At 39.9% G+C, this 144,179-nt stretch overlaps 1 protein-coding gene and 1 long non-coding RNA gene across 4 annotated transcripts; one reads left to right on the top strand and one right to left on the bottom strand.

The window, feature by feature from the left end:
* Window positions 1-26,461: 26,461 nt before the first annotated feature.
* On the top strand, window positions 26,462-124,932 carry LOC148783760 (uncharacterized). Of its 3 annotated transcripts, none has more exons than XR_016046168.1 (3): window positions 26,462-26,657; window positions 26,908-26,972; window positions 123,974-124,932. It is a non-coding gene; the product is annotated as an uncharacterized LOC148783760 (long non-coding RNA). The 3 variants fall into 3 exon arrangements; XR_016046171.1 differs by lacking the exon at window positions 123,974-124,932 and adding an exon at window positions 27,325-28,581; XR_016046164.1 differs by lacking the exon at window positions 123,974-124,932 and having other exon boundaries at window positions 26,908-27,150.
* A 5,310-nt stretch (window positions 124,933-130,242) lies between these two features.
* On the bottom strand, window positions 130,243-132,393 carry LOC105420085 (arabinogalactan protein 41-like). The gene is made up of 2 exons (XM_088854185.1): window positions 131,980-132,393; window positions 130,243-130,587 (listed from the first exon to the last, which is right to left on the bottom strand). The coding sequence occupies exons 1-2, from the start codon at window positions 132,095-132,097 to the stop codon at window positions 130,481-130,483; spliced, it is 225 nt and encodes a 74-aa protein (XP_088710311.1). The 5' UTR covers window positions 132,098-132,393; the 3' UTR covers window positions 130,243-130,480.
* Between the last annotated feature and the right edge of the window lie 11,786 nt (window positions 132,394-144,179).

The raw sequence follows: 144,179 nt of genomic DNA, 5'->3' as shown, positions 1-144,179 counted from the left end.
AAGAAATTGATCAAAATAGCCTCAAAAAATTTTAGGGGTATTTGATCAATTTATTTTTTGTAAATTATTTTTCTCATATTTTTATTAGATTATCCTATTTTTGAAGAGCACGCACTTAAAATTTCAAATTATTTGAATTTGTAGAAAAAACATTAAAATTCAAATACGAAATAAGGTCGTGATCGTCAAATCGACCCAGATTCAATATGGGTCATTAGGCTCATATGAACTCATATTTTCATATGAGCTAGTGGGATAATCTCAGCATATATATATATATATATATATATATATATATATATATATATATATATATATATATATATATATATATATATATATATATATATATATATATATATATATATATATATATATATATATATATATATATATATATATATATATAGGGTAGTGATCTCATGCAACGGTTATATCATAATGCAACACACTTCTAGAAACCTATGTTCGTAGTTTTTGTATAACCCAAAATTTTGCACACACACTCCTTTTATCTCAATAATCAACCCCTAAACAAAAAGGTTGAATTTGAACCCTAGATATGCTCAAAACGAGTCCCTTCCAACAATGAATCTAGACTATTCATTTGGTGAATTTCAAGATCTTAGCCTTTACAAACTTAAAATCATTTTTTTCTTTTTTAACATTATTCATCTAATGATAATAAAGCCATCTAAGATAATTAGAAAAGAAAAATCCTTCTAAGGCCTAGATCTAAGCATCTTATCAAAATGAACGGCCTATGTTAATTGGGCAAAAAAATTTTAGGTTGTGTTTTCAAATTTTTCTTTTTTGTGATTGTTCATTATAATGAAAATAATATATTTTTTTAAAATTTGGATAAAAACTATGGTCCTAACATGGTTTTTGAAAATTCTTGCATTATACTATGATACAATCGTTGCATGAAATCACCGCCCACACACATACACACACATACACACATATATGTGTGTGTGAGGGTAATGATTTCATGCAACAATTATATATATATATATATATATATATATATATATATATATATCGACAGTGAGTTCATGGATGTAACAGTTGTATAGTAATATGATACAACAACCTTTAAAAATTATGTTAGGGCTATATGTTTGATCCAAATTTTGAAATATATATTATTTTCATTCTAATGAACAATCACACAAAAGAAAAATTGGAAAACACAACCTAGAAAGTATTTTTTTAGCTCAATTAACGTAGGCCGTCCATTTTGGTAAGATACTTAGATCTAGGCCTTAGAAGGATTTTTTCTTTATAAATTTTTTTAGATGACTTTATTATGATTAGATGAACAATGTTAAAAAATATAAAAGTGATTTTGAGTTTGTAAAGGCTAAGATCTTGAAATTCACCAAATGAATGGTCTAGATTCCTTATTGGAGGGGACTCATTTTGACCATATCTAGGGTTCAAATTGAATTTTTTTTTCTGGATTGATTATTGAGATAAAGAGAGTGTGTGTGCAAAATTTTGGGTTATACAAATACCACAAACATGGTTTTCTAGAAGTGTCGTTGCATTATACTATGATACAATCGTTGCATGAAATCATTGCCTATATATATATATATATATATATATATATATATATATATATAGATAAAGGAAGAATCTACGCAACTCCTATGGGCAAAAATGAATAGTGTCTTTGCTCATATGCTCATCACCATTCGAAAAAATCAGGCGGCATGCATTTTTCAACCGCCACGGACCTAGCATGCTTGTGGTAGTACCGTCACGTACATACTAGGTCCGTGGAGGTCAAAAAATTCATGTGGAACCGCAACAGACGACGCCATCTGTTGCGGGTCCATTCAATAAACCGCCACGGACATAGCAAGTCCATAGCGGTAGCAAAACATTATAGCATTTCGCCTATAGGAATTTTTTAGGATTTTCCATATATAAAATTCATAAAATATAAATTTAAAAAGATACCCCTAAGAAATATGTAGACATGAGGGTGCATCCCTAGTGTGAGGTAACACCCAAGTGGACCACACTCCCTTCATGTTTGACTTGCAACATGAAGGGAGGTGGGGAAATGTTACACCTCTTCATGAGATGACTCTTTCTCTCATTATAAAAGGGGGAGGGGTGGAGGTCTACATATACACTACAACACACATAAGAAATGTGTGAGAGCTCCTCTTGAGAGATCGAGAAAAAGTATGAGAGAGAGTACAATCTCCCTCCCATTTGAGATCTAAGTAGAGATCTGGCCTTGAGCGATAAAGAGTTGTACGTGAGAGTCGAGTTTTGACTGCTCCTATCACATATGTTGGAGTGTTCGTGAGTTTCCACCTTGTTCGGGATTTACGATGTGAAATTGATTTCGGCACCTCTAGTAGTTGTTGAACGTGCCTACGTGAGTTGATCATTCCTCTCTACATTTGTTCACCAAAATTGTTGTGCGATCTCTCAGGTATGATACTCGACTTCCGATTATTTTATTTTGCTTTCACTTCGTCGATCGGACCGTATTTTTTCCAACATTGGTATCAGAGCCATCGTAAAACCGGGTTCTCGATTGTGCTCGAATAACCATTCCGACCTTACTTGTGAAGGCTTGGTTATAGTTGGCCTATGATGTTGCAAAGTGCACATAATGGTTATATTAAAACCATAGGCATGTGCATTATGCAATCTTTATAGTCGTATTGGCCTTATGCATGGGTTATGCAAGTTGAGGCATCCTAGACCATGAGGTTCATGGCTAACTAATCTTGATAGGCATCATATGCTAAGCTGTGCATGGTGGGCTTTACTCTTTTTTTTTGGTATGTCAATGCCGAAAAAAAGGGATTTTTTTTTAAGTGGGAGTGCATCTAGAAAGGTGTACCGCTTGCAAATTGTGAGATATTTGAGATACTAGATCCAAGAAAGAAACTTGGTACTGATTACAAGCAAGAGTTCAATGTGGCCACGCGAAATTTTCATATCAAGACTTTTAAAGGTCAAGTTTTTTCAAGTAGTTAGACAATTAACAAGCGTAAAAATGATAATCTAAGTGCCATCATGTATCAAACAAACCATGAGACATTCATATTAATTGGTGCAATTTTGTTGTTTTGACTTAGAATGACTTCTAAAAATGTGATTGCGGATCTCACTAAAGGTGAGAAGTTGAATATGAGCAATTTTTCTATGTGGCATAGGAAAATGCAATACCTTCTAAATGAGCAATGTACACTTGAACACCTAACTACCATTAAGCAAAAACCTGAACAAGGTGCAGCTGAAGAACTTGTCTGTAAATATGAGGCATGGGATAATGCTAACCGTAGCACTCGCTTTTCTTTGGTAAGTGCTATGGTTGATGACCTCATTTGTGAATTCGAGGGATTCACCACGACAAAGGCCATGTGGGATGCGCTTAGCAGAAATATGCTGACACTTCTGCTGCTCGATTACGAGCTTTATCTATGGTTTTTGAAACTTACAAAATGCCTCAAAATGTGTCGATGGCAGACCATATCCGAAAAATATCACAAATGATACATAACCTAGAGGGCTGGAAACAAACTCAGTCACGAGCAACAGATGCTCGTATTACTTAGGCCTCTTCCAAAATCTTGGAAAAACATAAAGTCATTTATGCTGCATAATGAAGCTCTAACAACGTTTTCCCAACTTTCTCATCATCTTGAGATAAAGGCTAAGTTTCGCTCATCTTTTGGAGCTGGAACAGCTCTAATTGCCCAATCCAGCAAGCCTCGAGGCCGTAAACCTCGAGGTAAGTTTAGGAATGGGGCACCTCAAAGGAAGGACCAACCTAAGCAAGAGGATGAGGAAAAGAAAAAGGCCAAGCATAGACGCGGGAGGAGCATAAGGGACAAATTTGAAATCACTTTCTATAATTGCAAGAAGAAGAGCCACTATGCACGCGAATGTTCTGAAGCTAGAAAGATACAAACTAATTTTCCTAGCTATGCAAATGTTTGCACTCAGGTGCTTGTTGCTCATTCATAATTTACTGGGTGGATTATGGATTCAGGAGCGACAAGACATATAGCTAGGGATCAAGAAGGGTTCGTTGAGCTCCAAACTTTCCCGGTTGGAAGTCAGAAGAACTTCATAGGGAATTGCACATCAGAGGATGTGCTAGGGGTTGGAACTTACAAACTTTGATTCCAAAGTGGATGGACCCTTCTTCTCCATGACGTCCTCTATGCTCCCGTAATGAGAAAAAGTTTCCTTTCAGTTCTATGTCTAGTTAGAGATGGTTGCTTAATCAGTTTCGTGCTTAATTATGTTACCTTCACATTTTCAAATGGTTTTCACTGTTATGACAAGATTTTTAATGACTTATTTATTTTGGATAATAATGATATGAAATTTTCCCTTCCTTATACCTATATGACATCGTCATCATTTTCCACCTCTTCTATTACATACAACAACATAATGTGGCATGCTAGGCTTACTCATATACGAAAAGATAGGATGATCCAGTTAGCCAAAGAAGGATTGTTGCCTTTATCCAAAATAGACCTACCTATCTGTGAATCATGTATAGCTGGAAAATCAACTAAAAAGCCATTTTTCTAAAGCAAAAAGAGCAATCGATCTTCTAGACATATTACATTCTGACATTTGTGGTCCATTTAATGAGATGGCCCCCCGTGACGATCCCCGTTATTTTATCACATTTATCAATGATTATTGTCGCTATGAATATGTATACCTAATATCGCATAAATCGCAAGTAATAGATTGCTTTCACCGTTTTATACTAAATGTTGAAAATCAGTTGAATAGAAGAATTAAGGTTCTTCGTACTGATCGAGGATGAGAATACTTATCTGATCAATCTAAGAAGCTTTGTGAGAATAAGGGAATCCGAAGACAAGAGACGATGTCCTACACTCCGCAACAAAATGGTGTTGCAGAAAGAAAGAATCGTACTCTGTTCAACATGGTGAGGTCTATGATGGCTCACGCCTACCTCCCAATATCATTTTGGGAAGATGCACTCCTCATTGCGATATATATCTTGAATATAGTGCCATCAAAATCTGTTCCCAATACCCCTTATGAGTTATGGACAGGTAGAAACCAGATCTTTCTCATTTATGTCATTGGTGGTCAGCTACACGTGTTCACATCCCTTCTCACTTGATAGGGAAACTAGATAGGCGGTCTCTCAAATGTATTTTATTAGATATTCTAAGCACTCGAAGGGATATGTGTTATGTCAAGAACATGATGGTGTTGGGATGAAAGGAATAGAATCTCACGATGTAGATTTTATAGAAACAAAGTTTCCTAACAAGAAGCAGTCTCGTATGTCTGAAGAGATCTATGAAGAGCCTGGATCTCATACAGACGTTGAGATAGTTCCTTCACTTGAGGGTAATAGTGGGAGTCTTTTCATGATTGTCAATGATAGTTGGAGTGAGTCATTGATTGAGAATGAGCATATGACCCATATTGAGTCACCGACCATGCTAGAGATTCCTATTAAGAGTGGATCACGGGTTGAACTTTGAAGAAGTCAAAGTGGGAAAGTTCCTCATAAACACTTTGAAATAGAGGGTCTCACGTGCATTTCACTTGATACTGATGAGCTTAGCTCATTCCAAGAGGCAATGAATTCTCCTACTGTGGATCAATGGATGTCTGCTATGAAAGATATGCTTAATTCTATAGAACAGAATCAAGTTTGGGAACTTGTAGATCTGACGCTTAATAGAAGATCAATTGGAAACAAGTGGGTCGTAAAAATCGAGAGGAAGGCAAATGAAACTATAGATAAGTATAAAACTCGTTTAGTGGCGAAAGGGTTCACCCAAAGTTGAGGGAGTTGACTATAAAGGGACATTTTCCTCGGTGGTGAGAATGACCTCGATTCGCCTAATCCTAGCAATCGTCACACATATAGACCTAAAACTCTTCCAAATGGATGTAAAGACTGCTTTTCTAAATAGTGACTTGAAGGAAGAGATCTATATGCAGCAACCTAAAGGTTTTGTAGCACCTGGCCTTGAGCGCAAAGTGTGCAAGCTTAAGAAGTCCATATATGGTCTTAAATAGTCATCAAGACAATGGTATATCAAATTTCATAGGGCTATAATGACTTATGGTTTTGAAATGCTTCAAGAAGATCGTTGTGTATACATTAAGAAGTATAAGAAAAACATCCAGATATTGTCTTTGTATGGTGATGATATTTTATTAGCTGAGATTGATCTAGAGCAACTTGTTTCTACGAAGGAGTGATTGTCTTCCAAATTTGAGATGAAGGACATGGTTGAGGTGAATTACATACTCGATGTTAAGATACATTGAAATCGCACTCAAAGGTTTCTTACTATGTCACAAGAAACATATGTCCAAAGGATTCTTGAGCGATTTCGTATGCAAGGCTCGAAACTCATAGATACTCCAGTTGAGAAAGGGCATACTATGAGTCTTGACATTTGTCCGCAGACAGAAGCTGAGAGGAGCAAAATGTCATATGTTTCAAATGCAGGTGCAGTTGGTAGTTTGATGTACACGATGCTTTGCACGCGTCTAGATATTGTCTGTGTAGTGGGTCTTGTTAGCCGATACCAGAGTAGCCCTTTGAGGAACCTCAAACCAGATGTTGTGTTTTCAAGGAACCGATTTGTAGTTACAGGGATACAGTGATGCTGATTGGGTAGCAGACCTAGAAGAGAGTAAATCGACTTCAGGTTATGTCTTCCATCTAGGAGGCGGTGCAGTCTCATGGTGTAGCAAGAAGCAGTCACGTGTCGCTCTCTCCACTATGGAGTCTGAATACATTGCTTGTAGTGGAGCAGTACAAGAAGCCATATAGTTGAGAAGATTCTTAAGGAACTTAGGTGTCATCGCAACTAGTAATGAGCCTGTCACTGTATTTTGTGATAATACAGCAGCACTTGCTTTTGCAAAAGATCCTAAGTACCACGAAAAGTCAAAACATATTGATGTTAGATATCATTATATTCGAGATATTATTACACATGCATATGTGGTACTAACTCATATTCTTACAATTAGAATGGTGGTGGATCTTATGATTAAGGCAATTGTCAGGACCGCACATCAGACTCATGTAAGAACTATGGAACTCAAAACCCTACGAGTTTATGATACACTTGGTACCTTATTATAATTGAATATGGATATTATTTTATGGATGTTTTGTGCACTTTAATACATACGGAAGCACAATAGTGCGAGATTATTATTTAATTTGTCGGCAGGCCAAAGCTCACTACTTGCATGAGCTACCCTCAATTTCTGGGAAATTGGAGGATGAGATATACACGTGGTGTATTTATCGTCTCAACCAAGGGTTTGAGATGAGACTCCATAAGGGAATTGACATGATCAGTTCAAATTGACATCTCAAAGATCATGTAGCCTGTAAGTAGCCAGGGATGAACATCAATGATGTTCAAGTTGACACATGGATGTGACTGTGGGGCGCCAAATGGCGACCAGTTGCATGTCTGTGAAAAGACTATAACCTGCAAGGTGTTGATTCCGACATACATTTGATGTGATCCACCATGATGTGTGATTCATACCACGTGTGTTATATAAATGACCATAACACCTACTCGTGTGGAAAAAGAAGATCATGTTACTTTTTTTCTCCACTGTATGAGGCTAATAATTAGGTGACCTGTGATGCCCTTATGGACCTTAAACTTCAATAGGAAACTTTACTTCGATCATTCACTTTGGCATGTACTCCTTAGGGTCAAGTATGAGACTCATCTGAGACATTGCTGAGACAATGGTCAAGGTTAGAGTAGAATAATGTATGATGTAAGGGAAGACCATTTGATATCACACTCTATTTTGATACCACAAGAAAACAATACACATTACGCGTGCAATGACAGTGATTGTGTACGAATGCTCTAACTTGAGCTGGGCTCATGAGGGATTAGTTGAGAACTTAGTCTGGTGTGGTCAAATAGGGTCTAGGGCAAGTGGAGTAGTTTTTTTGTTTTACAGGTATTGGAGAGATGAGGTGTTCCATCCCAGTTGATTGGAAACTTGGTATGGTTCTCTCTAACAGAATGTTCTCTCCAATAGATCGCACACCACAATTTTCCCTTTGTATGAAAGAATACTCATAATGCGCGACAACTCTTGTTTGGGCATATAACCCTCCCACATACGGGATGAGTGGGAGATGTAGACATGAGGGTGCATCCCTAGTGTGAAGGGACACCCAAGTGGACCACACTCCCTTGATGTTTGACTTACAACATGAAGGGAGGTGGGGAAATGTTACACCTCTTCATGGGGTTATACCTCTTCATGAGGGGGTTACACCTCTTCATGAGGGGGTTACACCTCCTCATGAGAGGGCACTTTCTCTTATTATAAAAAGGGGAGGGGTCTCCATATACACTACAACACACACAAGAAATGTGTGAGAACTCCTCTTGAGAGATAGAGAAAAAGTGTGAGAGAGAGTATAATCCCCCTCCCAGTGAGATCTAAGTAGACATCCGGCCCTGATTGATAAAGAGTTATGCATGAGAATCGAGTTTTGACTGCTTCTATCGCATCTATTGAAGTGTTCGTGAGTTTCTACCTCGCTCGGGATTTGCAGTGTGAAATTGATTTCGGCTACTCTAGTAGTTGTCGAACGTGCCTACGTGAGTTGATCATTCCCCTCCACATTTGTTCACAAAAATTGTTGTGCAAGCACTCAGGTATGATACCCGACTTCCAGTTATTTTATTTTGCTTTTGCTTCAGCCGTTGGACCGTATTTTTTTCAACAATATAAAAGAATGTTTGCCTGGCTCCTTAGAGAGCAACAGAGCATAGCCTTCTTTTGTCTAGGTGGGTCATCGTTATTTTGGTTTTCTTGACACTTGGACAAATGAAGGCTTTGCTCTGTTGTTCTCAAGGAGCCTAATGAGAAGTCTAGTGCTATGCAGGCATTCTTGGTGTCGTTTCTTCCATGACTCCTTAAGACGCTTGTGATCCCTCTCCCTCTTCTCCATCTTCCACTTTAGAGCTTCAGTTGGTTTTTCCTTGCTCTCAAGGACACTCTGAATTAATCCAATTTCTCTATGAAGAATATCATGGGGGTTCTTACCTCTTATCGACATCAGTTGGTTTTTAGCTTGATCGCTATTGTCTGAGAAAGTTTCACTGTTATGGTCCCCACCTTTTGAGCCTAGTTTGGGATGAAGTTTACCCATCTAATTGCTTAGACTATTCATGCTTTTTCAATATCCTAGAGTGGAACACCACTACCATTGAAGTAGTCATTTTTTAGGCACTCAAAGAAAGATGAATAGGTATGACACAGTAAAGTTCTAAGCATCAAGAAACTCCTTCCTTAACCAAAAGTCTCACAAGCTCGTAGGAGAACATTTTGACTTTCTATGAGCAAACGTTGGCATTCAACACTCCCCCCATAAAGTTATTCCTAAGGAGAGTGACCGTCTATGCCTATTATTGGTTAGCAAAGCTGTATCCACAAACAACTAATTAAGAATCGTAGTTTTTGGAAATGCTACAGTTTCCTTTTGAGGGATTGTAACAAGTTAGGAAAATGTGTATTGCATGTAACAAGATAGAAAATTAGATAATAAAAAAATGTAAATATTGTATGTAACAAGATGTAAAAGTGTCTATTATACCATTGCATCACCATTATATATACAATGAAAGAACCACCACAATGTTTGTGTGGTTGCACCTCTTCATGAGGGGGTTACCCTCTCATGAATGGCATGCAACATGCACAATTAAGGTCCCTATTCATAAGGAAGTTACTCCCACATGAATGAGGGAGGCCTTTCTCTCATTATAAAAAGGGGAGGGGTGGGGGTCTCTATATATAACAACACATACACGAGAAGGGTATGAGAGGTGTGACAGATCCTATTATGGGAGAGAAAGTATGTGAGTGAGAGTGAGTAAAATCCCTCTCCCATTCTAGTTCTAAGAATAGAACCAGCCCTAAGAGATATAGTTGCACATGAGAGTCGAATTAGGACTGCTCCTCAATTGCATTTGTAAGAGTGTTTGTGAGCTTCCACCTTGCTCGAGATTTGCGGCGTGAGATAGATTTCGACAGTTTTAGTAGTTGTCAAAAGTGCCTACAGGAGTTGATCATTCCTCTCTACACTCATTCCCAAGAAATATTTTTGAGATCACTCAAGTATGATACTCGGTTCTCGGTTGTTTATTTGGATTCTGCTATCTCTGGCAGTTGGACCGGTTATTCCAATATTGGTATCTGATCCATCGTGGAACCGGGTTCTTGATTGTGCCTGAATTATCGTTTCCGCATTAGCTTTTCTCGGTTCTGGTTAGCGTATAATGTTGCAATGTGCACATGATGGTTATATTAAAACCATGAGCATGTGCACTATGTAACTTTATGTATCAAACATATAGTCATGCAAGCCTTATGCATTGAGGAGTTTCCAACCTTATGTATGGGCTATGCAAGTTAATGCCTCATAGATTATGATCGTCATGGCTACCTGATTTTTATAAGCATCACATGCTAAGCCATGAATGGCAGGCCCCCCTCATTTTTTTGGCATTTTAAGGTCGCATGTAAAGTTTTCTTTTTTGGTGGCAGTGCATCTAGGAAGGTGTACTGCTTACAAATTGTGAGGTATTTAAGATGCTAGATCCAAGAAATAAACTTGGTATTGATTACAAGCAAGAGCTCAATGTGGCCACGCGAAATTTTTATATCAAAGCTTTTAAGGGTCATGATTTTCAAGTAACTAGGTAATGAACAAACATAAAAATGATAATTTAAGTACAATCATGGATCAAACAAACCATCAAACATCCATATTAATAGATGCAAGTTTGTTGTTTTGACTTAGAGTGGCTTCTAAAAATGTGATCTTGGATCTCACTAAAGATGAAAAATTTAGCAGGAGCAACTTTTCTATGTGGCATAGGAAAATGCAATACTGTCTAAATGATAAATGTATTCTTGAACACCTAACTACTATTAAGCAAATTCCTGAACAAAGTGCCATCGAGGAACTTCTCCGTGAGTATGAGGCATGGGACAAATGCTGACCGTAACACTCACTTTACTTTATTAAGTACTATGGTTGATGGCCTCATTCATGAATTCGAGGGATTCACTAAGACGAAGGCCATATGGGATGCATTTTAGCAAAAGTATGCTGACACTTTTGTTGATCAGTTACTAGCCTTATCTATGTCTTTTGAGATGTAAAAAATGCCTCAAAATATGTCGATGGCAGACCATGTACCAAAAATATCTCAAATGATATTTGACCTAGAGGCAGCTGGCAACAAACTCAGTCATGAGTAATAGATTCTCTGATTGCTTAGGTCTCTTCCAGAATCCTAAAAAATTTCAAGTCACTGATGTTACACAATGAAGCTGTAACAACGTTTTTTCAGCTTTCCCATCGCCTTGAGATGGAGGCTGATGTCTATTCATCTTTTGAAGCTGGAACCACTCTAGTTGCCCAATCAAGTAAGCCTCGAGGCCGTAAACCTCGAGGTAAGTCAAAGAATGGGGCACCTCAAAGGAAGTAGCAACCTAAGCAGGAGGCTGAGGAAAAGGAAAAGGCCAAACATAGACATACGAGGCACACAAGGGACAAATTTAAAATAACTTGCTACAATTACAAGAATAAGAGCCACTATGCACGTGAATATCCTGAACCAAGAAAGGTACAAACTGTTTTCTCTAACTATGCAAATGTTTTCACTCAGGTACTTGTTGCTCATTCACAATTTACTGGGTAGATTGTGAATTCAGGAGCGATAAGTCATAACAAAGAATCGAGAAGTTCGCTGTGTCTAAAATATGTCGGTTGGAAGCCAGAAGATCGTCATGGGAAATTGCGCATTAGAGAATATGCCGGAGGTTGGAATTTACCAACTCTGATTCAGAAGTGGACGAACTCTCTCCATGACGTCCTTTATGTTCCTGGAATGAGAAAAAGTTTGCTTTCAGTTCTATTTCTAGTTAGAGACGGCTGTTTTATCAGTTTCTTGCTTAGTTATGCGACATTTATATTTTCGAATGGTTTTTACTATTATGGCCAGATTATGAATGGCTCTTTTGTTTTGGATAATGATGATGTTAATATTTCACTTCCTTCGACCTATATGACGTCTTTATCCTTTTCCACCTCTTCTATTACACATAACTCCATAATGTGGCATCCTAGGCTTGCCCATATAGGAAAAAATAAGGTGATCTGATTAACTAAAGAATGATTATTGCCTTTATCCAAAATAGATTTGCATATATGAGAAACATGTATAGCTGAAAAATCAACTAGAAAGCCATTTCCTAATGCAAAGAGAGTAATCGATCTTCTAGATATAAGACATTCTTAAATTTATGGTCCATTTAATGAGATGGCCTGTGATGGTTCCCGTTATTTTATCACATTTATCAATGATTATTCTAGCTATGGGTATATATGTATCTAATCTCACATAAATCGCAAGCAATAGTCTGCTTTTTCCATTTTATGTTAGAGGTTGAAAATTAGTTGGACAGAAGAGGTAAGGTGATTTGCATTGATCGAGGGCGACAATACTTATTTGATCAATTTAAAAAGCTTTGTGAGAATAAAAGAATCCGTAAACAAGAGATGATGTCCTACACTCTGCAACAAAATGGTGTTGTAAAAAGAATGAATCGTATACTATTGGACATGGTGAGGTCTATGATGGCTCATAGTAACATCCCAATATCATTTTCGGGAGATGCACTCCTTACTGCCATGTATGTCCTAAACAGAGTGCCATCAAAATCCGTTCCCAAGACCCCTTATGAGTTATGGATAGGTAGAAAGCCAGATCTTTCCCATTTCCATCCATGGGGGTCAACTGCACACATTCACATCCCTTCTCAGTTTACAGGGAAACTGAACGAGTGGTCTCTCAAGTGCATTTTTGTCAGATATTCTGAGTACTCGAAGAGATATGTGTTCTGTCAAGAACGTTATGGTGGTGTGATGAAAGAAATAAAATCTCGTGACATAGATTTTATAAAGACGAAATTCCCTAATAAGAAGCACTCTCATATGCTTGGAGAGCTCTATGAAGAGCTTGAATCTCAGACAGACATAGAGGTGGTTCCTCCACTTGAGGATAATAGTGCGAATTTTCCTATGATTATCAATGATAGTGGGAGTGAGCCACTGTTTGAGAATAAGCAAATAACCCATATTGAGTCACCAACCATGCTAGAGGCCAGTGGTTTAAAAAACGGATCGGTGCCCCAGATCGAACACCCCAAAAACCCATCCGGATTGGTGAATCATTGTTTCAGATCGGGAATCAACCAAATCGATCAGATTTGGCCTTAAAAAATTAAAACTGGACTTGGAACTCTTCCAAATGGATGTGAAGACTGCTTTTCTAAATGGTGACTTGATGGAGGAGATATATATGGAGCAACCTAAAGGTTTTGTAGCCCCTGGCCTTGAGCACAAAGTGTGAAAGCTCTAGAAGTTCATATATGGTCTCAAATGGTCATCAAGATAATGTTATATCAAATTCTATAGGGCTATTATGACTTATGGTTTTGAAATGCTTCAAGAAGACTACTGTGTATACATTAATAAGTATAAGAAAAACATCTAGATATTGTCTTTATATGTTGACGATATTTTATTAACTGAGAATGACCTGGAGCAACTTGTTTCCAAAAAGGAGTGGTTGTCCTCTAAATTTGAGAAGAAGGACATGGGTGAGGGCATTACATACTCGGTGTTAAGATACATCGAGATTGCTCTCAAAAGTTTCTTGCTATGTCGCAAGAAACATATATCCAAAAGATTCTTGAGTGATTTCGTATACAAGACTTGATATCCATAGATACTCCAGTTGAGAAAGGGTATATTATTAGTCTCGACATGTGTCCGCAGACAGAAGCTAAGAGGAACAAAATGTCTCATGTTCCATATGCAAGTACAGTTGGTATTTTGATGTATGTGATGCTTTGCACGCATCCAGATATTGTCCACGCAGTGGGTCTTGTTAGCCCATACCAAAGTAATCCAGGACAAGGTTATTGGCAAGTAGTGTAGAGGATTTTTTGATATCTTTGGGGAGCCTCGAGTTAGATGCTATGTTTCTAAGGAACTGATTTGTGGTTACTGGGATATAGTGCTGTTGATTGGACAACAGACCTAGTAAACCATAAATCAACTTCAGGTTATGTGTTTTTGTTCGGGGGCGGTGTAGTCTCACGGAGTAGCAAGAAGTAGTCATGTGTCATTCTCTCCACTATAGAGTCTGAATACATTGCTTGTAGTAGAGCAGTACAAGAAGTTGTATGGTTGAGAATATTCCTAAGGAACTTGGGTATTGTTGCAATTGGTAATGAGCTTGTCATTGTATTTTGTGATAATACAATGGTACTTGCATTTGCAGAAGACCCAAAGTACCTTAAAAAGTCAAAGCATATTGATGATAGATATCACTATATTTGAGACATTGTTGCATATGAATAGGTGGTGTTAACTCATATTCCTACAACTACAATGGTGGCGGATCCCTTGATTAAAGCAATTGTCAGGGTCGCACGTTAGACATGTAAGAACTATGGGCCTCAGGATCTTATGAATTTAGAGGATCTTGGTACATTGTTATAATGAAATATGAATGCTAGTTTGTGTTATGATGGATTGTTTGTATAATTTAATTCACACACAACAAAGATTACCATTTAATTTGTTGGCAGGCTAAAGCTCACTACTCGCACGAGCAACCCTCAATATGCCCTCAGAGACCTTAGACTAAATTTGGAAACTTTGATTTGATCATTCGCTTTGGCATGTACTCCTTAGGATCAAGTACGAGACTCGTCTGAGACTGCTGAGACCATGGTCGTGACAGAGTAGAATAATGTATGTTGTAAGGGAAGGCCATTTGATATCACACTCTATTTTTGTACCATAAGAAAACAATACACATTACGTACACGTTGAAAGTAATTGTGTACGAATGAGCTAAGTAATCTTCTGAGCTAAGTTCATGAGGGATTAATTGAGAACTTAGTCCGGTGTGGTTAAATTAGGTTTAGGGCAGGTAGAGTAATTTTTTTTTTTGCTGGTATTTGAGAGACGAGGTGTTCCACTCTATTTGGTTGGAAACTTGGTATGGTTATCTTTAACAGAATATTCACTCTAATAGGCCGCATATCGCATTTGTCCTTTTGTATGAAAAAATACTCACAACTGCAGTAATAAATGACAACTCTTATTTGGGCCTGTAACCCCTCCCACATACAAGATGAGTGGGAGATATAAACATGAGGGTGCATATTTAGTGTGAGGGTACACCCAAGTAGACCACATCCCCTTTATGTTTAACTTATGTTACTACATGAAGGGAGGTAGGAAGATGTTGCACCTCTTCATGAGGGGTTACCCTCCCATGAATGGCATGCACCATACACAATTAGGGTGCCCATTCATGAGAAGGTTACTCCCACATGAATGAGGGGGACCTTTCTCTCACACAACAACACACATACGAGAAATGTGTGAGAAGTGTGAAAGAGAAAGTATGTGAGAGAGAGTGAGTGAAATCCCTCTCCCATTCGAGTTCTAAGGATAGAACCAGCCCTGAGAGATATAGTTATGCGTGAGAGTTGAGCTAGGGTTGCTCTTCAATTGCATTTATAAGAGTGTTTGTGAGCTTCCACCTCGCTCAAGATTTGCGGTGTGGGACATATTTCAGCAGCACTAATAGTTGTCGAACATGCCTATAGGAATCGATCATTCATTTCCATACGCGTTCACCGGAAATCTTTTTGCGAGCACTTAAGTATGATACTCGGTTCCCAATCGTTTATTTTACTTTCGCTTTGACCGTTGGACCTATTATTCCAACATTTCTGGTATTAGAACCATATGTATCTTTCTCTACGAGTTTCCCAACAAGGGATTGAGCCCATCGATCAATAATTTCTCTCTTAAAAGTAAGTCCTTCTTCACACATCTATTCTCTCTCTCTTGGCTCTCTTCTCTATTTTCTCGCTCTATAGTTCATCTCTTTCCCTAATATCCAACGCTCACTCTCTACAGCCCGTCTCTTTCCCTAAAATCCAACGCTCAGTTTGTCTGTTTCCCTAACATCCAACGCTCACTCTCTTTTTACATATTTGGTTCTCTTGCATCTAAGTCTCTTTATATCTTTGCCTCTCTTTAGATCTTCGTCTCTTTCCCTAACCTCAACTCTCTCTCTCTCTGTCTCTCTCTTCCTCTTAGCTTCTTCGTCTCATCTCCTTTGTTAATCCATATTAAAACCAACTCCCTCCTTCATCAAGCTATATCATTTCTTAGCACTTCTAACTATATCATCGAATCCTCTTATGCCTAGCCCAATTCAACCTTCCACAACCTAGAACATTCTATTTTGCATATCCAATCTCTCAAAAAAGAAAAAAAGTAAATCGACTCTCATACCTTGTCTCATCTAGTGGCTCTTCGATCTAATGGATTCTTCATCCTTCTTAGACAAATATCTATATCCCTCCACCTTTATAGTAGGAAATTTTGTATACATTAATTGACACAAAATAACTTTTTTTATGGGAAGCCCAAAGTATTGTCACTAATTTAGACTTAGGAACTGTAGAGATCTTCTCTCTCGATAAGAAGAGCAAAATAAAAAATCCAAACTATAAATCACTGCTAAAGTTTGATCGGCTTCTTAAAGTCTGGAACAGAGGGACTTCATCAAAAGAATGTCTCAGCCTCGTTGGCCTGAAGACTTATGTAGAAGTTTGAAGATACCTAAAAAAGACCTATGTAGGTAATTCTCAAGCTAGGGGTTCCAACTTACCCAGCAATTTAAACTTTGAAAGAAAGGGAACTTGACTCTATCGTAGTACATAAGCAAATTCGAGAGTATCTGTGATGATTTGGCAGTTGTTGACAAACCTATACTAGATGAAAATAAAGTATTTTGGCTTCTTAATGGACTTGGACCAAAATATGAGAGTTTTGCTACCACTATACTTAAGCCCCCGATCCCTTTTTATTTTGAGATTATACCTTTTCTTCAAATCCATGAAATTACAAACTACCCTCAAGCCTTGAAGAACACGCATATCCAAATCATTTTTGTTGAGCAACAACGAAAGTTTGGACCCAACAAGGTAATAAGAATTGCATAGTTAGAGGCAAAAATGGCAAAAATAATTTTGGTTGTCAACAATTTTTCAACTCTTGGAGACGTGAGTTTGTGAAGCAAGCTTTATTTTTTAATAAGAATAAAATAGCATTAGAAGAAGTGTGGCATCAAGGGTTTGGACATCCTCAAAATAAAATAGTCTATTATTTAAAATCTAAACATTTGATTTGTGTTGATGCATGAAATAAGTATCACTCTATTTCTCTAAAACATTAAGTCATGTTATTATGCCAGCTAGTATTCGGATTGTACTCATCATAGCCATCTTATATCATTGGCCTATCAAACAGCTTGATTTGAAAAAATATTTTCAGCATGTGTTTCTTAAAGAATTTGTATTTATAGATGGTTTGTCAACTCAGAGTATCCAAGTCATATCTACAAATTAAAAAGGGTTTTATATGGTCTCAAACAAGTACCTCGGACTTGGTTTGATCGATTTAGTACCTACTTATTATCATTAGGGCTTTATTACAGTATAGATGATTCATATCTATTTGCTTATCGTACTCCTCAAGGAACTATTATCCTTCTCCTCTATGTTGCTGATATTATTGTTATAGGTGATAATTTGAATATTCTAGAATGGTTTATTTCCCAACTTAAAAAAGAGTTTGTAGTGAAAGATATTAAACCCTTTCAATACTTTCTTAGCATAGGGCTATCTTATTTTTCAAGTGGAATCTTTTTCTCACAAAGGAAATATACTCAGGATCTTCTTGATCGTGCTCAGATGCTAGGTGCTAAGCCTATTTCAACACTAATGGCAGTGAAGAATAACGTTCTTGGGAATTCTAATACATTTCCTAATACATCACTTTATCGAAGTATTGTGGGTGCACTCTAGCATATCACCACAACATGGTCAGACATTTCCCATATTATTAATACATTGTGTCAGTTATGCATGCCCCTACAATTATACATTTTCAGGTAGTTAAATGGATTCTTTGGTATCTCAGTGGACACTGTCTTATGGTATAAAAATCGCATATGTTAGTTCCCTTGAGTTATATACCATCTTAGATACAGATTAGTCTGAGTATCCAAACACTTGCCGTTCAACCACTGTTTCCACACTGATCTTGGTTCCAACTGCAGATATTGGAGTGCTAAGAAACAATCAATTATTGCTTGTTCAAGTGCTGAAGTTGAATTTCGATTCATGGCATCCATTGCAGCAAAATTAATATGGGTGTCTTTTATTATTCGGGACATTGGGGTTGCACTTCCTGAGCCACCAACACCTTTTATGACAATATTACTGCTCTCAACATGACAGTTAATCTATTGGTATTGAATAGGAGGGACCTAGAAGAGCCTGATAATGAGGAAGTGACAGGGACAAACTAGGAGAACATGTAAAAAGATGTAGAAGACGCATTGATGGAGTGGGGTGTGGGGGCACATGTTGGTGGGGCTCTAAGTGAGTTGCTTTGCGTTGGTGGCATATGACCAAGTGGCTAGGAACATAATCTTTAAAAAATATTCATTGTATTAAAACTCCAAGGGTTTACATACATGAATATCTTAATATAAAATCATAATCCACCCTACAATCTTGGTTTATACATATTTGAATAAAAAAAATTCAACCCTAATAGGTCCCTTACAAATCCCTTACTAAAAAATACAATTAAACTCAATACAATTTCCAAATACTCACAATATACATCTAGAGGTCATATTACATGACTTGCACTTAAAATTCTTAATTTTATTAAAATTAGATGATAAATTCATCTTCATTCTTCATCCTCATCATACATCATAATGTCTTATACAGTTGATTATGATAATCCAATGAGATGTCAATTCATATAAACAATCAAACATAGAATTAAAGCTCATACCACAAGATTAAAAACACAATTCTATTTTTCACTTAACATACACAATTTCTTTAATTATGAATCATTTCCTAGTTAAAAATATAGAAAATAAACATACATACAAACATGTGGGAAGCCATGGTCGAATCCCTTGTACCCGTTCAAGTCTTTTAGGGACTTAATTTTGTCTCAATGAATAGTGCAAGAGTGATTTATAATTTCAAAGCTGTCTAATCCAATTAGGAAGCTCTTACACTTTTAAAACCACTTCTTAGAGTCCACAAAATCGATTTAAAAAGGTTTACAAAGAGAATGGAGCAATCGGATCAATATGGAGCAAGATAGAGTAAAGCTACTTGTGGTGGTCCACTGGTCCACCACAACAACTTTTCATGCAAAAGTTCCCACTCTAAAATGACCAAATACACTTTTAAGAGGATCTAAATATCTCTGGAATTTGAATAACAAGACTCAAAAATTTTCAAGAGAATTCGTACAAGGTAGATCAAATGAAATTATACATGATCAAAGGTTTATTAATACATAAAACACATAAGCAAGTGAGGGATCACACTATATAAGAATGACATGAAGATAATATTAAAATGGAGGTCTAAGGAAGCTAAAACATGACTGTAAATGAAATTTGCAGGAACCTTTGATTAATTTTATAAAACAACTTATAGAGATAATACCTTAATCACTGTAAGTGATAAGCTTGATCTTATGGAGTAAAGAACTACCATCATGCTTCAAAGATCATCAATGGAGGATGGAAACTCTCAAAGGGAAATAGGTGGTATGTGGAGGTCTCAAGGTTTACTCACTCTCTTTCTTTCTCTAATCAATTCAAGCAACATTCAATTTTCCAAGTCAGTAGGGTTTGAGACTTAAAGAAATATATATACACAGTGTGTACGGTAAATATCATCAACACCCTTGATGCACCTATCCAAAGGTACATGAGAAGCCAATATACCCTAGCTACCCATCCCCATCTAACAACTAGGAGGAAGGGATGAAATTTAACACCATTATTACCCACGAAGGGATGAAATTTAACACCATTATCACCCACATTGAACCCTAAATAAAGCCATTTTACCATTTGTCCATAGTTTTATTCTAAGTGAATCCAACTTGCCGTTATACAAAAGCCCCTAGTTTTAAATAATCAAATAGTGTAGAGATCCATCAAGGGCAATGGGTAATAAAGTAAATGGTAAAACTCAAATGTGGAAACGTACACCTTTATGAAAGTCAATTACGTTATTGATCTAATATTTCAAACCCACCATAATGAGCTTGATGTCCTCTTCACACATGTTTGAAGATATTTTTGAAATTCAAATTCAAATTCAAATTTCAATTTTACTTTGGATTCAATATTTAAATTGAATTAAAATGGACCTCACATACGTCAAAAAATGCATTTTTATGATTCAAATAAATATGTGACAAAAATGTACCTTAAGTTATAACATAATATAGCAAGTCAAATAACAATATACAATAACATAAAATAAAATAATATATGCCATCCACATCCCTCACCTTGGGATTAGTGCCTAGCTGGGCATTGATCTTATGGTGGGGCTAGGGGTGCCACGTGGCCACACTATGGCCACTCGGGTGTGCCATGTTGCAGTCCTCAAATGAAATTAGGTCTAAAAAAAATATCAAAAGTACATTTTTGTCAATAATTGTTTTTCGAAAACTCTCCAAAATTCGTAATAAATATTGAAAATATTTATGAGCATTTATTCATCATTTCTCATCATAATTAATTGGACAAAGGATAGGTGAGATGTCATGGGCTCGACTCTAGGTATTGGAGTACATCATTGGACTAGTCTCGAATGATGTTCAGCTGGTGTCTCAAGCTGACTCAATTGAATTATGCTCCACAGTCTATAGTAGGAACACATAATTGGTCACATCAAAGTCACTAAACTAGATCTTCCCATCATCTTGGTCTCAATAGATTACAGGTGCACTCTTGTGGGACATATTCCAACACAATTATAGGGGTCATCTCAAAGCACGTGTACACTGGTTCTTCCAAACTCGGATAATGGATTTGGAAGAGTGGCTGCCCATGCGAACGTTAGTATACATGCCATGGAATGGTCTCGTGTCAGGATACGGACCTATGTACTATAAGCCATGACTATCCCATATAGGACCGTTACTTATAAAAATACTCGGGTTTTATTGTACTCGATTGGGTACTCCATGCCCTGACTAATCACAACAATAATGAGGCTATTATAAATCCTGACTAGGATGTGACCCCTACACCTGTTTGAGAAATTGCTTTATCGAACGTAAAACTCTCATAGCTTCAAGTACTCGGGGCATAAGAATCTGGACCCCGTTTCTCAAAGCATCTAGATTCTATGTCTCAATCACTCTCATTGAATGAGAGATTATTGGTATTCAGGTCTTGTAAGGCCATATACCCAACACTTTGCTATAGGACTAGAGAGATATATAACCATTAGTAGCATACCCCATGTGATGAGTAGCGTAGCCAACTTAGTCAGGATATTGAGGAGCATAGTGTTATTGAGGAGCATAGTGCAACTGGTGAGGTTGGGGGTTGGAGGGAGGGGGGGAGGGTGTTGGGGGTGGGTCTAGAGGTTGGTGATGAAAGCTGGACAAGTCTTGATGAGTATGGATTAAGGACCCATTTGAGACACATTTTAATCTAGCAAGGGACAAAACGGGATATGGACTACTTCCTCTGACCCTCACTCTAATAGCGAGTACCCTGAAACCTGAGTACACTCCTAATAGATATATTTATTCTTACATTTTGTTGTATTGGACTAATACAAAAATTGTCAAATGTACATAGAAAATGTGTAGTATGTGAAACTTAAATTTTCACATCTTCAATTTCAGAGACATTGTTTTGCACAACTTTTCTATTTCTAACACAAATTCGATACAATACAAAAAATTTAGAAAATTAATATATTTCTCGTTTTTGGGTCTTTTCTTTTTTCTTTTTCTTTTATCCCGAGCCCATATCGTACTCAGGCTTACCTTATGCGAGGCCACTCGGACTCGCTTGGGTAACTCTGCTCATGTCAGGGTTGCATTTGTGGCCCAAGCAATGTTCGAGGGTCTTCTTATCTAATTCTTCCTAATCATCGTCCTTCATAGTTATCAGTTTCTTGGATTTTCCTTGCATTGCTTTCTAAAACCTTTGTTGTACCAATATGTCATAAACTTTTATTTTTCAAAGTTCCAAATTATTATTTTTATCAAATTTCTCTATTTTCAAATTTGTAACTAACCATTTTCCCAAATTGATACACATTTCCCTTGAGCTCTAATAAAAATTGTTAAGAACCAATGCTACCTCGATTACTGCTTGTTGTGGTGACCTCCCTCTATTATAAATCTAATTCTTCAAAACCAACTTGCCAAGTACCGGCAAGAAATGCAACACCCAAGAATTCACTATAAGGTATAATAAATTTAGTAGAAATATGATAAAATCAAGAGAGTGAAATAGGAACTCTAATGGCACAACCACACACTACAAACTATAATCAAAGTACTATAAACATACAATATACATAATTCACCTAAAGTTAGGCTACATCCACGGGCAACAGGCAAAAAAATGATTCATTATCAATGGAAGAAATTTACACGTTTGAGGTTTTATAGAGATTACCTTATATAATGGTATTACCACCAATCGACTCATCTTTTTGTTACTGTTGATTAAAATTGTCGTCTCAAAGAAATGCCAATGAAAATCCGGCCCAATACGAGGCCACTAAGAAGCTAGGGTTTGCCAAAACCCCCAATCTTTAATCTTTCACAAATCTCTTCCTTTTTCTTTTCACAAAGAGCTCCCTAGCAAAAAATTTCATGATTCTCTCCCCAAAATTGACTGTGGGCCTCCATAAAAGTCATTTCTCTTATGACCAAAATACCCATGGTTAATGAGGAAAATATCTTAGGGTAAGTTTGGTTCGTGCACAAATATTTATCAGAGAATATTAACATATGCAAATTGTGTTTCACACGTTTGGTTCATTCTAAATGCACATCCAAATATTTTACCAAGAAAGTACCAAAACATGGTAAAATAAAACAACACCTCTTGAGGTGCGGAAATATTCCCTGAAGAATTTTTGCACACTGAAGCTGAACTATTTTATGATATCCAATTTATATTATATTTATAATATACAATATGTATATTATATTATATATTATATACAATATTTATACATATTTATATTATATTATATATAATATAAAAATTACTAATAATATATATATATATATATATATATAGATTATTTAAATTATTTTTAAAAATATAAAAATAATATATTATATCATATATAGTAAAATATATAAAAAATATATTATCTTATGTTATATATAGGATATATTTATATTATTAATATATCTCTTATTATATAGAATATATATTCCTTATATTACCTATAATATATAATATTTATATTATTATAAGAAGTATAAGTATTTTATGATATTATACATTATTATTATAATAAATAACTATTTAATATACAATATATATATATATATATATATATTCATGGCTTTGTATGAATATTTTCACACCAACCAAACGATACCAAACATATGAAATTGTTTATGCAAAGCTTTTTAAATGTGCTACCAAACATAGTAAAAAGAATGCATATGAAAATATTTACACAGATAAAGTGTTTACGAATGTAAATATTTCCCAAGGAACATTTACACGCGAACCAAACATATTATTAGGACAAATGAGAGGAGATTTTGCATCCCAACACTTAGACATCGCTAAACTCTCAAATGACAGTACCTGTTGAGAGATTGGCAAGTAATAGATCCTCTTTTCACAATTCATGTTGGAAATGTGGCCTATCAGGTCCTTTTTCTCTCGAAAATTCTTTTTTTCAATAATGGTACAAAAGCCATATTGAAGTAAATGTGAAATCCCATGTGGTTAACATGAGGCAATGCCATATACATTGATCCATTTTTGAGCTTTAATAGGATGATACAAAAGCCATATTGAAGTATATGTGAAATCACATGTGGTTAACATGAGGCAATGCCATATACATTGATCCATTTTTGAGCTTTAATATGATGCATCACTGGAGGGAAAAACCTAGTATCACTAGACGGAAAACCCAGTGGTGTGTTTGAATTACTTGTAAAATGTGGAAATGCTTGGATGACATCCCATTATATAATTCATTAGTGGACTAATGACAAGTTTAACTCGTTATATAGGTTAACAGTTTGATGACAACTTGCTAATCCTAATTGGCTGCATTTAAGGGAATAAGGCAGTAGTTATACTTGGATCTCAACTCCTATAGACGATGAATATGAGAGTTACTAAATAAAGGTGTTCTCTATAAAAGATGGTTAACCCCTCTAGAAAAGAAAGAGAAGGAAAGAAAAGAGGTGAAGGAGATTCACCAATTGGACTCTCAAGGTAGCCTGTCATCAGATGACTTAGTGTATAGGATTTGGTATAGAACCTTAGGTCCCTCGTGTAATTTAATTTCAGATCCAAATAAGTTATTTATTGATTTAAATTTTGTTTATTTATTATTATTTTCATTAGGATTAACAATTCAATCATCCAGCCTCTTGGCCCGTAAGAGAGCCTGTTCTAATTAACTTGAAGAATCAGAATAAGTGCTGTCTCACTCTCTCAACATGCCAGGAGAGATGGGAAGAGAAAAAAATAAAGCCAAAAAGAAAAATACCTCAGAACAGACAAACAAACTTTGCAAGAGACGAGAAACTCCTATATTTCCAACTTATATTTGAAAAAATTGCAATATTTTTTATCACGAGCTCTTTTTGTTTGCGAATCAAACTAGCCCGAGTATCGCGCACTTAGGAAAATAGTTGGTTCTAAAATGAAACGAAATGCAAAATAAACTAGGAATTATTTCGGTTGAAATCGATGATTAAGAACTTCTATGTGATGGCGTTAGGTACCACACAATAAGATCACTTATGTAAGGGTGGAAATCGGGTCAGGTCAACCTGCTGACCTGGTGGGTCACCCCGGACAACTAGGGAGGTCGACCAGAACTGGGTTCGGTTTTGGATGTTAAGTTTAGGACCTAGCAGGTGGGTTCTAGGTCCAAATGACTTGGACTTAACCTGGGCCGGGTCGGGTCCAAGCTCGGGTCCGGCATAGACCCTAACCTGGTCCGGGTCGAGCTTGGTTGGTTCCAGGTCTGGATCAAAGTCAATTCTTAACCCTGGTCCTAGTCAGATCTGGGTTCACGTCACTTATATGCATGTACTTTAAATTATCGACTCCGGGTCAAAGTCCAGGTCCATATGATACCTAATCGGGTTGGGTCAGGGTCGGGCCTGTTGAAAATATGGCGTATCGGGCCCTTTTATCCCGGGAATTTATTTTTGCAATAATGATACAAAAGCTATATTGAATAGTATATGTGAAATCCCATGTGGTTGACATGAGGCAATGCCATATACTAGGATCCATTTTGGAGTTTTTATAAGATGTTGCACTGGAGGGAAAACCCAGTGTCACTAGAAGGAAAACCCAGTGATGTGTTTGAATTCTTCGTAAGAATTTTTTTAATATTATAGATGTACAAAATTATTTAATTTCTAAATATCTTTTATCAAGTTGTAGGAATGCTTGGATGACATCCTATTATGAGAGTCATTAATGCACTAATAACAAGTTTATCTCATTCTATAGGATTAACAGTTTCGTGACAACTTGTTAATCCTAATTGGCTACACTTAAGGAAATTAAGGCAGGAGTTATACTTGAATCTCAACTCCTATAGATCATGAATGTGAGAGTTATAAAAATATGGTTCTCTATAAAAAGAAGTTAATCCCTCAAGTAAGAGAGAGAGAATGTTGGAAAATTGGTGATGGAGATTTACCAAGATGACTCTCAAGGTAGCCTGTCATCGGATGGCTTGGCCTATAGGATTTGGTATGGAACCTTAGGTTCCTCTTGTGATTTAAAGACAGATCCGAGTAAGTTTCTTATCGATTTGAATTTTATTTATTTGCTATTATTTTTATTGGGACTAACAATAATATCAGAGCTAAGTTGATACACTTGTTCCCATATATAACTTGTTGATCATTTTTTTTTATTGTTATTGTTTATATTATTATTATTGTTTTTGTTTTTCATTGATCTCTTATTAGAACGATCTATATGCATAAGACAATTCTCTCTTTTGTGTTTATATTAAAAAAGCAAAAAAACAAAAATCGAGGCTATTTTTGAGGGTTTTTACCATTTCTATAGTGATTTATATATACTGCCATATAGTCCAATTTTATTGCTTAAATATCCAAATACTTATAAATGGCATTTCTTTCAATTTTTAATACTCCCATTTCCAAACTAAAGATATGCCCCAACCAAAACTCCCCGTCAAAACAAATGGGTGACCCTCTGCACGGCTGCACCCTTCCTCTCTCTCTCTCTCTCTCTCTAAAATCCACTACAAAAGGAGAGTTTTTTTTCCAATTTTTTTTTTCCGCAAATCTCCATATGAGAAATCTTTGACAGTCAAGAAAGAGAGAAAATGTAGAGTAGGATGAGGAGCTAGAAAAGGTAAGTTTCTTTTATTTTCCCTTTTTTTTTTTTTTTTCTTCAATTAAGTTTTTTTTTCTTTTGACGGTTTCCTTACCATAAATAGGGGCTGCAAGATTGTCCGTTTTTTTTCTCAACGAATATGGCTGTTTTTTGCCAAAAATGGTCTTCTAAAATGGACATGTTGTCACTTGCCAAAATAGCTTGTTTTTCTTTCTTCAACGAACGTGGTTGAATTCTGCAAAAAATTTTCCATTCTCTTCTTCAACAGGCATGACTGTTTCTTGCCAAAATTACTTGATCATGGGATGCACACTCTAACGGCTATGTAACGGGGTATGTGCCTCATTCACTTGTTATTTTTGGTTGCCATGAAGTAATATAAACAGAGCTTGTAAACCCTACTATATGATCAGAAAATCAGTATTTCAATTTTTTCCCCTTTCTGAGACATTGTGTATTCTCCTCTTTTGCTCATATATCTGATTTTCACTGCTGTTTATTATCCTAAGAATAGAGAGTCATCTTCTCTAGTGTTATCATAATATGTGAATCTTTTCTATTTCACAACGGTTTAATCCATATTGTTATTATCATTTTTTTCCCCCAAATTTAGAGAGAGAAAATAATCTACTTGAATAGCATATATTGTTGTTTGTGTGCAATTTGGGTATTTTCTAATGAGAAGGTTTGGAAGAATTATTGATTGAGCTGGATTCACATCGAGGCTTCTTCAATTCACCGGTTGTTGCATATTTTTTTCTTGAGCTCTATTCTTGATAGTCCATACTATCGCCCGGTGAGATCGCAACCATAAACTAGATTTTTTTCATGATCTGCATTTTTTTATCATTCATGGATCCTAAGGCTAGAATTGAAGATAGAAAGACTCAATGGGCCGAATTATAATACATGGAAAATAATATTAGCTTTGATTTTAGAGCATGAAAATTTAAATCATATTATTTCAATCGTAGTTCCTATTGAGCCAACTAATGCTAGTAATAGAGCAGAAAGATCAGCTTATGCTAATTGGGAAAAAGAAAATAAGAGGTGTAGGAGCATAATTTTGAGAAATATGGACGATGAATTGTTATTGAGCTTTGATGAATTTAAAAATGCCAAAGATATTTATGATGAATTGGTGATACAATTTGGGGTAACTTCAATAAATAATTTAAGAGTTTGACTCAAGAGTACCATTCTTTTAAGATGAAGAAAAATGACTATATGGTTGAACATGTTAGAAAAATGATTTTGTTGGGCAAACAACTTATAAGTGCTGGTTATGCTTTGAATGATCAACATCAAGTTTTAACTATATTGAGTGGTTTATCTAATTCTTGGGAATATGCTGTGACTACTTTATATTTAAACCGCATGGATCTTATGCTTCAAAATCTTGTTGTTGAATTAAAATCTGAAGGGGATCGTAGATCTTCAAGGAGGGCTGATGCATCGCATTGCTCAATCTGAAAACCCTCGAATTGGAGAATCCTTTAATAAAAGAAAACCTTACCAACCTTGAAACAATAATAAAAAGTAGAATGTTGAAAATAAAAACAAGACGCTTATGTACAATGGATCCAAGGGGGCATGTTTCATTTGTGGGAAGATGTGACACTTTAAATCCCAATACCCAAACAAAGGGGATCCCAAGACACACAACCAAGGTCGTGACTACTTGTGTGTAGTAGTTGATTGTTTAACAGCTAATGTGTCTATTGATGATTGGTGGGTGGACTCTGGGGCCACTAAACACATATCCAGGTCTAGAGAGGGCTTTAAGAACTTAAATACTTTAAAATTGAGGAACATGTCATCTCTATGGGCAATGATTCTAAGTCTGATGTATTAGCTATTGGCACTTATAAACTAGCCATCCCAAATGAGAACTTCTTGCTCCTTTCTTTTACTCTTTATGCTCTTCCATGCGTTGTAACTTGTTGTCAGTCAGGAGACTTGATGCCAAGGGATATGCAATTCATTTCAAGGATAGGAAAGCTTCAATTGAGATTACTAGGAAAATCATTGTATGGGGGAAAGCTCGAGGGGATATGTATTTACTTGATAAAATGAATGAAATTTCATCTTCTTTTGCTTACTTGAATGTGTGTGATGATTAAATTTCTTTTTTGTGGCATATGCGTTTGGGTCATATTAGTAGAAATAGAATTTCTATACTTGTTAATGATGGCTTGATTCCTAAAATGACGAATTTAGATTTTTAAAATTGTGAACCATGTTTATCTAGTAAAATAAGTAGAAAACCCTTTGGTAAGCGAACTGGATCTTATGATTCATTGTCTATTATTCATTCTGATATTTGTGGGTCACTTAATGTAAAAACACATAGGGGTATAAAGTATTTTATTTCATTCATTAATGATTATTCGAGATTTGGTTATATTTATCTGATTAGTAGAAAATTTGATGCACTTGAAATATTTAATGAATCTAAATTAGAAGTTGAAAACCAATTAGATAAAAGAATTAAAATCCTTAGAACAGATCGAGGAGGGGAATATTGTTCTAATTTGTTTATTATCTTTTGTAAAGAAAATAGGATAATACACCATAAGACCATGCCCCACACACCCCAACAAAATGGTTTTGCTAAAAGGCGTAACCGAACTCTTATGGAAATGGTGCGATCAATGATGAGTCAAGCTAATTTGTCTTCAATTTTTTGGGGGTGAATCATTGCATATTGCTATATGTTTTTTAAACCGAGTTCCTTCAAAATCCATGGAGAAAACACCTTATGAGTTATGGACTGGACATAAACCTCGATTGGAACATTTAAAAATTTGGGGTTGTGATGCTTATGTACTTATCCCAAGCTATGAGAGATCTAAGTTGTAGGCTAAAATTAGAAAATGCTGATTCATAGGGTACTCTGCTACTTCTAAGGTTTATAGGTTTTATGACCTTGAGACCAAATCTTTAGTCGAATCTAGAGATGCACAGTTCTTAGAAGAACATACGAAAATAGACAAACTCTATCTTATATATATACATGAATTAGACAATAACAAAGGACTAAATGAAAACATAGAACATTATGAATCTAATGTAGAAAACCTTGATAACTATATAGATAGTGGGAATGATATATTTGAATTTACTAATGTAGATAACAGTGAACCGAGGAGAAGTTTTAGAAACAGGAGAGCACCATATCATTTATAACCATATCAGAGTTTTGTTTGCATGGACACTTTTGACCAATACTATAATTTTGCTTGCCAAGATATTCATGAACCTTCCAATTATAAAAAAGCTATTAATTCTGATGAATCTGATTTTTGGAATAATGCTATGAATGAAGAAATGGATTTTATAACTAAAAACCATGTATGGGAGTTGGTAGATTTGCCTAGTAGGAGAAAACCCATTGGTTGCAAATGGATATTAAAAAGAAAACTCAAAGCTGATGGTAATATAGATAAATATAAAAGAAGACTTGTTGCTAAAGGATATAACCAAAAGGAAGGTATAGATTTTGTTGATACTTTTTCTCCAGTAGTAAGATTTTCTTCTTTTAAAATTTTGATGTCTATTGTGGCCAACCTTGATTTAGAATTGTTTCAAATGGATGTTAAAACTGGATTTCTCAATAGAAAATTAAATGAAGAGATATATATGTTACAATCTGAAGGATATATTGTTGAAAGCAAAGAAAATAAAATGTGCAGACTAAGCAATCTTCTAGACAATGATAGTTACAATTTCATGATGCAATTATGAAACTTGGTTTTGCTTCTAATGAATGTGATCATTCTATTTACATTAAGAATAGTAGGAGTAAGATAGTGATATTGTTTTTATATGTGGATGATAGTTTGATTGCTGGAAATGATATAGATATGATTAATGAAACAAAATCATGGTTGAAATATAATTTTAAAATGAAAGATATGGGAGTTGCATCATATGCTTTAGGAATTGAAATGACAAGAGATAGATAAAAAATGATGCTCAGCTTATCTCAAGAGCATTATTTAGAATCTGTTATTAAAACATTTAAAATAGATTTATGCAAGCCGGTCTCCACCCTTGTTGATAAAGCAGTTAAATTATCCATTGATTTATGTCCTACTAATGATAATGATGATATGAGAAATATTCCATATGCTCAAGCAATTGGGTGCACTAATTATGTTGTGTCATGCACTAGGTTAGATTTATGTTTTGTTGTTAGACTTGTTAGTAGGTATCAAAGAAACCCCAAAATGATACACTGGCAAGCAATAAAAAAGATATTAAGATATATCCAAGCAACAAAGAAATACAAGTTGCACTATCAAGGTTCTTCCCTTAGGCCTCAGGGTTACTCTGATGCAGATTGGAGTGTAAATCCACTTCAGGTTTTATTTTCATGCTTGGTGGAGGTGTTGTATCATAGTTCAGTAAAAAACAAGATTGTGTTGCTTTATCAACCATGGAAGCAGAATATGTGGCTTGCAATTTAGGATCACAAAAGGCCTTTTGGTTGAGAAATTTCCTCATGGATTTAAAATTGGAATGCATTAAAAATGGACCTATAAACATGTTATGTGATAATCAAGCAACTATTGCCATTCTCAAGGATTCGAAAATAAACTCTAAATCCAAGCACATTAGCATGAGGTACCACTATATTCGAGATGTAGTGGAATATGGAGATAAAACAGTTGATTATATAACTTTAAATGAGATGATTGCAGATCCATTGACTAAAGCTTTAAGCAGGGAAATTTCGAGAAACATAAAGCAGCTATGGGATTGAGATAAGTCTAAATGGATATCCAATAATGGTTCATAAAATCATATTGGTTGGTATATGAAAATCCCATGTGGAAAACATGAAGCAATGCCATATATAAGGTGTCAAAGAGCCTTCAGGCTGGGTATATGGAAATTCCATTTAAAAAGCATGAGGCAATGCCATGTACAAGAATTTAAATAGCCTTCAGGCCAAGTGGGAGATGTTGGAAATTTTGCCTATCAGGTCCTTTTATCCTAGGAATTTATTTTTTTCAATAATGGTACAAAAGCCATATTGAATAGTATATGTGAAATCCCATGTAGTTGACTTGAAGCAATGCTATATACTAGGATCCATTTTGGAGCTTTTATAGGATGTTGTACCGGTATGAAAACCCAGTGTCACTGGAGGAAAAAATCCAGTGATGTGTTTCAATTCTTTGTAAGATTTTTTTTTTTTGTAAGAATGCTTGAATGACATCCTATTATGAGAGTCATTAGTGCACTAATGACAGGTTTAGTTCATTACATAGTATTAACAGTTTGATGACAACTTGTTAATCCTAATTGGTTGCACTTAAGGAAATTAAGACATGAGTTATACTTGGATCTCAACTCCTATAGACCATAAATGTGAGTGTTACAAAAATATGGTTCTCTATAAAAAGAGGTTAATCCCTCAAGTAAGAGAGAGAATGCTGGAATATTGGTGAAGGAGAGAGAATAATTGAAAATTGGTGAAGGAGATTCACCTAGAGGACTCTCAAGATAGCCTGTCATCGGATGGCGTGGTTTTGATATGGAACCTTAGATCTCTCATATAATTTAAGGACAGATCCGAGTAAGTTGTTTATCGATTTGAATTTTATTTATTTGTTATTATTTTTATTGGACTAACAGGGCCAACCCGAACCCGACTAAATCCGGTGCCACCCTTAACTTTGAACCCTAATATTAGAAATTGCAATGCCACATGTAAGTGGCCTTCAAAATGAGAAAAAAAAATGCTCTCGACATGCCGAGACGAGCATATTGAGGACACTAATTATTTGAGTGGGCGAGGGTCTCTTTGTCAGTTTGTTTCACATGGCTGATTGGTTATCTCTACACCGAATAGTATTTATTATTTTATTTTTTTGTTGCCCTTCAAGTTTTTAGTAAAGAGCGAGTTTGGTTCACGTGGCTGATTTTGTTCTTATTATGAAAATGCGTGTCGCCCAATTCATTCCACAAGAGGACAAAGGCCAGGTTGTTCAAGGGTTTGGACAACAGAATTTGTCTTACAAACCCATACCAGGGAAAAATGTAGAATTTCAATTAAAAGCGTTAATACGAGAAGGGTAGATATCCTCAGGGAAAATTACAAAAACGCCTTTGACCCAATTTTCTTTACAACCTATTTTTCAATATTTACTCTCAAACAAACTTTTTTAGCAAATACCGTCAAGTCAAAAAATCATTATTTTTAGAACCAAAATGCCTTTTTCTCTCTTCTAACATCAACTACTTAACTTTTTCCATAACATACAAAAAGGCAGTCCGACAGTATAAACAAGCGGTTCGGCAGTATCCCAAAGCAATCCGGCACTGACAAAAAATGGTTCGACAATAGGCCCTTACGGTTTGGGACTGCCGAAGAGTAGTCTGGCAATAGGCCCATGCGGTTTGGTACTGCCAAAGAGCGGTCCGGCAATAGGCCCATGCGGCCCGGCAACAGGCCCATGCGATCGAGCAACAGGCCCACGTGATCTAGCATCAGGCTCAAAGTGCATAGTCTGGCACTTTTTTTAGTTTAACGGGGTCCGACAATTGGTACGTGGCTGTCCAACATCCCATATAGGCCCAAGTGAATGTCCAGCCAAAATTAATTATTTATGTACGAAAAAGAGTACTTTCGTCAAAAAAATATACCTTTTTTTTACTTGAAAGTATTTACTAAAAAAGCATATTTTGAAAAGAAAGTAGGAAAAAAAGTTTAGTTGAAGATAAGTTGCATAAAAGACCTATTTTTTAGGGTTATTTGTAATTTTCCCTATCCTCAAAGAGCTCATATCATTCCACAAAATCAATGGAGGGATCAAAAAGTCATATTTGCCATGCGTGGTTGACCTTTTACGATTTATTTCAAAAAAGTTATCCCTTTCAAATTCATTAAAAAATTTCAAAATGTTTACTATTCAGTGTGAAACCTGACGAGCATGGGCATTTTAATAATTTGACTCGTGGCATTCCAAACTTATTTTGTCAAGGGCTAAGAAGTATAAAATAACAAAAGTACCCCTGGTTCTATATTGCTAACTCTATATTTTGGACGTTTGGTAATTCCATTTCTTACTTGAATAATCAGAAGTATTTTTGTAATTTACTTGAACTACTTAAGTATGCTAAATTACTAACGGGTGTGGTTTCTATAGGGCAGAGGCTCTAAAAAATCAAAGTAAAGCGTACTTTTTAAATAGTATCGAAAGATGTAGTTGTATTATTGAAAATCTTTGTGATGACCTGAAAATTTATTTTTATATCTAATTATAAAATGTAAAGCTTAAAAAATAGTGTAGATCAAGCGAATCTATAAATACTTGAAAGCCTTGAAAATTGAAGGCCCAAAAATGTACTAAAAGATGCATTATTTCTAAAACTTGAAATTCATTTTTTCTCATGTCCATGAATCTTGGGTCGAGATGATCAATTTGAGGATTTTTGGTCTTCAAAACAACCTTTTTTAGTGAAATTTTTAAGGTACGCCATAATTTGATTGTTTAGAGCCTCATACTTATATAAAATTTTTCCATTACTAAAATACCCCTAGTTATTTAGAATTCTCAACCATAAACATAGGTAATTTGGAAATTTGTAGCAATTTTTGTTGAGGTATATTTATGGAATGAAACGTAAACCGATAATAAATAAGATAAACTAAATTCTTGATAATTTTGTGATATAATTAAGGCTCTTAGATAAGTTCCCATAAAAGAATACCAGAGTAATATTACAAATCTATTAATGTCATGAAGCCACTCTTAATAAATCTTTTGAAGGTCGATCCTAGAAAAATCTCACATTAAATAATTCTATAACTGTTTACATCAAAGTGGCAACAGAGAGATTCACTATTTAATAGTCAAGCCATTTCCTCTGTCATTTTAGAATGTCTTTAGTTCATCTACATTTAGAAAGCATGAAGCTCAAGAATAAAAGACGAATAAAATAATAGAGCATGATCGATAGTGTCTCGAATATAACAAATAATACGTATAATTATCGAGTAAATAAAACGAGGGGCACTCAAAAATTGATTGACAAGATGAACAATATAAGTTGTCTGGCCGAGAGATGATCAAATAAATCACGCTTCGAACATGATGCTTATAAATGTGGGATAAAAAAGAGGGGTTCACCATATGTAGAATGAATTTTGACATTCAGCTCAATAGATGTGTCAACATGCTTTGTATCAATCAACTAGACAATCTTGAGAAACAATATATGTGGCATATTTGAGTTGTGAGAGCAAATACCCACGGGAAGAATAAGTAACACTAGGCCTAAAAAATATTTTAAGAATATGTAATCTTTCATCTCTAAAAGTTGATTAAGTTGCTATTTGATTAGATGTATGGTAGCTGCATCATCACTAGAAACTATCACATCATCAACATAGGCTAGGAGAATTCATGACCTCTAGGTGTGACTAAGACAAACATGAATGGGTCCTGATGACTCCGCCCAAAACATATAGAGAGAACAAAACAACAAAGTTTTTCAAACTAAGTACGAGGAGCTTGTTTAAACCCATAGAATGTGCACCGTAGTCGATAGAATCTGTTGTCAGGATCAGAAACCCTAGGAGGTACAAGATTGCAACTGAAAAATACATCTTTGATATCAAGTTGATAATAGAGGCCATTGGAGAATAATAACTACATAAATCAAGGTGCGAACTCTAGTCATGTGGACAACATAAGGAAGGGTCTCAGCAACATTAGCTCCAAATTGTTGATTAACTTTTAGTCACAAGCCATTCCTTGTAGCTCTCGATATTGCCATCAACTTAGTTTTGATTGTGTACACACAGGCAGCCAATGCCTCTTTTATCTTTGGGAAGATGAATAAGATTCTAAGCATACATTATGTCAAGGGCAATCAATTGTTCTACCATGACATGTTGCTACTCTGGCTGTTTGGCAGCATTTTCATAAGTCTAGGGCTCAGAGTAAGAAAGAAATGAAGCAATAGAGGGTCAATACTTAAGTTAAAATGTTTCATAATCAACAAAACGAGCAAGTAAAAAGGGACACGAGTACTATGATGGACAAAAGGCATTTGTATAGGAGCAGTAGGTGCAGATGCAGGTGCAGGTGCATTGCTTGAAGTAGTTTATCAATAGTAGTTGAGTGTTCTACAATTAGACCCATCTATAGGAGGCATCAGTGAGATTGCAAGGACACAATTTTGGTGAGTCAACCGACGCATCTATTATCATGCGGTTCTTTATTTATCTAACATTCATCTCTAAGATGGATGTTAAAAAATGGTATATCTACTAAAAGTTAAAATGGACGGTGAAGAAAGGAAATTAAAACATAACATTTATAATACCAAATTAAGATAATTGTCATGGTTGAATTACTAAACATTAATATTTTGGATCGAATATATATCTTTGAAATATATTTTGTAAGACTCCAAAAAAATAGCATAAGTCGGCTGACTCACCAAACCCTTTTCCAAGTTGCAAACATAGGATAAATATCATTAGAGAAAAGGACATGAAGATAAAGTAGAGGTCACCAACTTTATATCAGGCCCAATCAGTTTTCCTGACTACTAATCCTGCACATGACATCCAAAGGTAGTGAAAACAACATTAGAATTGGAACGAGTAATTTAACCACTAGAAAGCATATTCATAGCGATGGAGAGAACATCATAAAAATTCAGTTTAACAAAAGAATTAGAAGATGTAGTAATTGAGCCAAATTTAGAGACTTTCATAGCATTGCCATCGATTAGAAGATGTAGTAATTGAGCCAAACTTAGAGACTTTCATAGATTTACCTAAAACTTAGATTTACCTAAAACTTATAGACTTTCATTGGCTATCATATGTGAGAAGCATCAAAGTCTACTAACCAGGAAGCTAAAATAATGATACCTAAAATAAGAGATGTAGATTCGTTGGATAATCGGGACTGTGAGAGAAACTTCTGAAGTTGTTCCATTGTAAGAGTGATTGATGAAGAAGCAGCACCAACAACTTATGATGTTACGCCATTGCTTGAGTACCAGCAATAATGATAAATTGATCATGAATGCATCCCTCTAAAGGTTGACTTGACTCGGTTGCTATTGAGCCAATAATTTTATTTTAATTATTTAGTTTTGACTAGCCAGAATGTAAGCAAAACAAAGCTATGATCAATAAGATCCATAATTGATGAATCTCTAAATGAGATTCTCTCACCAAAAAAAAAGAAGAAAAAATGCAGGTCTTCAAACATTAGCCCCTCTCCTTTCCAATATTAACATAGGTGCAAGTCCTTAGAATATATGATGATGTTATCACATAAATGTTTCCCACTCATAACGATTAGTCATGTTTCGCTTTGTACAAACACCACAGCGAATGAATTGTTGTCAAATCGGGATAACCCAATCACTTCTTTTGAGCAAATCGGGATATCTCAAATCCTACTAGATGTAGTGAGAACTACACCCCTATGATTTCAATACTCAAATAACATGCCCAAGATGCAATAATAAGTGTAATATAATTGAAAAAATATAATAATAAAAAAAACAAATAATATGAGAAATCATCGAACTACAACACAAATAGAAATAGAGAGGGACACACACATATACGTGGTTCACCCACAAGGGGCTACGTCCACGAGCAAGACGGTAAGGTGCATTCACTATCAAGAGGAAAACTAACAAGATTGAGATTATGTAGAGTTACCTCATACAATATCAAGGAATGTACAAACTAAGAAATTTCTACCACAAAACCACATATAGTCGACTCCTTTTTTCGATTCACCGCAGCTGTGAAGAAATACCGACAAAAACGGCCCAAAAATGAGCCCAAATGGTGGCGCTAGGGTTTATTCGCAAAAACCCCAAATTTTCTCCCCCAAACCTCTCTCATGCCAACGCACTTATTTTTCTCACTCACCCGAACGTCCCTCAACCCACGTTTTCATCCGCACGTCTCTCTCTATATAAAGCCCCTGTTAAGAGCCTCCACTCTAACTTATCTACTTGGAAGGTCTTTGTAAGCATATCCGCAAAGTTTTCTTCGGTCTTGATCTTAACCAATTGAACTCTTCCATCTTCAACGACTTGCCGGATATAGTGATATTGAACCAATATGTGCCTTGACCTCCTGTAGTGAACTGGGTTCTTGACCAAATGGATAGCACTCATATTGTCATAAAATAGTTCCATGGGCTAGCACATAATGCCCATCTCACCTATCAACCCTTGAAGCCACACAACTTCTTTTGATGCCTCCGTAGCCACCATGTACTAGGCTTCCATAGTTGACAAAGCTACCGTGTCTTGGAGCCTTGACGCCCAACTAACTGGTCCATTTGCAAACCGAAAATAAATGCGGTAGTTGAACTACCTCTATCAAGATCACCAGCAAAATTTGCATCCACAAAACCTTGTATTGGAATTGAGCCCTTGCCAAATGTGATTGCATAACTAGCTGTACCTCTTAAGTCCCGAAGCAGCCATTTTGTTGCTTCTCAATGAGCCTTTATGGGGTGTGTCATAAACAGACTTAGAACAACAATCGCATGCGCGATATCCGGTTTTGTACATACCATGACAAACATTAAACTTTCAATCGCATTTGAATAAAGAACCTTAGCCATGCTTTTTCTTTCTTCTTCCATCTTTGAACTTTGCATTGAAGACAATTTGAAGTGAGGCGTTAGGGGTGTCTTTTCCGGCTTTGCATCTTTTATGCTAAATTTTTCAATTTCAATCCCAAGGATTTGCCTTGCCGGCCCGAGATCTTTCATCTCAAATCTTTTGCTCAAAGAAGTTTTGAGTTCATCAATTTTTGTCTTATCTTTGCATACCAAAAGCATGTCATCCACATATAAGACTAAAATCAAGTATGTACCATCATCAAAGAACTTTAAATAGATGCAATGGTCATACTTACTTCTTGTGTACCCAAGGCTCATCATGAACATATCAAAGGTTCTATACCATTGTCTTGATGCTTGCTTGTGCCCATATAAGGACTTCTTCAATTTGCACACAAGTCCTTTGCCCTTCTCTATGAAGCCTTTCAGTTGTTGCATGTACACTTCCTCTTCAAGTTCTCCATGCAAAAAAGCCATATTCACATCCATTTGCTCAAGCTCTAAATCGTGCATAGCAACTAAATCAAGCACCAAGAGAATTGAGACCAACTTGACAACTAGTACAAAAATTTCATCAAAGTGAATCCATTCTTTTTGTGAAAAACCTTTTACCACCAATCTTGCCATATATCTTTCAAGCTTTCCATCAAGCCCTTTCTTTATCTTGAACACCCATTTACAACCAATGGCCTTTCTACCTTTTGGCAGCTCCACCAAATCCGAAGTCTTGTTTCTTTGAAGGGTCAATATCTCCTCTTCCATAGCTCTTTTCCAATGCTCGGTACAATTGATATCAATGGATTCATGAAATGATGTTGGCTCTTCATTTTCGGCTATTAAAGCATGCAAAGTATTTGGATCCACATAATCTTTGGGTCACCTGAGAGAACGAGTTTCTCTAGTAGAGCTCCTATGTGCCAAAGGCACAACTTCATCATGATGGCCATGTGGTTCTTCATCTTGACTTCTTAGTTCTCCATGCTCTTCACTATGATCAAAGGGTATATTCTCATAAGGCATAGTTGCACTTGGTGGAAGTGTTTTGGGGTTGCCGTGAAATTCTTGGCTCTCTTACTGCACTTCTCGACCATTGCCATTTATCATCATCCCCTTTGTCAAATACCTTGGATTCATAAAAAAGCACATCACGGCTAGTGATTACTTTTCGGATACTTGGATCCCATAACCGGTACCCCTTCACACCCTTGCTATAACCCACAAAGATGCACTTCTTTAACCATGGATCCAATTTGTTCATTTGGCAACTTGGAACAAGTGCATATGCGTCACAACCAAAATTTTTTAAATCGGACTAGTCTCTTGGAGTTCCATACCATACCTCATTAGGAGTTTTGCTTCCCAAAGCTACCGAAGGTGATCAGTTGATAAGATAACAAGCCATTGATACGGCTTCTGCCCATAATTCTTGTTCTACGTCGGCGTTGCTTAACATGCACCTCGCACGCTTCATCAAAGTGTGATTCATCTTCTTGGCGACACTATTTTGTTGAGGATTGTAGGCATTTGTGTAATGCCTAGTAATTCCCTCGGCCTTGCAAAAAAATTCGAACTCCTTTGATACAAACTCTCCACTTTTCCTTTCTCTGCTCTCTCTCCCTCCAAAACGTACTCATAGGCTCAAGCAAGGGAATGGAATTTTATTGAATCTTCAAGGAATCCACTCAAGACCGAGAGGTAGTGGGGGGGGGGGACTTTTTTTTTTTACAATGAGGTAGTGCTTGTTTATATAGAGTTGTGCCAAAAAATGGGTGGATTGATCAAAATTAGACCTAATTGCTGAAAATTAAGATTTAATTGAATTAAAAGAAATTATAAAATGAGTGCAAAAGGACTGTTTTGCCCTTGCCTAACAATGTGTGGAATGCTAAAACAGTCCCTGTGGCTACTCGAGAACTTGCCTGATCTTTCGTGGCTGATCTGGGGTTGTTCTGATGCTCGTTTGATTGAAAGATTATTGTTTTCTTATAGGGATCGACAAGGCGATTGTTGTGATACCAACTTTGAGCCATGAATCATATTTTTGAGTCATAATCATGAGACTTAAAATTTGTTTGAATCTTGGAAACTTCGGATCGGTAGTGCCATCTTTCCTTAATGTTTTTCTGTGATTTCTTGGTTGTAGCGCACTAAGCATGTCATCACGATCATGTGGCAACAGGCGAAACACGATTTGGATCCCGAACGAAGATTTCGCAATTTTTGAGTTTTGGCGGCCGAAATTTCTGTAACTTCGTCGGCTTCATGCATGAAAACTGACTGTCCATCATGTACATGGTTCGGTCCAATGATAGCTCTGAACCTTACGCACACAATGGAATTGGTTTTGCGTTGATTCGTTACGCGATTGTCTTGATTTGGTTCATTGCGTGAGGCGTGTCACTGTTGAATTTTCTACAACTTTTTCACGGATTGACAACTTCTCTCTAGCTTTTCTCCTTGCTCGGATATTGTCTCATGGCTTGCCACATATTGAATTGTTCGTCTCAAACACGAACACGCTCACCAAATTTGGGGGCGATCCGATTTGGAACGGGTGAGTTACGGGCCCTGAAAGTGACTGTCCATGACTGCAAAAACAGCCACCTTTAATGGTTTTTTGGTGCAGTGAGGTCATACGGGACTAGTGTGTGACCTCTCCTATTTCAATGTTTTGCTCATATCTTTGTTCTGGAGTGTCTGATCAAGATGAAACTTAGTCCATAGGGGTTTTGGATCGTGTCGGATCAAATGGTGGTAGTTCCATAGGGATTTGTGCTACCGAAAATGTAGCTCGAGTTGTAGGGTCCGTTTCAGGGTGCTAGAGGGAAAATTTTTTGAAAACTATTTCTTTGTGTTCAGTGCCTTAGACATGTCTGATCATGATGAAACTTGGCACGTGATATTTTGAAGTGCTGATGATGATCTTGAGAAGTTCTGGGGCCATTCTGAGACTGTCAAGAATTTTCCACTGTTTTGTAGGCTTTATTGACCTACTTCCTACCAGGGACCAAGGTGATGAAAAATACGTTCAAACAACATGCCTCGCCGAATATCGTGCCTCAAGAGAAGAAATAAGGTCAAAAATTCAGAAGTTTTCCTTCGAATTTTACATTTTTCCTTCCTAGCCATAGGACCACGTGAACGTCGAGGAGATTTACATAATGGTGTAACTAGGCTCCTCAAACGTAGAGATGCATTGTTCGCGGGTCCGTCCGTGAACACTTTAGGGGGAGAAGAGACTTTTTTGGCAGTGTTTGTTTGCTGCTTCACCAGGTTTGCTTTTGACGATCAGAGTACCACTATTGGTCTCGTCTACCGAGTCCAGTTAGGAGCAGGTTCTATTAGCAGGTCCTAAAGGTCTGGTCATGCCGACTAGGAGAGCTGAAGTCTCTGACAGATTTCACCCTGGTTTTTATAGTTTCTACCTTAGAAGGATGATGGCTGCGCTACTTTGTCATGTTGCCTCATGGAGAGAGGGGTCTATAGAAGAAGAAGAGGGCAAGCACATTTCATGCATGGGGAAAAATGTTCATACGAGAAGAAGAAGGCATGCACACTCCATGCATGGGGAGGAGGTCTATAAGAGAAGGAGAAGGCATGCACACTCCATGCATGGGGAGGAGGTCTATAAGAGAAGGAGAAGGCATGCACACTCCATGCATGGGGAGGAGGTCTATAAGAGAAGGAAAAGGCATGCACACTCCATGTATGGGGAGGAGGTCTATAAGAGAAGGATAAGGCGAGCACACTCCATGAATGGGGAGGAGGTCTATAAGAGAAGGAGAAATCATGCACACTCCCTGCATGGGGAGGAGGTCGATAAGATAAGGAGAAGGCATGCACACTCCATGCATGGCGAGGAGATCTATAAGAGAAGGAGAAGGCATGGACACTCCATGCATGGGGAGAAGGTCCTTGGAGAAGGGATAATGACTGGGTTACGTTGTCACCTAGCACTGAAGAAGGATGTCGACTGGGCTACATGTTCACCCAGGACTGAAGAAGGATGTCAGCTGGGCTACCTATTCACCCAGGACAGAAGAGGGATGTCAATTGGGCTACTTATTCACCCTGGACTAAAGAAGGATGTCGACTGGGCTACCTGCTCACCCAGGACTAAAGAAGGAAGTCGATTGGCTACCTGTTCACTCAGGGTCGAAGAAGGAAGTCGACTAGACTACCAATTCACCCAAGACTAAAGAAGGACGTCGACTGGGCTACCTATTCATCAAGGACTGAAAAAGGATGTCGACTGAGCTATCTATTCACCAAGGACTGAAGAAGGACATCGACTGGGATACCTTTTCACCCAAGATTGAAGAAGGATGTCGACTTGGGCTACCTATTCACCCAGAACTAAAGAAGGATGTCGATTGGGCTACCTGTTCACTCAGGACTGAAGAAAGAAGTCGACTGGGCTACATATTCAACCAAGACTGAAGAAGGATGTCGTCTGGGCTACCTGTTCACCCAGGATTGAAGAGGGACGTCGACTAGGCTACCAACTCACCCAAGACTAAAGAAGGACATTGGATGGGCTGCCAGTTCACTCAGGACCATAGAAAGATGTCGACTGGGCTACCCGTTTACTCAAGACTGAAGAAGGACGTTGACTAGGCTAACTGCTCTCCCAGGACTAAAGAAGGACATCGAATGGGTTACCTGCTAACCTAGGACTGAAAAAGGAATGTCCAGGGATGATTTTAACATCTACACTCTGTTGGACGTCTTGATGATGAAGGGAGTGCTGATTGAAGTCACCTGTGGAAGCGAATGTTACATCAACCTATTTATTGGTCTAAGCATCCTTCGTGGATTTTTGCTTGAACTTGGGAAGTGGCGCCGTAGAGGCAGTTTTCACCAACTTGGTTTTTTTATTTTGGGGTTCTTTTACCCATGATCTTTCAGCCATGTCCACCCTTTTTGTCCATTTTTACTCACGATGCCTTTTCGGGTTTTCACTGTGCCCGATTTTTATTCACAGAACTCTTTTAGTCACGGTTTCGTGACCATGCCCGTTCATCATTTTTACTCATACTGTTCCCTTGTTTAGGTATACACCCTACCCGTTATTTCTTTTCTTTTTCTTTTTTTTATTTTTTATTTTTATTTTTTTGTGAGGGCATGTTTAAGGTCATGCCTCTGGGAGCTGTGCGAAATAGTTTAACGTCATGCGATCTGGATGTATGCTATGGTTTAAGGTCATATAGCTAGACTGTAATATTGATGGATGACAGTCTATGAAGGCCATGGAGTGAGTATGGTGGTGGTTTAACTCACTTAGGGAGATGGCTAGAGGCTACCCATGAGAGATGGGTGATGTATGAAAGGTGAGTGGATGATGGCCACCTACTAACTTACAACGAGTATGGATTATGGGATGGTTCGTCATTTTGCGAGCATGGGTGAGACTCATTGGGGAATGATGTAGGGTGATGAACTCATGGGGAGGAAATGAAGGTGATGAGTGCACACTAACAGGTAGGTTAGGAAAGGCATCCATGGAAGTGCACGTAAAGGCATGTGCGCGTATGTGGGGGCGAGTTTATGGTCATGCCTCCTGAACCTGGGCAAAGCAGTTTATCGTCATGCGGCCAGCACATGCGCTATGGTTTAAGGTCATATAGTTGAACCGTGGTTATGCAGTTTTAAAGTCATACAACTAGGACCATGCAGTTTAAGGTCGGGCAACTTGTCCTCCACTATAGTTTAAAGTCATATAGATCGGACCATGGTGTTGTTTAGTTTAACATTGTGTGACCGGGATGTAGATTATGGTTTAAGGTCATATAGTTGGATCGTGGTTATGCAGTTTTAAAGTCTTACAACTAGGACCATGCAATTTAAGGTCATGCAACTTGACCTCCGCTACAGTTTAAAGTCATATAGTTTGGACCCTGGTTATGCAGTTTATGGTCGCACAGCTAGGACTATAGTTATGTAGTTTAAAGTCATACAACTTAGGACCATGCAGTTTAAGGTTGTGCAACGAGACCTCTGCTACAGTTTAAAGTCGTATAGTTTGAACTGCGGATTTTAAGGTCGTGCGTCTAGACCAGGGATGTGCAGTTTAGGGTCATGCAGCACGGATCATAGTTATGCAGTTTAAAGTCATAGAACTTAGGACCATGCAGTTTAAGGTAGTGCAACTAGACATCCGCTATAGTTTAAGGTCGTATAGTTTGGACCACAGACTTTAAAGTCATGCGTTTAGACCAGGGTCGTACAGTTTAGGGTCATGCAGCATGGACCGTTGTGTAGATCGCCATGTAGGTGGAGCTCCATGGGGAATAGGCCTGTGCACAGTAATCTGACTCCCTGAGGATAACATGGCTAAGACCATCCACAAACTAAGGGCTAGGTGGAAATGGTGACCTGATGAAGGATGACCAGCAGAAGTGGACCTCGCTATGGTTTTTATGGGGGTAAAGTACTCTCTGGGTATTGGGGAGGTGAGAATGACCCTAACTTCATTGAGGATGATGGGTCGCAGAATGGGTGTGACTCCTAGTGGGGGATGAGGGACAACTCATGACTCCATTGGGGAGGTCACAATTTAGGTGCAACAGCTTGGGTGTAAGTCCACGAGGGATAGTGGTAGGGCATACACTGCTTGAAATACGGTGAGCGCCATGTGTAACGCTGATGGTTTGTTGCGAATTTTCAACTGGCATTGAGTTCTCACAACGCAACCGACGCTGTTCAGCTGGTGTTGTGAATGACCCATGATATTATTTGAAGTCAACTGATGCTGAGTTAATCAGTGCTAGGGTCTTTTCGAAGACACACCCTGTGCTAAGTCAACTGATGCTAAGGTTGTATTTGGAAACACAACTGGCATTAAGTCAACTGACGCTAGGGTTGTTTGGAAATTTACTCGGCACTGCGTCAACCGATACTGGGGAAGGATTTGGAAACACGCTCGGTGCTAAGTCAACTGGTGCTAGGGTTGTTTTGGAAATCCACCCCTTGTTGTGTCAACTAGCGTTGGGGATGGATTGATGAGAGTTACCTCGAGCCTTGTGTAACCTGGCTTGTTGTCGCTTGGCTTCCCTTGGACGCAACTGGATTTCCCAATTTGTGAGGGCATTCGAGGGTAGTGTAGTCCATATAAGGGGGTAAAATCTCGTTTTCCCTTATTTTCACCAAAGGTAAAAAAAAAAAAAACTTAAACACAAGTTTTCTTTAACCATGAGGAGAGAGCGCTCGTTTATAGTTTCCCACAAGCAGTGGGACTTTAGCAACTGTCTCTATGAGGAAGGTTCTTCGGCAGGCAGCAGGCTTCCAGTCAAGGGTCCTGTAGAGAAGACCTTCGTTGAACAAACTTCACCATGGATTCGGTGAGTTTACGGAGAAAGTAGTAGAGAAAGGAGAGCTTTTCGAGAATCTTTTCGGGAATCAGAGGAGGCTTCGACTATCATTTTTCTTTTGGGAAGAGCCAGGAAACACATCAGTGAGTATTTTCGAATGTCTTGAGGGCTTTTTAAGGGTTTGTTGAAGTTTTTTGGAAGTTGTGGAAGTTTTTCGGTACTTTCGTGGTGTTGTAGAGGTTTCTGAAGACTCAGGGGAAGTCTGCAGAAGCCTTCCGGTGCGATTCATGTGAAATCCAAGCTAAAACGTTAAGCAAGAAGGTTTTCCAGTGAGTTTTCGACCGTGTGGGAGCAATTTCGACAGAAGACGAATGGCCAAAAGAGGTGGGCCATACTGCTGCAGGAGGTGAACCATCGTGGGGAAAGTGTACGGTTGCCAGAGGTGAACTGTTGTTCTTGGAAATCGTACGGTTATCAGTTGTGCGTGTGTGAGGTGGCATTGAAGGACGTGGTGACGGCTGTCTGTTGGCATGACTAATTTTGAGGTGTCACGTCTAGGATTCGTGGCACGTATGAGAGATTCACTTTCAGCCGGTGCTGGACTTATACAAACTTAACCAGCGCTGGGGTGTTGGCATTCATTCTGCGCAGAGTGCTGAAAGACTCAATAGACGCTAGTTGTTAGCATTCAACAAGTGCTGAGTGCTGAAAGACTCAACTGGCGCTAGTTTTTGATATTCAACCGGCGCTGGGTATTGAGAAGCTCAACTGGTGTTAAGTGTTCGACAAACTCACCTGGCGCTAATCGTTAATACGCAACTAACGCTGAGCATTGAGAAGTTCACCCGACGCTAAGTGTTTTGAGAGGATCAGCCGACGTTAAGTGTTGGATAGACTCAACCGGCGCTGTTCCAGTGCCTTGGCAACTTTTGGGAGTGAACCACTCAGCCCTTTGTAATGGCTGGTTCCTCTTACCAAATCCCTAATGTGAAGAGGCTCCCCAGGGAAGGGGAAATCAGCGTTCATGACTTTATGGGTGAAGTTTTATCAAGAGGTGAACCCATTTGGCTGACCCAGCTGGTGTGTGAACCATAGTGGCCTCGTAGCGTCACTGTCATTACTGATCTTGTATGCTTTTAAGTGAGGGAGGGCAATGGTGGCAACATTTGTATTGAAGAAGGGATGGAACTTCTTCATTGTATGCATCGAAACATAGCTTTAGGGGAGAACTTGCCCACCTTGGGGAAGCGAATGGTCCAGGCGAAGGGATTATTAAGGTGGTCGGCAAAAGGCCTCCGGATTCAGGGAGAGCACCATTACCTGAAGGGATATGCTTCCTAGACTATCAAGGTATTGGCTTCGTATGGAAGGGATCTTGAGAGTGCTTCGCTATTAGTGGCGGTCTAGTGTTCGGGCAGCTACTACAATCGTTGCTCTAATACAGCAAAGGTATTGATGGAGACATGGAGCCATGTAAGTAATACTTGGCTTCTTGGTCATGGCGAAGTGGGAATCTCGTTACTGGATCTTCACTTTATTGGAGGTATCTCGATGCTCGGGGCTATGTATGACGAGTTTTTGCCCTCAAACTCAATCATCTTTGGTGGTGTTCACTTAGGGGTGAAGAGCTGCCGGCCAGTCTTCCCAAGATCTTTGAGGCCTACCAGTCAATTGTTGGCCGATCTAGTAATGGTAGGGTCACCTTTACAGACTAGGTGAAATTCTTTTGTGGAGATTATCTTGAGGGCGATTTAGGTACCCCAAAGGGGAAAGGGAATGCAGATGCAAAGGAGAGGCCTCCTATATATCAGCTCAAGGTTGATGATGACCGTGTCTTCTTAGTCGCCTACCTAGCCTTATTCTTGTGCAAATTCGTGTTTCTTGGCTGAGGGAACGAAATTCACCCAGGGGTACTATATGTGGCATGCGACATGGCCAAAGGGCATGAGTATGCCCTTGCTCATCCAGTCCTGTGTAACATATACCATGGCTTGGGGGCCATCTCCCGTGGAAAGGCCTATAAGGGCAAGGAGGGAGAGAACAACACCATAGGAGGATAAGCTTTTCCTGGGGACTTTAAAACCCCAGTCCATGCACATTACATGTATGGGTGGCTAGGGGCTTATTTCCTTGAGACCTACGTCAAGCATTCATGCTCAGGAAATAAGTTGTGGCCCTTCTTGATGGAGATAGCGAACCAGAGGGCCATCTTCCATACCCCAAGGGAAGCTCGAGGTCTATTTGGAAATGATTCTTTGAACATGACGAGAGACCCTTTTCCTGTCAGGAGCTTCACTGACCGTGCTTTCGTCGATGAGTTGGGGAAAGAGTTTGATGGTGTCCCAACAAAAATTAAGGAACTCATGTTTATGTTGAGCATCAGAGGGGGAGTCTTACCTTATCGATCTCCACACAGTGCGCAGCTAGAGGGATATTTCCCCCACCGCTTCGCCCATCAACCCAGGCTTGACCAAAGCTGCCCCTTCTCGATATTCTTCGAGAAGCACCAGAGCAAGGTGTAATAGGGGAGGGCAGAGGAGCTTGGAACTTTTCGGGAGTGTTGGCTGCCAGAACATATATGAACTGCTTGCTCCATGTGTCTTGAAATGATAGAAACCAGCAAATACGTGGTACCTCACTTCGGTAGGAGAGTTCAAACAACCAAGGCATATGCGAACTGGTGGAGAATCACCAGTAAGGGCTATTGGGAGAAGGATCACCCTTGGAAAGGAGTGAATGGAAATTGGCACCAGGACACCCTGCAAAGAAGGCTGGCAGATGCTCTTGCTCCTGGTGAAATATTCGTCTTCGACTATCCCTCCAACTGGGGGGGTTTAGGGCTTCCACGTGAGATAGCAGTTGACGAGGCCTCATCAGAGTTCCTTGCGATGAAGGCGATGAATGGGAGTGTCTTCGACAATCTTATCTTGATCTTAGAATGGGATGAGGGGCGACAGGTCCCTGGTTATGAGAAGCGCCCACCATAGGACCTGAACGACCTAATCGAGAGCGGTCCCACAGTAAATTGGCTGGAGGGCCTCCTCAAGGGGTTGGATCTGAGGCAGCAGCTCCTACTCCAACAGGAGGAAAGAAACGAAAGCGCCCGACTACTGCAGACACCCGTGTAGTTTCTTCAGGTAGTGGGCGTACTCGGAGGTGGAGGAGCGACAAGCTCCCTGTGGTGTCAGAACCAGGAGGTAGCCTTTCCTCTTCTGATCTTTTAAGAACTCTTCTAGTATCCCCCTTTGTGCTTTCTGAACCATCTTCTGCTTCTGCTAAAAAGCTTTCTTTTTCTTCAGAAGCCGAGGCAGATGACTCTGAGAGCTCTGAGCCAATTGACATTGCTTCTGATTGGAAGGGGACTCCGGATCTTAGGGAGGAGCCCTCCAGTCCAGGGGTAGCTCCTGAGTTAGAGGCGGCTAGGATGGAGATTGAGGAGGATGAAAGCCCTGAAGTAACTACTCCAAAGAGGGGCTCTGATGTCGATGTGGCCTCCATAAATGAGGAGTTTAGTGCCTTGATCAAGGCTGGGGCTGTGGCTCAAGAAGAAGAGCCTAGACCAAGAGGTTGCTGGTCCTGTGGTCCCCAGTCACCAAGATGAAGGGCTTGAGCTCTTTGTGGCCAAAGTTCTGGCTGTTGAAGGTGAGGGCCAAGTGGAGGAAGCCATTGCTAGGGGTGAGTCGGCTGACGAAGGCCAAAGAGAAGGGGCAATTCCTAAGCTTGGTGATGCTAAGGTGACAGTTCAGGAGAGTGAAGAGCAAAGGGAATAGGTTCCTCTCCAGCCTATTGAGATCGAAGTGGAGGTCCTTGTAAAAGAGGGTCAAGACAGCGAGGCTGGCCTCAAAGAGGCTGTGCAGATTGAGACCGGGGCTGCTTATGAGCCTGACGGGAAAGAAGCTCTAGACTTTGCCCTTGTTTCAGAGGAACCAGTGGCTCAGATGGCTATCACTTCAACAAGCCCGGTCCTTGAGGTTGAGGTGTCTTCCCCAGTGGTGGCCTCAACAGCACCATCCAGGCTTGTTTTTTGTGGTGTTTCTAGCATGATTGAAGGCATTATTAGAGCAGGCCTCCAGGGCTTGAGGGAGTTGCCTTTCAATGAGTTGGGAGAAGGTTTGGCCAGGCTTAGGGAGTTTTCTGGGATTAATGCAGTCGAGACGGCGCCAAAGGTGCTTTCTCATTTTGATGCAACTCTAAATGAGTGGGAGAACTGGCCGTTGGGAGTGCTACATTGCGAGGAAGAAACCAGAAGGGTAGCCTCATTGGAAGAGTTAATCTTGTGCAGTGGCGAGAAGATAGATGCTTGTATTGAGAAGAAGGCCCTTATAGCTGGCCGTCAGCAGGACCTCAAGAAGGAGGCGCAAGGAAGCTTTAATAGAATGATTGAAGTTTGGGAGGCAATGCAAATACTGAAGGAAGAATTCACGGGCCTTGAGATGGAGATGGCTCAAAGGAAGGCCATGGAGGCCTCTATGGTCACAGATTTGTCCGAACTGAATGGCACAATTGAGTCGAAAACTATGGTGATGACAGCAGAGACTCAAACAGTGGCAAAGCAGAAGGAACGTGTTCAAGGCACTGAGACTGCTTCTGAAGCATGCAGTGCTATGATCGATAGGATGATTGATCGTTTCTGAGCATGTCATTCTCCCCTCTTTTTTTTTCTTTAGTACCAGTAAAATTTTTGACTGATGAATAAAGCGCTTCTCTCTTTTGATTGACTTTATTGTATGACTTCATTTTCTCTTTACTTTTGTTACGCTTCATGTGATTCTTTTGAATGCCTCTCGACACTTCCATTGTCCTAAGAGACTAACACCCTAGGCCTTATTTTGCCCCATGGCGGGCTGCCACGGCTTAGATAGCTTCGAGATAGGAGGTCATTGCTTTTTCTCTTTTCAATGTTTGATTGGCCAAAGGCTCATAGTTCATTTTCCTCATGATTTGGTCAGCCTGATTGCTATAGATTGTTCAGTCAGGAGGGGCTTCAACTTCCATTAGTGGCACGTTTACTTCAAGCTCATCATAGCTTTCAGTCTTTGGCATGAACTCTTTGAGATTCTTTGAAGCGATAAGCCAGACTTCCCATTGGCTTTGGAGGCTACGGACTTCAGTTCTCAAGTTTCTTAGAGGATCCTGCCCTTGAGGGGAAGGAAGTAGCCCTTGTCCGAACTTCTCTCCTGAGAGGTCAGGGAAAAGTAAAACTTTTGGCTGAACAACGGTCCGAAGCACATCCTCTAAACTTATAGCAACCGGATTTTGAAAGACTTTTCGTAGCGGCTGTCGCGCTGCTTCGGCTTTCAAGAGTACAATGGGGATATGGAGGACTTTCTGATGCTTTGGCGTATAGATAACCCTTAGAGCTGGGAATTCTACCCCCATGGCTTGCTCGATCTCAGGAATGACTTTTGGTTCATTTTCTGGCCAAGGTGGCTCAAAATCGATGGCAGAGGGTAAGGACTCTTTTTCAAACAAAGAAGGAGTTTCTTAAGGGATAATAATTGGGATATTGGAATGAAGAGTAGTTAGGGGTAAAATTTTGCCCTGCCTTTCTTCTTCCTTGAACATGTTGGCTAACATCCTCCCAACATCCTCAACAATTTCATGAGACAAGGACACCGTCTTTCTTGTAGACTCGTGACTTTCTTCTCTTAGCTTCTGAGGCAAAGCCAGATCTATGAAAGACTATTTTGCATCTGTATAGTGAGTTTCAGCCACAGGGAATGGTCTTTTGTCAGCATAGACCGTATCCTGTCTCCCGTCTCAACTATACTTGAAACATTGGTGCAATGTTGATGGAACGACCCCCTGATCATGGAGCCCTGGTCGATCGAGGAGAATATTGTAAGAAGTGTCGGTGTCAATTAAATGAAACTGGGCGCAATGGTTCAACACACCGACCTTAAAACGAAGGCGTATCGTGCTAGCTAGTTTCTCTCCTAATTGGTTAAACCCCTGAATTGTGATGTGGGTTGGGGTACGGTCTTCGAACCTCAACCCTAATCAAGTAAGGATCCTTCTTGGAATGAGGTTGACCGCCGACCCTCCATCTAACATGATTCGGTTGATGGGGCATGCATGTAATTCACCAGCAACAAAGAGAGGGTGATTATGAAACTTTTCCCCTAGCTGCAGACCGTCTTCTGAAAATATGATTGGCATATATCCGTGTAGAATTGTTGGGTCTACCTCGATAAGTTCTACTTCAGTCTCATACACTTCTGGGTCAGAGAGAGCTTGAACCAAAGTCATTCGGTACTCCTTTGAAAGCATGAGGGTGTCGTAGACACTGAGAAGGGCTAGAAGCTTCCGTAGATGCCCTATCACATCATATTTTCAGGCTTCACCGTTTAAAGGGGTAGAAGGGATTCAGATGAAGAGGGTCATCAAAATTGATTATTTTGACTGCCTTGATCACCTCTCTAGTCAAAATTTGTAGACCTCTATCATGTTTAGCCTTGGGGTTTTGACGGACCTCTGGTAAAAACTGTGATCTAGGTCACGGTTTGTCAACTCTTCTTGCACAGGAGAGAGCTGTCTCCATCAGGTGTGGTAAAAGATGAGGGCTAGGAACTAGAGTCATCTTGGGCTGGGGAGGATGAAGAACTCGATCTTCTGTGGGGTCCATGCTTCGAGCTCTCTTATGAGCTCCAGAAACATGACCAAAGTGTTGGGGATGGTTTAGGATGGTACTCTTGGGGAAAACCTTCGAGTATCAAGGATGAAGGTGCTTGCTCGATGAAGAAGGAGGGAGTCGAGGAGGTCTAAGTTGAGGACGAGGGAAGGCCTGAGATGGAGATGCATGTGCACCCCTTGAAGAAGGCTCTTGAGGGACCTGGGTGTCCACCCGGGCTCGAGCAGGTGAGCTGGCCTTAAGAGGCCGAGAACTACGAACAGGTGCCTGTAAGAGAACAGGTGCAAGCCTGTCCCTTACAGGGTGTGCTTGCGTGTGCATAGGAGGAGGACAAGGAGGTCGTCTCCTGTGTACTCGAGTTGGTTCAATAATGGCATTGCCCTGAGTAGTGAGATGCACATGAGTGGCATGTGGAGGATCTGGCCATGGAAGGTTTGATCCTTGACACAGACTCGAGCTAACGAAGGGTTGGCCCGAAGTGTGACTTGAGTGGGTGACCCACGAGTCTTGTGGTGTGTGTAAGGGGTGGAGACTGTGGGGTTTCGACCTCTCACTGTTGAGCCTCTAGGGATAGAGACCCCTGGTGTAGGAATGTGGGGGGTAGCCTTATGGCTACCCACTGAAGCATTGGGAACTCGCTTGCCTTTTGCAAAAAGGGACTGAGCAGCCTTCCTGCATACCTCAGAAACATGGCTGGTAAGTGACTTGCTGATGGCTGGATGCTGCTGTGTGGGGCAACATAAGTGCCGTCCATGCAAGGTGCCTTGGTGGAACTTCCACCAGAGTGAAGAGATGGGGAGTAAGGGACCTTCAAGTCCCTCGTCACACTGGTTCAGGTTAAGGCCTAGGAGCTAAACAAGGGGTCTTTGTTGAAGAGGATGGTCGGGAACAAAGTCAAAGGACCTTGTTCCCTAGGGACACTCTCGAATAAGGGGATAAGAAAATCCCCAATCCGGATGAATGGGTTATAAACCCAACAACCATAAGTGAATGTGAAAAGATGATGAAAGAAGATAAAGAAGAAACTAGCCAAACAAGAACGATCCGACAAAGGGGTAGAAATTCCCCAGTGGAGTGGCCATGCTGGTTAGGTGCCTCAAACTCGCCCTCCAGATCCCTGGGGGATTGGGTGGCACGTGTATTGGGTTTCGGGGAAGACCCAGGATGTTTGTGAGATCGCTCTCTCGGGAACCTCGTTCAAAAATAAGGGCAGGTATTACCAACCGGTGAGAGACGAATTTAAAAGGTGCGTTCGGGACTTACTCGGGCTGACTCACATGGGCACCCTCTTAGATCACGAAGGAAGACCCCCAATAATAAAATTGGTTTGGAATCGCCTCCCTTGGCTTGTATTCTTCTTATTTTTTGCTTTTCTGCAATCACAAATATATATGGCAAAGGTTACGTGACAGATGGGTCAGACCTCACCCTTTTCCTCTCTAATGAGCGTACACAAGCATGCGTATTCAAGAAGAAGAAAGAAAGATGGGGGGAGAGAAGAATTCAACCAAGCGAGATGATCAGAGCAATGACTAAGCTAATGGATATTTGGCCTAATGTGGTAGCAAAACGTGCTCAGTAACTAAGACCGGCTCACGGGATCACTACTAGAATTTATTACCGATATCGACTAGCTAGGCACGATGATCGGTTTGTCGTGGTAGTAAAGCGGGCCAAGTGCTCCTGGCACAACAACATTATGGTTAGACGACAGAACTACCATGAGAGGCTAACCTCCATCCCTTTTAGTTGAACAAAAGAGTAACAAAGTAGGGGTTAAAAAGAAGGGAACCATCATAAGGAGAGAGAAGGAAGAAAGGAGAGAGAAGAAGGGAGAGAAGATGCAATCAGTGCTAAACAATGCCGACTGTATCAGAAGATAAGAAAGAGAGGCAAAGAACCAACTGATGTTAGGCCTCGCCAACTGATAGAAGAAGAGAGAGAAAGCCAACTAGTGATAGGTCTCGCCAGTTGACAAAAGAAGAGAGAGAAGGCCAATCGACGCTAGGTCTCACCAGTTGATAGAATTGCCCCTGCCTAACAATGAGTGGAATTTCAGAACAGTCCCTGCTGCTGCCCAAGAACTTGTGTGATCTTCCATGGCGAAACCGAAGTTGTTCTGATGCCCATTTGATTGAAAGAATATTTTTTTCTTATAGGGCTCGGCATGGCGATCATTTTTATACCAACTTCGAGTAATGAATCTTGTTTTTGAGCCATGATCATGAGACTTGAATCTTGGATGAATATTGAAAACTTCGAATCGATTGTGCACTTGTTCCTTGATGTTTCCTTGTGACTTCTTCATTGAATCACACTGAGCATGCCATCACGATTAATGTTGTCTGGATGAAGATTTTTTCATCTAGAGTTTTTCTTCTGGAATCCTGGAATCTAGTTGCTGAAATTTACAGTAGTTTTGATGCCTACGTGTGTGTGAAATCTTACCATTCATTGTACGCGAGGTTCAGGCCAGAGATAGCCCCGGACCTCATGCACATAATGCAATTAGTTTCATGCCGATCAGGTATGCGAGCGTCATGATCTGGCTGCTTGAACGAGGCGTGCTGCTGCTGAATTTAGTTTTTCTCTTTGCTCGGGCGTCGTTACGGGGCATACCACATATAGAATTGTTGATCTTGATGAGACGAACATGCCACCAAATTTGGGAGTGATCCGACTTGGCACAAATAAGATATAGGTGCCAAAAGTGACTTCCCATGACTGTAAAAACAAACACTTTAATGGTTTTTTGATGTAGTGAGGCCACACGAGAATAATGTGCTGCCTACCCGTTTTCAGTATTTCACCAATAACTTTGTCTTGGAGTGCTCAATTAAGCCGAAACTTGACCCATAGGGGTTTTCAACCGTATCAGATCTATTGACGCAGGTCTTACAGCTGTTTAACGCATCAAAAGTATGACTCTAGTTACAGGGTCCATTTTAGGGTGCTAGAGATCGATTTCGCTGAAATTGTTTCTTTGTGTTCATTGCCTTAGACATGTCTAATAGTGATGAAACATGACAGGCGGTCTTTTGAAATGCTGATAAAGATCTTGACCAATTTTGTGGCCAATATGAGACTATCAAGAATTTCCACTGTTTTGTAGGCTTTATTGACCTATTTCCTACTTATTCCTAATCTAGGATCAAGGTGTTGAAAAATACATTCAAAGAGATTGCCCCACCAATGTTGTGCTTCAAGAGAAACGAGAAGGACAATCATTCGAAAAATTTCCTTCGACTTTTACTTTTTTTCTTTCTAGTCACAGGACCACTTGAACATCAAGGAGATTCACGTAATGGTGTAAGTGGGCTGCTCAGAAGTAAGGATGCATTGTTCACAGGTCCATCCATGGAGAATTTAGGGGAAGAAGATAATTTTTTGAGGGATTTTGTCGAAGTCCTCACCCTCGTGCAGACTGTTAGTGATTCTGAAGCTAAGGACTTTGTATGGACCTCGTCAGTCAGAATCAGGCCTGTCTAGCAATTGAATGCCATGTTGAAGGGCATTGTTCCCATTTGGTCTGGGTTTGTTTGTTTGGTTTTGGTCGACATGATTTGCTACTACACCAGATTTTCTTTTGATGATCAAAGTACCATTGTAGGCCTCGTCTACAGAGTCCAGTCGGGGGTAAGTTCTATTAGTCGATCCCGAAGGTCTGGTCGTGCCGGCTAGATGAGCTGACGTCTCTGGTATTTCCCCATGGCTTTGTCACTTTCTTGGCTTTGTAATGTTTATTTCTAGAGTGTATTTGTGACATCTTGGGAATAATGTTCTTCCTCATGAGACTTGTCTTGTCATCTTGGCGAGTCTTCTGTCTTTCTAGTCCTTTTGCAAATGGACTCAATCTGTCAAAATTTGTTCCTTGAAGCTCCTATTTTTGGATTCCTAGCATAGTGTTACCAGGGATTTTCTTCTTTTGAGTGAGGGCTGAAGCCACCTATTGAGGCGAATGCTGCATCAGCCTGTTTATTGGTCCAAACATCATTTGCAGATTTTCACTTGAACTTAGGAAGCGACGCTGTAGAGATGGTTTTCACAAACTTTTTTTTATTTTAGGGCTCTTTTACCCATAAATTTTAGGCTATGTCCACCCTTTTCATCCATTTTTACTCACGATGCCCTTTCGGGTTTTCACCGTGCTCGTTTTTATTCACAGAACTCTTTTACTCATGGTTTCGTGACCATGCCCGCCCGTCATTTTTACTCATAGAGTTCCCTTGTTAAGGTATATACTATGCCCGTTACTTCATGATTTTATTTTGTGAGGGCTTGTTTTAAGGTCATGCCTTCAGGATCTGTGTGAAACAGTTTAACGTTATACGGTCAGGATGTGCACTACGGTTTAAGGTCATACAGCTGGACTATGATGGTAATGAATGGCAGTCCTTGGAGGCCATAAAGTGAGTAATGGTGGTGGTTTGACTCACTTGGGAAATTGGCATTAGGCTACCTATGAAAGATGGACAGTGGGTTTGACCCACTGTCCCTCATCCCCAGTGGAGTTGCACCCAGGCTGTTGCACCCAAGACGTGACCTATCATCCCCAATGGAGTCAGGAGCAGGCCACTATCCGTCATCCCCCAATAGGAGTCACACCCATATTGCAGCCCACTATCCCCCGCGGAGTTAGGGTCATTCCTACTACTTCAATTCCTGGAGGGTCTATTTTGCACCTAGCTATCTTATCCCCAGGAAGTCGGGTTACCTATTCTCCATAGAGTCTCATCTTTCACCCCAGAGAGTATGCTTACCACCCCTAAGCCCTAATGAAGTCCGCTTTTGTTAGCCGTCCTTCATCAGGGTACCATTTCCATCTGAGCCCTCAGTTTGTGAATGGTATTAACCATTTTATCCTCAGGGAGCTGGATTACTACCCACATACCTATTCCCCATGGAGCTTCACTTACATGGTGGCCCAATCACGGTCCGTGCTGCACGACCTTAAACTACACAACTTTGATCCAAACTATATGACCTTAAACTATAGCAGAGGTCTAGTTCCATGACCTTAAACTGCACAGTCCATGCTGCATAACCCTAAACTGCACAACCTTGGTCTAGCGCCTGACCTTAAACTGCACGGTATGTGCTGTATGACCCTAAACTGCACAGCCTTGGTCAAGTTGCACGGCCCCAAAACTTCATGGTCCAAACTATATGACCTTAAACTGTAGCGGAAGTCTAGTTGCACAACCTTACACTGCACGGTCCTAGTTGTATGACTTTAATCTGCATAACCATGGTCCAGTTGGTGGCCTTAAACCATAGTGCACGTTCTGGCCATATGATAATAAACTTCTTTTCACAGGTCCCAGAGGTATAACCTTTTAAAAACTTGCCCCCACATACACGCACATGTCTTTACATGCACTTTTACGTATGCCGTCCCTAACCTACCTGTTAGTGTGTGCGTGCCACCTTCATTACCTCCTCAGTGTGTCCATTCACCACATCACTATACCTCATTTCCCAGTGAGTCTCAATCGTGCAGCACGGACCGTGATTGGGCCGCCATGTAAGTGAAGCTCCATGGGGAATAGGTATGTGGGTAGTAATCCAGCTCCCTGAGGATAAAATGGTTAATACCATTCACAAACTGAGGGCTCAGATGGAAATGGTACCCTGATGAAGGACGGCTAACAAAAGCGGACTTCATTAGGGCTTAGGGGTGGTAAGCATACTCTCTGGGGTGAAAGATGAGACTCTATGGAGAATAGGTAACCCGACTTCCTGGGGATAAGATAGCTAGGTGCAAAATAGACCCTCCAGGAATTGAAGTAGTAGGAATGACCCTAACTCCGCGGGGGATAGTGGGCTGCAATATGGGTGTGACTCCTATTGGGGGATGACGGACAGTGGCCTGCTCCTGACTCCATTGGGGATGATAGGTCACGTCTTGGGTGCAACAGCCTGGGTGCAACTCCACTGGGGATGAGGAACAGTGGCCTGCTCTTAACTCCATTGGGGATGATGGGTCATGACTTGGGTGCAAATCCACTAGGAATAGTGGTAGGATGAACAAGGCTTTAGTCTGGAGTACGTGACAATAGGTTGTTTGAAATACAGCTGGTGTCAGGTGTAGCGCTAATGGTTTCTTGTGAGTGTTCAAACAGCGCTGAGTTCTCAAAAACACAACCAGCACTGGGTTGTTAAAAACTCAGTTGGAGCTATGAATGACCCGTGACATTATTTGAAAACAATTGGTGCTAAGTTAACCGACGCTAGGGTCGTTTCAAAACTCACTCGGTGCCAAGTCAACCGACGCTAGGGTTGTTTGAAATTGGCCCGACGTCAAGTCAACGAGCACTAAGGTTGTTTGAAATTCACCCGATGCCAGGCATGGATCGATGAGAGTTACCTCGGGCCTCACATCAAAGCCCAACCTGGCTCATCGTCGCTTGGCTTCCCTTGGACGTGACTGGAATTCCCAATTTGTTAGGGGCATTTGAGGGTTGTGTGGTCTATATAAGGGGGTAAAATCCCATTTTCCCTCACTCTTCACCAAGGGTAAAAAATCTTAAGCGAAAATTTTCTTAACAGTGAGGAGAGGGTGTTCAGTTCAAGTTCCAGCAAGCAGCGGGACTCTAGTAAAGGTTTTGCAGGGAAGGCCTTCGACGAGCAGGCTTCGCTCAGAATTTCATGAAGTTACAGAGATAGATTTTTAGAACAATGGACTTTTCGGTGGAGGGAAGAGCTCCGGCCTTGGTATCTTTGAGGGTAGAAGAGGTGGGAAGTTGGACTTTGAGCATTTTCGCACGTCTTGAGAGTTTTTCAAGGAGTTTTGAGGGGTTGCTCGAGGGTTGTGGTAAATTTTTCATGTTGTTAGTGATGTTTGCAAAGGTTCCCGAGAACTTATGGGAAGTTTGCAGAAGTTGTTGGTGAGGTTTTGGTGACGTCCAGGTAAAAAAAGCAGGCAAGAAAGTTTTTCAATGGGTTTTAGACCGTTAGAAGTAGTTTCGGTGGGAGATGAACGGTCACTGAAGGTGAACTTTCGTGGGAAGCATAAGGTTGTAGGAGGTGAACCGTCGTGGGAGGTGAACCATCGCAAGGAAGGTGTACGGTTGTAGGAGGCTAACCATCGCGGGAGGTGAACCGTCGCAGGGAAGGTGTATCATTGCAGGAGATGAACGTTGTGGGAGGTAAACCGTTGCAGGGAAGGTGTACGGTTACCTATGGAAATCGTAGGACCATTAAGGAGGTAAGAGACATAGTGACGGTTGGCACTCTCTCATGTGTCAGGTGGCGCCAAAGGACATTGACATGGTTGTCAGGCGACACAGCTGAGTTCAAGGTGTCACGACTAGGATTCGTGGCACGTGTGAGAGATTCGATCCAGCCAGCACTGGCCTTTGAAAAGCTTAACTGGCACTGGTTATTAGCAATCTCAACCAGCGGTGAGTGTTGACAGACTCAATTAGCGCTAATCGTTGGCATACAACCGGCGCTGAGCGTTTGACAAGATCAACCGGCATTGAGTGTTAACGCACTCAACCGACGCTAGGTATTAGGAAACCTAACTGGTGCTAATTATTGGCAAACTCAGCCGGCATTGATCCAATGTTTTAGCAACATTTGGGAGTAAACCACTAAGCCATTTAAAATGGTTGGTTCTTCTTACCAAGTCCCTGATGTGAAGAGGCTTCCAAGGGAGGAGAAGTCGGCGCCTGTAATTTTACAGGTGAGGTTTTATCAAGGGGTGGGCCCATTTGGCTGACCCTGCCAGTATGCGAACTCGAGTGGCCCCTCAGTGTCGCTTTCATTACTGCCTCTGTATGTTTTGAAGTATGCGAGGGCAATGACAACAACATCAGTACTGAAGAAGGGATGACACTCCTTCATTGCATGCATAGGAACATAGCTTCTGCGGAGAACTTGCCTACCTTAGGGAAGCGAATGGTACAGGCAAAGGGACTACTGACGTGGTCAACAAAAGGCCTTCAGATTCAGGGGGAGCACCAATACTTGAAGGGATACACTTCCTGAACTGCCAAGGTATTGGCGTCATACAAAAAAGCACTCTTGAACATGCTTCACTATTGGCAGCAGTCCGGTGTTTGAGTAGCTACTATGACTGTTTCTCCAATACAGTAAAGGTATTGCTAGAGACATGGAGCCATGTTAATAATACCTGGCTTCTTGAGCATGAAGAAGTGGGAATCTCTTTATTAGATCTTCATTTTATTGGAGGTCATTGGGGCTATGTATGACAATTTCGTGCCGCGAACTCGGTCATCTTTGGTGGTGCTAACTTGGGAGATGAAGAGCCACCTGCTAGTCTTCAAAAGATTTTCGAGGCCTACTAGTAGATTGTCGGCAAGTCCAGCAATGGCAAGGTTACCTTCACGGAGTGGGTGAAATTCTTTTATGGGGATTATCTTGAAGGTGGTCAAGGCAACCCGAAAGGGAAAGGGAAGGCAGTTGCAAAGGAGATGCCTCCCATTTATCAACTCGAGACCGATGATGACAGTGTCTTCTTGGCCTCATATTTGGCCTTATTTTTTTTGCAAATTCTTGCTTCATGGCTGGGGGGGCGACATTCCTCCAGGCATATTGTATGTGGCCTGTGACATAGCCAGAGGGCGTGAGAATGCCCTTGCTTAGCCTGTCTTATGCAACGTGTGCCATGGCTTGGGGGCTATCTCCCGTGGAAAGGCCTTCAAGGGAAAGGAGGGAGGGAATTTCATTATAGGAGGAGAGGCTTTTCCCGAGGATTTTAAAACTCCATTCCTTGTGCATTACGTATACGGGTAGCTAGGGGCTTACTTCTCTGACACCTACATCAAGCATCAGTGCTCGGGAGATAAACTGCGGCCCTTCTTGATGAGGATTGCCAACCAGAGGGCTATCTTCCATAACACAAGGGAGGCTCGGATTCTATTTGGGAATGATTCTTGGAACATGAGGCGGGTCCCCTTTTCGATCGGGAACTTCACCAATTGTGCTTTCATTGATGAGTTGGGGAAGGAGCTAAACAGTGCTCCAACAACCATTAAGGAACTCATGTTCATTCTGAGCATCAGAGGGGGAGTCGTACCCTATCGGACTCCGCACAGTGCCAGGTTAGAGAGGTATTTCCCTCACCGATTCGCCCGTCAGCACGGGCTTGATCAAGGCTGCCCCTTATCAGTGTTTTTTGAAAAGCACCAGAGTAAGGTGAATAAAGGGAAGAAGGAAGAGTTTGGAACTTTTTGTGAGTGCTGACTGTTCGAGCATATACAGACCGCTTGGTCCATGTGTCTAGAGATGACAAAAACTAGCAAATATGTGTTCCTTCACTTCGGCAGGAGGGTCCGCACGACCAAGGCATATGTGAACTGGTGGAGAATCACCAACAAGGGATATTGGGATAAAGATCACCCTTGGAAAGGGGTGAATGGTAACTGGTACCAGGATATCAGGCAAAGGAGACTAGTAGATGTTTCTGCTCCTGGTGCAGTATTTATCCTGGATTATCCCTCTAACTGGCGGGCCTTAGGGCTTCTGCAAGAGATAGCAGCTGATGATGCCTCATTAGAATTTATTGCAATGAAGACAAGGACTGGGAGTGTCTTCGACAATCTGAGTTCCATCTTCTACTGGGATGAGGGGCGACAAGTCCCTCGTTATGAGAAGCGTCCCCACAGGACTTGAACTCCCTCATCGTGAGTGGTCCCCATAGTAAATTGGCTGGAGGGCCTTCTCAGGGAGGTGGATCTGAAACGACTAGTCCCACTTCGACTGGGGGGAAGAAAAGAAAGTGCTCGACTGCTGTCGATACCCGTGCACCGCTTCAGTTAGTGGGTATATTTGGAGGCACAAGAGTGTCAAGCTTCCTATGGTGTCAGAATCAGAAGGTAGCTCTTCCTCTTCTGTTCGTTTAAGAACTATTCCGGCATCAACTTCGACGCTCTCTGGACCATCTTCCGCTTCTTCTGAATTGGTTTCTTTTTCTTCAGAAACTGAGGTGGATGACTCCAGCTGTTCTGGCCCCATTGTCATTGCTTCTGATCGGGAGATGACTCCGGATCTTGCGGAGATGCCCTTAATTCCAGAGGATAGTTCTTGAATCAAGGGTGGCTCGGATAGAGACTGATGAGGATGAAATCCCTAAACCAACTGCTCCAGATAGGGGCTCTGATGTTGATGTGGTCTCCATGCGTCAGGAGCTTAGTGCCCCGACTGAGGTAGGGGCTATGACTCAAGGAGAACAGCCTGAAGTTGATGACGTGCTTGAGCACTAAGAGGTTGCTGCCCCCGTGGACATAGGTCGTGAAGATGAGGGAGTTGAACTCTTCGTGACCGAGGTTCTTGCTGTTGAAGGTGGAAGCCAAATGGAAGAAACCCTGGCTAGAGATGAATTGGCCGGTGAAGGTTAAAGAGAAGAGGCAGATCCTGAACTTAGTAATGCTGAGGCGATAGTTCAGGAGGATGAAGAGCAAGTAGAGGTCCCCATAAGGGAGGGTCAAGATAGCAAGACTGGCATTGAGGAACCTAGCCAGGTTGAGGCTGGGGCTTCCTATGGGACAAAGAGCTATTGACTTTGACCTAATTTTAGAGGAGTCAGTTGCTCACATGACTATCACTTCAACCAACCCGGTCCTTGAGGTCGAGGTTTCCTCAGCAGTAGTGGTCTCAACACCACCATCTAGGCTTGTTTTTAGTGGTGTTTCTAGCATGATTGCAAGCATGCTTAGAGCGGGCCTTCAGGGCTTGAGGGAGCTACCTTTCAATGAGTTGGGTGAAGCTTTAGCAAAGCTGAGGGAGTTCCTTGCGACTACTGCGGTTGGGAGTGCACCAGAGGTGCCTTCCCTTTTTGATGCAACTCTAAACGAGTTGAAGAGTTGGCGGCTGGGAGTGCTACATCATGAGGAAGAAACTAGGAGGGTAGCCTCTTTGGAGGAGTTAATCTTGCGCAATCGCGAGAAGATAAATGCTTGCATTGAGAAGAAGGCCATGATAACTAGCCGTCAGCAGGTTCTCAAGAGGGAGGTGCAAGGAAGCTTCAAGAAAATGATTGAAAACCGAGAGGAGATGCGAATATTAAAGCAGGAATTCGTGAGCCTTGAGACAAATATGGTTCGGAGGAGGGCCATGGAGGCTTCATTGGTCGAAGATTTGTCCAAACTCAATTGCACAATTGAGTCGGAAACCATGGCAATGGCAGAGGAGACTCGAACTGTGGAAAAACTGAAGAAGCATGTCCAGGGCATCGAGACTTCTCCTATAGCGTGCAGCGTAGAGATCAATAAGATGATTGAACATTTCTGAACATGTAATTTCCCTTTGCCAGTACTTGTAAAAGATTTAACTGATGAATAAATTGCCTCTCTCTTTTGATTGACTTTGCTGCATGATTTGCACCTCATGTGATTTCCATCTTCTTTTTTTTCAATGCCTCTTGACACTTTTATTGCCGTAAGAGGCTAATACCCTAGGCCTTGTTCAGCCCAATGATGGGCTCCCACGGCTTGGATAGTTTCGAAATGAGGAGTCATTGCTTTTTCTTCCCTGAATGTCTGATTGACCAAGGGCTCATAGTTCATTTTCCTCATGATTTGGTGAGCCTGGTTGCTATAGATAGTCCAGTCAGGAGGGGCCTTAGCTATTAGTGGCGCATTTACCTCAAGCTCATCATAGCTTTTAGTCTCGGGCACAAACTCCTTGAGATGTTTTGAAGTGATACGCACGACCTCTAATTGACTCTGGAGACTGCAAACTTTAGTTCTTAAGTTTGCTAGGAGATCCTAATCTTGAGTAGGAGAAAGTTGCTCTTTATTGAACTGCTCTCCTCTTGAGAGCTCAGGGAAAAGTAGAACTTTCAGCTGGTCACCAGTCTGAGGGGCATCCTCTATACTTATAGCAACCGGATTTTGAAAAATATTTCGCGGTGGTTGGTGTGCTGCTTCAGCTTTCAAGAGCGCAATGGGGATATGCAAGACTTTCTACTTGTCCGGCGTATAGGTAATCTTGGGAGACAAGATTTCTATCCCCATGGATTCCTCAATCTCAGGAATGACCTCTGCTTCATCTTCCAGCCAAGGTGGCTCAGAACCTGAGGCAGAGGGTGAAGACTCCTTCTCGAGCGAAGAAGGAGTTTCTTGAGGGATGATGGTTGATATGTTCGAATGAAGAGTGGTTAGGGGTAAAATTCTGCCCTACCTTTCTTCCTCTTTGAACATGTTCACCAACGTCCTCCCAACATTCTCAACATCTTCATGAGACAAGGATGCAGTCTTGCTTGTAGACTTGTGACCTCTATCGTTTGGCTTCTGGGGCGAGGCCAAATCTGTGAAGTAATATTTAGCATCGGCATAGTGAGTTTCGGCCACAGGGAACAATATTTTGTCAGCATAGATCATATGCAGTCTCCTGTCTCGGCTATACTTGAAACATTGCTGTAATGTCGATGGAACCACCCCCTGGTCATGGAGCCATGGCCGATCGAAGAGGATATTGTAAGAAGCGTCGATGTCGATTACAGGAAACTGGGTATAATAGTTCATCTCACTGATCTTAAAATGAAGGCATACCATGCCAACTAGCTTCTCTCCTGATTGGTTGAATCCTTGAACTGTGATGTGGGTCGGGGTAATCTCCAGACCCCAATCCTAATTGAGTAAGGATCCTCCTTGGAATGAGGTTGACTGTCGAACCTCCATCTAACATAATTCGGTTGATGGGGCATTCATGTAATTTGCCAGTAGCGAAGAGAGGGCGATTATGAAACTTTTCCCCTAGCTGCAGATCGTCCTCTGAAAAGGTGATTGGCATACATCGTTGTAGAATCGTCGGGTCTACCTCAATGGCTACTTTGGTTTCGTACACTTATGGGTTAGAGAGAGCTTGAACCAAAGTCATCCGATAATCCTTTTAGAGCATGAGGGCATCGTAGACACTGAGAAGATCTGAAAGTTTCCGTAGATGCCCTATCACATCATATTTCACCTTTTCTTGATCAAGGCCTTCTGCTCCTGGTCCTACGACTGATTTGGGTGGTATGTTGGGTTGAGGAGCAGGTTTGGGTAGAAAAGGTTTATTTTGGCCAGCAGGCTGACTTGATTGCACAGCGGGCTTGGTTTGAGTGGTGGAAGTTTGAGGTTTTCAAAGAGACTGAGTGTATGGGATCAAAGGGGTCTCAGGGAATTGGAGAATAGGTGGATTGTTTGAAGTACTGGGATTAGGACGGAGCCCAAGGAGCTGTAAGATAGTCATACTAGTCTTTGGATTAGGGGGCAGTGGCAAACTGGGGAACTTTGAGGTGCCCGACTTCAACGGTGGAGGCTGCAGGCTCTTCCCTGATCTGAGATTTATCTTCCCCGTGGTGAGTATTGCTCCTGAAATGTGCATCATGTGGTAGATCCTTGAGAATAAGAGCCTATTTGATTGTCTCTGTCTTCGTTTGAAGTCAGGCTCAGGGGGCCACTGGGGTTCCTTTAGCTTTGGCTTCTTGTGCTTGTTTGAAGAAGGTGGCTCTACCTTGGCTTTAGCTGCCAGGGCATCGACAACTGTTAGGAATCCTGCTTCCTGTGCCAGGATCTTTCTCAATCATTTCCGCTGCGTTCTGCTTATATTGATTCCTTCAAATTCTCGATCGAGAGCATCGAAGTCTGGGCATATTAAGGTTGTACCTACAGAGGACGTAGAAGCGGGAGAATGAGAAGCAGGAGAAGAAGGAGGAGAAGGGCCTAGAAGGTGGGGGACTTTTAAGGTCGTTCCCCTCATCAGACCAATTTGGGCAACTTTTTACGTCGTCACCAGGGTTCGACAGGTGCAAGGGGTCTTTTAGGTCTTTCCCTTACTTAGACCGTTAGGGAGTGCTTTTAACGTCGTCACCCTCATTGGACATATTTGAGTGGGAGATGGCACATGAATGTCTTCTTTACAGGATGAAGAAGGAAGAAGGATCGTGTCAGGGATGAAGTCCAGTAAAGTTGGCAATAGAGGAAGGGCCCTTAGAAATTCCTGCTCAACTGTGGGTTGAGTGGTCTTGTTTCTTCGACGAGCAGCCCTTGGTGCCCGTCTCTTTCTAGTTTTCTGAGGTGATATGTGATTCGTCTCGCTGGGCTCGCGAACAGCCCTAGCTTAGCGAACTGCTTCTCGCCTTAAAGACTTGAGTCTGCTTTGGCCATGGTAGACTATCCATGGCTGGGGAATCGAGGGTTCCGTAGAATCTGAGTTATTGATAGGGTTGGGAGATCTTCTTGCCCCGATGGAGAAGTAACTTGGGGATCACTTACAGGGAGATTGTAAAACTCCTAACACTCCCACATTTTCTTTGTGAATATGTCAAGGAAACTTGTGCATTCTGACAGGTAATGGCCTTTTATCTGATGGTACGAGCACTAATGATCTTCAGTCCCCTTAGCAAGACGACGGGGTTGCCTTGCTTGGTTCAGTGTGACTATGCCTTCCTAAAGTATTATAATGAAGAAGGCATAAAGGATACCGGGCATTTTGTCTTCCGCTTGGATAGTTGCGACATGAGAGGTCTCGGCTGCCCCGAAGACCTTCTCTAAGTCTTCAAGATTTATCTGACCCTTTTGAATCAGGGCCTCGATAATATCCTTCAATGTGTAGCAGTCATCTGTAGGATGATTGATCCTACGATGGTAGGCACAATAATTTTCCCCAATGTCAAGGCCAGATTGCTTAAGGAATTTGGTTCATGGAAGCTGGATCATATGTAGTTCCAATAATAATCGGAACAACATAGGGACCCATTCCTTCTCGAAGGGGTAGACCTTGTTCCTATGCTTGGTGAAATAATCACCTCGATCAAGGTTGATTGGTGGGGCTACCCGATTGTACGACTGTTGTTACTTGCCAGCCTGGGGTGTTACCTTTGTTGTGCTTACCCCTTTAGAGAGGTCCAAAGTTTGGGAGGGAGACTTCTTTGAATCAGTGACCATGACGGCATTGATTACCCCTTTTTGTTGGCTTCCCCGTGCATTATTCTGAGAGTTACCATTGCCCCGATTGTTTGCTGAACCTATAGATGGTTGTCATGCCCCACCATGGTGGTGTGATAAACTTTCTATGCTGATTGATTTAGAGATCAACTTTGACATGGAGGTTGGATTAGAGGCCTCAACATGTAGAGCGATCTCGGGTCGCATGATCTGCACGCAAGTTTGGACTACTTCCTTCTCATGCAAAGGATTAGGATGGCGGGAATCCAAGTTTCTTCATCTTGATATGAACTGATCCACGGGCTCATCGGGTCTTGAGTCAAGGTGAGAAGTTCGATGGTTTCAACCTCTCTCTTGACCTCATATAAGCGTAGATAGAACAATTTCTCCATCTCCTCCCATGTATGGACTTAGTTTGGAGGAAGTCGAGCATACGATTGAAATGCTAGGCCATCAAGGGTCTCAACGAATTGTCAGAGAAGAAGTCTCCTGTTAGCCGTTGTTTCTCGCCATGTTGCCTGGAAGTTGGCAATATGCTTGTTTGGGGTTGTGGTTCAGTCGAATAAAGGAAACTTCCCTTTCTTATAATCTGAGGGAAATGGAACCTGATCAATATACGAGGGGTATGGCCTTTAATAAGTCGTCACGCCCTGTATCCTCGATATTTTTCTATTCTTTAGGCTATGGGTGACCATAGCATCAATGTCTATCTGAGAAACGGGATGAGGGACAGAATTGTCCTGTGAGGTAGAGGGAGGGGGCTGCCGTGGAGATGCACCATCAGAGTGATGGGAATTGACCTTATGGTTAGCTAACTGGCATGCGACGTCGATACGATCGATATTTTCCATCATCGTGCCTACCATATCCTCAAACTTGTTCATGCACTCTTCCTGCGCATCACCGGGCTCGCTCACAACCATTATGTTGACCGTTTCTCTATGGAGGTCGACGTTAGTGGCAACTGAGGGATGGCGAACTTTACGGGTCGTACTTGGTAGGTCAGCAGTTAGTAGGGGGCCAGCATACCCTGACTAAACTTGACTCTTGTATGCTGATTGCGTTTGGACCCGTTCTCTTGGAACTGTGGCTGCTGAGTGGTTGGGTCTTCTTCTACAACAGTAACAACAACATAAGGCTCATGGAGCTTTACTTCAGGCTTTATCATCTGAAGGGGGTAGAAGGGATTCAGGTGAAGAGGGTCGTCAGAATTGGTTGTTTTGATTGCCTTGGTCACCTCCCTAGTCAAAATTTGCAGACCTATGTCATGTTTAGCTTTGGGGTTCTGATGGACCTCGCGTCAAAACTGCGATCTAGGAGTCATCTTGGACCAGGGACGATGAAGGACTCGATCTTCCATCAGGTCAATGCCTTGAGCTCTCTTGTGGGCTCCGGAGACATGACCAAAGTGATGGGGCTGGTTCAGGATGGTAGTCTTAGGGAAAACCTTCGAGTACCGAGGCTGAAGGTGCTTGATAGATGAAGGCAAAGTGGACCGGGGCAAGATTGACTCATAAGGAGGTCTGAGTCGAGGGCGAGAGGGCGTCTGTGATGGTGATGCATGTGCACCCATTGAAGAAAGATTACGGGAGACCTGGGGGTCAGCCCGGGATCGTGCAAGTGATTTAGCTTTAGGAGGCCGAATACTACGAGCAGGTGTCTGTAAGAGAACATGTGTAGTCCTACCCCTTACAGGGTGTGCTTGTGTATGTAGAATAGGAAGACGAGGAGGTCGTTTTTTGTGTACTCGGGTTGGCATGAAGATGGTGTTACCTCGAGCAGTCAGATGCATGTGATTAACGTGTGTAAGACTTGACCTTAAAATGTTCGATCTTAGACACGGACTCGAGGTTGCCTCGAGGTGTGACTTGAGTGGGCCCACGAGCCTTGCGATGTGTGTGAGGGGTGGAGACCATGGGGTTTTCGTATCGACATGTTGAGCCTCTAGGGATAAAGACCAATGGTGCTGAAATATGGGGTTAGCCTTTTGGCGACCCACAGAAGCAATGACAACTTGTTTGCCTCTTGCAGTACTGGGCAGCCTTTTGACGTACCTTAGGAACTCGACCTGCAAGTGACTTACCGATGGCTGGGTGCATGCTGTGTGGGGAAACATAAGTGTTGTCTATGCAGGACGCTTTGATGGAGTTTCCACCAGAGTGTGGAGATGGGGAATGAGGGATTTTTAGGTCCCTCCTCACGCCGGTCTAGGTTAAGACTTGGGAGCTAGACAAGGGGTCTTTGCTCAAGAGGATGGTTAGGAAAGAAGTCAAAGGAACTTGTTCCTTAGGGACACTCTTGAATGCGGGGATAAGAAAATCCCCGATCCTGATAAATGGGTTCCAGAACCCACAAGCCATAATAAAATGTGAAAAGTTAATGAAAGCAGATAATAAAAGAAGAAACTAGCCAAACAAGAATGATCCGACTAAGGGGTAATAAGTACTCAATGGAGTCACCAAGCTGGTTAGGTGCCCCGATCTCGCCCTCCAGATCTGAATGATAGGGCGGCACGTGTCTCAGGTTTCAAGGGAAGACCGGAGAAATTTTTGAGATCACTCTCTTGGAAACCTCGTTCGAGAACAGGGGCAGGTGTTTCCAACCGGTGACAGAGGAATTTAAGGGGGGTTCGAGACTTAATAGGGCTGACTAGGGTGGACATCCTATTAGATCACGAAGAAAGCCCCCCAGTAATAAAACTGGTTTGGAATTGCCTCCCTTGGCTTGTATTCTTCTTGTTTTATGCAATCAAACACATATATGGCAAAGGTTATAAGGCAGGTGGGTCTGATCTCACCCTTTTCCTCTTTGATGAGCTTACACAAGCATGTGCATTAAAAAAGAAGAAGAGAAGAAAGACGGGGGAGAGAAGGATTCGGCTGAATGAGAGGATCAGAGCGGTGACTAAGCTGGTGAATAATTGGCCTGATGTGGTAGCAAAACAGGCTCGATAACTAAGACGAGCTCACAGGATTTGCTACTAGACGTCATTACCAATATCGACTAGCTAATCACGATGGTCAATCTGTCGTGGCAGTAAAGCGGGCCAAGCAATCCCGACACAACAACATTACGGCTAGACGACAGGGCTATCAATGAGATGCTAACCTCAATCCCTCTTAGTTGAATGAAGGAATGACAAAATTATGGCTATGAGGAAAGAATAAGAAGAGAAGAAGGGAACAAAAGGGAGGAGGGAGAAGAAAGGAAGAGAAGAGTATGAAAGAAGAGGATGAAAGAGAGAGAGGGAAGGAAGATGTAGTCGACGCTGAGCATTACCGACTGTGTTAGAAGGAAGAGAGAGAAAATATAGTCGATGCTAGGCTTCACTGACTGTATTATACATAGGAGAAGAGAGAGAAGATGCAGTCGGTGCTAAGGTTCGTCAGCTGTTTCAGAAGAGGAGAGAGAAAATACAGTCGATGCTAGGCTTCACCGAATGATAGAAGATGAGAGAGAAAACATAGACGGTGCTAGGCTTCACCAACTGTGTTAGAAGAGAAGAGAGAGAAAAAATAAGTCAGTGTTAAGCTTCACCAACTGTGATAAAAGAGAAGAGAGAGAAAAAAGCAGTCGGCACTAGGCTTCACTGACTGTGATAGAAGAGGAGAGATAAATCCAATCGACGTTAGGTTTCACTGACCGTGATAGAAGAAGAGAGAGAAAACCAACTGGCGCTAGGCTTTGCTGACTAATAGAAAAAGAGAGAGAAAACCAACCGATGTTAGGCTTCACTGACTGACAAAAAAAGAGAGAGAAAACCCACCGACACTAGGCTTCGCCGACTGACAGAAAAAGAGAGAAAACGCACCGGCACTAGGCTTCACCGACTAACAAAAAAGGAGAGAAAAAACCAACCAACGCTAGGCTTCACTGTTTGAAAGAAGAGGAGAGAGAAAATCAATCGGCGCTAGGCTTTGTAGACTGATAAAAAAAGAGAGAGAAAACCAACCGACACTAGGCTTCACCGACTGACAGAAAAAGAGAGAGAAAACCACCAGCGCTAGGCTTCATCGATTGATAGAAAAGCAGAAAAAAAACCAATTGACACTAGGCTTCACCGACTGATAGAAGAGGAGAGATAAAACCAAACGGCACTAGGCTTCGCCGATTGCATTAGAAGAGGGGGACGGAGGGAGATAGAAATGGGAAGAAGAGAGATAGATAGAAATAAGAAAGAGGGGAGAGAGAGATAAATATGATATAAAGAGATAAAGATGAGAAGAAGAGAGATAGAGATAGAGACGAGAAAAAGGGAGGAAAGAGAAAGAGGGGAGGAGAGAGAAAGAGGGGAGGAAAGAGAAAGAGGGGAGGAGAGAGAAAGAGGAGAGGAGAGAGAAAGTTACCTACTCGAAGGGTACCGACTTTTTCTTCTCTCTCCTCTCTTTCTCTCCAAGACATACTGACAAGCTCAAGCAGAAGTCAAAATTTTATTGATTAATCCAAGAAGAATGAATCTGTCCTTTGTACAGTGAGGCATTGCTTGTTTATATAGATTGGGCTAAAACGCGGGTGTACGCCCGAAAACTACCTAGAATTGAAGATAATTACAGTTTAATTGAATTTAAAGAAATTCTAAAAATGGGTGTAAAAGGACTGTTTTGCCCCATCCTAACAATGTGTGGAATTTCAGAACAGTCCCTGTTGCTGCTCGAGAACTTGCATGATCTTTCGTGGCTGACCCGAGGTCGTTGTGATGCTGGTTTGATCGAAAGATTGTTGTTTTCTTGTAGATCTCTACATGGCGTTCATTTTGATACCAACTTTGAGTCATGAATCATGTTTTTGAGCCATGATCATGAGACTTGAATCTTGGATGAATCTTGAAAACTTTGGATCGATTATGTGTTCTTTCCTTGATGTTTCCTCGTGACTTCTTCATTGAATCACATTGAGCATGCTGTCACAATCATGTTGCAATAAATGTAGATTGATTTCATGTCCGGATGAAGATTTTGTCATCTTGAGTTTTTTTGACGTAATTCTGGAATCCGGCAGCCAGAATTTATAGTAGCTTTGATGCTTTCGTGTGTGAAATCCAACCGTTCATCGTATGTGAGGTTCAGATCAGAGATAACCCCGGACCTCATATACATAATTCAATTGGTTTCATACCGATCAGGTATACGAGCATTGTGATTTGATTGCTTGAATGAGGCGTGCTGCTGTTGAATTTTCTGCAACTTCCTTCACAGATTAGCGATTTCCATTTAGTTTTTCTCTCCGCTCAGACGTCGTTACGGGGCGTACTACATATTGAATTGTTCGTCTTGATGAGACGAACAAGCTCACCAAAGTTGGGAGCGATTTGACTTGAAATAAGTGAGATATAGACCTCAAAATTGACTGTAAAAACAACCACTTTTAATGGTGTTTTGATGTAGTGAGGCACACGGGAATAGTGTGAGACTTACCCCTTTTCGGTATTTCACTTATAAATTTAACTTGGAGTGCCCGATTTAGCCAAAACTTGACACATTTTCGATCGTGTCGGATCTTATGGAGGTGGTCCCAGAACTACTTGACACTCTAAAAGTATGACTCTAGTTACAGGATCCATTTTAGGGTGCTAGAGTCCCATTTCACTAAAATTGTTTCTTTGTGTTCACTGCCTTAGTCATGTCTGATCACGATGAAACTTGACAGGTGGTCTTTTGAAGTGTTGATAAAGATCTTGACCAATTCGGAGGCTATTTTGAGACTATCGAGAATTTCTACTGTTTTGTAGGCTTTGTTGACCTGCTTCCTACTTATTCCTAATCAGAGATCAAGGTGCTGAAAAATACGTTCAAACAAGTATATATTGTATGAGCTAACAATTATTTCAAGTCACACCCCAAGAATTTACAATACTGATATTCCTGAGATGTGACAGTCAAAACATATATACATCTCTTGATAGAACAAATTTACAGTGGCGAGGTCTTACAAAGTAACAAAAGAAAGCTAGCACAACAACAATATCTTCCAAGGTTGATCTTGACTAGCACTCAAAATGAATCCGTAGTTATCCTGAAAAAATGTTTACCATAGTTTGATGAGTTTGGCTACTCAGTAAGTGATCATCATAATCCTAAAAATAATCATGGATGAAAGATATAAACAAACTTTCAAAATGGAAGTCAATAAAAATAATACGAGCACTAGCATTTATAGATAACAATTTCACCTTCAGAAATGCACAATTAAACACAATCCAAATGATTGAAATGCATATAACACTTTAACGGCAGTGCATAATTCAAAGGATTTCACAAAATACCCTACTGGCGTCCCAAGTAGGTCACCCATATACCCCATCAGCGTCCTGATGGGTCCACTTAATCCCTATCGGCGTCCCAGATAGGTCCACTTAATCTCTGCAGGTCCACTTATACCTCACCGGCGTACCGTATGAGTCCACTTAATCCCTACCGACGTCCCAGATAGGTCCACTTATACCTCACCAGCGAACCGGGTGAGTCCACTTGTATACTTAAAGTATTTCTAAATCTCTTTAAACATTTGAAAGCAGCAATATCATGTACTCAATATATCACTAAAATCATTAATATGAATTTCACTGAAACCATTAATAACAGTCACTTTCAATAACATTTTAAAAATAACCAATCAAATATTTGGGCTCAAATTTAGAAAGGTAGCAGTTCGTAAATACATCCTAGCATAATTGTCAATTTAATATGTATATAAAAAAAACTCTTATAGAAATTCAAGAACACAGAATTATCACAATTTATGGGATATCAATTCACAAATAAACATTTCACAACAATGCTGTAATCAATTGCAAAAATATCAATTTTTAAATAATAAGGCAGTCATTTGCACATGAAATTTACAATGTCTAAATATTTAAAAACAGTAGAAAGAAATCTCACAATTTTACTAAAAGCAGAAATATCACATTTATTTCTAATAATTTGATAGTATCTAAAATTTTCTAACAATAGACAAGAAAAATAAATAAATTTATTTTTCTAAGAATTTACAGCATTTAAAATTTCTAACATAGATAAAATATCACAATTTTTATTAAAAAGATTATTTTTCAAGATAATGAGGTCATGTGCGCATAAAATTTATCGCACCTAAAATTCATGATAATAAGCAGAAATAATTATTTCAGTTTATTTTTAAAAAGAATGGATTGTTTTTCGAGACAATGAGGTCACTTACACACAAAACTTATAAAATAAAGATCCTAGACGGAAATATCACTATTTATTAAAAACAGACTATTTTTCAGGAAGACGATATCACTTACCTAAAATATTTTGTGAGAAAGCTTCCGATAAAAATTCGGCTAGAGAGAGAGAGAGAAAAACCTCGCCTCTCGTATTTAAACTCTTACGATACCTTATAATAATATTTTATTAAGTTACACCTCATACATGAGGTGTAACAATTATATTACCTCTTATACACTTAAAGCCCACGTCCACTGGACATGGCAAGGCAGCAGCAAACAAACAAACTCAAACTAAAAGCTTTGAAAATGGTGATGGTCCCTAAGGACTATCATGCTCATATGGACCATCACTTATTAAAAGTTTCTTTCTTTTTATTTTATTTTATTTTTTTTTGAAAGGTTAAGATTGTTACATTTCACCTCCTATCATAGTAACAATTTAGTACCTAGAAAGAACACACAAAGTACACAAGCAAAGGCCAGAGTTTCTTACTCCTGTAGTAGAAGTCACATTGATCAGGCCAAGCCAATCCTTAACTTGGAACTTCTACCCTCATTCAAGATGGAGGACATTGACAAATGGAGGTCACATTTCATAATGTCCTCACACACACAATCCTCAGCTTACTTTGTGGTTTTCGATAGGCGGTGGCCTAGCAAGACATAACCCTCTCCTTCTGCTTACAAGTGTGAGGGCATTACACTACCATTAGAGGACCCAATACATAATGCCCATATTAATATAGGGGGCACGACCCTCCCTATTATTTACAGTCACTTCCTGACTCCATTCCTATCATTGGAGTCGAGGAACAGTCTATCCAACTACCAATGACGGAGCCATTGGGTAGTGGTCATGTCATGTCACATATATCACTCTCAATATAACAGAATCACAAGATCCAACTACAATTGGAGGACCCATTGCGTAGTGGTCAGTATCACATATAGATAACAGGATCACAATATCCAACTACCAATGGAGGAACTATTGCATAGTGGTCATACCACATATATCAGTCTCAATATAACAGAATCACAATATCCAACTACCAATGGAGGACCCATTGCGTAATGGTCAGTGTCACATATAGATAATAGGATCATAGTATCCAACTACCAATGTAGGACCTATTACGTAGTGGTCATGTCACATATATCAATCGCAATATAATATAACCACAATATCTAACTATCAATAGAGGACTCATTGCATAATGGTTAGTATCACATTTAGATAACATGGTCACAATATCCAACTGGAGGACCCATTGTGTAGTGGTCATGTCACATCTATCAGTCTCAATATAACAGAATCATAATCTCCTTACAAAGAAATCACATGATTCGTTCATTGTCATTCCCATCAGAAATATGCCTATACAAAGTGAGACGTGGCATTCAATTCATGAGGAATTTCAACTCAATTTCAATCTTCACTTGAAACATACATATATATCTTTTGATCAAAGAGAACTTCTACCCTCATTCAGGATGGAGGACATTGACAAGAGGTCACATTTCATAATGTCCTCACACACACACAATCCTCAGCTCACTTTGGTTTCGATAGGCGGTGGCCAAGCAAGACATAACCCTCTCCTTCTGCCTTCAAGTGTGAGGGCATTACACTACCATTGGAGGACCTAATACATAATGCCCATATTAAAATGGGGGGCACGACCCTCCCTATTATTTACAGTCACTTCCTGACTCCATTCCTATCATTGGAGTCGAGGCACAGTCTATCCAACTACCAATGACGAACCCATTGGGTAGTGGTCATGTCATGTCACATATATCACTCTCAATATAACAGAATCACAAGATCTAACTACCAATGGAGGACCCATTGCGTAGTGGTCAGTATCACATATAGATAACAGGATCACAATATCCAACTACCAATGGAGGAACTATTGCATAGTGGTCATACCACATATATCAGTCTTAATAAAACAGAATAACAATATCCAACTACCAATGGAGGATCCATTGCGTAATGGTCAGTGTCACATATAGATAATAGGATCTTAGTATCCAACTACCAATGAAGGACCCATTACGTAGTGGTCATGTCACATATATCAATCGCAATATAACATAACCAGAATATCTAACTATCAATGGAGGACCCATTGCATAATGGTTAGTATCACATATAGATAACATGGTCACAATATACAACTGGAGGACCCATTGTGTAGTGGTCATGTCACATCTATCAGTCTCAATATAACAGAATCATAATCGCCTTACAAAGAAATCACATGATTCGTTCATTGTCATTCCCATCAGAAATATGCCTATACAAAGTGAGACGTGGCATTCAATTCATGAGGAATTTCAACTCAATTTCAATCTTCACTTGAAATATACATATATATCTTTTGATCAAAGAGAACTTCTACCCTCATTCAGGATGGAGGACATTGACAAATGGAGGTCACATTTTATAATGTCCTCACACACACACAATCCTCAGCTCACTTTGGTTTCGATAGGCGGTGGCCTAGCAAGACATAACCCTCTCCTTCTGCCTTCAAGTGTGAGGGAATTACACTACCATTGGAGGACCTAATACATAATGCCCATATTAATATGGGGGGCACGACCCTCCCTATTATTTACAGTCACCTCCTGACTCCATTCCTATCATTGGAGTCGAGGCACAGTCTATCCAACTACAAATGACGGACCCATTGGGTAGTGGTCATGTCATGTCACATATATCACTTTCAATATAACAGAATCACAAGATCCAACCGCCAATGGAGGACCCATTGCGTAGTGGTCAGTATCACATATAGATAACAGGATCACAATATCCAACTACCAATGGAGGAACTATTGCATAGTGGTCATACCACATATATCAGTCTCAATATAACAGAATCACAATATCCAACTACCAACCCATTGCGTAATGGTCAGTATCACATATAGATAATAGGATCATAGTATCCAACTACCAATGAAGGACCCATTGCGTAGTGGTCATGTCACATATATCAATCGCAATATAACATAACCACAATATTTAACTATCAATGGAGGACCCATTGCATAGTGGTTAGTATCACATATGGATAACATGGTCACAATATCCAACTGGAGGACCCATAGTGTAGTGGTCATGTCACATCTATCAGTCTCAATATAACAGAATCACAATCTCCTTACAAAGAAATCACATGATTCGTTCATTGTCATTCCCATCAGAAATATGCATATACAAAGTGAGACGTGGCATTCAATTCATGAGGAATTTCAACTCAATTTCAATCTTCACTTGAAACATACATATATATCTTTTGATCAAAGAGAATTTGAAGCTGTTTGTGTACCATTTAATCAGTTAAAAGCTAACAGTGTTTGAAAATTGCAGCAATCTATGACAGTGACATATTACAGCAACAGGAGCATAACTCCCAAATTTTAAGGAATTCTGGGATGATATCAAAACAAAAGTTCAAATAGAAACACATATCTTTCTAGCAAAGGAAATTTGAAAGCATTTGCACTTCATTTGTTTGATCAAAAGCTCATAGTAACAGAAGTGAATTTCTAAATTCTGCTAACTGTGATGTATCCCTCTTATCAGGGCATAATTTTCAATCTAGAAGGTATTTCGGAATGATTTTAACATGAAAATTTAAGTAAACACATATATATTTCAAATGTCAGTGGTTTGAAAGCAATTGGACTCCATTTGGTTATTTGAAAGCTCATGACAACATAAGCAACAGTTCTGAAATTCAGTGAAATCTGCTTGCAATGATATGTTTGCAGAATTGGAAGCATAATTCCTCATTTATAAAGAATTTGAAGAAATTTTAAACATTAAAATCATAGTAGATACTTGCATATTTCTAATGAGGGTGATTTGGATGTCATTTGGTTGGTCAACATAGTGTCATAAAAACATGAAACTTCCCTGGAATTTCACATTGTAAACATGACATGCCTCAATAACAATCAATTACTCCCAATTTAGGTTAGAGATTAATATGAAACCTTTTTCATCTTGAATTAAACTCACATGAATATGATTTCACAGATTTTCATGATTAACAATAGTAATTTCAGTGCCGAGCTTGTCTTGCAAAGAAAGCCTATTTTCTGGATGACATGGCACAACAAGATACACATGCAACCATTGTTCTCCAAAATTCATACATGTTCATGCTTAATTTTTCATACTTCCATAACTAAATACATGAAAGCTTTTTGATCCACTTACCTTATTTGTGCAATGGTGCTCTCACAACCCCTCACATTTTCACTTCATCTTCACTCCAAGTTCTCCCATAAGGCTCAAAGGGGGCTGGAGTTTGGTATTTCAAGAGGGAAGGATGGGTCCAAAACGTGAGCCAAAAGGGAGAGAGGGAGCTTTTGTACTCTCTCACATGGGAAGTGGCATCCTGGGCTTGCCTAGTGGCAACCATAGTGTCATGCAGCTTGACAAGTGGCAGGGTGGCAGCATGCAGCAGGAAGGTGTCAACCATGGGTCATGCATAGGCTCGATGGCATCGCGCACAGCGGCACTCTTTTATTCTTCTTCTCACTGTCGTGCGCGTCTCTCTCTTTTCTCCTTTCTCTTACCGTCATGCGCACTCTCTCTTCTTCTTTCTCTTACTGCCGTGCGCACTCTCTCTTCTTCTTTCTCTTACCGCCACGTGCACTCCACTGCGTGCACTCTCTCTTCTTCTTTCTCTTACTGATGCTTGCACTCTCTCTGCCACGCACTCTTCTCTCCTTCTTTTATCCTTATGCTATCGTGCACTCTATCAGGCCGGGAAAGTCTGGGTCGTTCCATCCACTTGATTTTCTTCATTCTTGGATTGACTTGGCTTTTCATCTCCCGCATTAGGAGCTTTGGAAGAATTCACTTCAATTTTTATAATTAATTCTTTCTTATATGATCGAGCTTCCCATAATGCCGACACATATTCTTGTTATTGGGCCCTCTAGATTTTGATCAAAACCTTGAATTACTTTTGAATGATTCATTGATGAATCACCCCGTTCATTCGATCGACCTCTTGCCATAAGAGCTTCCATCTTCAATTCTATCGAACTTCCCAAAGATGCCTTCTTTCGAAGTTCATTAGCAAGTAGGGCACTACACACCAAGCCAAAATCAAGCAATTCCTCTTTATTGCAACTTAATGTATTAACAAGGTTATCATAGGATTCCGACAAAGAACAAAATAAGGTGACCGCCTTATCTCCATTGTCCATTCTCACATTAATACTCTCAAGTTGACAAATGATGTTATTAAACTCATTCAAGTATTGCGACACAGTTGTACTTTCTTTCAATCTTAAGGAATACAATTTTTCTTTTTAAGAAAATTCGGTTTGTGAGAGATTTTGTTTGATACAAATTTTTCAATTTTTTCCACAAATATTTTCCCGTCCTTTCCTCAACAATATTAAACAAAATTTCACTCACTAAACACAAGAGAATAGTGGCCCGTGCCTTCATACCGAGTTCATCCTAATCATCATCAGTCATATTCACTGATTTTTTAACTTTTCCAAGTAATACTTTGTGTTTCCATTGATGTACCAATAAATCTCGCATTTTTAATTTCCAAATTTCAAAAATTATCTTTTCCATTAAACTTCTACACCTCAAACTTGTAAGATGCCATTTTCCAAAAAATACCACACTAATTCCTTGAGCTCTGGTATCAATTTTTGTAAAATCAGGATAACACAATCACTCCTTTTGAGCAAATCGAGATATCTAAAATCCCACTAGATGTAGTGAGCATTACACTCCGATGATTTCAATACTCAAATAACATGCTCAGGATGCAATAACAAGTATAATATAATAGGGAAAAATATAAGAACAATAAAACAAATAATATGGGAAATCATCAAAGCATAACACAAATGAAAATAGAGATGGACACGCACATATACACGGTTCACCCAAAATGGGCTATGTCCTTGGACAAGAAGGTAAACGTATATTCACTATCAAGAGGAAAACTTACGAGATTGGAGTTATGTAGAGTTACCTTATACAATCTGAAGGAATTCTCAAACAAAGAACTTCCTACTACAAAACCACCTATAGTCGACTCCTTTCTTTAATTCACTGCAGCCGCGAAGAAATGCTGACAAAAATGGCCCAAAAATGAGCCCAAATGGTGGCACTAGGGTTCTGTAGCAAAAACCCCTAATTTTCTCCCCAAAACCCCTAATTTTCTCCCCAAAACCTCTCTCACGCCCACACACTTCTTTTTCTCACTCACTTGCATGTTCCTCAACCCACTTTTTGATCGACACGTCTCTCTCTATAAAGCCCCTCTTAAGAGCCTCCACTCAAAAGGTGCATTTTCAGTGACGAAAATGCCCTTTAACAAGAGGGAGAATTCCATAGGGGTGGTGATTTGGCATCATGCCTTAACATGAATGGAAGTATCACCAAAGACTATGAAAAACCATGGGCTACCTGTGTGACAACACTTGATATGAAGGATGAACCAATAACGTAACATGATCAAGACACAAGGATAGAAAATTTACTTGAGAAAAGACAAATTTGGCAATGGTAGAAGGGGTTGAGAAGGTGACCTAGAATTGGAGATCATGCAATGATGCTACAGTAAAATCTATTAAGCGCATCTGATGGTGCAAATTTGAGATTGATTCACCAAGCTGATCATAGAACTACTCATAGACAATAACAAATGGAATTGAGTAATAACCATAGTTATCGGGAGCGTCACCCTAGTTGGGCGCTCTCGCTCCGGAACCCAGCTCCGATGCTCCGTAGCAGAGATCTCGACCGGAACTCGTTCCCTAGTTTTTGGGAGCTCGCTCCTATTTTTAGGATTTTCGATCCCGTTCACAATGGAGCTCGCTCCCGATACTGTATGGATCACGTTCCTTAAATTTTAAGATCTCGTTCCTGAATAAATTAGATCCCCACTCTCAAAGTTTTAGGAGGGCAATCCCTACATTTCCAGAACTCCATCCCTATTTTCCTGAAATATCCTAATAGAAACTTCTTAAATAAAATTAATTTTTAGAATAAAATAATTATATTTTAAGCCAAATTTTTATAAAAGTGGAGTTCTGTCATGGGAGCATGAACTAATCATGCACAGAACACGATCCTTCCTTGAATGAAGCTCGATTCTTTCCAAATAAGAACACGATCATTCTTAGATGGGGGCACGATCCTGTTGGCGATGGGAGCACGATCCTAATGAATATGGGAACACGATCCCATTTGACATGGAAAGTGTTCCCGTTAAATAGAGATCTCGATCCCGATGTATTGGGAACGCTCCCTATTCATATGGAATCTTGATCCGCTACTTTTACTCTCACCGAAACTCGCTCCCCAAGCTCCAGAGCTTTGCATAGATGTCGCTCCGATACTCCCGCTCCCAGAACCAAAGTCTTTCCCGCTCCTGCTCCTGCTCCTGCTCCCCCTCCCGATAGCTATGATAATAACTAATAACGGACTCGAGAAAATAGGGGGATAATGATCGAAGGCTATGTCACCATATGAAAAATCTCTGTATTCAACTTGCATGAGAGAATCCCATGCAAGTATATAGAGGTGGTTATCAAATATACAAAAAGAAATGATATGCAAAAAGAAACAAAAAAATCATAATATAACCTGCATGATCATGAAAAAGATTAATCTACTTTACAAAAAAAAAAAGAAAATATACACAATTTTCACACCTACGAGAGCACACTCTCGAATTAGGTGAGGAGCCTAGGTACCTACAAAACCTCGATGCATGCACCTATAAATGATGTGGACCAGCTTTTTTTTGCGTTGCTCAATAAGATATTGATGTTCAAAAAGTACAAATGTTGTGTAGAATGTTTGGAGTGAGATATTTTTATTCCAAGATACTAATATCTCGTATAGGTCGTTTTCATATAACGTACTTTTGTTTTGCGGGACGTACATAACTGAAAGGTCCTACAGTAGGTTCTAACATATTATTGAAATGTCCATGAGGACTTTCGAAATTATGCAAAGATATAGGTAAAATGTTCAATAATGCATTTCTTGAGGATACTTTGATAAGTTCTCTCTCAATTTTTAACGACTTTTGTGCCAAATTTTAGTGAAATCATGAAGGCCAATTCTGATCTCTGTACTCACCGGAAAAATGACTTGTTTGGATGAAAATTATGTACATTGCCATTCTACTGCTATGTTTAAATTATTATATGCTCTAATATATGTTTTTAGTTTTTTGGCAATCGAAATTAGAAAAGCAAGCCCATTTGTGTAATGTGCTATATGTTTGGGTAAGTTCAACTTGACACCAATTCTCTCTCTCTCTCTTTATATTACTTTATTATTTCGCACATATATAAGATAACTACATTCGGTCACGCACAGAAACCTGCAAAGAACGTTAGTGATTACAAGAAGTAATCACAAGAAGAATGAGATTATGATGGATAAAATCTGTAGGGCTATATAGTAATATGAATTAGATGGTTATCCATGGAAATGTTTTTTTTTTATATAGAAATTTTAACAATAAAGTCTCTTTAATAAAGGAGGCAACCTCCAAATTACAATACAGAAAAATAAATATAGACAATTATCTACTTCCAAGCAAGATCAGCCAACGCTCCCAAAACATAACTAAACTCTGAACCTCGGTGATCCTCCACTACCAACAAACTTAGAATCCCTACAACCCACATAAAGCCACTCAGGCCTAGTCCTCTACAGTGCCTCTACCTGAGTCCTGACTACTCATCACCACTCTTAAGCATCATCCCTTACACATTAAGCATACCAGTCGGGGTTAGGACAACTCTCAAACACTGACAGTGCCTAGACCAAAGTACATGGTGGTGTCTAAGGGTGTCGGTGCAACCAACGACCAAGAAGTAGGGTTTAAAAAATAGAACAAGAGAGAAATGGATGGGAGGAGAAACCATAGAGAGGGAAAGTGACATAGTGATGGAGGAATTGATCGCAACATTGTAAACATTAAGGAGATCTTAGTCCCTAAAGGAGTACATCCTCCTCGACAGGACTCAAAGAGGCCTTTCGCTAGGCCTTAGACGTTAACCTTCAATGACCTAATACAGGGGAATTTCAAGCCCAAGGGAAAATTCAAGAGACCTAAAAAATCTACAATAGGGTCTTGAACTCTCAGAGGAAAGGATAACTTCATCTTAGGTGATAACCTTCTTAGAGGATATGCTAGTTGAGGAAAGAGATAGCCGACAAAAATAGGTAGTTCTCAGATGAAGGGCTAAGGAGAGAGAGGGATAGAGAAAAGAGACGAAAGGAAAAGGGACTCATATATATGAGTATTTCTTTAATGTACTAAACTTTTTTGGATACACATGTACCCTGGTTTTTTTTAGTAAGGATATTTTTTAACACTAGTAGGGGTATGATATATTTTTTTTTAATAAACTAGTGACTTTTATTAGTGACATCATAATGATGTCATCCTTCATTATAGTTAATAAATGATATTATTTCTATCATGAATTTATACTTTGTTCATAAATAATTAACAAAAATACCCCTAGATAAAAAGTTATCATATTATAGGATAATGGTATTAAATGTCAAAAAATGTTAAGTACAGTAAATAAATACTCACATGTATGAGTACCCGAACATAACATATATATATATATATAAAGAGAGAGAGAGAGAGAGAGAGAGAGAGAGAGAGAGCGAGAGAGATGGTGCTCACACTATGGAGTAATTTATCATTGCACTCAACAATTTTGAATACTTATACACCCTTGTTTTGTACATGGAGAATTTTTTCATAAGGGCATTTTTGCTCCTTAGGAGGGTTGTGACTGGTTAGGTGCCTCGATCTGTGGGTTGGGATGAACAGGTGGCGTGGTTCCGGGTTTGAGATGGACCTGAGACCTGAGATCGCCCTCCCAAGAACCGCATAAGGAGGATGCAGATAGGAATACCAACCGGTGAGAGAGGAATTGAGTCGTAAGGCAGGACTTACTTCACGTGGGTCCGTGACACGCTCGGGCTGGCTCCCATGGGCACCCTCTTAGATCACGTGGAAAGCCCTCCTGGCCTGTGGTCGGTTCGGAATCGTCTCTCTTGACCTGTTTCTTCTTCCCTGTAAACTCTCACACATACATTAAAATACAGACAAGTGGGTCAGAAGACTCCACCTTGTCTTTGAATGAATGCACACAGGCGTGTACATTGCAGGGGATAATGAAGGAACAATGACATTGGATCCCTGTCAATTGGACAGCCTTCTAGTAGCTTCTTAACAAGAGATTCACGACATTATTTCTTAATAAAAAAGGAAAGAAAAAGGGGGTGAGATGAAGAAAATGAGGGAGAGACAAAGAAAGATAGAGAAAGAAAAGAGTAGAATAGTGGAACGAAAATCAGTTTGGCTTTCAACTGATTCTTCAGAGAGAGAGAGAGAGAGAGAGAGAGAAGAAAGTAGAGATAGAAACGAGAAATGAAAGGCCAATATGTCTTTCAACTAGTCCTTCAGAGAGAAAGCAAAGAGAAACTTTTTTAAAGAAAAGGGAAACAAAGGGCTAGTATGCCTTTCAACTAGTCCTTCATATTGCAAATGAATAAAGAGAAAATAAAGAGAGAAGGCTGGTTTGTTTTTCACTCAGGTCCTTTAAAGAAGAAAATAGTAAAAGAAGCAAGAAAGTTAAGAGAGACGAAAAAAGGAGAAAAGAGAAAAAGAAGAAAGAGAAGAAATACACAGATGACAGCTTAACTGCTATATGTGAAGAGAGAGAGGAGACAAAGAGAGAGCACAAACAGTGGCTTAGCTACCATTTGTGAAGAGAGAGAAGAGAGAAAGATAACACAAACTATGGCTTAGCTGTTGTTTATGAAGAGGGAGAAGTGAGAAAGAGTGAGCATAGACAACAACTTAGCTGCCGTAATCTTTCCATACAAGACTGTTTTGGTGGTCCAAGGGACCACCGTGTGTAGTTTGGTTATAACTCTCTTGTTCTTTATCCGATTCAATTCAAACCTTTTACAATCTATTTTAGATGATAATTCCAATGTGTTGAGATCTTAAGAAGTGATTTTAAGGTGTGTAATTTTGTCCTATTGCTATTAGACACTCTTGTGAGATTTAACCACTTTTGTACAATCTGAAAGGATAAAATTAAGTCCTTATAGGGCCCGATTGTGTGGCTCCAGAACAAGGGGTTCGAAACATGGCTTTCCTATTTTAATTTGGAAATCTAATTCCTTGTTAGTTGATTTTATTCCTTAGACTTTTTTTTATATTAGTCGCATGATATATTTAAGCTTTGGGACATAGTTTATGTAATTTGTACTACAAAAGTGTAATTCATAAGCTAGTCTGCTTTATATATAATTGCCCCATAAGGGGTTAGTATTTGATTTTATTTACAATGGTTATACAAGGCTAGAAATTGTTGTAATTGTCATTTAAAATATGGTAACTTATTCAGTTAGCTTGGTTTTTAGCAAGTGGCTTGTTGAAGGTGTCCATTTTGCCTTGAAAATTTGCTCTAGTCTTTGTATCCACAATCAATTGGTATCAAAGAAAAGCTCATTTACAGCCTCTTTAAGGATCTTTAGAGGGATTATAGAGTACCAAATAGGAATGGTAGCCCTTTCGATACTCACTGAATTGTTTAAGGAGGAGAGGTTCAGTGGAAACAACTTCTCTGAATGGAGATGGAAAATTTGTTATGTGTTTCATGAAGATGGACTATTTCCATTATTGACTTCTAGACCTCCTAATCCGCCCGCAATCAATGCTCCTCAAGTTATTAAGGATGCATATGAGACATGGCATAACAAAAACCAAAGTGCCATGAATATTATTTTTGCAACCATGAGTGATTCCTTTGTTAAGGAGTATGAGAATTTTGTATGTGTCAAAGATATTATGGAGAGCACGAAAAAGAAATACGACATACTGAATGAAGCTCAAAGGATCATTAGAATGAGGAATCTCATGTGTTGTAAAATGGATGCTCATACCAAAGTGGGTGATCATCTAAGAGAGTTCAAGAGTTGTATAAGTGAGAGTGAGACAGTCGGTCACTCATATGATGAAGTGACACAAAAGACGATGTTTGTGCTTTCGATCTCACCCTCATGGGAGGCCTTTGTGGCTAATTTAATGGCCAAAGATGCGCCTACAACAGCAGAGGAGATAACATTTTTCAAGAACAAAGAAGGATGGAAATGGATGGACTATCTTCCATGGTCCATATGGTAAAATCTCACCAACCATCATCTTCTTCTACGTCCTTACTCATTACTCCTATATCTTCTTCCCTTTCTAACTCTTCTATGGTGAATATATGTAATGTGGGAGTGATTGGGAGTGATAATGCTAAGAACAAGAAAAGAAAGGGAAATGGCAAAAAGAAAGGGAAGGGGAAGAAAAAGGGAAAATCTTACTCCCCTTATCTATTTAGTTCTTACCCTCCTAAAACCCATGCCTTTTAGGCCTAAACTATCACCCACACCCATGATAGTAGGTGGGAGGTCGATTTGGCCCTCAAGCCAAGATTATTCGAAGGTGCAATGCTTTAGATGCAAGAAATATGGGCATACCCAAAAGTTTTGTAAGTATCCTCCTGCTCTACAAAACCCTCATTTTACTCTTCAGCCTAATACCGGTAAGCCTCAAGCTAATACTGGTGGAGGATCAAGGAAATAGAGAGTTTGTGTGGTCCTTGAGACTTTGATTGCTAATGAGGAGGTAGATGTGGGGGTTCTTGACTTGGGGGCCACTATTCATGTGACAAATTCTATGAAGGGCTTTAGAAGGTTTTATGATGTCAAAATCAGTACCCATAATCTTTATTTGGGTGGAAATCAAATGTAAAAGGTCTTAGGAAAAGGGGACTATGTGTTGGAGCTCACTAATGGTGAGACTCTCATGCTTAAGGACACCCTCTATGCATCCAAGATGAGGAAGAATCTCATCTTGATTTTCAATATGAGTAAAACCGGGTTTGTGCTCTTGTTCAAGGAGGAAAAGGTCTATGTGCTTGATGGCTCTAGTAATGGAGACCTTGTTTTTGTAGCCCACTTGGTTCAAGGGCTTTATGAAATTAAAATGAAAAATGAGTTTGCTTACTTGGGTGATGATTTACAAAATTTTACTTTATGGCATTTAAGGTTAGGTCACATTAATCCATCTAGAATGCATATTATGATGAAAGAAGGATTGCTTGATAAAATGAATATCGATTCTCATAATAAATGTGAGGCTTGCCTTAAAGGAGAGATGGCAAAGAAGTCCCACCAAAAGGTCGAAAGGTTCTCTAGTCTTTTAGAACTAATCCACTCGGTTATGTGTGGACCTATGAGTGTGCCTACTATGGGACACATGAGTTACTTCATAACATTCATTGATGACCATTCCCATTTTGGTCAGACCTATCTCATGAGAAACAAAAGTGTGGCCAGAACCAAATTCTAATAATGTAAAGCGGAAGTTGAAAACCAACTAGGTCAAACCATCAAAATCCTTAGATCAAATAGGGGTGGGGATACACCTCCCAAGCCTTCCAAGATCTTTGTGTCCAATATGGGATTTTCCACTAGACCCCTATGCCTTACTCACCAAAAAAAAATGGGGTTGCCGAGAGAAGGAATAGGACCCTAGTTGCGATGTTGTGAAGTATAATGAGTACCGCTAATCTTGGATTAGAGTTTTGGGGGGAGGCGATTCTAATTGCCACATATGTCCTTAATCGGACTCCCACTAAAGCAATTCAATCAACTCCTTACCACCTCTTCATGGGCCAACCTCCCTCATTAAAGCACCTCAAGGTTTGGGGATGTTCAGCTCATGTTCTCATACCATCCCAAAATACGTTCAAACTTGATCCTAAAACCATAAAATGTGTTTTCATAGGACACCCAAGTCATGGGAAGGGATTTAGGTTTTATAACCTCTTAAATCATAATGTGATTGGAAGCCTTGATGCCCATTTCCTTGAAGATGAATTCCTTGAGAGATAATCAACCCAAAAGAGAGTAGACTTCCATGAGCTTCAACCTAACAAAGAAATTGAAACCATCCCACTTAGGCAAAGTGAGAGAATAAGGAGACCACCTACCTTTTTCACTTACCTTGGGGAGGACTATGAGAGGATTAGTGAAGAACCCGATGATGAACCTTATTCTTACCTATATGTTATTGGTTAGAAGCCTCGATCTCGTCCTCCGGATTTGGATGATCGGGCGGCAAATGTCTAAAAATGGGTGCAAAAAAATTGTTTTGCCCCTGCCTAACAATTTGTGGAATTTCAGAACAGCCCTTGCTGCTGCCCGAGATCTTGTGTGAACTTCCATGACTGACCTGGGGGTGTTTTGGTGCTCGTTTGATCGAAAGATTATTATTTTCTTGTAGGGCTCAACATGGCGATCGTTTTGATACCAACTTTGAACCATGAATCATGTTTTTGAGACATGATCACGAGATTTAAATCTTGGATGAATCCTGAAAACTTCGGATCGATTGTGCCCTCGTTCCTTGATATTTCTTCATGACTTCTTCATTGAATTACACTGAGCATGTCGTCACGATCACGTTGCAACAAACGTAACTGGATTTCATGTCCGGGTGAAGATTTTGCCGTCTTAAGTTTTTGGCCAGAATCTTAATATCTAGTGGCCAGAATTTACAGCAGCTTTGGTGCCTTCATGTGTGAAATCCAACAATTCATCGTACGCGAGGTTTGGATCAAAGATGGCCTCGGACCTCTTGCACATAATGCAATTGGTTCCGTGTCGATCGGGTATGTGAGCATCGTGATCTGGCTGCTCGAACAAGGCGTACAGCTGCTGAATTTTTTGCAACTTCCTTCACGGATCTGCGACTTTCATTTAGTTTTTCTCTTTGCTTGGGCATCGTCACGGGGCATACCACATATCGAATTGCTCGTCTTAATGAGACGAACACGCTCACCAAATTTGAGAGCGATCTGACTTGTAACAAATGAGTTATAGGCTCGAAAAGTGACTACTCATGAATGCAAAAACAGCCACCTTTAATGGTGTTGTGATGGAGTGAGGCCACACGGGAATAGTGTGCAACTAACCCCTTTTTGGTATTTTACCCATAATTTTATCTTGGAGTGCCCGATTAAGCTAAAACTTGACCCATAGGGTTTTTTTACCATGACGGATCTAATGGCAGTGGTCCCACAACTGTTTGATGTACCAAAAGTATGGCTCTAGTTACAAGGTCCATTTTAGGGTGCTAGAGACCGATTTCACTGAAATTGTTTCTTTGTGTTCACTGCCTTAGACATGTATGATCATAATGAAACTTGGCAGGTGGTATTTTGAAGTCTTAAGAAAGATCTTGATCAGATTCTGAGCCATTTTAACATTGTCGGGAATTTCCACTGTTTTATAGGCTTTATTGACCTGCTTCCTACCAGGGACCAAGATGCTGAAAAATACGTTCAAACAGCTATGTCTTGTTCGTATCATAAGTTATGAAATGAAGCCATGCAAGATGCGATAAATTCAATCATAAAGAACCATATATGGGAGTTAGTCCAATTACCACCTAACCTTAGATCCATTGAATGTAAGTGGATATTCAAAAAGAAACTGAACTCTGAAGGGCATTTTGAAAAATACAAGGCAAGACTTGTAGAAAAAAATTTTACTAAAAAGGACGGGGTAGATTATTTTGGCCCCTATTCACCTATTGTTAAAATGCCTTCAATTAGGATGATCATATCTTTAGCAGCCTAACTTGACCTAAAATTGCTTCAAATGGATGTGAAAAATGCCTTCTTAAAATGAGACCTAGAAGAGGATATATACATGAACCAACCTGAGGGTTTTGTTGTGAAAGGAAAGAAAACGTTTGTGTAAAAACTTAACAAATCATTTTTTGGTCTCAAATAAGCTTCAAGAATATGGTTCTTCAAATTCCACTAAACCCTTATTCGATATGGATTCAAACTAAATTAGGATGACCATTGTGTATACCATAAGACCAGTGGGACTGGCATTACTTTCATGACTTTATATGTGGATGACATTCTAATAACTAGTAGCACCCTAGATCATATAAGGGACACAAAGGCAATGCTATCAATTAATTTTGATATGAAATATATGGGAGAGGCTTCGTATGTGTTAGAGATTCATATTATAAGAGATAGAGCAGCCCACACTATTCAATTATCTCAATCTACATATTGCAAAAACGTTCTTGAGAGATTTGGTACGAGTGAATCCAAGCCTATAGATATACTTGTGGAAAGGAGAGAAAAATTAAATGTCACTATAAAACCAAACAATGATCTTGAGAGATATGAGATGGAAAGGATCTCGTATCAGAGTTCCGTAGGATCACTAATGTATTTAACCATGGGAACTAGATCCGATCTAGCATAAGCTCAAAGCTTGATTGGTCGATTCCAAAGTGATCCTGGATTAGAACATTGGAAAGCCGTGAAAAGAATCCTGAGGTATTTGAATGGAACATTTGATTATGGATTAACTTATGGCAAAGTGAGTAAGCTTAAAGTTTTGGGATACACAGACTCCGACTATCAAGCAGACAGGGATGACTCAAGATCCACTTCGGGTTATCTATTTCTTTATAGGGATGGTGCCATTTCTTGGCACACCAAGAAGCAAGACACTGTAGCCCTATCTACCATGGAAGCCAAGTATATGGATTTAATTTCCACAACTTTAGAAGCCATTTGGATTAAGATGTTCGTGCATCATCTTAACTTCAACCCTCAAAAACATGGAACTATTAGGACCATGTGTGACAATCACGCTGCAATAGCATTGGCAGTTGAACCAAGGTTCCACAACAAGTCAAAGCACATTAAATATCATAGAGTAAGAGAAGAGATAGTAGTTGGTGAAGTAGAAGTTGGTTACATTCCATCTGAGGCTATGCATGCAAATCCATTAACCAAAGGCTTGGGGGCAAATGATTTTGTGAGGCATGTGCATGGAATGGGTTTAAGGAGGTTGACATAGTTATTATTACTTTGTCTATTACTTGTGAATGATAAATACATGGATGAGTATGTATGCTTTGATTTATTATGAACGATAATGAGAGAGAGAGAGAGAGAGATGTATGAATTCAGGCCTCAAAAGGCCAAGTGGGAGAATTTTGGAAATATGGCCTATCAAAGCCTAAATTCCAGTAGTCTGTCATTCAATGGGAGCAATTGAGAGATTGAAACCTTGACGTCTTGCGAAATGGAGCCTAGATTATTTTACCCCGAGTTCGCATGAGGCATAGAGAGTTCACGTGTTAAGAAAGTAATTTCTCAAGGAGGTGTGAGGGTCTCCTCCTAATCAGGACTTTACAGGTTAGCCTCATGTTTATTTGCAATTGGCCAGGGCTTGGAGAATCCAAATGAGAAAAATAGAACTCGAGTACTTATTGAGTAATTGCCCTGCATGGAATGGTCAAAACTTATAGGACATAAGTCCGTATAACGTGGAAATTTGCTTGGAAATGGCTTGGAAATTTGCTCTAGTCTTTATATCCACTATCAGAATGCCCTCATCAGAATCAGGAGCTCTTCTTTAGATAGACAGCCAAGGAGCCCTTAGTGGACATTGTTTGCTGCTACACCAGGTTTGCTTTAACAACCAGAGTACCTCTGTGGGCCCCATCTTGACGGGTTCATTTTCGGGCATTTGGTGGGCCTATCCCGAACTTCTGGTTTAGTCCGAGAGGGATATTGTCGAGGTGGCCTTGAAAGGTCTCTACTCTAGTTGTTGTGGGCAAGTATTGACCTAATTTGACAGTTTCTTGCTTTTAAAGAGCATCTTTGGCTTGTCGGAATGACTTTCCTGTTTTTTCTTGACTTCTTGAGAATGGAGCTCTTTAGCATGGAACCCCAACTTGCCGTCTTGGAAATTTTTTCGACTCTTAAGTCCTTTCATGAATGGACTCAGAATTTTGGACTTTTCTTGAAGCTCTTTCTTTTTGGGTTCCAATATTGGAGATTTTTTCTTTTTGAAGTGCTGGCTGAAGCCGCCTATGGAGGCGAGTGCTACACCTACCTGCTTATTGGTCTGAGTGCCCTTTCGGGTTTTTACCTGGACTTGAAGCGGTGTCGTAAATATGGTTTTCACCAACTCCTTATTTTGTTGTGCTCTTTTGCCCATGATCAGACGGCCATGTTTGCCTTTTTTCCATTTTTACTCACAGTCCCCTTTCAGGTTTTCACCCTGCTCACTTTTTATTTTATGGAACACTCGTACTCATGGTTTCGTGACCATGACCGTCCCTCATTTTTACTCATAGCATTCCCTTTTCAGGTTTACACCATGCCCATTTTTTTTGTGGGGGTGTGTTTAAGGTCATGCCCCTGGGACCTGGGCTATGATTTAAGGTCATATATAGACTTGACCATTGTGCAAAGCAGTTTAACGTCATGTGGCCAGGACGTACGCTACAGTTTAAGGTCATATAACTTGGACCATGATGGAAATGGATGATGGTCTGTGGAGTACATAGAGTGAGTATGGTGGTGGTTTAACTCACTTTAAGCAGATGGCACGAGACTGTTTATGTATGATGGGTGAAGTTTTGTGTGGAAGGTGGATAAGGGGCGGCCCACTAGCTGTCGGTGAGTATGGATGATGGAATGGATCACTAGGGAATGTCGTGAGTTTATGAAGGGCAATGGAGATAGACTCATTGGGGAGGAAGTGAAGGTAATATGCATGCCCGGATGGACCGGCTAGGGGAAGCATGCATGGAATGGCAGCAAAGGGCGTGCGTGCAATGGAGGAGGCACACATGTGTGGAAGTTTAACATCATGTAGCCACGATGTGTGCTATAGTTTAGGGTCATGCAACTAGACCGTGGTGCGAAGCAGTTTAGTGTCATGCAGCCAGGACGTGCACCACAATTTAGGGTCTTGTAACTGGACCGTGGTGCAAAGCATTTTAGTGTCATGCAACCAGGACATGTGCTACAATTTAAGGTCATGCAACTGGACCATTGTGCAAAGCAGTTTAGTGTCACGCGGCCAGGACATGCGTTATAGTTTAGGGTCATGCAACAGGACCGTTGTGCGAAGCAGTTTAACGTCATGCAGCCAAGACGTGTGCTACAGTTTAAGATCATGCAACTGAACCGTTGTGCAAATAAGTTTAACGTCATGCGGCCAGGATGTGTGCTACAGTTTAAGGTCATGCAGCTGGACCGTTGTTCAAGCTGCCATGTATGCAAGTAGTTTAGTGAGGGGTGGACTCACTGGGGGATGTGAAGTGGATGAGGCTCCATGGCAAATGAATCTATAAATGGTGGTCTGACTCACTAGGGATGAAATGGTAGACACCATTTATGGGCAGTGGGTTCAAATTATGAAGGTGGCCCAGTGAGGGATGGTAGGTGAAAACAGACTCACTGGGGGTTAGGGAGTGAGTGTGACTCCCTGGTGATTAAAATGGGTCAACTCACGTGATCAGGGGCACGAGTATGACTCTAGTGGGGATGGAAAGGTGATGAGGGTCGAACCTTGCCAATGTGCACACAAAGGGGCCAGCTAGGGAAGGCATGTGTGGAGGCGCATGCAAAAGTCGTGGGTGCAGAGGCAGAAGTATGCTCTGTGGTATAGGGATTGTACTCGACAGTAGTCTGTCGAAGATAGACGTGCACAACAGCAACATGTGGTGAGGGGCACGCTCGGTGACTTATGTACGTCAGCATTTTGAGGTCGTGCCTTCGAGACCGTAAATCATGGGTAGTACCTTTTCAGGTAACGTCCGTTGATAGGAGGCATTGCCTTCTTCCTATCGGAATAGGTAACCCCCATTTGGAGAAGCCTTCTTGATTACGAAAGGGCCTTCCCATTTTGGTTCAAAATTCTGCTTGCGTCCCTCATGCATAACGATCAGTCGTTTTACTGCTAAGACCAAGTCACCACGAGTGAATGAGCGAACTTTGACTAACTTGTCAAAAGCCCTTTTCATCCTCCCCCGATGAAGTTCAAGGTTCTGATGGTCTTCAAATCTCTTCTCGTCAAGTGCGTCTAATTCTTGATAGCGCAACTTAACCTATTCATCTTCTGTCATATCATGATGTACGAAGTGAAGGAAGTTGGATCTCGAGACGTAGTACTACTTCACTCCCATAAACTAAAGAATAGGGAGTAGAGTTAGTGGCACTCCAAGTCGTAGTGCGATAGGCCCATAAATCCTTGAGAAGCTTCTCATGTCAATTTTTTCTCGTCTTCAACAACGATTTCCTCAAAACATTGCAAAGGGTCTTGTTGAAGGCTTCGGCCAAACCATTTGCTCGAGGGTGGCATATGGTAGAGTACTTCCACTCGAAGCCAAATTGGTTAACCAAGCAGTCGTTGTGCTAGCTTCTGAATTGGGGACCATTATCAAATATGATCCGGTCAGGCACACCGAATCGGTAAATGATGTGATGTCGCACGAAGTTAAGCACTGATTCCCCCGGGACATGCTTGAGAGGGATCACCTCAACCCAGTTGGAGAAATAATTTGTAGCAGCTAAGATGAAGGCATGGCCCAATGCTGAGGGAGGGTCGATGGGTCCGACAATATCCATACCCCATTGTGAGAATGGTCATGATATCACTAGAGGATGCAGAGGCTTTGGTGGCTAGTGAATGAGGTTCGAATGTATCTGACACAATTGGCACCTTTTGGCGTTGGTCAACTAATCTGCGACTATCGATGGCCAGTAATACCCCAACCTAGGTATCCATTCGTAAAGCTTAGGACCAGACTGATGAAGGTGACATATCCCGGCATGCACTTCTTCTAGTACTTTCTTCCCCTTTTGTGTCAACGCATGGGAGGAGGATGTCATCAAAGGATCGTCAAAAGAGCACGCCCGTCAAGAAGAGTGTATTTGTTGGACATTCTTCATAAACTGTTGCGCTCAATGCGATCGTCCAGTAGCAGACTTGTTTAATAAAGTTGATTAAGGGTTCCATCAAATCCTCAACTTGTTCGATCTCAGCACATATTCGATCAAAGATCTCTCCTTCCTATATCTCGGACTTATCGCATTGGACCTGCTTCGCCTTCGTTTCAGCTTCGAAAGCATCTTTGGCAGTGAGGAGTGCCCCGAATGGGTAAGGAGGGCATTCCAAAACAAGAATCATTTCATCGTCCCCATCTAACTCTTTAACCAGCTAGATGAGTCTCCACTCTGCTACCTATATAGGTGTGGGCTCTTTCGAGGAGATTTAAATAGTGGCACCAAGCTTGGCAAGGGCATCAGCCTGGGAATTCAACCTTCTAGAGATGTGCCTTAAGGAAAATTCATTGAGGTTCGCCATCAAGGTCTTAGCAGTGTCATGATAAGGCTTGAGGCTGTCTTTTCTCACATCGTATATCCCTTTGAGCGACCGTATTACCTGCTGAAAATCATCGAAAATGGCTAACCGTTCCAGTTCCAGGCCTAAGGCGACTGCAAGCCCTATTATGAGGGCTTGATACTTAGCCTCATTGTGCGAGTCGGCATTTGCGAGGGAGAAGGGCAAGGGAATGATGCCATCTTGAGGGGTCAAAAACACTACGCCAACACCACCTCGTTTAGACTGAAAGGCCCCGTCAAAGTACATCTTCCAATCATAAGCTGATTCAGTGCAAAACACTTCTTCATTGGGAAGGTCGCTTGACAGGGGAGATTCTGCCAGTAAGGGGTGTGCTTCCAAGAAATCAGCCAAGGCTTGGCCCTTGACGGCTTTTTGTGGCACATACCTGATGTTGAATTCCATTAGTAATAGCGCTTGACAAACAAGGGCGTGTCATGAGGAACTTTATGGGGGCAGCTCTCGAGATAAGCTACACTTCATGATCGAGTAAATAATGACGAAGCTTTTGGACTACGAAGATCAGTTCCAGGCACATCTTCTCGATTGGCGGGTAATTTTTTTCAGCCCCTTGCATACTGTGACTAAGGTAGTACATAGCGGTTTCTTTCCCCTCCTCATTATTTTGTGCCAGGAGTGCACCAAGCGACTCATCGAGGGCGGTCACTTATAAAATGAGGGGCCTTCCTAGCACAAGCATGGAGAGTACCAGGGGGCATAGAAAATATTCTTTGATATCATCCAAGGTGGCTTGACATGCCTTATCCCATATAAGCAAGTTGTCCCTGAAGAGACCGGAGTTCTCGGAATGTTGTTGGTGGTGGCATTCCTCTAATTGCCTTGATCTTGAAAGGCTCGATCTCCAATACCTAATACTTGAAAATGACCCTTAAGAATTTCCTTGAACGTACACCAAAGGCGCATTATAAGGGGTTCATCTTGAGCTGATGAAGGCGGAGCTACTTGAACACCTTCTAAAGGTCCTGTATGTGAACATCCTTCTTTTTGGATTTTACCACCAAATCATCTACGTAACACTCCACCTACTTGTGTAGCATATCTTTGAAAATGGTGGTCATTGCTCGCTGATACGTAGTACCTACATTCTTCAATCCAAATGGCATCATCGTGTAACAAAAGACCCCTTTGGGAGTCAAGAAGGCAGTGGCCTCTTCATCCTCTGTTGCCATTCTTGTCTGATTGTACCTTGAATATCCATCCATGAAGGAGAAGGTTTGACAATGTGCTGTGATATAGATAAGAATTGTTGTGAATGGCAATGAGAAGTCGTCCATTGAATAAGAAGCATTCAAATCAAGGAAATCGATGTAGACCCCGATTTGCCCGTTCTTCTTTTTAACAGGCATAACATTGGTGAACGATTTCGGGTATTTGACTGCCCGAATAAAACATGCTTCCTTGATTTTAGTTACTTCTACATCTATCTACATTTCAAGATCAGACTGGAACCCTCTCGATTTCTACTTTACGGGTTTGAAAGATGGGTCAATGCCGAGCCAATGTACTACGACTTGGGAATCGAGACCAGGCATCTCATGATAGTGCCAAACAAAGATGTCTCGATTTGCTCATAGGAAGGTAATATAGTGTTACCTCTCATCTGGTGACATGTTGGCTGGAATAAAAGTTGGCCTCGGGTCATTCTTATTGCCCAAGTTTATTTCCTCGAGATCATCAGTCGTAGCTTGTCCACCCTCTTCCCATTCCTCGAGGCCTTCTTGAACTTCCATCTCTCATTGGTTTGTGATTCAACGGGTCTTTTGTCGACCTCGAATATCCCATCTTTCGAGTTCATAGGTACCCATGCTTTTGACATCTTCGCCTCAAATTAGTTTTGACGGTATAAAGCATGGTAGCCATTTCTTCTGCCTGCTTGCTTGAGGAGGGGTCGGTTTCAAGGAGAGGGAGTGCATATGGTTGAGAGAGAGAATTTTGAGGCACTTGGGTCGATTGAGAAGAGCATGGCTCAGAAAGTGCGATAGGAGAGTTATGTGATTCAACGATCATAGATACAACCGCCACATCATTCTTGTTTTTGTGATGACCATTTCTATGTACTCCTAGATCCACCACTGGTTTGGGTGGTATAGAAGGTTGTGAGGTAGGCTTAGGTGGTGGAACCTTGTTTTGGGATACCGGCTAATTTTGCTATGCAACCAGTATGGATTGAAGAGGTTGTGAGGATTAAGTAGGTAAAGGTCGCGCCACCTGACTTGGTGCCAACTGGCCAGGTTGTGCAGCCAAGTCTAGTGCAGAGGGGTTAGATTGGGCGATAGGAGTAGGTATTAGTGAAATAGAGGTTGATGCAGGTTGAGGATTTGGAGATGGTTGGGTATATGGAACCAATGGTAGTCTCAGGTACTTAAGGAGTGGTGGATTGGTCGGCATATTTGGGAATGGGATGAGTGGCGGACCAGGGTACTTTAAGAGCCTCGATTTCTACATGAGCGACTGTAACTTCCTGCTTGACCTGAGACTGATTGGGTCAGTGTTGGTCACTGCTTCAGAGATCTGCACCATGTGGCATGCTTCGTGAGAATGGAAGCTCTGCCCTCTTGACTCTTTCAACCGTTGCTCGAAGTCGAGCTCAGGAGGCCATTGCGGTTTTTTGGCCTTGGAATTCTTGTGCTGCCTAATAAGCTTCTCAGTAGTGGGAGGAGGCTTCTTGTTGGCTCTAGATGCTAAATCATCATCGACTATCAGGCACAGCTGCTTAGGCCACCATCTTCTTTAGCTGTTTTTTATGTTGCTTGCTAATGTTGCAACTTTTCAAGTCTTTATCAAGAGCCTCAAAGTCTAGGCATTCGAGAGTTGTACCTACAGAAGATGTATTAGCAGAAGAAGAATAAGGGTTAGAAGAGTTGGGATAGAAGATGGGGGAGAGCTTTTAAGGTCGTCACTCAGATTGGACCGATCTGGGTAGCTTTTAGTGTCATCATCGAAATTGGACGTGTGCAGGGAATCTTTTAGGTCTTCAACCTGCTTGGACCATTGGGGGGTGCTTTTAATGTCGTCACCCTTATCGGACGTGTATAGGGAATCTTTTACATCCTCACCATGCTTAGACCATTGGGGGGTGCTTTTCACCCTTATCGGACGTGGTGGGAACATGACCTAAGGAAGGCTCAGGAATGTCCTCCTAACCAGACTGTTGGTCGTGGTCAGTAGAAGCAGCCAACTTGGGGAAGAAGTCCTTCAAGGGTAGGCAACGGAGGACTTCTTCCCCTCAGTGGAAGCAGCCTACTCGTCAACGAGCGGCCCTTGGTGTTCGTCTCCTTCTGTCATTTTTAAGAATGGGCACATACTGACCAGGTTCATGTGGCTTGGGAGTTGGCTTTGCTTGGCGAACCGCTTCCCTTCTCATGGACTTCATTCTATTTTGTCCTCAATAGACTTGCCATGATTGGGAAGTCGAGGGTTCGCCAAAATTAGAAGGCTCGGGTGGTGCATTCTCACATGAGATCTGTGTCTGAGTGATTTCTTGTTTTGGCAGTCCGGTGGTTAGAACGTTATCCCAGTAACGTGTCCTCCTTGGACTTTCTCCATGATTATGGCTTGGAAACCGAAGCACCCCTCTAATCCGTGACCTCGTATCTGGTGATACAAACACCAAAGGTTCTGGGTCCCTCGAGCGAGGTGTTTGGGCTGTCTTGATGGCTTCGGCGCAATGAGCCCTACTTGAAGCATCATGCATAACATGGCCTGAAGAAGGTCTGGTGGAAGTCCATCAAGATGATATTCTCTCTTGTTTTCTTCTTGAATTGTCACCACATGAGATGCTTCAGCTGCCCCGAATGCCTTCTTGAGACAATCGAGTTGTATATGCCCCTTCTAGATTAAAGCATCTATGTGATCTTTGAGAGTGAATTAATCCTGAACAGGGTGCCCCAACATCCTATGATAGCGCAATAATTTTTGTGGGTGACAAAGTCAGCATCTTCTGCCTTTTTCATTTGAGCCAAGGCTATCATCTGTTGCTCTATTAACATCCGGAGTAAGGTCGGGACCCACTCCTTGTCAAAGCTGCAAACTTTCTTTCTTTTCTCAACCCAATAGTCCTCTTTATAAAGGCCGGAAAGTGGAGGCTCCTTATTGTAGGACTTCTGTTCGCTTGCCTGGGATGTCCCTTGAGTATTTGTAGGATTCACCCCCTTAGATAAATCTAGAGTTTGAGGAGAGGCCTTCTTTGGATCTGATATAGTGACAGCAGCACTAATCACTCATTTCTGTTGATTGCCCTGAGAATTGGGATGAGCATTACTGGGGTTTCAGCTGTTTCCCTCGTTTGATGACTGCGTCTATGGTCTGTTGTGATGCTTGAAAAGGCTTTCTATATGGACTGCTTTGGAGATCAGATCTGATATAGAAGTTGGGTTTGAGGCCTCAACATGTAGGGAGTCTCCAACCGCATGTTGCGCATACATGTTTGGACCGCATGAATTTTAGGCATGGGGGTAGCTTGGTGCACAACTAGATCTCTCCATCTTGCAATGAATTGATCCACTGGTTCATCTGGGTCCTGGGTCAATGTGAGAAGCTCAATAGCCTGAACTTTTCTTTCAACTTCATGGAAGCACTTGTAGAAAAAGTGCTCCATTTTTTCTTAGGTCTGCACTAAGTTTGGAGGGAGTCGGTCATACCACTTAAATGTCGGGAAGAGTTTAAACGAACTGACGAAGAAGAAGCCTCCCTTCATCTGTTGTCTCTTGACACACTAAATACAAATGAGTGATATGATGGTGAGGGGAACTCGTGCTATTGAAGAGCGGGAGTCTTCCCTTCTGGTAGCTAGGGAGAAACAGGAGCTGGTCGACGTAAGAGGGATAGGGCTTCTGGTAAAGATCCATAACCTGTATGCCCAGGATCTGCCTAACACGCAAGCTGTGGGTGACCATGGCATCGATGTCGACTTGTGAGACTTGATGAGAGGAGGAATGGTCTTGCAAAGGCAATGACTGCCTCAGGATCGGATTGGCTAGATGATGATAATTGGCCTCCTGATGAGATGAGTTTCCAGGGAGCCAAGTCCTTTCCATCAGCTCGATCTTCTCCATCATCCTGCCCATCATATCCTTGAACCGGTTCATACAGTCTACTTGATCGTCGTTGGGCTACTTGACAACCATCACGTTGACTATCTCTTTAGGAAGATTGATCTCTTGTGCAGTCGAGGTCTTACATACCCGTCGGACTGGGTGAGGCAGGTCGGTCAGCAGGGGCTCGACATGCCCCGATTGAGCTTGAGCCTTGTATGTTGGTCGGGTCAAGACCGGTTCACGATGGTCTTGGGACCACAAGGGCTGCAAGGTTAGATCGTCTCCTACGACACTGATGACAATGCAGCATTCCGGTTCTTCCACCTCAAGCTCTGCTACAACCTGTAATGGGTAAAAGGGGTTCTTGGCCAGGGGATCAGCAGGCTTGCTTGCACCGAGTGTCTTAGGTTCTTCTCTCAGCACTATTTGAAAGCCGCAATCATTCCTGGCCTTCAGGCTCTGGTATACCTCCCTCTAGGATCGAGATTGGGACTGTGATTGTGTATGGTCTGCTTTCTTCAAACACGACTGGGCAATCTCCATGAGATGAGGCAAGGGATGTGGACCAGGAACAAGAGTCAGCTCAGGCTTTCTTGGCTTGGGAAGAGACGGGGGATGGAATATCTCATCACCCAAGGGTCGGTCTAAAGAGGCTACTCTTAGAGAAAGCCTTCGAGTACCAGGTCTTGAGCGGTTCTTCCGAAGGAGAAGGGACGAACGGGGGACGAGACAACTGTCAGTGGCCTTTCTATCAAGAGCTCGAAGTAGTTTGTGGAGGTGGCGGGGGTGTGCCCTTTGAAGAAGGGTTCCAAGTGATCTGGGGATCAACCTGGGCTCAAGCAATCGATCGGGCCTTAGGAGGTTGAGTATCATGAGCAAGTTTTGTGAGGGATTAGTCTTGTGACCACCCCTCACAGAGTGCGCAGGTATGTACAAAGAGGGACGACGAGAGGGTCGTCTCTCATGTACTCGGGTAAATGTAGCAACAGGGCTGCCCCGAGTAGTGCGATGCATATGCAATAGATATACAGGGCCGAGTCTAAGAGGACCCAAACTTGGACAGTGGCTCGAGACAGCCTGAGGGTTGCCCCGAGGTGTGGCTCAAGTGGATGGACCACGAGCTTTAATGCGTGTGTGAGAGGTGGTGGCCTTATGGCCTCCTCCTCTATGTGTCGAGCCTCTTGTTACAGGGGCCTAATGTGGTAAGAGTGGGGGGTGACCTTACGACGACCCATAGGAGCACTGACAGCTGGACTGCCATGTGCAGGAAAGGAAGGGGTGGCCTTTTGGCTGCCCTCAGTAGTGGGACCAGCAAGTGATTTGTTGGTAGCAGGGTGCATGCAGTGTGTGGTGGCTAGTGCACCACCCATGAAGGGTCCATCAAGGCTAGGAGATGGGGAGTGAGAAACGTTTAGGTCCCCCCTTTTACCAATCTAGGTTAGGACCTGGGAGCATGGCACGAGGTCAACACTCAGAAGGAAGGTCGAGAACGAAGTTCGGGGAATCTGTTCTTGAAGAGAACTCGCGAGTGCGAAGATTAAGAAGTCCCCGACTCGGATGGAAGGCTTAACCGACCCTGAAGTCATGTGTGTGTTAGTGACCATGAAATAGAAGAAAGGAAAGCCAAACAAGGACATTCTGACTATGGGGTAGCGTGTCCCCAGTGGAATCGCCACGCTGGTTTGGTGCCTCGATCTCACCCTCCAAGTGGGGATGACCTGGTGGCATGGTTCCGGGTTTGAGATGGACCCGAGACCTGAGATCGCTCTCTCGGGAACAGCGTAAGGAGGACACGGGCAGGAATACCAACCGGTGACAGAGGAATTGAGTCGTGAGGCAGAACTTACCTCACATGGGTCCATGACATGCTCGGGCTGGCTCGCATGGGCGCCCTCTTAGATCACGTGGAATACCCCTGGCTTGTGGCCGGTTTGGAATCGTCTCCCTTGACCTATTTCTTCTTCCCTGAAAATACACACACACATTAGAATGCAAACAAGTGGGTCAAAAGACTCCACCTTGTTTTTGAATGAATGCACATAGGCATGTACATTTGAGGGGATAATGAAGGAACATCGACATTGGATCCCTATCAATTGGATAGCCTTACGGCATCTTCTTCATAAGAGATTCGCGACATTATTTCATGATGAAAAATGAAAGAAAAAGGGGGTGAGATGAAGAAAATGTAGGAGAGACAAAGAAAGACAGAGAAAGAAAGAGTAGAATAGAGGAACGAAGATCAGTTTGGCTTTCATCTTCTTCAGAGAGAGAGAGAGAGAGAAGAAAGTAAAGAGAAACGAAGGGCCAGTATGTCCTTCAACTAGTCCTTTAGAGAGAAAGTAAAGAGAAACTTTTTAAAGAAAAGGGAAATGAAGGTCTAGTATGCCTTTCAACTAGTCCCTCATAATGCAAATGAATAAAGAGAGAAGGCAAGATTGCTTTTCACCCAGATCCTTTAAAGAATAAAATAACAAAAGAAGCAAGAAAGTTAAGAGAGAAGAGAAAAGGAGAAGAGAGAAAAAGAAGAAAGAGAAGAAAGATACAGACGGAAGCTTAACTACCATTTGTGATGAGAGAGAAGAGAGAAGGAGAGAGCATAAATGGTGGCTTAGTTGCCGTCTGAAGAGAGAGAAGAGGGAAAGAGAGAGCACAGACAGTGGCTTAGTTGTTGTCTGAAGAGAGAGAAGAGAGAAAGTGAAAACACAGATGTGAAGAGGGAGAAGTGAGAAAGAGTGAGCACAGACGGCGACTTAGCTGCCATCTATGAAGAGAGAGAAGTGACAAAGAAAGAGTACAAACGGAGGCTTAACTGCCGTCTATGAAGAGAGAGAAGAGAGAAAGAGAGAACACAAACAGTGGCTTATCAAAGAGATAAGGAAGGGAGAGAGTACACAACAGGTGGCTTATCTATCGTTTGTGAAAGGAGAGAAGAGAGAGTATACACAAATGGTGGCTTATCTGCCATCTGTGAAAGGAGAGAAGGAAGAGAGAAAGTACACAGATGGTGGCTTTGCTACCATTTGTGAAAAGAGAGAAGGTAGAGAGAGAATACATAGATAGCGGCTTAACTATCATTTGTGAAAGGAGAGAAGGAAGAGAGAGAATACATAGACGACGACTTAACTGTTGTCTATGAAAAGAGAGAAGGAAGAGAGAATGCACAGACTGCGGCTTAACTGCCGTCTATGAAAGGACAGAAGGAAGAGAGAGAATATATAGATGATGGCTTACCTAATGTCCGTGAAAGGAGAGAAGGAAGAGATAGGATACATAAACAGCGGCTTAGCTACCATCTGTGAAAGGAGAGAAGGAAGATAGAGAATACACAGACAACGGCTTAGCTACCATCTGTGAAAGGAGAGAAAGAAGACAGAGAGTACACAGGCAGCTGCTTTAGCTGCCATTTATGAAAAGAGAGAAGGAAGAGAAGGAAAGAAGGGGAGAGCACACGGACGGTGGGTTAGCCACCGTTTGTGAAGAAAAAAAATAAGAGAGAGAAAGAGAAGAGAGATAATGTAGAGACCGCAGCAAGGCCTGCCAAAAAGGGTAGGCCCACATTGCTGTCCCTGGGAAGAGGGAGACAGAAAGAGAGAGAAAACAAAAAGAAAGGGAAAGAAGAAAAGAGAGAGAGAAGAAAGAAGAGAAAATAGAAAGGAAAGAAGAAGAGAGATAAAGGAAAGAAGAAGAGAGGGAAAGGGAAGAAGAAGAGAGAGAAAAGAAAGAAGCAAAGAGAGAAAAGAAAGAAGAAGAGAGCGAAAAAAGAGAGAAAGAAGATAGAAGAGAGAGTTACCTCGATGACTGAGGGGTACCCATTAAAATATTCTCTCTCCTCTCTCTCTCTAAACCATGACCCAAAACTCAAGCAAAAGCCAAATTTTAATTGATCAAGATTGTGTCCTTTACATGTGAGCATCACGTGCTTATATATAATTTAAATCCAAACATGGGTGGATGCTCAATTTTTAACCTAATTGTAGAAAAATAGGAATTAAATGAATTAAAAAAAATTAAGAAATTAGGTACAAAATGATGATTTTGGCCCTCACCCACAAATCTTGAAATTCCAATTAAGTCTCTTTCATGGCCATGCAACCTTCGCGATCTTCCGGGGTCCGTTTGGGGTCCTGGTTTCATCCAGCCAAAAGATTATTCTTTTCTTGATCGTCTTGGGAAGACGATCGTTTTGATACCCATTTCGAACCATGGATCGGACTTTTGGGCCACGATCACGAGATGTAAAAATCATGAGAAACATGTGATCTTTGATTCAAGATCACGTGTTTCTCCATTTTTTTCATGATTTCTTTATTGTACTTTGAAGAGCATGCCGTCATGAGCATTTTGGCGACAAAAGTGGCTCGATTTGGTGTCCGAACGACCATTTTCCAAATTTGATATTTTGACCAAAGTTTGGTTTCTGATGGCCGAAAATTGCAGCAACTTCGACTCCATAGTGCAACGAATTTGACCGTTCATCACGTACAAGATTTAGCTCAAATGAAGCCTCAGACCTCATGCTCGTAATGGGCTTGATTGTGCGTCGATCCAATGCGTGAGCGCCGTGATGTGGGCATTCGATTGAGGGGACGTGCTGATGGAAATTTCTTGCTTCTTTTGGAACTTTCCAACGAACTTATCTCTTTGATTTCTCTCGGCTCGGGCCGTGTCATCATGTGTGCCATATATCAAATCGATCGGGTCGATGAAATGAACATGCTCCCAAAATTTGGGCTCGATCTGACCTGGGATGAGGAAGATACAACCATGTGACGTTTGCCCCCGAAATTGAGAACCACAGTTTTCATTAATGAAAATTGGTTCACCAAGGGTGCACCGTAATAGTCTCAGAATGATCCAAGAAGGTTCCAGATTGTGCACTGTAATAAAAATTTTATAGCTTCCGTAGCCCACAAGTTTTGGTACCTACGGATAAGGGTCACAAACTGCTTTCTCCTTATTCACATCAGGGATACAAGTGTTGAAAAATACCTTCAGACAGTGACATCATCCATATGGGAAATAACATTACCCACCTGGGGCATTAAATACCACTAGTGTGTCATGTAGGTGACATCACACCCTATGTAAATGTCCTCACACCCTCCAAATGACCAAAAATACCCTTATTAAAAAAATATTCTATGTATAAAATAAGGGTATATAGGTGTCCACAATTGTTGACTACAATGATAAATTACTCCACATATGAGCACCCTAACATAACCCCCCCCCACACGCACACATATATTTATATATATATATATATATATATATATATATATATATATATATATATATATGGAAAATGCTGAGAATAGCCCACTAGCTCATATGAACATATGAGCCCAACGATCTAGACTGAATCTGGGCCGATCTAACGGTAACGACCTCATTTTGTGTTTGAATTTTAATTGTTTTTCTACGAATCCAAATAACTTGAAATTTTAGGAGTTCATTCTTGTTTATGATACAAAATCTAACAGATCTGGATAATAGCCAGCAACTCCCTCAGTATAGGGTGGTTGTGCCCTATAGATGGTTCTAGGCTCTCTCGGGTTTTAGGTTTGAAGTTCCAAGAGGCTAGCTCTAAAGTTTCTCATCTCTTTAAAGCTCTAGGGTCTCCATCTCTATCTCTTTAGGTTTTTCTCTCTCTCTATGTCCAATCGTATTCTTTGTCCCCCCTCAAATGACCACGAAAAGAGGCCTTATAAAAGCTTGTTGGAAAGGATATGCACGCATGACCAACAAATCCCTCGATCAAAGATGCACATTTTGAGGGTCACAGATTTAGGCGGCATGGGTCTTGTCGCCGGGGGGCGGCACGGGTCGTGTAACCCAAGTAAATTGAAAAAGTCAAAATTCAATTTGGGGCTAGTCAGAACTGGGCGGCACTGAGAGTGTCATCTGGGTGGCATGGGTTCTGTCACTTGAGCAGCACGCCCCATGTCGCACACACCAATTTTGGTCCAAATTGAGACTTTTTACTTCTGGTGTGTTCTTCAGCCTCTTGTGAAGTTCTTAAAGAAAATTTGAGTCAAAACGGATTATTTTACTATTTTACTGAATTTTTTGGTAAAACAGGGTGTTTACAGAAATATGGGTCAAAACAAGGTTTCTACAGGGTTCCAGGTAAGAGAATTGGTTCTAGGTCACAGGATAGATTGTGTCAACTATGGATTTGGGTTTACTAGATGAAGTATGATCCTAAGGGTTCAGGAAACCACAGAATTTGCCATATTTAAAATGGGGTGTCTACATTTGCCCCTCTTTGGCACTCCTTGTCCTTTGGGGGACAAGTGAGTGGCAAAGAAATAGACACTTTGACGATCTCTGTCCTTTGAGGGATAGGTGAACGTCAAAGATAAAGCAAATCCTGAAGTCACGTGGTCAGGGGGCACACCAACTATTCCCTCCAAATGCGCTCACCGAGCTCACTCACCTAGAGCATTTTTCCCTCTAGGCTTTTCGGCGTGAGATGTCGGTGAGTTACACAAGCTTGAAACTCGAGTTGGATTTTCTGACCGTGTCACTTAACTTCTGGGGTTTTGCAGTTTGAAATTTTTAACCCTGGCATTTTCTTTGATCTCCTTAGGATTTCCTAAGGTTGTCTATGGTAAAGGAATTTTATAGGAAGAGACTTGTCTGGTTGAATCCGAAGAGAGAGACGAGGTAGTAATGCGGTAATCGCATCAACGTGGGAATCGCAGTAACACAGTGATCATCACATATGGGTGTCGAATCTCCTTTGTTTTAAAAGTCTTTTAAGAAAAATTGAACTTAGGGGAAGATTTAAAATAGAACTCGGAGCAGGGACAGGTTACGATTTTAATAAAGAAATAAAAGTTTTTGAAAACACATGACATATAGTGAAAATTTTAAAAAGAGGAAGATATTTCGAAAACAAAGTTGGTTAATAATTTTAACTCTTGCAACCATAGAACCCTCTAAGAAATTTAGCGTCATGCAGCAATGGACCATCACTCGACCCTTTTACGTCATATGGGGATAGAAATTTTCATTGAATAGGGTTGTTGTGCCCTGAACACACCTGACCTTTTACGTCATATGGGGATAAACGTTACCCTTCTCAGCTCTTTCACGTCGCATGATTTTGACATAGAACTGAATTGGCTTTAGTTGTCAGTTTAGGCTCATGCCACCAAGGAGCATTTTCTCTCTCTCTCTTTTTTGTTATATCATTAAAGGGGTAAAACAAGGTTCAAGCTGGGAGACACGACGCATGCCGCCTGGGTGACACGGGGCACATCACTCAGTCTTAGGTACGGACTTGGGCGACACGGGGCGTGCCGCCCAGTCCACCAACCCCCAAATTTCATTTTTATCATTTTGTTCAGTTTTAGGGTTATCTAAACCCTCTGTTGGCCAAAGTGGATAGCCACAAGACGAGTTTTGAGTCAGATTTCTTGCTTTCTATAAAAATCAAACTCCTTTCCATTCTCTCTTCATCCTTCAAGCTCTTCTTTCTTCTTCACAACTTCATCTTCTTGCTTTCTTCATCGTTTTCCCTCTGATCTTGCTAGTTTTTCTTCTTCTTACTCTTACAGTTTCATGGCTCCTAGGAAAGACGATACGGTTTCCAAGGGCAAAGGGATGGTTTCTAAGCAGGCTAATAATGGAAGAGATGAGGAGGCTTCCCCTCTTTTTCCTAGAGTTAGGCACTTCCCTGAAAGTCTGCCCTCTCACATCCCGTAGGGCTTCGATCGGGCGAAGTTCCTCGAAGTGTCAATGGCTTTCCCATCATCGAACCCTAGTTCCGGGATTGGTTTCTTTCCGCTCGGTAGTGGCTCAAGCTCATGACTCTTCTGGCTTCAATTTCGATGATAGGCATCTTGAACATGGCCTCTTGCCATGTGAAATTTCCACTCCTTGAGGCTCTTGCTGAGAGGTTCAACTATCAGACTATCAGACGAACACTTTCTTTTTTTCCACATGTGACACAACGCCAACTTTGGAGGAAGTTATCATGATTTATGGCTTGAACGTGGCCGGTATTGGATATCAACCTTCCACTGCCATCGACGACCATTCTATCACTGTTGGGGGCTGTTTATTCTTCTCATGGTCAGTGGGTTGATACAGAGTTGCTGGTCCAAAATTGAGAGCAATCTCGAGCTGCCGAACAAATTCGTATTTTTCTTTTTGTGTTGTTGGACTCCATTCTCTTTCCGAGTGGTCGTAAGATGGTTCGCAATTCCCTTTTTCCTTTAGTCCATGCCTTATGGGAACTAGCGGGTTACACGGGCATATACTAGGGTCTTCACGACAGGGTCACGTGAGGTGGCCGATTTATTGAGGGTAGTGTCTTGATTTTGCAGGTATATTTTTTAACATAATTTTATTTTATTTTGTCCCTGAAACTTAGTTTTTTGTCTAGGTTTTGGGCTCTGAAACCCATATTTTTGTCACAAGAATTAATTGGAAAAAGCTCGGCTTGATCCAAGAGGGTCTCAGTTGGGCGACACTACCAGTGTCGCCCAAACCAATTTCCCCCGATCATTCCGGGGTTCTTGAATTTTTATTGTGTGACCTTTTGGGATGCTTTTGACTCCTGTTTTCTAAAGATTTGGGCCTACGAACATGTCACTGTTGTCCGCCCTACTCGGTCAATGATAGTTATATCTGCTGCTCTGGGACTAGCATATGTCAACGACACCACTTGACCCTAGGATGTCAATTATTATCAGAGGATTCTTGACGAGTTTTCTTCATTCGATTAGGTGATCAAGGGTCTTGAAAACATATCCCTATTGCTTCCTACTTTAGGGCATTCATGTTCTATTCTGGCAGGGCTGAACTTCACAGAGGGATATTTCCCTCAGAGGGTGCTTTGCCAGTTTCGCCATACTCAGAATTACACTTCTCCATGAGAGGTGATCGATCGTCGCCCTATCTTTCTACTTCGTCGACACTCTTCAACCCTTCGGGTCAAGGCAAGTTTGTCATGGAAGGGAAAGAAGTACTCTTTTAGTGAGGGGTTAGCTAAGCAAGACAAGCCCACAACCACTCGAACTATGATTCTTGGTGGGACGTGCCTGTCCTCTTTCACTATGCCCCAGATCCTCGAGATTTTGTGGCGAGTCTTATGTTCTTGCTCAGGATCTCGTGCCTCATCGAGAAGATGGTGCCTCTTGTTCAAATAAACGAATCAAATCCAATGAGGACATATGTGACCTCAACTTGGAAGAAGCTGAAGTAGAATTGGCTCGATGGGTGGCCTTTGTGGCAAAACTCAAGGAGCAGGATGTTGATCCGAAACCGAAGACTGAATAGCCAAAATATTTTCTTTTCTTTATTTTGTCCTTGGCACGAATAAGTTGATCTCATGATCAGCATTATTTTTCAATAATTTTATTTTTGTTGAAGTCTGTTAAGATAGTAGGAATTTGAGTCATAGGACCAAGTTTAATGGCGTGCACGCCTGTAATAAGCCCATTTTAATGGATGAATAAAAGTAGAGTTTTGAGATACCCAAAATTTTGTTTTCTATTCTTCTTGATCTCTCTTTTTTCTTTTCTTTTTTTTTTTTACTGCCCCTGTTGGGCGTCTTTTAACTTGTACATGTGCAATTGATTTATCGAAGCATAGCGGGATACTTTCTTTGCAAACATCTTTCAAAATTTTACAAACCCAGCCCCCTAGTTGTAGGGTTTTTGTCTCGAATTTCCAGCTATTGGGTCATCATACACACACATAGGAATAAGCTTGCCTCATTTTGCCCAAGGGCATCCAGTCGGGAGAAAGACGCTCCCAAACTAGCCAATTTCATCATTGACGAGGTTCACCCATCTCTTATATGTGGTAGTTAGTATTTATACTCTTACAACCATGGAGTGCCTGACTAGTGTTGAGCTTTCATAATAGGCATAGAAAGTTGGCTTCAAGAATGAGGCCAGATGACTAACAGTCTAACCTTTTGTAGTGATGGAGGAAGTCCTTTCTAAAAGGATTTTGAAAATGGACAATTTAAAAGTCCATTTGAAAAGCATTTTCAAAAAGAACGGGTGTTACAGTTTTGCCACCTGTGGCCCTTTGGTGGTCATTTTCTTTATCAATTTTTTACCCCGAGATGATGAAAGGATTTTCTTGTGGGATCGTGAGAACTCAGGAGTCTCGAAGTTGTCCTTTTACCTTTGGAGCTTTCATCTTGTGCTTCACGGATCCATAAAGAATTCTTTGGATTCTTGTCGGACTTTCATCTTGGAGAGGTCTCGATATTATCCTAGGGTTTGTCGAAATCACTTTGGTTTTCCATTCATGTCACCCCTCTACATCTTTCTGAGTTGGTTCTGTTGGGAGCCTGCAGGGTTTAGGAGGAGTCTTCATCCTCAGGGTCTGCTTGTGCATTATTGTTGAAACTTACAAGTACTTATTTGTACTTGAGTGTTTTGGGTCGAAAGCTCCCTCTTGGAGATTTTTTTTTTTTTCCTTTTGCCCGCGATGCCTTTTTAGGTTTTCACTACATCCTTTTTTTTTTTTCTTTATATTCTTTCATTTTTTCTTTTGAGATGCCTTTTCAAGTTTTCACCATACTTTTGAGCCCGTTATGGGTAATATTTTCTAAGATACATTGCATTAATGGGGTCATTGAGTTCATACCCCTCCTGATTTTTAATATTATACGAATGGCCTTCATCCACTCTGGAAATCATGAATGGCCCCTCCCAATTAGGTTTGAACTTGCCTAAAGGGTGTGGATTTGCAGGAGTGTGGAAGATTTTCTTGAGTATCATGTCTCCTTCTTTGAACTGTCGAGGAGCAACTTTTCTTTGATATGCCCTCTCGACCCTACGCTAATAAGCAACGATATTTTGTGTCGATCGTAGTCGTTTTTCTTCCAAATTAATGGGAGCAGTGATTCGTCCTTCGATCGTTTGTCCCTCATCTAAATTTCTATGAATGAGCACTCGGAGAGATGTTATCTCAACTTCAATGGATAGCACTGCTTCCATATCATACACCATTGAGTATGGGGTCATGCCAGTACGAGTCTTCTCAGTTGTCTGGTTGGCCAATAGGGCGTCGTTTAGCGTTTCGTACCAATATTTTCCACATTTTATGATTCTTTCTATTATTTTGAGAAGTCCTTTGTTTGTGGCATCCGCTTGTCCATTTCCTTGAGGGTAGTAAGGTGTGTAAAATTTCTGCGTTATCCCGAATTTTTTACACACCTTAGTGACCCTTTCATTGTTGAAATTGAATCCATTGTCAGTAATGATTGACTCATGAACACCAAATCTGAATACAATGTTGTTCTTTATGAAACGGGCAACATGTTGTCCTTCTATTTTGACACATGATGCGGTCTCTACCCATTTTGTGAAGTACTCTATAGTCGTAAATATAAAATGGTGACCGTTTGAGGCTTTTGGTGATATCATTCTGATGACATCAAGACCCCACATGGCAAAGGGCCATATGGGGGGTGTTGAGTTGAGTGGTACGGATGGTGCATGGATGAGGCCTCCATAAAGTTGACATTTGAGACATCTCTTAACGAACTTCTAAGAATCTTCAGTCATGGTGGTCCAGTAATAGCCTTGGCGCCTAATTTTCTGAGCTAAGGCAGCTGCCCTAGAATGACCTCCTTCATTGTGTAACTCTGTCAGTACTTGGTCGATTTCTGGCTGATCGAGACATCGTAGAATGATGTCATCTAATGATTTCTTGAACAGGAGGTCACCTCTTACCAAGATTCCCATCGAAAACCTTCGAAGGTCTTCTTTATCTTTTTTGGTGGCTCCTTCGGATAGAACATCGTGGAACCATGGTTTTGCCTTAACTAACGCATCTGAAGCCACAAGAGACACTTCCCCATCGTTCTCATTTTCTTACTCTATTTCTTTTTCGATCCTTGGTGGGGAAGGGTCATTTTTTGTCCTGATGTAGAATGGAAGCGTGGTGATTTCTGGGGGAATATCAATTATTGAGGCAAGGGTTGCAAGAGTGTCGGCGAACCGATTATTTTCCCTAGACACGTGCTAGAAGGTGATTTTCTTAAAATATGGGATCATCTTTTCCACCTTTTTTTGATAAGGTTTAAGCTTTTCTTCTTTCACCTTCCAAATCCCTTGAATTTGGTTTATGACAATTAAGGAGTCACCAATCACTCGTATTTGCTGGATTTTCATTCTCATGGCGCTCTCGAGCCCAGCTATCAAGAATTCATATTCAGCAATGTTATTGGTACATGGTAAATTCAATCTAATGGCTATTGGCATTAAAATCTTCTCGAGTGAGCATAGTATGGCTCCTATACCTGACCCCCGTATTCATTCTTTACACCGTCGAAGTTTAGCTCCCAAATTGAATCCTCAATTGTGCAGAGGTTCCCATCAGGGAGATCCGTGTTGACGAGAATGTTATCTGACAGTGTGTGTTCAGCTAAATGGTCAGCAATGACTTGTCCTTTGACCGATTTTTTAGTGACACACTCGATCTCGAACTTGCTCAACAGCATTCTCCACTTCGTCAAACGTCCATTAAGGACTGGTCTCTCCAATAGGTACTTGAGTGGGTCTATTTTTTTTATGAGCTTGACTAAATAAGATAAGACAGAATGTCTTAACTTCTGCATAACCCAAACAAGTGTTAAGCAATGCTTCTCCACATTTGTGTATCTTGTCTCATAGTCAACCATGGTTTTGCTGATGTAGTATATCATTTGTTCTTTTTCATGGTTGTCGTATTGTCCTAACATTGCCCCCATGGTCTTGTCTTTCACAGATATGTATAGGAATAAGGGGTTTATCTAGACTTAGAGGACTAAGGATGGGTGGTTTGGTGAGGTACTCCTTGATTTTATCAAACGCTTCTTAGCATTCATTATCCCATAGGAATGGGGTATCTTTCTTAAGAAGTCTATTGAATGGTGCGCACTTGTCTGCTAGTTGTGAAATGAAACGTCTTATGGCTTGTATGTGACCTTGAAGCCCACATATTTCTCTAATATTTTGGGGAGGGGGCATTTTTGTAATGGCTCGTATTTTGGACGGGTCCACCTCAATGCCCCTTTGGCTTACTATAAATCCTAGTAATTTGTCAGATTCAACTCCAAAGGTACATTTTTTTGGATTGAGTTTGAGTTGATGTTTTCAGAGTCTTTCGAAAATGGTTCTCAGGTTGGTGAGATGATCAAACCTGGTCTTCGACTTGACCTGAATGTCGTCAACATAATCTTCCATAATGGTATGCATTAAGTCATGGAAGATACTAATCATTGCCTGATGATAAGTTGCCCCTGCATTTTTTAGACCAAAGGGCATGATGTTGTAGCAGTAAGTTCCCTATTGTGTTATGAATGAAGTCTTGGTTTCATCTTCTTTTTCCATGAGGATTTGGTTGTAACCCGAGAAGCTGTCCATGAATGACAACATCTCGTGCCCTGCAGTGTTGTCCTATATTTAGTAACAGGAAATTGTCTTTGGGACATGCCTTGTTGAGGTCTCCATAGTCGTACTCGGATCCTCTCGTATTTTTTGGGTACGACCACTAGGTTGGCCAACCATTTGAGTAATCGACGGGTGTAATGAACTTCACCTTGAGCAGTTTATCAATTTCTTCCTTAATTTTGAGCTCAAGGTGGGTCTTTTGATGTCGAAGTTTCTGCCTTACAGGCTTTGCCGCTTCATTGAATATTACATCATGTTGCACCAACATGGGATCAAACCCTGGCATATGATCGTATGACCAGGCGAAGACATCTCTATATTCCTTGAAAAAGGAAATCATAATTTCCCGCTCCTCAAGAGATAGGGAGGTTCCAATCTTGGTTAACCTTGGGTCCTTCTCAGTTCCTATGTTCACAATGATAGCCGTTGGGTCACCATCGAACCTCTTCTTGAATTGCTTGACATGGGAAGTGAGTTCCTCAGGTTGAGAGATTTTCTTAGACTCTTGGCTCTCTTGATCTTCGTCTTGGTCATCCAATTCGCCATCTTGGGTGTTGTGCACCATTATTGGTCTATCTTGAATGTTCGTTGTTTTTTAAAATTCTTTCCATTATCATTAGTTTTATCATGTTTTGAATTTTCAACAGTGGATTTTGAAATATCAGAAGAGGTATCCCTTATGGGACTTTCGAGAGTTATGTTGAGGACTGGATGCGCAGGGGTGGTTAGATGGCCACCCTGCGTCGATCCGTTTTTTGGCACCGGAACTTGAAGGTGCCGCTTGTATGCTTCCAGCGATGTTGGAGATAGAGGAGTGATTGATCAATTTCGTTCCTGGGTTTGAATAGGCGGATGAGCATGCTTGGCTACGTTAGAGCCAATTGTGCATACCTTCAAGTCCAGGTTAGCAAAAAGGTCTTCAATTCCTAGTTCTTGTATGTGCTGAGATGTAGAAGAAGAATTATTTCCCGTTGGGGATTCAACAGTCACCTTTGGCCATTTGAAGGACGGACGTCGGGAGGATCGAGGCTTTGAATGCCTCTAGATACAAAGCTCGGATAACGTGAAGGCTCCATCCGGCTTTGAAATAGGGTGAGAGTGCACCCGAGTCCTCTTCGATTCCCGTTTTCAGTTTTAGCTTGGGGTGATGCAGAAATTGCCTCCCTTAAGCCTTGTCTTGACTCCCTAAGCTTTGGCCTAGTTGGAAGCCTTAAGAGAAGAGCATGTCTAAGCCTCGAGGGACCCAAAGCAGTATTAATGTTAACATTGGATAATCTCTTCCATCGATGCGGAAGTTTGTAAAATTTGAGAAACAGGGTCACTGGCCTCTTGGCGTAAGGTGGCACAATCAGCTTGCTCGAAGGAAGCGAGTGGGATTTCTCCAAGCTCGACCCCTATGGCTAGCGGCCCATTATGTATACTAGGATTGAGAAAAGCAGGGGGTTCAGCACATACCTTTGCGACACCACTTTTGTTCAGAAATTTTAGGTATTGATGGAGCATAGATGCGACCACGAGGTTTTCATGCAACAATAGTCTTCCTAACAGCAGGTTGAATGAAGTTTTATGTCCAAGATATAAAACTTTATCATTTGGACAATAGGACCGATCTTGAGTGTGAGAGGCAATATGCCTTCAGCTTGTCTCTTGGTCCCGTCGTATGCGACGATAATTTGTTAGCACGGCTCGAAGTCATCTGGGCATTTGCCTATTTGCTTCACCATTTTCATAGGGCATATGTTGAAGGATGCCCCATTATCAACAATAACTCTTCGTATTTCATATCCTTGCATGAAAACAGTGACGTGCAGAGGGTGGACATGAAAACGGTTGAAGCTACCTAGGATGTCATCATCCATGAATACAATTGGCATTGGTTCCATCAATTGTTTGATCATTCCACACAACTCGTCCGGTTGTGTGTTGCTCAGGATGTGTGTCTTAGCAAGAACCCTTTCGATCTGGGCTCTGCGTGCGGGCGAGTAACTCCAGGATGGAGATTTGAGCCTGGATCTTTCCGAGATGAGTCGGTAGATCGTAGTGGTTGCAGATCCTTGAGTTTCTTTATTCGACTCATGATCTGCGACCCCAGCTAGTTGTTTGGCTTTCGAGGTGTTTCCCATTCTTTTATTGAGAGTGTCAGCCATCAGTTGAATGGGTTTGAACACTCAGCTTTTTCAGGTTAAGGAATCAACCTCGCCATCCAGAAGCTCGATAGGGTCGACCCTAGCAAGAGTAATGGGAGACTTTAGGGTGTTAGCCCCTTGTTTGGAAGATGGCATCTTTTCATTGGTCCTGACCATATCGATTTCTAATGTATCACCTTCACCATATTGATCCCATTTGGGAAGGTTGTCGAGGTTTGGAGATGAAGGGATTCCTCTTAGAAGGTCTAATATTTTTCGGGTTTTTGGAGGTAATGATCACAAGTAAATATGAACTGACTTAGATCATCTTCTTCATCTCCACTTTCAACCATGTGAATGGCAATGTTCTCTTTTGCGTTGTCTTGAGCTCCGGGCTTTGTCAGTCGTTGTGACCATATTTTTAGGGAGAGGATATGTGAAGATACCCATCTTTTTATTAGGTTCTTCAACGGGTTGATTTCTAGGCGCGACAGTGATGTTCCCCCTATTTATTAACTCTTGAATCACCCATTTCAAATATATACAGTTTTGGGTATCATGAGCATGGTTTTGATGCCATTTGCACCACTTTCTCTTATCAGTGACATGAAACGGTGATTCAGATGGTGGCGGGAGGTAAACCATGTTTCTAGCCAGGAGTAATTTCAGCACTTTTTCTAGTGGGTCTTTGAGAGGAGTGAAATTATCCTCTTGCCTTTGGTTATTATTTCAAGTGTTGGCTCTAGGCTAACCCCTTCAGTTTTGGTTCTGATTGTTGTGCTGAGTGGCTGAACCTTGAGCAGGTCCGTTAACGACAATTTCATTAACCTGACCGAAAGTCGTTCCCTTGCTATTGTTTTTTATCTTATTTTGGGGAGTCGTTATTGGTTTATTGTCGAGCTTGATGCTGTGGATTATCCCTCTTGCCCGTTCATGTCGCACCACCCGCTCAATCATGGAGTCAAAAGAGTGGGGGATAAAACCATGGTTGAAAAAGGTCTTGTATTCAAGAACGACATTCTCCATGGCCATAGAGATTTGGCTAGGTCTGTCAGTGGGCATTCTATGACCCGAATTGCCGCCTCACAAAACTTATGGATGAAATCCTCGAAGGATTCTCCTGGACTTTGCTTTGTTGCTCTGAGCTCGCCCAGGGATAGAGATCTTCGTATCGACCTGCAATAGTGAGAGACGAATAGGTTGAACATTTCGTCTCGAGTGCTGTGTGGTTGAGCGGACATTGTTCTCCGATGCCAGTTTAAGGCCTCACCGGTCAGTGTTTGCGAAAATATGGCCTTTAGTTGGTTAAGCATGTCTCGCAAAGCTCTCATGGAGAGGAGATACGTGTTGACGTAAGCATCTGGATCGCTCTTCCCATTAAACGTGTTCCTAAATTCTGGGACAACAAATCCCAAGGGAAGGTCCTTCATGCCTCCCAGGGTCTCTTGAACATAGGACCTTGGGGGTAGAATTTCATGCAGGCCCATTCTTACGAGCATAGCATGCATTGCTTTTAAAGTGCCTTCTTGTTGAGTATTTGACGTGACAGTAGGCCCACCGGTCGGTGGGTTCCTAAGCGTAGATTGATAAGTTGAATTCTGGGGTCCACGTTGGCCTGCGTGGGGCTGAGGTTGATGGGTCATAGTCACCGAGACGGTTTGATACATTTGTGCCTGAGGGGCGTATTGACCCATTGGTGTCACCACCGGTTGTGGAAATGGCACAGTTTGTTGTACCGAGTGAACTAAGGGGACCAATTGAAGAATCATCTGACTCAGTTGTGCTAGGGGTTAACCTATACCACCAAGTTAGTTTGGCATCAACCCATGAGCTAGGCCATGAACAGTATAACCTAGGTCAACTAGACTTTTAAGGGCAGCATGGACTCCTATCTCGCCTAAGGGTTGGTCTAGATTGACACCTCTGCTTTGTATATTATTAAAAATATCATGAGCTATACTGTGGTGGCTCGAGGTTGAGTTGGATCCCCTAGACCTAGGTGGGCCTTGATTCTGAGGTCGTTGCACCTTGGAGTTATCTTGGTTCGAGTTGTGGGAATTGGCATTAGAGGCTGCATGAATTTCTTCCCTCACTCAACTTCTACTTTGGTTACTTAAAATCCCCTATACGAGGACACCTGGTTGAACCCCCTGACTATTCAGAGTCTTTCAGACTGAATTGGCTTTTCGGATCACACCGATTTCAGGATTAAGAGTGGATGCTTGGGACTTTGCCTCTAATTGAAGACCTGGGTGTTGGATAATGGATTGGCTTGAGGTTTGTTGATAAGTCCAAGGGATTGTAGTGTACTGGTCCCTAGGTTTAGGCAGGTTGGGCTTAAAGTCAACCATGGAACGATCATCATAGTCGCCTTGAGTAACCAACATGATGACTTTCTTTGGCTGGGTTCTAGAATCTAGACTTAGGTATGATCTAAACTCGTTGACCTAGGGCAGACCTAGCCTGACTTTAGGGCCAAAACCTTAACTAAGACAAAGGCTAAGACTAGCCTAGAACCTAGACTTTCTAGACTCAATGGGTTTTGGTTCAGACCCTGAACTAGGGTAAGCCTAGTCTAGCTCTACAGGCAACTCTAAGCTTAGACCTATGCTAGAACCTAGACTAAGATCTAGACTAGATGGGTGCAAGTCTCAGCTCGAACCAATAGTGGGTCTAGGTTTGGCCTGGGTGTGAGCCTGGTTCGGACCTGGACTGAGCTGGGTGCAAGCCTGAGCTTGGACCTAGAGGGTTGTAAAAATCAGACCGAGAATGGACCTGGGCTAGGCTAGGTATAAGCCTGAACGTGGACCTCGAGAATTTAGCTTGAACCAAAGGCTGGTGGGGGCTGAGATCTAAGATGAACAAAACAGTAATAAGCAAGCAAGCACATGAAAACATTAGACCTAATTAGCTTGAGAGTGGGTTCTAACTATTGAAATGTGGCTAGGCTGATATAGGTCCCCACATAGGTCCTGGCCTCCTGTTATAGGATGTTCACCAGGTCCTACTATATGCAGAATGCTTTGAGGCAAAGGTTTACAAAGGGGCGCTCACAGTTAAAGTTACACGAATCCCAACCTCCTTGACTCTCAAAGGTAGGTTCCCTCATGCCGTTAACACAGATTTTGAGGGTTTTCAAAACATTTGTTTGCTGGTTTCCCGGGCACTCCCGGTTCAGTGTGTGCTAGAGTGTGCAAACAAGCACGCAATTAAAATAAATTCAAGCACACAATGCACCAAAACAATAAAGGAAATAAGTGAGCGCTTGGCACTGATCATGCCTAGCGATGCGCGCTTTGAGGAGAAACTCGCTCGAAGTACGGTATAGACGGAGGGGTAAGCAACCCCTAAAAAGGTAAAGTCAGAACAATGAGACCAGGCACAGTCAGTGCTAAGTCGAGCGCAGCCCCAGTCGAGGGTGATTCGAACAGGACACGGTTCAAGGAGGGTGTAAGCAATCCTCGATATTTTTTTTTTATTTTTAAAATTTTTTTATCTTTTTTAACCTTGATGAAATACAGTTAAACTAAGCATGGTGAAAGCAGGGAAAACATGGTTTCAGTCAAAATTAACAGACTAAAATGAAATAAATAAAGTTAGAAGCAACACAGACCTCTTTGAAGCAAAATATTTTTTTTATATTTTTAAAAAATTTATTTTAAGTCAAAATTTGGTCAACAGAGAGCCAAAAGTCCCTGGAATAGGCTATGGGTGTCCCAGAAGTTTTTTGAGGCACTTGCAATTAGGCAACACTAGTGGTGGCGCCCGGGTGGCACTGCTGGTGTTGCCCTTGTAGAGTGGACGACACTACTAGTGTCACGCAAAAAATTATTTTTTTATATTTTTTTCTTGTCAAAATGGATGAAGCAAGAAAAAATATATATTTAAAATGAAATAAATTAAAACAGATTAAAGTATAACAGTTAAGATGGAACAATAAAATATTTTTTTGGTATTTTCTAAAAAATTATTTTGCTTTGAAATATTTTGAGCACTGACAAGAGAGTCCCATGACCCAGACTACAAAATTTCAAAAACAATCTGACTTGGGTAAGGCGTGTCGCTCTGGACCTGGGCGGCACGGCCCGTATTGCCTGGGCAGCACGCGCTGTCACCTGAGCGGCATGCCTCATGTCGCCTGAGTGGCACGCCTAGTTTCACACAAGGCAAACAGGGTTTCAGAGCACCGAAACCTTGGGTCCTTGTCATAGCCAGGGTTTTGGACCCTTTTTTTACTGAAAACAGTGAAAAGTAGTGAACAAAAATCGTATTTTGAGGCTTGGATCAAGCTCGAAATGCACCACGGTGGGCGCCAAACTGTTTACAATGCAAAATGTGACAGATCTGGGAATAAAGATCTCTCGGATTTGACACCGTTAAATTATGAAAATGAAGGAAATGCAGTGGTAAAGAAAGTGAGACAAACCAAATTCAGGCCATATCTACCCGGAAGTGAGCATATGTGCTCTCAGATCTGTGGCAGGGCCAGCATGATCCAAAAATATCCAAAATACGATTTTTAAGCAAATTAACCAAAACAGAGCAAAATAAAATTAAAATAACGAAATAAGAATAAAAAAGAAGGAAAAAAGTGATACCGAACCGGGCTAGATGGTTCGGGATGCCCGAGCCTTTTGGGGGCCCCCCCGTATCAAAACCGGTCCTCTTTTGTCTCTTTGATCCGGATATTAGCCAGCAAGTCTCTTTAGTATAGGATGGTTGTACCCTATAGATGGTTCCAGGCTCTCTCAAGTTTTAGGCTTGAACTTCCAGGAGGCTAGCTCTAAGGTTTCTCATCTCTCTGAAGCTCTAGGGTTTCCATCTCTATCTCTCTAGGTTTTTCTCTCTCTATCTCCAATTGCATTCTTCATCCCCCTTCCAATGACCACGAAAGAAGGATATGCATGCATAACCAACAAATCCCTTGGTCAAAGATGCACATTTTGAGGGTCATGGATTTAAGCGGCACGGGTCGTGTGACCAGGGCGACACGGGGCGTGCTGCCCAAGTAGATTAAAAAAGTCAAAATTCAATTTGGGGCTGGTTGGAACTGGCGGCACTGGGTGTGTCATTTGGGCGGCATGGGTCGAATGGCATGGGCAGCACACCCTATGTGGCCTGGGCGGCATGCCCCGTATCTCACATACCAATTCTGGTCCAAATTGAGATTTTTTCACTTTTGTGTGTTCTTCAGCCTCTTGTGAAGCTCTCAAAGAAAATTTGGGTCAAAACATATTTTTGTACTATTTTTAATGATTTGTTTTGTAAACAGGATGTTTACAGAAATCTAGGTCAAAACAGGGTTTCTACATGGTTTCGGGTAGCCGTGACGGTTGCCAGTGTTTATTTGCATGAAAAATATATAGGAATGGACATAGTAGGTCCCTTACGGTGTTTTAAGCCACGCTGTCTGAAAAATTGGATGGCACCAAGCCTCTGGACGAAATCACTGTTCATTTTCGCCCATAAGCGTTGCGTAGGGGCTTTATATATATATACACACATATACTTTATAATGATCGAGCTAATATATTATTCCAGTTAGACAGTAGAAGTGAGAATCCAAGGTAACAAATTTGATTCCTCCTCTTTTTCTTAAGGCTTAAAAGAAAATATCATATAAGTTTTTCTATTAAAAAAGGGGAGACAATTGTATAAGATATCAAATTCAAACAAATAAAGTAAGGTGCACCTCTAAACTATATTGAAAGATAATATTGCAATACTTAGAAAGTTTTGCAATGACATTATTCGGGGCTGATTTTTGGATATCCGAATCTCAGATAAAGCACAAGGAATCAAAAGATTGGATTAACTTTAATATATAAATCAAAGAGTCCTCAAGCGTATGGTCAATCAGTATGTTATCTGTAGAGATACCTCAAACCAATAATATAAGCGAGACTTGCCCTACAAGTCCTCATATGCCTTGAAAGTTTTGCAATTAGCCGTCATATATCTTAACTATCGGACATACTCAGGAATTGTCACAAATGTCATTATAAGACCAGACTGTGGAATCAATGATCCCAATGCCAATATATGTCGTTTTGCTCTATTTAAGGGAAGTTTAGATATAAGTTGACAAGATGTGAGGAATTCCATTCGTTAAAGGGGTTGGAACAGTCAAATATACCCAAAGACTATCACAAATCTGATTTTGAGACTACGAAGGGATCAATGATCCTATGGAAAATATATGCATGCCCACATTATTAAAGGGTAATTTGCATATAAATTGACTAGTTTTGGGTCTTCAAAGGTGAACTATGCAAACCTCACAAAATCACATTAAATCGAGGTGAAATTTGCATATGATGATTGTTAGTCATTATCTGTCTTCAGTCCGATATTCATAAAGAATGAACATCATTTAATAGGTCTTCTGATCCATCATATGTTAAACAAGTTTAATTGACAAGCCTATCCACAATGACAGGGAAGTGTCTTGAAATATTTGGTGAAAATCTGTTTGATGTTCAATAACCCCTATCTCAAGATTTCAAACATATTGGAAGGAGATCTAGTCCTATATCACACTCCTCGGAAGTAAGCTCCTATGGACACTATTCATTAAAGTGCTAAACAGAAGCCGCAATGATATCTAATAGATAAAAATGTCAAAAAACCTAATAATAAAAAGTCTTTTTATGAGACCAAAGCCCTTGGAATCTTGATTCAAAGCTTTATTATCTTTGTGAAAGTCAGATCGTAAGAATTCTCTATGTGAAAGCACTCCGAACCGTATCAGATGTCATCTCTTGTGATAGGTTTTAACCGATGAAATACTCGTATCTCCTAAATTACTAGGATTTTTCTTGTCAAATTTGGCAAAGATGTTCATCATGAAGAGCCTCACAACATATTTAAATTTCATGATAAAATATTATAAGGGCGTATTAATTTTGTCATCTACTGATTTCTGCTCAGAATGGTGGCAGAGATGCTGAAACTTCAAGGAGGCATATATCTGTCAGTGCTTATCAAAATTGAGTGAGACTTGATCTATTTGGTTCATCTCTGATTTCTTTATCAGCTTGCAAAATTTCATGGAAAAAGGCTTCTTCATCAAAAAATTATGCTCGTCGAATTGAAGCATGTTTAGATGTTCTAACAGTTTTACAATTGAAGACCAAATATAATTGATCTCCTATGTTTTCTCATGGTTCAAACTAGTTCATATGAGTTTGTTTTAGTTCAAATCCGAAATCAAATAAGTAAAAAAATATCCAAAGTAACTGCTTTGAAGGAGATTTAGAAATCAAAGAGCTCAAAATTGTCTCTTACAACCATCACAAGATAGAAGATGTTGAAAACTGTTGATTTTGGATAAACGCAAAGGAAGTGCAAGTCTATCCATCGGGAACAACTCTCACACTCTATTTAACCATTCTCTCATGCACTTACAAGAGGGGATTTGGATAGCATTAAGAGTGTTTTTAATAACTTTTCGGATTCTCCTTGCTGCTAACTTTACTAGATTCTGGGAAGTAGATGAAAATTGGTAGCTTGAAAGCTGGGGACCATGTTTGATAAATTGTGGTATTAGTATTTCACCTGATTGGCATTGGCAAAGCTCAAACGGATGAAAACTACAATATAGGAGAAAATGTGAGACTTTCTCCTGTTTTTTCCGTTATCAAATGCCCCTAACGTCTAACACCCTTAAGAAAGGGATAGAGAGACATCTCATACTTCACTTATTTCCTGCACGTTTCTTGCAGACAGAAAGGTGACTCTAAGCACAATTTCGATTTCAGAGTTGTGCGAACATAGAGAGAACAAACATGAGACGTCCTCACTTACTTGCTACAAGACTCAGAGAAGACCACAAGTGAAGGAAGGTGCCCTTATAATACTAGTGCACATGCATATGCACCCAGCCATTGCCAAGTCTTTTTTCCCTTTCTTTTATATCTTCTTTCTTTTGAGTATGTAGTCTCTTCAAGGCCCAAATGAAAGGTGCCTAAATCTATATTTTCTTGGGTAAATTGTAACAGGGATTTAAATTCCCTGGAGTTCCTCATGAACCCATTGATTGTAAAAATCCATCATTTCTTTTAAGTATGTACGTGGTTGTTCTTTGATGTGAGCATTTCCCTTGATTTTCTCATTTTGCTGAAGTCATGTTCGTAGAAAAAAGGTCTTTATTTTTTGCACATTTTGGAGATGTATTGTCATCCCTAATTATAAAATTTAAAGCTCCAATAATGATGCAGATTGAGCAAATTTATAAATAATTAACATTTTAAAAAATGGACAATCCAAATAATGTGTCACAGATTTGTCTAATATTAATGTGTCACAATCTTATGTGTCAGAGTATATGACTGCCATATGGAATTGTCTCTATCACATCTAATTTATTAATTCTCATTAATTAAAATCTAAATTTATTCTGATTTTATTATCACTAAAACAAATTAGAAAGTGCTAATCTAATATTAAGCATCAATATCGGCCATGTCCTCTCTTTGATTACCCCTTGCTCTCTCTAAAACATTGAGTAATTGTCCTCCATATCTCCTTCCATAATTTGAAAGCATTAATCTAATATTAAGCATCAATATCGGATATTTCCTCTCTTTGATTACCCCTTGCTCTCTCTAAAACATTGAGTAATTGTTGTGACTACTCATCCGTCTCATACAACCCTAATAGGAGCTTCATCTTTGTGTTTCTATTATTTTGTGTGTGTGTTTTTTTTTTTTTTTTTTTTTTTGGAGGTAATTGAGTGAGTGGGGAAGACAGGCCACTACCCATTATTTCAGATTAGAGAGTTTGTTTGTTTGAAGGTGTCATCATTAGGATTCAAAACCATATCATGATAACTAGGTATGGGGTGCTATCGTCGAGACCCAGCCCCTTTCCTATTATTATTATTTTATATGTTGCCTTCAGGTAGGTGCACAAACCTCTCTTCGTCTCATTTTCTCTCTCTCTAAATACCACCGGGTAATATCTCAATGCCACCAACAATTCAATTGCCTAGAAAAACACCACTCCTCTCCACTTAGTTTTTTTTTTTCTGTTCTTTTCAAGAGAGGCCCTTCAGGTTTCTTCAGCGCTTCTAAATCTCTAAGATAAGGAGATCTATTGTCATCCTTTATGTTCACCTTACATTATTGAATGCTTTAGTTTGATGAAAAATATAGAGGAAATAGTTAATTTCACGACATTCATATGCAATATGCATATGATACACTCATTTTCTATAGGGCAAATTTAGCACTAGTAAATAATATTGTCACATTTTTTAATTGTTGTGAAGTGGCTCTTGGGCTGAAAGTTAATTTGAATAAGACATCTATGGTTGAGATTGTAATAAAAGAGTTAGCAAAAGCTATATGGGTATAGGGTAGATCACTTCCCTCTTACTTATCTGAGATTGCCTATCTCATATAAGAGATTATCTTGTTCAGTTTGGGATAAGGTTCTTCAAAGGATTCAAGTGAAGTTGGATCTTCGGAAACCTAAATACTCGTCTTTGAGGGAAGAGCTACTTGCCTTCAATCATGTTTCGCTAATCTCCCCATTTATCAGATGTCAATCATTCAATTGCCCACATTAATTGTTAAAAAAATTGAAAGGATAATGCGGAATTTCTTGTGGGGTACTTTTGGGGACGAAAGAAAATATTATATTCTAAGATGGGATAGGTTGTACTCCAAAAAGAAAATATGGTTTAGGTATTAAAAAAATAAAATTGGTAAACCGAGCTCTTCTTTGTAAATAGTGGTGGTGAAATCTCCTTTTTAAAGATCAGCTGTGGTATAAAGTTCTGGCAGCAAAATATAGTATTGAAAGACAAGGAATGTGGCTAGGGCCTAGCCGGGGCAATAACCAATCCATTTTTTGGAAACCTATTGCTCTTTGTAAACCTCTGATCGCAAGGAATGTAAGATGGATCATCAGTAAGGGGGATTAGATTGCCTTTTGACACCATAAGTGAGTTTGGAACTATTCTCTGAAGCTAATGTTTCCATAAATTTTGAGAAAGTGATAGACCCAAATTAGGTGTCTGAGGTTTTTGAAGGTATAGGCAATCAAGTCATTTGAGTGTGAATTTTCCTTACAATAGGCTTTGTGATGCTCTTATTTTGTAGTTAAGCTCTTGGCTGGATATTTTGCACAAAGTGTATATCCCACATAATTCGGAATATGAGATCATATGGAAGTATGAAAGTGATAAGGTTTTTTCTGTGAAGTCCTGCTACAAGTTGTTATTCCATGATAGATGGCGATCGACCTTGCTACAAGTAGCCCAAATTTGGAAATGGCTAGTACCTCATAAAGTTCAAGTTTTTATATGGTTGGCTGCCCAAGATAAGATCTTTGCCATTGATAACTTGATTAAAAGGGAGAAAATTTTGCCAACTATTTATGTGATGTACAAGGAAGATGCAAGTCTTGTGCCTATTCGTTTTTACACTGCCATTTTGCTATTAGGATTTGGTCTTGGTTTTTCTTACTTTTGGAAATTAAAATGCATTCGCCTCAAATGTGGGAGATTTAAAAGGAGCGAAATAAAAAGGGAGAGCCTTCCTTCTGATTGGGTTATTAATAAAATAAAACACTCCTTATGGTATTGGTCGGCAGCCTCAAAGGAGGGAAAGGCTATTATTGAGGTGGATGTGATGTTTAATCTCCAAAATTTATTGACCATGGGAGTGGTCAGTAGCAAGCCAAGGAGTTTTTGGACTCCACCTCCACAAGGGATGCTAAAACTAAATTTTAATGGTAACCCATTTGGAAATCCAGGTTTGGCTGGTTTCGGAAGCATTGTTCATGATTGGAATGGTCAAATTGTATTCACATGTGTTGGGCCCTTAGGTGTTAGGTGAAACAATTGCAAATGTTTGCCATTGTTCATGGTCTAAAGATTTTTTGTAACAAAAATTAGAACAACCATTGCGTGATAGAAGGGGACTCTTTGGATGCTACTAGGTGGTCCAACAAAGAGCAAAAGGTTCATTGGGAGCTTAAATCAATTTGGCTACATACTCTTGACTTGGTAGAAAATTTGACTGTCTTTCTGGCATATTTTTAGGGAAGCTAACTATTTAGTGGATGTTTTAGATAAAAGGGAAGATGTTTTAGATAAAAGGAGAGCTTCTTTGCTTTCGTTTACTAGTTTTGACCATGTAATCCCATTTAGGTAACTTTCTTTATTTCAATAAACAAAGATATTGAGCGAGAGAGAGAGAGAGGGCAGATTATTTTCATGGGTTTTTTATTTGCTTATTTTTTTCTTATTTAAAAGAGAAATGTCCCTTCATGGTAAAAAAATCAGAGAATAAGAACAAAGTAAATTTGATTGTGTAAAAAAATCGTTTTGGTGTGGATTCCTTTGCAAATCTTAAGAGTGTCTATTCTCTCAACTCTTTTTTTTTTTGGTTTTTATTATTCTCATTTTATTTTCTCCCCACAACATTAATTTAATTAATATTTGTATTGAATAATTTTTAAGCATTTGATAAAACACTCATGTTTATCTTTAGATTTATTACTTTAATGTTTTTGTTAACTATAGAGTATTTCAACAAACATGCAAATCTCACCAAGTTCGTGGAAATCTATGCTTTGATTTTATATTGTAAATTCCTACCATGTATTTTGTAAAGGTTGCAACCTGCACCACTGTTTGGGCTAGAACCTTGCTCCAGCTGAATAACAAACCCTTTAGTAAGGTGAAAAGAAGAGTGATCTCGTATTATCAAATGATGGTATTTTCCTTTCAATACTTTACCATTAATTTTTTATAATGTTTTTATAAATTAGTTTTTTAAGTCAATTATTTATGAACTAATTATTCTCCTTGAAGTAAGAATTAAATCCACTTTCTTTGGATGATAGGTAATGCTAATCTAAGTGGACCGCAAGGCATGCTAGCATTGTATTTTTAAATATCGGTATTTTTTCTAATACTTTGCTATAAATTTTTTATTATGAACTATCTAAATTTTCAAATTCATTTTGATAGAACTTTTAATTAATAATTCTGGCATTAAAAAAGCGACTCCTTTTAAAGGTTTAGTTAGCAATTTGTAATTCCTAATATGATTATATCATTTTGTATGTTATATTCTTTTTAAACATTATGCATTCCGAGACTTTTGAATAACTATTATTTTCAATTGTATATTTTCATTATTCATAATTAACTTTTTTATGTTCTCCACTTCTCTAGAATATCTTGTAATTTTTTAAAAAAAAATTTGCCTTTTCATAATTTATTTAAATTAAATAATCTAATTATTAAATTTTGTATTTTAGAAATCATTTATGGCTATCATTTAATTTTATTAATGAGTCGGATTAATATGATCTAAATTACTTTATGGGTGCAATTTATATAAATCCGAGGCAATATAGTGTTGAGAAAAGTGGTTCCAATATTAGAAATTTTTTACCAACCTTAAAATATATTTTTTATACTTGATTATAAAATTTAAAGCTAGATAAGACAGATCTATGGAAGCTTGACTAACTTAAAATTGACTAACTTTAAAATTGACTGTCCAAAAATGCATTACAAGATACATTATTTCCAAAAGTTGTAATCTATTTTTTTCTCAAATCCATGCATCTTAATGTCGAGATTATCAATTTGAGGATATTTGGGCAACAAAACCACCTCTCTAGTGAAATTTTTGAGGTACACTCTAATTTGATTGTGTAGAAACAAGGCCCTATATAAACTTTTCTTATATTCACACTTTATAACATTGTCATATCTATATAATTTATTAAATTTTATTGTTATGTTTGAGCTAACATAAAAATTAATTAACATATTGTTTTGGTTTGTTTTAAACCTTGAGAAAAAGGCAAATCAAATACGTGCCCTTGTACTCTCAATTTTATGTTCTTAAGGTTTAAAACAAACTATCATACAAGTTTTTTTATTTAAAAAGGGGAGAGAGTTATTATATAAGACAACTTTAAACAATTAAAGAAAGGTGCAACTTTATAACATCATGAAAGATGCAATTTCAATACCAAAAATCTTTGCAATTACATGAAAACCTATTGTTAACTTTCTTTTATAAAACTTAAAGCTTAAAAATTTATTATCCTCCCTTTTTATAAAATTTAAAGCTCCAAAAATGCTATAGATCAAGCAAATATATAAACAATCCATAAAATATATCACAATGTACTAATTTCAAAACTTAAATTTCTTTTTTCTTCTATATCCATATCTCGACCTTATATCTCCACCTTAAGATGTACTACTTTCGTGACTTGAAATCTTACACTTTTCTTCCATACAAAAACAAAGGAAAAGACAACCAAAAATCCAGATTAACTTGAGGGTGTTCCAGCATTATAACACACTCAGGGTTTTGAATTAGCGTGGGTGCGTCTTACTTAACTCTATAAGGTTGACACTTTTTTTTCCTTTGAAAAAACTCGTTGTGGGGTTAACCAAACATCAAGTGGGATTCAGGCGCACTAACCACTAGAGAGCCCAAGAACAGAATCATTTCTGGGGCAATCCCAATCTGGATCAATATGAATAACAAAAAATCAATTAAAAATACATAAAAATCAATTAAAAATATATATAAACCACTAAATGAACTTCATTTCAGATAGAAGAAAAGTGATCAATGGACGTGAGTAAAAAAGATAAAAAAGAGAAGAGAACCGCTGACCGTTTGATCTAAAACCAACTCAGTATTTATTTTAATTCTTTCCACAAATCATATGAATATGAACCACTGATTATTTGATCTAAATCCGACATGAGTACTTTATTTTAATTTTTTCTACAAATCATATGAATATGAAATTTGATAAGAAGATCTAAAGAAATATTAAAATTTATTTTTGATAAAAATACGACCAAAATACCCCTAAAACTTTTATGGGAATTATGAACATTTTTTTTTATTGGGTTTTTTTTTTTTAATACGAGAGTTTAAGAGGACCAAAATTTAGTGTCTCGCAGAAAAAAATTAAAAATAAAATAGTGTAGAGGCAGAAATATAGAAAAGCCTGCCCAAAAAATAAATGTCTGCCCTAAGCTCTTAGAGGTCCTCCAAGAGAAAACTATAACAACCAAGTCAATGTGAATTAACATAAAATAAAAATAACAAAAAAACTCACAAGAGAAAGATAGAATAACAGCACAGACAAGCCATCAAAAACCATCAAAAGGAGTGCAACCAACCAGACATTTTGATACATAGAGAAAGAGAGAGGGGGGGAGGCTGTTTCTCTCTTCAGAAGAGAGAGGAAGGCTCAGCAGGGTTGAGCGGATGAATGAGGTAAGTGAGGACCAAGGCCACCAACATCAGCACGTAAGCAATCCCCTGATCAATTGTTGTCCCTATAAAACATCAATCCACATGTCAATCTACATTATTATTACAAACTACTTCAAGATTAGATATTGCTGCAATTCAAAAACAAAAACAAAAACAAAAAAATCCCATTCCGTTAAAACAAAGGAAAAGACAACCAATTACCTCAAGATATAGGGCTCAGAATCAAGGGAAGGATAGTCCATAAAGAAATTTTGCAAAACAAAGAAAACAAAAAGAGAAAAAGCACACAATGGGGACAAGGGAATGACAAATAATGTATCAAATCTCCAAATGGATGGTGGTGATAAACTTTCGACCCTCTAGTACACTATTCAAATGGATGGTTCAAGCGTAGCCATCCTTGTAAAACTACATGCCCAGATTATTGTTAGCAAAATTGCTCGATCTAACTGCTAACCACCCAGTTAGATCGAAACCGGACAGTGGCCGGTTTAGGGTCATCAACCGGTATTTTAAAAAAATATTCAAAAAAATGTATATAAGTTCTAAAACTTAAGGAATTTGATTTGTAATATATTTTTAAATATAAAATGGGTTAAAATTCATTTTTTTCGTCAATTTTCAACTTCATTTGAATGTTTTTTGTTTTAGTCATTTTTTATATGCTTCTTATATTTTAGTAGATTTTTTTGTATTTATTTATTTATTTTTTACCGCCCCTTGCTCCGATTAGAGCGGTTGAATCGGCCGCATAAACCGAGGCCCATGTCCGGTTAACCTGTTCGATTTTGCAGCCAGATTATACAAAAAAAGAAATAAACAAAGATCTCTCCAGTCCAATGTTAAATATGAAATAGGAAAAAAAATATAAAACAGAAAATGCAGCAGGCTAAAACAATAATGTAAATATATTGGAGTTAGAGACATACGAATAATCTTTTAAAATTTCTCAAAAGTAAAAAATAATCTTTTAAAAGCAATAGAGAAGGAAGAATGGGCAAGAAAAGCGACAATTAATGCAGGTGGGCCTTAGAAAATAAAGCAACACATCAACAATTTTTTCCATTAATATCGTTTTCAATGAAAAGGAAATCTCATTTACAAACCAAATCAATGATAACATTGCAGACACATGTGAAACATAATCTTGCACTACTGATGGGCAAAGCCGAAAAAGAAAAACAGAGATCAAATAAAAAACACAGGAAAATACCACATGTAATCACGACAAAGAGAAGAGTTGCTTCCGATGAAACCAGAAGAGCATAAGATGTAACGGCATTTAAAGAAAATACCAGATCCGGATCCTAGAAACCACATTCCACCCCAAAAAAAAAAATAGAAAAAACCGTGAGCAGTAAACCACATTCCCATCAAGAAAACCTAAAAAAAAAAGAAAATCACTGATCAGAAAGAGAGAGAGAGAGAGAGAGAGAGAGAGAGCAGTAACTAACCATCACTAGCAGGTTGAGGGGCAGGGCCAAGGCTCTGGGCTTGCACGGCGGGCATGAAAATGGTGATGAGAAGGGAAAGGAGCGCCATCACTCCAAACGAAACCCTAGCACCGGCCATTGTAACTTTTAAGCAAAGAAAAAGCACAGACAAAAATTAAAACAGAGAGAGAGAGAGAGAGAGAGAGAGAGAGAGAGAGAGAGAGAGAGAGAGAGAGGAACGAAAGAATGAATATGAGGCCGTGAAGAAAGCCTCTGCTCTTTGCAAAAGGCTCTCCACACGCCACAGGGAAGAAAAGGAGAAGACCTCTCTCTCTCTAATAAAGAAAAAAAGGCCTCCTAGGGTTTCTTTAATTTCTTATTAGAAAGGAACAGAGGAAGAGAGAGAGAGTTCTGAAAACAAAAGCCTGTTTCAATGAAAACAACTTCATTATACTGGTATATATATGATGAGCGAAACCCTAGGGAGATGACCGAAGAAGCCGGTGAGCCACGGGTTATGTGGGGGAAATGCGGGTCCACCCCATGTGCCTGCGCCTGCCGAGGCCAGTCTGGTGTCTCAACACCTCCCTCTCTCCCCCACGTGGCATCATTGTTTTTGACGGAATTAACACTTCGGTATTTTGGGCATGTATACAATCAAATCAAGTGCCTCTTTAAATATTGTCCATAAATGTGGTATTAATAGTGGAAATCTTTGTGATAGCGCTTTAAAATATATTTTTATTTTTAATTATAAAATTTGAAATTTTAAAAATAAAGTAAAAGGAACATATCCTGAAAACTTGAAAATATAAAAATTTATTGGTCTAAACAAATATTAAAGTATATATTATTTTTAAAACTTGAAACCTATTTTTTATATATATATTTATGCACCTTGAGATCGAGATAATCAATTTGAAGATATTTGAATATCAAAACAACTTTTTTTAATGAATTTTTTTAATGTAAACTCTAATTTGAATATTTTCAACTATGAACTTGATTTTTTTGAGGTGGGTTTAATTTGATTGTTTAGAGCCTTGGTTCTACATGAACTTTTTCTTTCTCTATATGATTATCCAACGATATCAATTTTTTTTAGGGTGACGAAATAAAAGAGCATATATATTCCCTCAGCTAGAGGACGTTTTTGGAAGGATTTTACAATCCCAAAGGTTTGAAACTATTTAAGCAGGAAAATGGTTTGACAGGGTCCTATCAAAATAAGTAAACCTCAGTCTCATAACTCATAAAAAAATTATAATTCAAGTATTGAAAACCTTTAAATCGATCATCCCTGTAAGAAAAAAAAAGGATTTTTAGTTTTTAAAATAGTGTATATTGTAATACATCATCTAGATCATCCATTTCACACTAAAAATAAATGTTCACATATCTACAACATCTTTATTATTTTTTTAGTTTCAAAATTTTATTGACGGCATTGAAAATTGATTTTAGAGCTATCTTAAAGATTTTTACGCCCAAAGTGCTTTTTGAATGAGAATTTGAGGTGAGAATTTATTTAATTTTTATAAATCCTAGGCCCTATAGAAACTTCATCCATTTAAGAATAGGAAATGGGTAGATATGTCTGCAATTTTATCACAAGAAGTAAAGTCTCACCTCATAACTTATCAAAAATTGCAATTAAAGTATTAGAAAACATATGCATCAATAATCTAGGCATGAAAATCTTGGCTTGAACATTATGGTTGTGAAAAAAAAAAAGATTTCAAGCTCTTAATATAGCATATATTGTAAAAATATTATCTAGATCGTTCATCTCAGCCTAAAAATAAGTGTTCGTAGATCCACAACATCTGTGCCATTTTTTGAGTTTCGAATTTCATTGTTATTGTTGGAAACTGATTTTTAAGCCATCATGAAGATTTTTCTTGTTGAAAGTGCTTTCCGGACAAAGATTTGAAGTGAGAGTTTATTTTGTTATCATAAAGTCTAGGCCTTATAGAAACCTCAGCCTTTAAGAATTACTAGATGATCATTCTCATAAAAAGAATTTTAAAATTTGAGCTTTCCAGTACTTAGATTTGACCATCTAAATATTGGATAGGTTCTATTCAATCTCTAGACATTTTTTTAAGTGCATAGAGAATACAATTAGGATTTTTTATTAACTTAATCTCTAAAAATTTTAAGTTTTAAAATTAATTCCAAATAAGAGTTTGACATATAAAATTAATTTCGTTTCGGGGGCTAAGTTGAGAGTAGAGCCAGCAACCGTCACACTTAACTAAAACTTGGTCTTTCTCAAAATAAAAAGGTCTGTGATATTTTGAAACCCACTCAAACTATGAGTTTTCAAAAAACAAATTTGGAGAAATTAATGCATATCCTCCAAACTTTTATTATTGAACAAATCTCTTCTAAATTTCTTTTTTATGGTGAAGAGTTTTTCTTTATTTTATTTTTTACCAAATTGCCCTTATTGTCAATAGTTTGACTTATGTATCAATACTTATCTTAGTGTTTTTTATACACTTAACGTAGACCTCTGTATTTGTTCGAGAAATATACGTGGGCTCTCAAAGAAAATAATTGATTGAGTACAACTTCAAATCTTGAAGGTTCAAATTTTGTTTTTAAAGTTCAGTGCAAACTTATGATATCGAGGGTTTGGAGATTGTTTTTGGAAGAATGTTGCACTTCAAGTTAGGGTTAACGTCGGCCTTGGAGGTCCGAAGTTTTCTTTTAGGAACACATTTGTATCTTGAAAATCTAAGTGTATGACAAACACTCATGCTTTGATCCCAAAGTTAAACTTTGAGGCTTCAAAATCCAAAATAGCGGTAATTTGGTTAAAAATAAAAAGTAAAAAAAATATGTTTAAATGTAAATGGAATTGTTTAAGTAGAGGAATTCAGAAGAATAGCACGTAAATTCTTCAAATTGTTAAAAAATCACCTTTGGACGGTGAGTGAGATCTTGTCTCAATAATGTTTTTGCAAAAACTTCTCTAAGTCGATTCTTTTCTGAATAATGTTTTTGCAAAATCTTCTCTAAAATTCTAACTTTTTGAAAGTTCATTTCATTAGTTTGAATTTTTGAAATTTGGTTTTGCGATAAGCATACTAAATGTGAGATTACTTATCTTCGTTAACTTGAATTGTTTATCTTCACTAATTTGAAATCTTTGAATTTTCAATTTGGGAAAGCTTATTAAAAGATAGATGAATCATTCAACAACTTATTCTAAAAAACAATACATTTCCCAAAAAAAAATGGTATTTTAAAAAAAATAAAAAATACACACACATTCTAAAAGAACCATATTTCCCAAGAATAATAACAGAGCTAGATTAATGATGGTACTGCATGGTATTTATGTTGGGATTAATATGTTGTTTAATTTTAGGTTGCTTAATGAACACACATCCTCATCCAAGTTCATGGGTCGGTTTAGCCCCTTTTTTACTTTTGTTATTTCATCTTCTTTGTATTTCGACCCACATTTTTTTTTATAGGAAAAGTATCCCATCCACATCATGTGGACAGGTGGAAGGGTACACATACCCTTCCTTTTTTATAGGAAAAGTATCCCATCCACATCATGTGGACAGATGGAAGGGTGCACATACCCTTCCAATGGTTGAGATCTCATAAGGCTATATCCAATGGCCGAAAATTAGTTTCGTATTTTATTTTTTATTCCAATAAGATATTAATTTGAATTTTCGAGTGTAGGTGTATTTTCATCAATATAAGTAAATAAAAATGATTAAATAATATTTTAAATAAAAAATAACCCAAATATCTCTAAATTTATTTTGGTCAATGTTTTTTATTCAAAATAATTTTTTATTAACTTTATTCAATATTACGTATAGAATGAACCTAAAATCAAAATTTCCGATCAGTATCATTTTTAAATAAAAATAAAAATAAAAAACGAGATGAATTATTTGCCCTTGTATGAGCATGGTTCAAGTTAAACCACTGAAAGGTGCATGTGTACCTTCTAAATACCAACCCTTTTATACATTGTCAAAAATGCAAAATAAGAGAAAAAGAAATGCAGGTAATCTCATGATTTTCTTTTATTTTTTTTTATTTTTTTGAAAGATGATTTTTTTTCGGTTTTTTTTGACAGTTGACGATATAGGTTAGGGAGTGTCATGTGGAAGCTCTCTGATTGGCCCCCCACAGTGCAAATCTGATAAAGATAGTTCCCCCTCTCAATTTTGAATTTTAAACAAAAAAACAAGTCGACCGTTTGGCCATTCAGACGGTTTGAGAACGTGGCATGGTCCCTACCGGTCTTTGGCAATCAACGGTTGAGATATTCATCTGGACGGCTCAGATTCAAGATGGAGGGGAAACAGATTGAAAACTGACCGTTTAATTGCCTTCGATTAAGGAGGGAATATGATTGATTTATATTATATTATGAATGAATTATGAGGAAGCCATCGTGGATACCGACCAACCTGTCGTCAAGTCCTGCAGCGAGGACACTAAAAAGGACGTTTCTTAGTTACAGTGTGGCCCACTTTTAGCTCGAGGAAAAGATCGGTGTATTTTTTTTTTTTAAAAAAAAAATTTAAAGGTGGTTTTCTTTACTTTTACAAAAATCTTCCTTTGAAAAGAATTTTTTTTCAACTACAGCTCAAAGGAAAAAAAGAAAAAAAGAAAAAAAAAAGATTTCTTTCAAGTGGAGGGGAAGAGATGACGGTCTTCAATCAAGTCCATGGAAAAGGATTGCAGGCGAGGAAGGGCATCAATGCCATAGACATTTGGGGTAATGTCGTGAGTATCGTGATTGTAGAAGCACGGAGTTTCCAAGACCCATTCTGGTTTTTTGTTTTTTTCATGGAAAAATGACCTCGATCCTTTCTTTTAAATTTTCATCCCTATTAGCATTTTGGGATCACCAAAATCCCTTGTACCCCCTCAAGTTTAAAACTTTGGAACCATTAGCCCCTTAATTAGTTTTTCTTTGTTTTGTTTATAAATTTGAATACAAAATACCAAACCCATACATTAGTCATCTGTAATTTTTTTTGTGACTTGATATACAAATTTTATTGATAATAATAATAATAATAATAATAATAATAATAATAATAATAATAGTAATAGTAATAATAGTAATAGTAATAATAATAATAATAATAATAATAATAATAATAATAATAATAATAACAATAACAATAACAATAACAATAACAATAACAATAACAATAACAATAACAATAATAATAATAATAATAATAATAATAATAATAATAATAATAATAATAATAATAATAATTAGTAATAATTATAATGATAACAATAATAACAACAACAATATATTAATTGTTAAATAATTCATCTTTTATAGGTATTTTGAGATTTTTTTAATTAAAATAAATAAATAATAACAATCCATTAACAATAGTAATAAAGATCTTGATTAATCATTCAAAAGATACTCACGCAATTGTAAAATAGGTCATAATATTTTAAAAAAATCATTTTTTTTTCATGCCTAAATTTATAGAGTGGCATCTATGGAGGTAATATTGGTTTAAGGCAACACAAGTAAAAAGAAAGGAAGTTGACTAATGGAAGGGTTTGGCATTTTGTAAAAATAAAATTATCAAATTTGTAAAAAGAACAAATAAAAACATAATTAAGAGGCTAATCGTCCCAAAATTTTAAACTTGGGAAGGTATAAGGGATTTTGGTGAACCCAATGGCCTAATAAAGATGAAAATTTCGGGGAGGAGGGTAGAGGTCACTTTCCCTTGTTTTTTTTTTTTCTTTAAAAAATAGGCTTAATAACCTTATAACCTTTGAACCAAGATTTATCCTAAACCATTTTAAAATATAAATAAGTATGTTACACCCGCATGGGATTGTTATTATTATTATTATTGTTGTTGTTGTCTTATTCTTGTTATTGATGTTATTGTTATTATTAAAAAGTTTTAACAAAGTTTCATTAAGTGGTTATTATTATTATTATTATTATTATTATTATTATTATTATTAAAAAGTTTTAACAAAGTTTCATTGAGTGTTTAAAGAGCTACAAGAGGAGTCTAGGGGCCATCATGAAAAACAAACAAACAAAAAGGAAATGAAAAATTATAGGCCTAAAGTAGCTTTGGCTAAAGCATCCGCCAAGGAAGTTCTCTCTGTTCACATGCAAAAATATGACTTGTCTCACCCCTCAAATTTGTATGAATCACGGCAATTACTTCTATCCATTTCCAAGGAATCGAAAAGGCAAGGGCTGGGGTTGGTGCACCATTTAATCATAATGGAGGAATCCCCTTCAATGAACAATTGGTCAAACATATTATGAAGTTTGGAACAACAAATTTGTGACTAAAGAGCTCTGCCTCTATCACTTGACAAGATGGAAACTGTCCTTATATTGTCCATATAATAAGGTCTCTTTCATCCCTAAATACCCCTCCATACCATGCTGATGTTCCATTGTTTTTGACACTGCCATTAAAATTCAATTTCACCCACTGTGAAAGAGGGAGTATCCAAACCGCAAACTTTCTGACCTTGTGTTTCTTTAGAAACAATATTTGATTGAAGTTCGTCTCCAAATCTTGCTTGTGGACAATTTTGAATCCCTCTTGTGCCTGCATCATGCTACCAAAGCCATCATAATAGTTTGTTTTATTGGGTCAATACTCGTAAACCTCTGTTAAAAGATTATGAGATATCACTCTTTCCAAATATGCTACATGACTGCAGCCACCATCTTGCACAGGGATATACCTAATTTGGAAAAAGGCATTGAAGTTATTTGCATCAACAACTGATGTACATGATCCAGGCACACTGCATTTCTCCAAAATCCACCACCTCAGTTCACTTGCAAAATCACAATGAAGGAGAAGGTGATCATTGGTTTCGCTTGTCCTCCAACATAAGTAGCATACATTGGCCATGATCATTCATCTTTTTGTTAGTTGTTTAATGAACAGAGCACGCTCTCTACTTGTCAACCATAGGAAGGTTTTAGCTCAATTCAGTATCTAAAGTCCCCATACTTTAGAAGGACCCTGCTGTATGTTGGGCTCATCTAATTAGAGCAATCTCGCACGAATGCGAATGGGCGCAGTGGAACGCAGATATATGAGATGCAAAAATATGTCAAAGTCAATGTGTGTGTGCATATGAGTAGGAAAAATATGCAAATTAAAGCAAAATAACTTATAAAGCAAAATAACTTACTGGCACAGAGATTTTACGTGGTTCACCTTTTCAGGCTACGTCCATAAGAGAAAAAGATAAATCTACTATTAACTCAACGGTAACAATAGTCTTCCAAGAAAAAAAACTTTTTTGGAATTACTGATTTCTTCTAGAAACTTCTCTCTATAGATTTTCCATCTTTGAGGTTCTGTCTCTCAGAGACCTCTTTTCTTTCTAGGGGCTTTCTCTCTCTAAAATAAAATGTTCTTTCTTTTTCTTATTTTTCTACTCTTCTCTCTCTACAAAGAAAACGCTTAAAAAGAGGATTGTTATTATCTCTCTTTCATCTTCTTCTTCTCTCTAAGAAGAAGGGTAACACTCTTATTTTTGATAATTCTCTCTCTTTTTTTTTTCTCTCTAAGAGAATGATAACTTTCTCTCTTCTTCTCTCTCAAAGAATAGCTCAAAAGAGATGCATGTCCAAAATTGGACCAAGAAAGGTATCCCACCCAAAAATGGCTCTAGAGAGATGGCTTTAGTTAAAACCCCAAAAGCATAGAGGCTTTGGCTAAACCAACCAAGGGCAAACACAACCCACCAATGTGCGATCCTTTTATGGTGTGTTATCTCTCTCTAGGATAAATAGAGGTGGAATCTTTGACCACCTTATTTATCCTTATATCATCTTATGTGGGGACCATATGAGGATATCATTGTAGAGAAAGTCAATAACCTCTCATGTTTTTGCCTTTGTATTGATAAATGAGATAATGACAATTGTGGAAAGAATACCCTATAACCTCCTAAAAGGTGGTTCATCTTCATATCTTTTCAACTAAAAGAAAAGATGATATCTCTACCTATATCAATCATGTGAGACTTCTCATTTTCATAGGATAATGACTTGGTCAACAAGTCATCCCTTTTTTTCTTTCCAAACTAGTCATTTGCTAATTAGGCAATTTTCATTGGTATCCCTCCTTCATGGGAAGTGCCGCTTAGCAATCTCCCCCTCCAATCTCAAGAGGGAGGATTTCCTTCACAGATCAATTAGGTATTCAAATGGCACCCATGCCAGCTATGCTTCTCCATGACTCTTGCTTGTCTTTGGCCAAGGTTTTTTACATCATATTCGACAAACTCCTTTCGGTATGGATTTTCTCTGGTTGCAACAGTTTCTCACCCTTCTCCAGTTTAGACTGCCATAAAACAATTCTCCCTACAAAAGTAATTAAGTATATTAAGATTGACTTCCTAGAGCCTAGTTCTACATGTTGTACATAATTTTTGATGTACTTACATCCCTAGTGTAAATAAAGAGAGAGCCAATGATGACCTGGTCCTGCCGATACCCAAGACACTGAGCCTAACACTAGGCAACCTTGGAAAAAGTATTATCATGGTAGAAAGATACCTTACAACTATAGCCCTATGCTAGGGGATCCAAAACAGTACCATATCACCGTCGTTGCATCCAAAACAGTGAAAAACTCTTAGGGACCAAATTTGGGCTCAATCGGACCTCTTAAGAACATTTTTGGCCCAAATTACACTATCGTATTATAGCGTCATCGAACCAGTTCCCAATCATGGAGGCCGTAATCTTCACATCTCGGATGACATGCAAACATCCACACATCGCTTGTTTGGAGTCGGAGCAAGCTCAAAATTGGACATGAGTTAGGTCTCGACGACTTAGTCATTTTGACATATGCCACACGTCGTGATATGACCTAGAATCAAAGCTTTCCTAGAGAGAAGATGAGCCTAAAACCATGGAAATCAAAGCTTTTGACAAAAAGATATCTCGAACTTCATGAAGCAATAAACTTGAGATCTGTACATCGAATCATCATAAAGACAGGTCCGATGAGATTGTATCACGAAGGGCTATAGGCATCGCCGTGCGTGTCAGAAGGGACTCAGACACGACCCGACTCGCCACTTTGGTAAAGGGCTCGGTTCAATGTCTTTGTCAGATAATAGAGGGAGAAATGTCGTGCGCGGCAATGAGCATCGCTATGCATGACATGGAGACAGGAAAGCTTTGACTGTGGGGAAAGCAACCCCGAGTTAAGGCCCGACTCACTGTGTATGTTCCAGGAGATTAAGAGAAGAAAGAGGATGTCATGCTAGGCGATGGACATCGCCATGCATGACTGGAGAGAAGAGAGAAAAGAAAGATCAGAGAGAAAGAAAGACATAGAGAAGAAAAAGAGGAGAGATAAAGAAAGAAGAAGAAGAGAGAGGAGATGATGAGAGAGAAAGAGAGAAGAGAGGAAGAAAAAGAAAGAGAGAAGAAAGGAGGAGAGAGAAAGTTACCTTCATCGAAAGGTACCAAAATTTTTCTTCTCTCTCCAAGACGTGCCCACAATTTTGGTGTGAGACTCTCAAATTTTATTCATGAGATTGAAAAATCAAGGAACCCTTTACAATTAGGGTTAGCATGTATTTATAGAATTGGGCCCAAACATGGGTGGATGCCTAAAATCTAGCTTAATTGATGATAATTACAATTTATTTGAATTAAAGTAAAATCTGAAAATGGGTGCAGAATGACTGTTTTCCCCTTACTTAATAATACACAAAAATCCAAAACAGTCCATGTTGCTACCTTAGAACGTGAGTGATCTTTCATGGATGACTCGGGGTTGCTCCGACACCCGTTTGGTCGAAAGATGATTACTTTCTCGTTGGACTCGGCATGACGATTGATTTGATAGCAACTTCGAGCCACGGATAGTGTTTTTAGTCCACGATCATGCGACTTGAAATTTATATGAATCTTGAAAACTTCTGATCGATAGTGCGCTTGTTTCTTAATGTTTTTTTTTTTATTTCTTCATTGGATTGCACTGAGCATGCCGTCATGATCGGGTTGCAAAAAACGAAGCTCGATTTTGTGCTCGAATGAACATTTTGCCATCTTGGGTTTTTGGTCGAATCTTGAAATTCGACGGCCAGAATTTGCAATAGCTTTGACGCCTTCGTGTGCTGAATCTAACCTTTATCATATGTGGGGTTCAAACTTGACATAGCCTCAGACCCTACGTACGTGATGCAACTGGTTTCGCGTCGATCGGGTACGCGATCGTCATGATATGGCCGCTTGAATGAGTCGTACTACTGTTGAATTTCTTGCAACTGTCTTCATGAATCGCCAACTTCTCTCTAGTTTTTCTCCATACTTGGGCATTGTCAAGGGACGTGTCACATATCAAAATGCTCGTCTTGACGAGATGAACACACTTGCAAAATTTAAGTGTGATTCGACTCAAAACGAGTGAGATACGAGTCTTCAAATTTGCTGCTTATGACTGTGTGAACCAGTATCCTTTAATGGAGATTGGTGTGGGGAGGTTGTATAGGAATAGCGTGTGGTCTACCCCTTTTTAATGTTTCACCCATAACTTTATCCTGGAATGTCTGTTTAAGCCGAAACTTGACCCTTAAGGGTTTTTGACTGTGCTGGATCCATTTGACGCACCGAAAATAGTGTTCCAGTTAAAGGGTCTATTTCAAGTTGCAAGAGGTTGATTTTTCTGAAATTGTTTCTTTGTCTGCATTGCCTTAGACATGTCGAATTGCGATGAAACTTGACAGGTGACCTTTTAAAGTCCTTAAGAACATTATAACTTGTTCTGGGGCATTTTTGAGACTATCAAAAGTTACATTATATGTCAGGGCTTTATTGACCGACTTTTCCTTTATTCTGCATCGAGACCCAAAGTGCTGAAAAAATGTGTTCAAACATACCGGTGAAGAAGAGAAGGGACAAGTACATGAGAGGGAGAGGTGAGAGAATGTAAGGAATAGAGAAGGGAATTAAGAGATTGATGACGTGAGGAGAGAGAGGGATAAAGGTTAAAGAAAGCAGAGGAGAAGGAGCCACGTGAGAGAGAAAAATTTGAGACGAAAAAGGGGAGAAAAGAGTTCTGTGTGAGAGAGGGTGAGATTGGGATGCGTGAAAGAGAGAGAGGCAGGTGGCGTAGAGACAAAGGGAGAGATAAAGATGTGTGAGAGAAGAAAAGGCTCAAGAGAGAGAAAAGAGGGATGTTGTGTAGGCACAGGGAGAAAAATAAGGAAGAAAGTCCACGTGGGCAAGGAGAGAAAATATGGAGAGAGAGTAAGGGGGGAGATGAGCGTGGGTGAAGGCTGCGTGCGTACACTGTAAGGGGAAAAAAAAGAGAAGGGATAATGTTGATGGATAGGAAAGAGGGGACTGCGCGGGCATAGAGAAAAATAGAGAAGAGAGAGAAAAGGGAGAAAAAGGGGGGACATGAGCGTGGGTGAAGGATGCACGCGTACGCGATAAGGGGAAACGTTGAAAAAACGAGATAATGGGATAACATTGAAAATAAAAAAAATACGATAACGGGATAACGTTGAAAATAAAAAAAACGGGATAACGTTGAAAATAAGGAAGAGAAGGGCACCGCTCCAGATTCAGTAGGTAGGGGATGATAGAGAGAGAGAAAGTTAGCAGGGAGAGAGAGAGAGGAGGTACAATGGAAATTACCCAAGGTGGTAGGGCTTTCTCTGTCCTCTCTCTTGAAGTTGGGAGCTATGCAAAATACAAGACTCAAAGGGACAAGACGCCAATTTTCATTACGCTTCCCGACTTAGTTTTTACAATTGACTTGAGTTCACTTATATAAAGTAACCACAAAACATGGGTTGCATGCTCAAAACTAAGCCAAATTATGGAAATTACAATTTAACAAAATTAAAAATGAATTCCCTTTTTTAGACAGAATTACAAAAATACCCCTTAGTTCTTTTGAGCAAATGATAAAACCATCTCTCTATGAGGGGCCTCTTGCCATGGCTAGACTTTGGGAGCTTCTTCGGGCGCTTGTAGCAGTGATCTGGATGATCCATCATCGTAAAATTGATGCTTGATCCGTCCTAAACATTTTGATAGCCTTTGGCCGTAAAAATCCGGCCAAGTGCAGAAACCTTGATCACTGTTCTGGTGCCATGCGTGTTCTTCCAAGTCCTCTTTTTTTTTGTCTTGAATTGAAGAGGACACTATCACAATCATTTTTTGCCTA

This window comes from Amborella trichopoda, chromosome 1, assembly GCF_054954075.1.
Source record: "Amborella trichopoda isolate Santa Cruz 75 chromosome 1, AtrichopodaSantaCruz75HAP2 v2.0, whole genome shotgun sequence".
Taxonomy (NCBI): Eukaryota; Viridiplantae; Streptophyta; class Magnoliopsida; order Amborellales; family Amborellaceae; genus Amborella; species Amborella trichopoda.
This window is presented reverse-complemented; position numbering and strand designations above follow the sequence as displayed.

Excerpts from the sequence above, each read along its gene's own strand:
- LOC105420085 (XM_088854185.1), bottom strand. The coding sequence starts at position 132,097 with ATGGCCGGTGCTAGGGTTTCGTTTGGAGTGATGGCGCTCCTTTCCCTT. Across the intron at positions 130,588-131,979 it reads CCCTCAACCTGCTAGTGATG|GGACAACAATTGATCAGGGG; the intron begins GTTAGTTACTGC and ends GATGTTTTATAG.